Here is a 140976-nt window from a genome sequence, read left to right on the forward strand (position 1 = left end):
ATTCCCCTTCAGTAAGCTCTGTAACACCTGTGTCAGTTAATTCATTAAAAATAAACAGCTCCTCAGGCTACACGAGCGAGGGTTCAGAGTGAACTAATAACAGCCTTGAAGTTTCCCCAAGAATTAGCAACACAATTTATTTTCATTTTATTTAGAATACTTTTAGGAATTTAGATCTCATTCTGCACGCATAGACAATAAAAATTAAGTCTTATATTAAAGGTGCACTATGTCGATTTTTTCTAGTGAAATTTGAAAGTTGGAGAAGTGAAACAATTCTATGCTTTATTTTCTGAACTAAATACACAAACTTTATTCAAAGGAAAAAATCTGTCCCTAGAGCTAAAAAGCTACCAGGAGAGTTACAGTTTCACTGTTTCGGGCCCTCCACCATAACTTCTCCAGTAGCATTTTCTCTTCAAACAGTGTTACATGGACCACATTTTCCTCTGAGGAAAGTTTGTGTATAGAGTTATGAACATATACCACAGAATCTGTACTTTCCTCCAACTTTCAATTGTGCGTAGGATCTTCAGGTATAGAATGCTTTCCCTCCTTTTTCATGTTTTCTTATTTTCAATATATCATGAATAATACCTATTTTTAAAACCGAAGTTTTAATCTTTTGGTCAGTTGTTAAATTTACAATATTCTACATAATTATTATTTATTCTAGCTGCTGAAATGTTTGTATTTGTGTTTCTTCCTTTGATGTATATGATAGTTAACTGAGCTTTTTTGTTACAGAGAAATGACTCGGTCTTCAAAGGGAATCAGAATCAGAATCAGAATCAGAATCGGTTTTATTGCCAAGTACATTTGCACGTACAAGGAATTTGACTTGGTGTTTTGGTCCAAAAGGACTTTTGTTTGACACTTGATAGACACATTTAACTGATTAATAAAACAATTGGTTGGTATCAGTTGTTTTGATAATGAAAATAATGGAGAGTAACTTTCCTTAGCTTATATCCTGACTGCTTTGAGAGGGAAGCAGTAGGACTCTGACAGGATCTTTTACAATCTGTCTCCATGTTTAACCTGCAAATGTCAAGTTGTTGAGAAATAAAGTCAGAGAAGATCTTTTCACTTTCCCACCTGGACCTGCACACTCCCGCTCAGTGGGTCCTGCAAGCCAGTGGAGCATCAGATCTCACTGTTCTGCTTTCTCCTCAGTTGCTTTTGCTAAGTGCCAATGCTGGGATTTGGGGCTTTTAATCCTGCTGTTAAACGTTGCGGCTTTGTCAGACGAAAAGGGCTGGATTGATCTGTGAACAAAGCATTGCTTTAGAGAATGAGGGAGCTGTTTGAACCCAGCTATGTCAAGACATGTCCCACTGGCCACCCCCAGATCACTACGGACATTATGAAGCCTAAGAATGGCATTGGATTACATCTCCAGGACTGCCACTCTGTATGAAGTGTTTCTGTGGAATTCTTTGTATTGTCTAACAACATCTACTTGAGCTCACAGGCTCAGAGGGAGGGGGGGTGGCCCCCTTCAGCACTGAAGGTGTGTGGTATTGGTGAAACATGGCTGGAATCTTAAAAGTTTTTTTCTCTCTCCTCAACCCATTTAAGCTTTAAAGGCTTTGAAGGTAGAGATCTGTTGTCATTATAGGGCCGTACCTGCCAAACAAAGACAGCTGGGGAGAGAAGATGGCGCTCTGAGTCATGGGATTTTTTAGACACATTTTGTGTAACGGCACTCATCAAAATGTTCCTTTTTACACCTTAGTTTGTACTCTTTTTTGTCTGTTTCACTTTATACCACCGGCATGCTTGTAAAGCATCAAGACAAACTGAAGAAGCAGAGTTAGAACAATATATTTTCTGTATGTTTTCCACTGAGTTTTCTTCTTTCTGGAAATATTTCCCTGAAGCTAAAACCCAGTACCTGAATTCTTTTCCCATAACACCAAGAGCAGTCACCCAGAACTATCTGCGCTCGATTCTCTATCTCCCCGAGCAAACAAAAGCTTGGGAATGCTTTCAGAGTCGGGGTGGGAGAAGCCTCCTGAGTCGGCTGAGATGTCTCCTGACACTTACTCTTCCCTCTCTGTGTCACACAACAAAGGGAGCTGAAGGATGCAACACAAAACCTGAATCGGCTATTCTCAATCAGTGACAGATCACTTGAGAATGTATTACACCTTGTTAGTCAAACACGATCAGAAGCCGTAGGCCTTAAATTTGTTTGGGTTTGTGTCCAGATAGGTCAGCTCCGTTGTAAAGCCTTTGTTTGTGTGAGGGGAACACCAAGCATGAAGTAAAAGGCACCTTTTAAGATGTTATCAGTCAGGCCGAGAAGATTACTCTTGTCTGAAGACGTGCAACGTTTCTTTGGATTTCTTTCTTTATTCATCTCTGACGCCTGATTCTGAAAATCTGTAAACATCTTCTGCTAACTGGTTAATGCTCCTTGATCCCATCTTAGTTTTAGCTTGATAAGTCTTTCTCTTTATTCCAGGTGTCATCAGTTACACAGAGTACATGTTCCTGCTCTGCATTCTAACAAGTGAGTATCATCCAACACTTACACTTCATCATTCAGCTGACTGAAGAGCTGAAGAAAACACATTTTAGAAAATAAGTTACAGATTGAAACTGTTCAATGTGACTCCCTTTCTTTCATCTCAGAGCCCCGCGCAGGCTTTAGGATTGCTTTCAATATGTTCGATGCAGACGGGAATGAAATGGTGGACAAAAGGGAGTTTCTGGTGGTACGTGCATGTCCTCGAGAAATCAGATGTTAGAAAATAAATATATGATGAGATACACTTGCTCACAATATTAAAAAGATGTATAATAACTTATCCTCTCTCTCCTCAGCTGGAAGAAATCTTCCGTAAGAAAAAGGATAAAAAAGAAGTTACTGAAGACGTGCAGAGACTTGACCAGCAGGTACAGATAAATGCTTTCATTCATTGTCCTCTGGCACTTGCTTTTAAATGTCTAATAACTGCTGCAATGTTTTATATTACCAATGGACCAAAAGAATATGCTTGTTGTAAAGTGATGCTGGTCATAAGGTTCTTACAGATTTGCACTTCCCCTAATTTACGAGTTGTTGTAGTTATTTAAAATGTTATTCATTGAGTAAGTCTAGGTCCAAGTGTCTCGCTTTGAAGCTTAATTCTACTCCATATTAAGTTGTCAGAAACGTTGTGTTTTTAATGTGCTGGGCAGGGAGTGTACACAGCTCTTATAAGTGGGTTGTCATTAAAAATTCACCTACCTGTTGCCCTTAGAAACAAGATCAATGGAAACAGTAAAGTGTCTCACCAAAATGGAAAACAGTAAGCTGAGGCTTGTCAGAGGTTTTTTTTTTCTTGCAACACTTGCAATGTTCCTGGAGAGACTACCGGCTGCAGAGAGGTGACTGTGGTCATGCAGGGTAAAACATGCCTTGAGTCTTTCATCTTTGTAGGGCTGCCTTGTGCCGCATGCAGGTGGATGTAAACATGCAGAGCTGAATGGAACGATAAGAGCAACTCTTTGAGGTCTTATCACACAAACACAACATGGAGGAGCTTATTTCACTGGGACAAACGTAAGCATCTCAGGACCGTCTTGAATTAATCTGACGCCCGTATTACCTTCAAAAAGATCATTAGAAAAGAGCACTCTAGATTGGGAAATAAAGATGATGACAAAGTTAACACGATGAAGACTTCATTCACAGAGCTGACAACAGGAATAAGAGTCTCAGCTCTGGAAGTTCCCATCTTATTTAGGCTACTTGAAGGCTATGAGATAACTTAAAAGCTCATTTCAAACCATCCTCCTGCTGTACAAATTCTTGTGAATTATGAATGAATCTTCTCTTTCTGTTCTTTTTGGTGTTTCAGAGCCTGCAGCTGTACGGTAGTCCCAAATCGCAGACGCACAGTGTATGTATTGTTCTCTTCCCTGAAGACAAATGAACTGCTCGGCTTGCTGCATGTATTTTTGGCATGCACTCCTCCTAACCTGACATTTTTGCATAGTGTACTTGAACAGAAAACACAGATGTATCTGAGAGGCTGAGACCTCTCATATTTATGCCTTATAACACAAGATAACCAAATTCACATTCATCCAGATTCAAATATCTCAGTGTGTGTATGTGTGTGTGGTAGTGAAGGGGGGCGGGCACTGAAGATAATTCATGTTCCAAAGTGTGTCGGTGTTGGGCGATACTTCAAGAAGCTCTTACCTGCAGACTGACAGCATTTCAGCCAGACCCCCATGTTTTATTTTTACAGTTACTTGAGGAGTGGTATTTGGGCTCATGTTACCTTTTGTGAAGGGTTTGACCATGAAGATGTCCTTCAGAGAGGACAGTAATGCAGGGAAAAGCTCTTAACACACACGTAGAAGCGCTAACAGAGAGAGAGAGAGAGAGAGAGAGAGAGAGAGCAGTGTTTAAAGACTTTCTTTAGGTGTGCCTTTTGTTTTGATTCCTCCTGCCCTGCTCTTTGTATCTTCCCAGCAAAAAGTTCAAAAGTTGAACTTTTTCAGAAACGTAAACTAGACTTGTCTTCAGTGCTGTGGTTGGGCTTTCCCAAGCGTATTCTAATTACACGTACATCAGGATCTTTTCATGGGATTAGATGGGAACAGGGCGGCACATTAAAGAGTTGTTCCATAATTAGTTGTGGGATCATGTCGTAAATCTCTCTCGATGGTGAAAAGCAACAAGGCGCAGAGGAAGAGCTGTTTCATCAGCTGTCTCGTATATTCGCCCTCAGGCTTGAGGGATGAAAGAAACAAGAGAAATAAATATTATGAAATGAAGCGCGCTGGGCTTAAGATGGCACCTGGTTTGTTGTGTATTGATGTTGCTTTTCAGTAAGGTGATGTTCGACTTGAGAAACATGAGAATGAGAGGCAAGAACAGAGATTAGATTATTACACAGAGGTAGATATGCAAGTGTTTTTTAAAGTCTGTCCTGTGATCTTTTTCTACATGACACCAATTCCAAACAGGATATTGTTGATCGTTGTGTTTCAGTGTAGCTGTAGTTACATTTGTCCTACATCATCCCAAAGGAAGCACTTTGAACTGTTTTGATTTAAACGATTGGTTTATTGGAAAGAAACCAAAGAACATGATCTCATCAACAAATATTCAAGGGAAATTTCTCTTTTTTTTTTAGCTTCAATTGTTTCATCTTTTATTTTGACACCTTCAACCTCAGACAAAAGACACAGATTGTTTCTGAAAATGTATCTGAAGCTCATTCAAACCAGTAGATGAAAAGTGTCTGATAACCGGCTCTGACCTCACAGCGTAGCATCAAATGATGATTTATTGTGGGTTGAGTTACAATAGTTAACCTGGCATGAAACACCCCTCAGGTCTCACGCCCTGCATGCTTTGGACATGTACTAGCTGTGTTGGCCTAATGTTCTGCCAAGAGGCTGCATGCATGGCTGCAGAGCAGGCACACGAGGGGCCTCTCAGATACACCCCTCTCAGTCCAGTTTCTGACTTTTGGCCCATCTGTCTCTCCGTACCGAGTCTGCTGCACCAACATTTTAATCTTTACTTTCTTTTAAACCCAGGAGTCTCTGTCCGTGTCTGTCTTCGATGTGTCTTTTGTATTTTACTAACATGTTGCCAGATGCATTTTGTCTTTCTAACAGCTGTGCTTCGATTGCTGCCACAGGTTCTTAAAAAAGACAGCCGGCATGTGGAGGCCCAGGGCATGTGGGATGTTCTCAGACGTGGCTCGAGTCAAGTTCTGTTTTCTGATCTCACTGAGGTAGCCACGTCGTCACTAAGATCCTTCCTTATTATTTGTTTCAAACCAATTATCTCTAATTGGTTTGAACTATCTTAAGAGTTTTATATTCTTTATGTTTTGAGTCAGCAGTGATAGTTCTCAGAGAGCGCTCCCTCAATACTTCTCCTGTAGCATGTTTCATGGATCCTCTGCATGGCACATGTTTGTATCAGGTAGAAAAGTGAAATGCTGCCTCTCTGTTTAGTTTCAGGCTCAGTGGAAAAATTAACCATTAACTTTGAGTAATTATTCAATGAATCTGGGTATGGCTTTTAACTAACATCTCTGCTTCAAGCCTTCAAGCTAGTATGTCACTGATGGTGTTTACATAATGTTACTATGATACACACTTGTAACTTGTAACTTAAAATCTCAAACTGAGATTTTAAGCAGATTAACTCAACAATTGTGTGAATCATTGCTGTAAGTAGTTGTGCAGTCTGTGTTATAATATTGATTTCACCACACAGATGCAGGATAGTTAATACGATGAGGATTCATAATTCTGTCACTTCTTTCCCCCTCTTATAGCATGTGAACGACAAAACAGAGACCACGCTGCTGGTGCATTTCTTTGGGAAAAAAGGCAAAGCCGAGTTGAAATTTGAAGATTTTTACCAGTGAGTCTGAACCTTTGGTCTGCTCTTAAATAAATGATGATTATCATTTCACACAGCGACCCCTCAACAGCTAAACCCTTCAGAGCTTTAGTTTGTGACTACGTTTAAGTGTTCCTTTGGGCGTGAGGTCCTGGTGGTGGCATTTCCTGTCATCAGCTGACTTCCGTCTCGCCCCTCCAGGTTCATGGACAACATGCAGACAGAGATGCTTGAGATAGAGTTCCTCTCTTACTCCAAGGGCCTGCCCACCATCAGCGAGGAGGACTTTGCTCGGATCCTGCTTCGCTACACCAACGTGGACGATGTCAGCGGGTATTTGGAGAATGTACGCCACAGCATACCGGATGAGAAGGTGCATTTGTTTTCCCTTTTTAAATTATGTTTTCATTAGTTAACTCTGAGAGATACAATTCATCTTACAATTCAAGGTTTAGACTATTAAACATTTTAACACTAAGGCCTCGCTTTAAGATGTAATCCAAAAAACATTTTAACAACGGGGGCCTCAAACAGGCTGCAGGGATTCATCAAGTCCTCTCTAAATAGGAATGATTAACTACTCAATATGTAGTTAATGTATTGAACACATTTATATATATTTTTTTAAGATTTATTTTTTGGCTTTTTGTGCCTTTAATGGAGAGATAGGACAGTGGATAGAGCTGGAAATCAGGGAGAGAGAGAGAGTGGGGAACAACATGCGGGAAAGGAGCCACAGGTTGGATTCAAACCTGGGCCGCCCGCCTGGAGGAATACAGCCTCCATGCATGGGGCGCGCACTAACCACTGCGCCACCAGCGCCCCTGAACACATATTTAAGGAATAGAAGAGGTAGATTGTTATCAAGGTTTCAGTGTATAAATGTGTATTTAAGTGTCTCACACTGATCTCAACTTGAGAGGTTATTAGCTTAGCTTAGCACAAAGACTTGAAACAGGTAATACAGTAAGCTAGCTCTTCCTCAGGTAAACAAATGTGTCCAGTTAGTATCCCATCTAAAGCTCAGGGAAGTAAACAATGTGTCACATTTGTTGATCCGTTGTTGAACTCTTCCTTCAGATCACTAAAGGAGCCTTTTGTCTTTTCAAAGGAACAAAGTTTAGATAACTTAGATAAATTGCTTGTTTGGTCGTCATGCAGACACTTAAATAAAGAGTACGACAGCACACATCTTCACACATATCTCTCCTGGAGGTTAGCGTTAATGTTTTGTGCTGGAATAGAAGCGACTGTCTCGTGATTCTTCTTTCTGAAAAGCTGCTGAGTGAAGCATCCTCAATGTAGCTTTATTTGGTTTTTCCTCTTTGTACATTGACCCGTTGCTCAGCCACCTTGAGTAGCCTGTTGCTAGATGTCCATTGATTATCAAGTGGGTCTCATCGTTAGGCGAAGAGATATTTTATGGCCCTCACCTTGTTAAAACAGCATAGCGTCACAGATTAGTCATTACTCCATTTGTTCCACTGTGTGCGTTGCCTGTTTGATGGGGGGGCAGCCCCGGCGAGAGAAGGAGCTAGTAGCTGTGAGATGGTTGAGTGGAGATCAATAGGCTCAGTGTTTGAGTCATCAGCCAAGCCTGAGATGTTTTGGGATTCATCACTTTTGTTGTTTTTGTTTATTTAAGTATCAGGTTAATCTGCCTTAGAAAAGTCTGCAAACGGCCTGACCTCTTCCCCCCCCCCCCCTCCCTCCCCCGCTGCTGACAGCTCAGCGTGTCCATACTGCGCAGGGAAAATCCAGCAATGTATACTTTGTCTGCTTGGGTGTGTTATCTATGTGATGGCTTCAAGGTCCCACACACACTAAAGGATTCCCCTCAGGATGAAAGGAGGCAGATTATGTGTTGTGTGAATTGTAGCACTATCCTTTGCTGAGTGTTGACACGTGTAGCTCCATCATTTCTCATGTTGCATTTTATAAGCTTTATCTTTTTGTAAATACGAGGCCTTGCTTTATTGTCGTTGTCTCTTTACAGGGAATCACATTCGAGGAGTTCAGCTCCTTCTTCCAGTTCCTAAACAACCTGGAGGATTTCACCATCGCCATGCAAATGTACAACTTCGCTCACCGCTCCGTTGGTCAAGGTGAAGTCTCACACATTGTAGTCACATACTCGTTTTCATAACGTTCATTTACTGCTTAGTTTAGTCTTTCTCAAAATGTGACATATACTTCTATCCTGTTCTGTTCATGTCTTCACTTGCTGGTGACATTAATGAAGTGATGTGAATCCATATGAGTCGTAAAAAGTGACTTCACAAAGATATAAATCACTTTTACAAAGGCACTACTTTTATCAATAAATATGTTGTATCCATTTCCAGGCGACTTTTGCTAACATAGGATCAAGGAGCTCATACTCTTACTTGAATGGATTTGTTTGACTTGTGTGTACTGCAACAAGAAGGGAAGTTTTGAAGACAATTAATCGTGTTTTCAATTTACTAGCTAACTCTTGAGTTAAGTTTATTATGGAGCTCACATCGTGGGCCATTTTAAGTGGAACTTCCAGACACCAATTTGTCACCTTTCAAAGTCTAATTTGATGTAATTGAATTGATTCAAAACTTAGCTCTATTGGTGTCTTAGAAACTCTGACTTCACTTCTTTCCTGATCACATGTTTCTCTTCCCCTTTCACAGAGGAGTTCACTCGCGCGGTCTATGTGGCTACAGGCATCAAGCTGACCCATCACTTGGTCAACACAGTCTTCAAGATCTTCGATGAGGACCACGACGACAAACTCAGCCACAAGGAGTTCATTGGCGTCATGAAAGACCGGCTGCACCGTGGTGGCGGGGTGAGACAGCAGTGATCGTTTAGATGATTTCTATTTCTCTTTTATGAAGCTGTGGGCAACAATGAGAAGTGCTCAGCCAGCTGAGTCGTCTCCTCGCTCGTCGGTGTGGGTGAGCAGCTTCTCAAGGACAGATGAGAAGGAAGGCAGCTTGGAGGTGTCTGGACTTTACAGCAGTACTGGACAATGTGATAGTCAGCTTCTTCTTTATGTCTAATCTGTCATGATGGATACATGACAAATGGATGTAAAGTCAAGTGTCAAACAGAGTGTATTGTCATACAGAGTACTTACCCTGCTACTTCAGTAGTCTAATTACAACATCTTGTTAGCACTTGTTAATTTTTGAGTTCTGCTACTATTCATTACAGATACATCTTTCACCTCTGATGGAGAGGAGTAATGATTGTGCAATAATACTGCCATCTAGTGGACGCCATGTGTCATAGTATCCCCCTCTCTCCCTCACTCTCTCTCTCTCTCCCACGCTCACAGGGTGCCAGAGTGGAGGAGAAGTTCACCTCTTTTAGAACCTGCATGAAGAAGGAGCTTTCATCCAAATAGGTACAAACTGTTTCCCCCGGTCAGCGTTCTTTGTTAAATTGTACAGGTAAACAAATAATGTTTAACATAAGAAGGAAAAATGCAACAACTGTTCCCTTACAGCCTTCCTCGGGTACACCCTCTCAGTACCTAGTCAGTCTTTTCACATGTGTTTTGAGGCCCACACTCGCCTGAAGCATTGAGTTACACTGTAATATTAACGCCTGATCTACTGCTACTCGATACCAGCTTTAGTCTGCAGACATGAGCAGAGAGCGGTGCAGTTTAAAGCCGTATGCATGTTTCAAAGGCAGAGCACCTCTTGGGAAAGAGCTTGAGTTTTCTCTGATAAACTGAAGAAAATCTGTGTGTTCTTGCACAAGATATAAAAACTGTTTCAATTGAATTTAAGAAAAATAAATCTCCTCCGTTTGGTGGCATTATTTTGAGAATTTCATCACTACAAAAGTGCAGATTTGAAAAATGTGTTACTTGTTTTAGTAATGTAACATATTTTCTGCTCTGCCAGGAATAAGCTTTAGAGATAAATACAACTCCTGTGTGTCTTTTCAATAATCCACACATCAGCTTGGCTATCCTGGCTGGGTCCAAATTGAACAAAATCCACCTATACCTGCGGCTCCTAAGAGTGCTAATAAACATCTTTTATGTATATTCTTTGTTTAATTTACACTGAAACCAAAGTGTGTAAGCTGCAGGTTGGCAGGTTGTGTTTGTAATGAGCCATGTGAGGGCATTCTAACTGGCTGTAACTATATCTGCACAGATATGACAGTTGTATTTACTAGATATTAAAAAATGTTCTAACTTTCAGCATGAGCTACAAAAGTAAATCGGATTTTCTACAACTATTTATCATTGTGTAACCTCTGCGACTATTCCATTTTTTTTTTTACATAATGCTACTCAACCTCTGTGCTGCCCCCCCCCCCCCCCTCTTGTTTTCAAGTTAAAGTCATTAGTTTGTAGTTATTTGAGGTGAAAACACTTTTGTTTGTTGTTGTCTGCAGGCTGTAAACCACATCTTTGGTCACTGCAGTTTTTTCTGCACATTGCAGAACTATTTGTTTCTCTGTGGTTGGAGGTGTTTTTGCGACTCAGTATTTACTCTGTCATGTAATATGAAAGAAAGAAACGACTAACACTCTAAAAGAATGAATCCTTGTCTGTACTGTATGTAATGGCAGCAAGGTCTGTTCATACACCTTTTGATCGCTCTCTCTCTGATTCGTCAACAGGTGAAATCCAATCATCAGTGCATGTCTGACAAAGTGGACACGCTACGCCTTACTGTGCTTTCTACAGGGAGAGTTGAAGAATTGGTTTATATTAGAAGTTCTGAAATAAACAGAATGAGGCACAAACAGGATGAGGTCGGCTTAATGGGGAGCTGTTGCAAGTTGTCAAATCAACAAAAAAAAACATAAACCTGAAGAGACAATTCACTTAAGTCAGTGTAGCAGCGCTCTAAATCAGAACTGTTTGTTTGCTGAAGTGCTTTTGCCTGCTTAGTAAGATATTTAAATATTTATTTATTCATCTATTTGTAAATATATTTATACATTTTAGATTGTAAAGGATCTCTTTATTTATTGATCTAAAAGTCCAACATGGTCTTCTAGCAGCTCTGCTAACTCTCCTTCTGTCCTGAGCCGGGTTGTGGGCGACGGTAGCATTTCTCACATATTTTGTCTTTCTGGCGGCTCTGCAGCCCCCCTGCACAGATCAGCTCAGGACACCGCTCCCCCTCCTCCCTCCTCTTTCTTTCTTTCTCCCAAAGCGCTGCAGCTGAAATCCTGGAAGATCCTTAAGAGCCAGCAGGCCTGAACAAACTCTCTCAGGCGGTGGCTTTTCTCACTGTTTAACTACAGGCAGCTAACACTGTTAATCATTTCTTGGCTAGTACAGAAAAGTGCTATTTTTAAGTCCTCTTTATAAATAAATATGCAGAATATTGAAGCCATATGTTTGTTCCCCTCCTGGGACACTTAGCCTAAATTGTTGTCATTTTTAAAGTGTTCCATTGAAAGGCCTTCCCTTTATGCTCTGTGAAGAAGAGCTCACACTAAAGAGGATCCCTAACTTCTCCTGCTGTGCATTATGTTACTGCTGCTTCCTGCTACAATGTTTGCTGTGGGTGCAGTTCAGTACTTGAGTGAAGTTACCAACATGTAATATGCTTTAATATCAACCAGAAGTCTTTATTCTAAAGCAGACTTATTTGTGTTGTAGATTTTATCATGTGTTAGTTATTATCTTGTAGAGTTTTGGAAACTTCTTGCTTTTTGTCATTCAGGCTTTGACTGTTACACTCGTGTAAGAGCGCAGGTGCGTTCATGATGATATGTCACAATAAATAACATTTGAAAGGTTTGCCTTGTTATTATATTTGTTGTTTTTCTCAACCATAAACACACACCTGCTAACAACTATGTACCTGCTGTGTTGGGGTTTGGTATTCTCACTGCTTCAGAACAGGTGAACTGAACCAGCTCAGCAAACTGCTGTTATGTTTTCTGTGTGTAGACAGCGGACTGATGGCAGGGCCATAGAAGAATAAATTAAACAGCTTAATTCTAAACCTGAAGGCAAATCATTGACAGTATTAATCATTATGAACCTGAGGCAGTGACACTCTAATCAGAAGTTTCATCTTTAAATGATTCATTGAGAAGGGTAATAATTTATATTTCCCTACTCTTATTCTGCAGAACTTCTTCAGGTAAGATCACATAGTTCTGTAAATGGTTGTGAAGATTCCTGTTATATAGAGAAAAGATTTGGTTATGGCTACATTAAACACACTTCATCTGATAACTTTGCTTGTTAAGTGAACAGAAAATAAATGGATGCCTTTCCTTTTAAAATCAACACGACCAATGCTTGATGTCCACAGAGACATGACCCTCCTCTTATGAATATACTTCTAGTTTTCATCAACTATTGCCTGTACTAGTTTTTTGTGGTTAAAAGGTGTTATTTCCCAGTAATTATGAACAATCCAATTCTTTTAAACAAGAATATCTCAAAGAATGATCGATGCAGCAGACACAGAGATCTCTAACATCTTTATTCACTTTTTATTTTACTTCATAAACCCGCTGATCCTGAGAACCAAGATGTGTGTGGTGCATGGTGAACTGTATGCCACGCCAACAATTGGCAACAGGTGTCTCACATTCAGAACAGAATTTATTTAATGTACTAATAGTCAATTCAAGCGAATCAGTGAAACGGGGATTGTCACGAACGGTTGGAAAACAAGGGAGGTGGATCCAAGTGCAGAATAACCAAAAGGCAACAAAAAACACAGGGATCAAAAACAGGGAGCACGAGCAAAAACTGACATACCAACCAGGCGACCTTCAGGCGGACGGCCTGGAGGCAGGGCACATAGCCCGGGAAGTTCAGGCGGACGGCCTGGAGGCAGGGCACATAGCCTGGGAAGTTCAGGTGGCCGAGCCTCCCACCTCTGATGAGAGCTCAGGAGTCTGCGGAGTCACAGAAATGGGCAGACTCAGCAGGTCATCTGACGAGGATACAGGAGTGGGCAGAGTCTGCAGGACCTCCGACGGGGGCGCAAGAGTCTGCAGGACCTCCGACGAGGGCGCAGGAGTCGGCAGGGCCTCCGACGAGGGCGCAGGAGTCAGTGGGACCTCTGACAAGGACGCAGGAGTCAGTGGGACCTCTGACGAGGGAGCAAGAGTCCGCAGGACGTTCACCAAGGACTCAGGAGTCGGCAGGGCCTCCGACGAGGGCGCAGGAGTCAGCGGGACCTCTGACGCGGGATCAGGAGTCAGCAGGGCCTCTGACGAGGGCGCAGGAGTCAGCAGGGCCTCTGACGAGGGCGCAGGAGTCAGCAGGGCCTCTGACGAGGGCACAGAAGTGTGCAGGGCCTTCCACAGAGACACAGGAGTGGGCAGAACCTCCCACCCAGACATGGGAGTGGGCGGGGCCTCCCACGGAGACAGGGGAGTCAGACGCAGCTCAGCAGATACAGGCGCCGATGACAGACGTGGCTCAGCAGACAGACGCGGTTCAGCAGACACAGGCACAGGGGACAGACAACGCTCTGCGGGAACAGAAACAGGAGGCAGATGGCACTCCGCCGGAACCGGTGGCAGACAGCGCTCTGCGGGAACAGGAACAGGAACACATGGATGAAGAGGCTTAATCCGAGGCTTGAGCCGAGGCTTGAGCCGAGGCCGAACCGGGTTGGTTCACCAGCTGCTGAGGACGAACAGGCTCAGAGGTATAAGACTGTGAAGCAGGCGTAGAAAAAAAGTCTCTAGTCCACTCAGGGAGTAGGTGTTTCAGCCATGGTCTAGAAAGAATTTCCTCTTGAGCCGTGGAAATGGCTGCCAGTCTTTCCTTGCTACAGCAAGCATATTTTAAGTCATTTTTTAAGCATGTGAGGTTATAAGTGACCTCACGCAATTCCAACGAAAATAATCCTGCTGGGTCCATTTTTTTGTCAGTTCATTCTGTCACGAACGGTTGGAAAACAAGGGAGCTGGACCCAAGTACAGAATAACCAAAAATATTTAATTAAACAAAAAGGCCAAAGGCAACAAAAAGTTACTTTCAAAAGTTCAACAAAAAACACAAGGATCAAAAACAGGGAGCCACAGAGCAAAAACTGACATACCAACCAACGACATACAAACAACAATGAACTGACACAGAAGGGAAGAAACACAGAGACTAAATAGACATGGGGTAATCAAACACAGGTGAGACTAATGACACAGGTGAAGACAATGAGGGCAATCACAATGGAGGGAACCACACAGAGGAAGGAATGGACACAAGAAACACTGAGGAAACTACAAAATAAATACATGAAACACTGAAGACACACAGAACTCAAGAATGAACAAAACACACTAGAACATAAAGAAACACTAAACACTGAAAATACAAAACTAAATAATACCAAATCATGACAGGGATGCAGCTTGTCAGTTGCACACTGTGTTGTGTGCAGTAGAGCTGCAAAATGTAGGCTATTGTAAAACATCTGCAGGTGTAGTCGGTCGTCATAAAGACTGCAGGTGTATCTTGGAGACTTTGCCACCTTCACTGACAGGTAATGATATAACACAGCTGGAAACAACTGCTCTGACGCAAGAGGAGCATAACAACCTGGTAAACAGAGAGACATTTTATTAAAAATGAACATTTCTCACAACACCTTGCACAGGCTGGGCGGCACCATTCAAAATGTTTTCTGTGTGTGTTGGTTTGTAGGGGATGTGCGTGAACAGGCTCCGTCTCAACACTCGCGAGGATGAACTCATTGAACCCATCTGGCTCGCGGTGAAAAATGTGCCAGGCTTGCAGCATCTCGCGGACGCCATGGCAACCTGTGGGGAGGCAGCAGGGGCGGTCCTGACTCCGTGAGTGTGTGTGTGTGTGTGTGTGTGTGTGTGTGTGTGTGAGTGTGAGGTGTCTGATATTTTGTTGTAGTCTGTGCTAGTGGCTGAGTGAGCAGTACGATTAGAGGGGAGTAGAGCAGCAGCAGCAGCAGCACTAGAGGCGGGAGGATGTTGCGTCTGTGCTACCGATTAGGCTGATCAGAGTCGGAGCTACGATGCAGTGACAGACTACAGGAAGACACGGACACAGACACGCACACACACCAACACACACATACATAGAGAGAGAGGGGATGATACGCTACTAGACTATGGCACCGTCGGGCTCGCGTAGTATCAAGAGGGGCTGTCAGAGAGTTTTATACTGGATCCCGGTCCTCTTCATTGCCCTCATTGTGGCTTGGTCATACTACGCCTATGTTTTGCAGCTTTGCATAGGTAAGAAACCCAAGTGTGTGTAAGAGCAAGAGAAGGAGCTGTGTGTGTGTGTATGTCTGAGTGATCGTGTGTAGTACAGAAAGACAAGGTGGGGGAATGCCTCTGCGTTTGTGTGAGTGTGTGAGTGTGTGTGTGTGTGTGTGTTTGTGTGTGTGTGTGTGTGTGTATGGGTGTGTGTGAGAGAGAGAGAGTGTTTTTTGAGTGATGTGGTGGGGAGACATTTCTCTTCCTGCAGTTTCGTTTTGGATGCAGATGACCTGCTTGTTGGTGATGCATGTGTGTAGACAGTGTCAGTCACATGACAATAACAGTTCAACCAGGGATAGTCAGCATGCTGCTTACAAGACAGTTGCATTGTGTTTGCATGGTTTGTGTTTCTATGAAAAACACAAGTTCAGCTTTTTTTTTTTTTTAAACAGAATTAGAAGAATTTCACAATCTGTTTTATTGTGAATGACTTTTTAGGACATATACAATATCTTAGGAAGTCCATAAAAGGATTAGGGCCCCTCTATGAGATCCATTATCCCACACTACCACTCTATCAGCACTATCTTAAAGACTTACTGTAATAGCTTCAGGCTTGTATAGTCACTGAGCTTCATTATCTGAATTGATATCCTCCACCACAACACCGGCAGTAGCATTATCTTCTGGCAAGAAGTCTGTCTGTAATGGCTTTTGAGTCAGACAGGCCTCCTTCCTCCTCGCTCCCTCTGGCTGCTGAGCGTTGGATGGTATGGTTACAGAGAGCGAGCGTCCTCAGTGAACGCTGAAAACACAGTTGACCTGGATAGTGAGTAATGGTTTCTAGGATGTCTCGGAGGAGTCTCAGCAGCCTACTCCTGTGCTCCATTTGGCAGCTTGTCAAACCCCAAGGAAAGCAGATCTCTTCTGTCAAAACCGAGGATGAAATGGAGACGGTGTAATGAGACCAAACAGAGGAAAACACGGAGAGGGAGGGTTTGAAGGTCTGACTGTTTGTTCCCAATTCTGAACCGCTCCAAATTTAGCCAGACAAGCTATGAAGCTTTAACTGACATTGTGTGTTTCATCAGAGAATACTCAAGTATGATTCAGGAGTCATAGTGAAGCCGGAGGGGGAGCAGGAGAGGCTGCACAGGCCTCCTGAAATCAAATGGGCCAATATTTTTTATTTTAGAACAACAACAAAGATGAATCTGACTTGATGAAGACACAAAACAACCACAAGATTCAAGAAACTACCAAAACACCACACATAAAAACAACATCACCAGCACAGGAATATGATAATGACAAACAACAACAAATAAAGCAAAAACAAAAAAAAAAACACCAACCAAATCGAGTTGACAATGACCACGCAGAGATGAAAAAAGTGTGTTTCTTACTGAATTGTTGGAGCGTTTGTTGGGTTTCGTCTGCTTTGGCCTGATGGTACATAATCTAATCATCATGTATTTGGGTAAGGCATTGAAATAGTGATATTATATTTTCACTGTAGCACTTTATGCTTCATGTCTTTACTGTCAGAGCCTCGTCGTGTCAGCCTGCCAGTTTCTGTCCCAAGATGAACCTTCCTCTAGAGTTACAGGACGCCCCGTCCCTGCTGAGACACCCTCTACCCTGCAGGGTGACAGAAAAAAACTTAATCCCCTGTATGATCCTGCTTTCTTTAAACTGTCTTGTTTTGCATCCCGGAGAACACACAAAATGTGATGCGTTGGAGTCACATGGGACAGTCAGAGGACAACACGAACAGAAGGGCAGGGCAGCGGCTGCTCAGGGCCAGCGTGCGGTCTGCAAACACAGAGAGGGAGTTGTGTGAAAGTATCGTCAGCTGATACCTCTCGTTCAGCAGCTCAGTTAATCCCATTGTCTGGTTTACATAATTCACCCCCAGCAATCTGCGTATGACCCACTTTCTTTATAAAGCACAGACTGTCAGCCTTTGAACATTTGGGCCTTTCCCCAAGATTGTTAAAATGTGAGATCAGGTGGTTCTTTTTGAGTTGTTGTAGCAGGATGGCAGAGGAGAGGGGGGAAAGGAGTTTGGTAGAGACTGCAGTGCTTTCATACACACGGTAATATACTTCCCATCACATGCCCTTAATCACACACACACATACTTATGCTTCTCTGTCGGACTCTTGGGCTTTTATGCTGGCAAGGCAGCATGCACACGATTTTTGGCTGCTTGCCTCAATTCAGCTCTCTGGCATACCTTTGCTCAGTCCGTACTGCGTGCATGCATTTGTGTGTATACTGCACTTTACAGGCTGTACAAAACTAATTGCAGTGGATGGATGTTTATTGTATATGCTATCCTAATCGTTGCTTAGACATTGGGACAAATATAAAACTGTGTCAGTATATATATTTATATAACAGGTCTCCACTCGTCTCTTATCATGTTTATATTACGAGATCTTTAATGTGTATGTCTGTGAAGGTGCAGGGTGCTGATGTTGACCTGTGATTGAACACATCACCCAGTCACATCTCTGGTGGTTGTAGCTGTCAGCATTTATATGAGAAATAACGCAGGATAGCAAGAGGTCCATGTGTTTTGCAAATTTGAAATCAGTTCCTGAACGTCTGTCAAACACATCAAGGAATGTTTTTCAAAAGCTTTAAAATAACTTTAATTTTCCCAATTGTGATCTACAAATGTTGGAATATTAAAGAGATGCTCCCGTGTGTTAAATGTTTCACTCGTTCATTCAGCACAAACCTGACTGTGTCTTTTTGTTTTGATATTTCAGAATCCATTGAAGACATTGGAGAAAAGGGTACGTTACAACTCCAGGAAGTGTTTTGACTCCTCTAATGTTTCATGTTGGATGTTGAGATGTGTTACACGAGGTTCAGTAGCTTTCAGTCTTTGTGGAGGAAGCCCTCAGCCAAACAATAAACAGAAACACGATTAACATGGATCAGCTGGGAGTGTTTCATGAGACTTTTTTTAAACTGCAGACTTTAATTCTCCAAACATTTACATCCACAGAGTCCAGAGATGAATTAGAGCAGACCAAGACCTTTAATCATTTTTGGTTCCACAAACAGCCGGTTGGTTCAAGAGAACATTTCACTCTGTCCATCGCTTTAGTCTAGATGGAATATTTGCATTATTACATTTGACTCATACCTGGAAAACTGAGGGGCGTCCAAAACGGCCGTGTGGGGGAGCCTTAAAACTGCCTTCAGTAGATATCTTACTGATTGCTCCTTTAAACAACCAGGCCCAGAGAACAAACGATGATCCACCGTGAACAAAACATTTGGCAACAGCAACAAGAAAACATTTTCAACAGGCAGAAACGTCGAGCAGAACCACACTCATGTTAAACTGCCACCTGCTGAGACTGTGTTGGGCTAGATAGAGTCTGAAATCAGGGAGAGAGAGAGAGTGAGTGAGTGGGGAATGACATGCAGGAAAGGAGCCACAGGTCAGATTCAAACCTGGGCTGCCCGGGACTTTTGCCTCTGTACATGGGGCACATGCACTGACCACTAGGCCACCGGCATCCCAAAATCAAATTTTTAATCCCCTGTCGCTGTAAGATGTCAAATGATTCTCTGCCTTATCCTGCAAAATACAGAGCCAATGTGAAATGTTTACGTTATAGTTAAAGGGATACTTCACCCGTTGAAACATGAATCTGTATTGACATTGGGTCATATATGTAGTAGAAATGTGAAATACATTTTGAAGTTGGTGCCTTCTTGGCCGTGAAAAGGCAGAAAGTGTCTTTTTGGCTCATGTGGATGAAAGACACCAAATCCCAGAATGCACAGCACCACAGGCCACTCCCACTAAGGTCCTCTAGTTCAGAATCAGAAATACTTTATTAATCCCAGAGGGAAATTCGATCGATACAGTTTCTCCAAAATATACAGTATAGCAGTAGAACTATATTAATAAAAACATTTACAGACACATTTACTTCAACACATAAGACCGTTTCCTCAACAGATTCAGAGATTTCTTCCAGAATTGATCTTGGAAATTCCTGGCAGAAAACAGACTCTATGTCTGTGTCCATAGGCAAACAGTGAGAGCACAGACACTACCAGTCCGCCCCGACAGGCAGGCCTTACTGTATGTCTCCGCTGCTGAGCTGGCAGCGACAGCAATATAGCAATATAGCCGCTAGGTGGTTGCTGCCGACAGGCCGGTCTTGTGTCGCGGCGGCCAGCGCCCAGCGGCCGCAGCAGCCAAAACACAAGACCAGCCTGTCCGCAGCAACCGTCTCGCCGCTATATTTATATTTTTTCTCCATTATCAGCTTTCTCCATAGAGCCTGTTAGCATAGCTTCCAAGCAATATGGCGGACGTTAAGTTTCGATTCTGTGTTGAGTGAGTGAGTTCCCACCCACTGATCTGTGATTGGTCTGTAGCTTCAGTGGTCGAAAATATGAGGAACTAGTGTTGTAGTCTCACCCCGCTAACCGCAACCGCTTCCAGTGACGCAAAAATCATCATTTTGCGTCACTGGAAGCTCCTTTTCAGACTTAGAAATACAAAGATTTCCAATCTCAGGGGAAAATGAGGGCGGGATGCACGACCATTCAAAAATACTACCAGGTTTCTAATGATACAAAACTTAATGCAAATGGGTGAAGTATCCCTTTAAAGTCAGGCTTGAGAACAGCAACATAAAACTGATGTCTGTAGATAAAGGTTCACAATCAATCCCCAGTGTCTGTTAAGAGTTTGAGAGAGCACTTTGTATGTACTGTAGTTTAAACTTTAATGTAAGACGTCATTACATCCTAAATCAATAATTACGAGTTATTAGAGACAGACATGTGCATTTAGTCCTGTTTCTTCTTTACATCTTTACACTGACATCTTCATAGCAAGTACAAAAATATGCAATAAAATCATTTTCTGTGCCAGTAGCTGAAAAAGAAATAAAACTGATTCACACCAATGTTAAAAACAATAAAGCTGCAAACTGAGTATAAACGCTTAGATGCACTGATGATGGATTATGAGTCTGACTTGTTTATGTTCTGTTTCAGTTGTGTACCTGCTGGCGTACCATGTCATATTCATCATGTTCGTGTGGGCGTACTGGCAAACCATCTTCACCAAGCCAGTGAACCCCCTGAAGGAGGTGAGTCCGACAGAAACGCGACGTTGTTGTCGGCTGGCTATGACGAGGCATGATAGGAAGTGCAGATGTAGGTTACACAGCCTCCCTGTGTGATTGAACGCTGCATTTAGACTAATAATACTTTCCATTGCAAGTGCCTGAAGCTGCACTGTAATGGCCCTGATCCTGACCGCAGCACTTTAGCTCTACAGGGTGAATGCACACATGCATACATCTAAGAGAGGACGCTATGAGAAAAGCCACCTTTGCATTTTATAGTGAAGTCAGGTGAAGCACACTTGCAGTGGTATTCATCTCATATGAAGACTTTGCTTTATAAGAGCTGATGGCTGGATCACTTGAGGATTTGAGATTGTAATAAAAGTAAATTTTCATGTGTGCTGTGCTGTTTGTTATCCTCACAGTTATTTGTTTCTAGTGTTCAATCATAAATCGCCTGAGTGGCTGAAAGTAATATCGCAGCTCTGTGCTGCTTTGCTCCCATTTGCCTGCCGGGGCAGAAAGAGCCAAAACAAATGAAAGATAAAGAAAGACCCTTCACTGTCTACTGAGCTGCAGCTTCAAAAATCACTGCATTACCGACACTAACACAGCCGGCAGATAATCTGACAATTAAAATCACTCCTTGCAGATACAAGTATTGATAAATCACAGCAGGAGTTGTTCTTCTTTTCCCTCTGTGATCTGCCCTACATAGTTTCACCTGTCCTACTCTGACAAAGAGCTGCTGGAGCGTGAAGATCGGGGGGAGTCTCAGCAGGAGATCCTGAGGAGGATAGCCAAGGATCTGCCCATCTACACCCGCACCAACTCTGGAGGTACAGTAGAGCTCACATCGCTGCTGATGTGGAACAAGAGGAGAGGTGTGAATGACGGGGGCGGCTCTCAGAGCTCATTTCACCTCCGTCACCTTGTTAGTCTGTGGTCAAGTGTTAGGAGAGGCTGCTGCTGACGGCTGTGTGATTGAATTGGCTGTGTCTCCTCAGCAATCCGTTTCTGTGACCGCTGCCAGCTGCTGAAGCCTGATCGATGTCACCATTGTTCAGTCTGTGATAAGTATGGCTCTCTGCTCGTGCACCTATAGAGAAAAAGACCACACAGTGTATTGCAAAGAGTGAGATTCAATTACACTGATGTTTGACCCCGCTGTGTTACAGATGCATCCTGAAGATGGATCACCACTGCCCCTGGTATGTAGTGACATTAAACAGGCAAAGGGACTTTAAACAAAGATCAGTGACACTTTACCGGTGCAGTCTTTGTACTGCATCCTTTAATTAATGTCATCTTCACACACAGCGATGGAAAAGAGTGATATATCGTCTCCTGCAGGTCTCGATAACACACATCAGAGGGAAGCTTGAAGAGCTTGTTTACATGACAACATTTGACACTGTAGCCTCTCATCCTGCAACATGACAGATTCTGGCTGCAGAGGGAGACAAAACAAATATGATTCCACTGTCTGTCATTTTTATAAAATCACAATTATTAATACTGCTCTTCTCACAATGACAAAATGTTATTCCTGGAGTTCAGAGTCACACCAGAGGAACATTTATTTAGAGGAGCTCAATGTTGAAGTACAATTTGAAAAAGGATTATTAAATAAGTGGGGCGGCAGCAGCTCAGTGTGTAGGGACCTGGGTTGGGAACCAGAGGGTCGCCGGCTCGAGCCCAGGTGCGGACCAATGCATGTTAAGTTTGTCTGGTAGCTGGACAGGTGTCAGGTCACATCCTGAGTACTGCTGGTGTACCCTTGAGCAAGGCAATAGCTGTAGTGCGCTCTCTGTGTAGCAGTGTGTAGCAGCACCACTCTGACATCTCTCCATGAATACATGTCCACAGGTCCTGTTGGTGCATGTGTGTCATTCAGGCCTATAAGCCAGAATTTCCCACAGAGATAAATAAAGTATGTAACATTAAAAAAGTGGACCCACTTCTTGTTTTGAGCAGCGCTCTTCAAAAAACAGAATCAAATGTGAACATGTCCTTCTGAATTCTTCGACAGATCAAATGTAAAATACAAAAGTCTGGCTTGATGGGCTGAAAACTTCCTGTTCTCCTGTATTCATGACACAAACCTTCTGATTGAAGGTTTTGTTTTTCAAGCTCAGCCGTCTACTTCTACACCCACCCTTCAATACCACCTTTCACATAAACCCATCATCCCAGTATTTGCTGTTCTTTTTGCTTCAGCATTTATATAAAACATGTAAATGTGATCCTATTGTTTTTATAATGATCCTTTCATTCCCGCTGCAGGGTGAACAACTGTGTGGGATTCTCCAACTACAAATTCTTCATGCTCTTCTTGGCGTATTCACTTCTCTACTGCCTTTTTATAACAGCTACAGATCTTCAATACTTCATTAAATTCTGGCTGGTAAGGATGTCCATCTCAACACACGTTCATTATGTGTAATCTAACAATCAGTCGGTGCATTAAAATCTCTAATCAAATCTCAATGATTATCTGAAAGATTCTGTGTTAAATTTGTGGCATTTGATTTTTTTTTCTCACAAGGCTGGAGGTAGAGCACATTTCCGTCTGAAAGAATACGTGGTATGAGCCAACGAGCTAGTTAGTGACAGTGACATAGAAACAGCTTGATAAGCCCAGTCGGCATATCTGAGTAGAAACCTCTTCCTGTCAGTGTTGTCTCATCTCTCAGTTCTTCTTGCACTTATGTTTATATATGTGTTGTTTCTCAACCAGAACGGCCTCCCAGACACACAGGCAAAGTTCCACATCCTGTTCCTCTTCTTCTCGGCCGCCATGTTTTCTGTCAGCCTGGCGTCACTTTTCATCTACCATTGCTGGCTCGTCTGCAAGAACAGGTCTACTCTGGGTAGGTGACGTTCTTGTACGTTTGTGTTAACTTGGAGGATGCAGTACCCATGCAGCCTCTGTTCCTCCTCTTTGTGTTTGAGCATCAGCTCTCAGCCTGCACAAGGTTTTCTTTGCACTAATGATGGAAGGATGTTTTTTTTTTGCTTTGCTTTTTTCCACCACCCTCATCATTGCAGAGGTTTGATGAAGCTCTCTGGGCTGTTATGAGACGGAGTGGTTTCTCATTATGTGTGCACAGTGGCACACTTTGTCTGTGTGGAGGAGAGTGGATTATCCTGAGGAGTATGTTACAGTGAAATGCAAAGACACAAGGCTCAGAGCAGTAAGGAGCTTAGAAACAGAAACTGTGAGGAGGAGAAGTCACACATGGTGGTGCGCTCTAAGATGTCCTTTTCCTGTACAACAAAGACACTTTCATTCAGAGTTTTTCCACCGATTCAGCCATTCAGCAGGAATCCTCCATGTGTTGATCCGTCGTCTGAATGAGCTTCTGTTGATAGTCTGAGTAACAGCTTACATAAAGACTGAGAGGGAGTGCTGTTTTTTTTCTTCATATTCTCCTCTTGTGTGTCTCTTCCAGAGGCTGTGCGTGCTCCAGTGTTTCGCCACGGCACAGATAAGAACGGCTTCAGTCTGGGTCTGACTAAGAACTTCCGCCAGGTCTTTGGGGATGAAGTGAAATACTGGCCCATTCCAGTTTTCTCCAGGTAAACATTTATTTAATATAAAATCAATTTAGAACAAGAAACATCACGAGACCAAAGAAGGACTAAAGAATCATCTGCAACAAATCAACACCGTGTTAAGAAATGATTTCTAACAATCCTGGCAGGTGATTTGACCGTTTAGGAAACCTGATGAGCAGCAATACAGAGTCAAACTGAAGCATGATCAGGTTAAAGACAAGTCAATCATTGTAAAATATTTCCACAAAATGTATAGATGATAAATGATGACAGACAAACCTGAGGTAGAGAATGTATTTAAAAAATGATCGATGCACGTTAATATTAAATGTGATTGTTTAGTGCCTTAATATTCATGGAGCCCAATTAAGTCCAGTTTTGTTTACATATATATATATATATATAGAGAGAGGCGCCAGGTCACTCCTGAGTGCTGCTGAGGTTCCCTTGAGCAAGGCACCGAATCCCCAACCGCCCTGGTGCGCTCCCTGTGTAGCAGTGTGTAGCAGCCTCACTCTGACATCTCTCCACTAATGTCCACAGGTCCTGTTAGTGCGAGTAGCATGTCTCTCAATAACAGAGAGTAGAATTTCCCTCAGGGGTTTATAAAGTTTATAAAACTTCAGAAAAAATACAAATAAATAAAAAGGAAAAAATATCAATATATAGAGTCGTCATCTCTCAACAGGAAGGTCGAGGGTTTGATCCCCAGCTCCTGGAGCAACATGTCCAATGTGTCCTTGGGCGAGACATTTAACCTCAAGTTGCTCCCGCTGCTTCGACTGCGGCGTATAAATGTGTCTGAATGGATTAGTTACTTCTGATGATCACTTTACACAGCAGCCTCTACCATCAGGGTGTGAATGTGTAGGTGTGACCTGTGGTGTCAAAGTGCTTTGAGTAGTCAGAAGACTAGAAAAGCGCTTTACACGCTCAAGTGTATTTACCATGAGTAAAAACTCCTTTCAAAGCCTGTCTGCTCCCCCTGCACCCATCAATATAAATGATAAATAAATGAGGTCAATGATTTATATATGGATTCAAAAATGATTTAAAAATCAAACCACACAGCATCAATGTGCTCAGCTGGAGCTCTTTTTTTCTTCTTCAGATTTTTCTTCTGTAGTTCAAATGATTTAGTCAGGATGTCAGAGAAGTGTTGAATGTCTGAACACTGTTCAGCTCGAGCATTAGAGTCAATGAGATGAAAACAAAAAGATTGAATGGAGGGAACAGACCTCAAAGCAGAAAAGAGAGCATTAGTAAACAACAACATCAACATTATGAATTAAACAGAAGCTCCAGCATTGAGAATCAGAGATTCATGCTCACAGTATATAAATACAGAGTTTTCTTTGTGATCACAGTCAAACTATGAAAACATAAACCAACAAACTTCATGTTTTATAAACAAAACAAAATACGGAGGCCCATTTGTTCCAATTTGGCAACAACTTGGTGAGATTTATTTTGTGATCTAACTCTAAATAAAACTCAAACACATGGAAACCTTCAGTTTTTGTTCTTTTAAGAACACTTGATAAATAAGTGAGAATAAGTTCAACTTTCTGTATATATAAGGATACATCACTGAGTTCATTGACTTTATGGCAATTATCAGTTTGAACTTTTTACATAATCCTTGTTTTTTTTTTACAACATGGATGTACATCAACGCAACCTCAGGTCTTTTTTTCTCTCTAATTTCCATTAATGACTTTTAAAAAAGAGAACAGTTAGCTCCCCTGATGCTTACAGTTTCACCTATTTAGATTTTCTTATGTTTCTTATTCAAACATCAAACTCTTTACTGGTTTCCAGTTTAGGCGACGGCTGCTCGTTCCCAGCCTGTCTGGTGAACCTGGACCCTGAGCAGCCCTCTTCACCCACCGACTCCAACCCTGTTAACAAAGTGTGAGTACAAACAAGAATAAAAAAGTAGACCCCATTACATCACAGAAAACAAAATGACTCTGCATGACTTCTTCAGCTTCTAGCAGTTTTACTTTATATTAAACAATGCACTGCAGCATTTAGTGGTGTGAAATGAGTCTTTCTGAATACAGGATTAAAAACCAAAGATATTTTTATATTCTAAAGAAGGATGCAAGTATTGAGATTTTTTAAGTGAGCATGTGATTCCTGACCATATCGGCCGACCTGCCTTTGATTATTTGTGTTTCCAGTGCAGCAGAGGGCCGCCAGTTCCCTTCAAAGCCGCTGAGGGAGTCTCAGAGTCGACTGCTCACCAGCACCCCCTCCTGGTCAGAAAGTGACAGTGCAACAGACAAAGACAGGAAGGGTGGGATCATGTTATCCTCTTTATAAAGAATTTTACAAAACCCAAAGAAAACACATTTAAAAGAGTGAAAAAAAAGATAGATCTAACAAAACCTTTTGTTTCTTTAGGTGCCAGCAACCCGGTGATGATCATTGAAAACGAGGCGTAACCAGAGACCGGAGAGCTACTGGTGACACCTTCATCCCAGAAGAGTACGTTTACAGTCGTGTAGAAAGTACTCACACATATTTAAAAAAAATCTCTTAGTTTGTGTTTTACACAAACAGGTCTATGCTGCCCCCCTTCTCTGTGATGTTATAACAAACCTCTTCTGCTGCTATCTCAAAGTATCTGAGCTTCAGGACAAAATGATTGAAATTAAAAATGCATTCCAACATCCCATGATCTCCTGTTTCTCAATGACAAAGCACAGAGCAGCAGTGGAAGAAGAGCGGTTTGGTTTTTCACTTTGTATAATAGGAGATTATTTCTATGTTATGGTAGAATTTGTCTCGTGTGCCAAATGTTTGCACATCCAGTATAGCTTATAGAAGTGTTCATGTGACTGGTGTTCCTTTAGTCTTTTGTTTCGTTCTAAAAAGGGGGTGGGCAGGTTTTCCACCGACCACGTTTGAGTGTCGTGAAAGTCCAAAAATGATGCATGCTCTCACCTCAGGATGTCTACACACACTGTTGTAATGAACTGTACCAAAAGATGTTCTGCCCTTTGCTTGGAATCAAAAAAAAAAGGTGTATTTTAATTAGTCATCTGAATAAGGGCTCTTCAGACTTGTTTTAGCATGAGCGAGGATTTTACTGTCATACGGGAACGCCTGAGAGCGGGTGCTGCTCTGTGCTGCAACACAGTGTGTGTGTGTGTGTGTGTGTGTGTGTGTGTGTCCCTGCCAAATATCTACACTTCTGTCTGGCAGTCTGTGGTACACGACCAACTCCCGGCCAAAAGCCTCCCGACCGTCTCCCCGGGGTGCACAGGCACACCGACCAGCCGCCAGGAAAGCCTGCAGATCTGCTCACCATCAAAAAAAAAGCAGATCCTGCTCTGTGTTTTTCTTTGACATTGTGAATGCACTGCAGAGCAAACAAAAACATTTAAAAAAAAAAAAAAGGAAAGAAAAGACAAAAAAAGCTCCAGTGGCTTTGTACAGTTTATTTTCCCCCCTCTGAGGATTCTCTCTGTTCTCGTCCGTGGCTGGAAACCATCTCTAAAATGTATTTGGAAGAATGTATGCTTGTTACAAAACCCTACATGGTGACAGTGTTGCTCTATATTTTTATATTCTACTGTCTGTATGACTAAAGACAATATGGATGTGTGAGTAATGTACTGTACAATTGTGATGCCTTATAAGAATAAAAAATAAGCTCATCTTCAGCCTCCTTACTCGACTCTTCACTGCACTGGAAAGGATCGACTCATTAAAAGAGATGTCATGGCGCAGAGTGTGTTATGGTAGAAAATTGTCAAGCCTTTATTTACATTATAATCTAAAAACAATGCTCTTGAATATTGCATAATTCTTTAACTTGTGGAAGATGTGCTGCAGAAAGGAAGTGGTCAGTTTGACGCAGTGCAAGCTTAATGAGTCATGAACCTACACTTCAACACACCTGTGAGCGTTCAGAGTGCCATCACACCTCAGCATTTATTCAAACTTCTTAGTACATGCGGCTGTTCAACGCAGCATGGGTGAAAAGGAAAACAATACAAAAACAAATGCCATTCAATGGTCAGAACGTCAGGTGAAATGAACTCGACTGGAACAGAAAGTCGCATGTTTCAAAAGCAACATGTTTGTTTTTTTTCCTTCTCATGAGAAAAAGTGTTTTTCTTCTTTTATTACAACACTAAAACTCTACAAAACCTTCGCTTCAATTAAAAAAAATGAAAATATACTCTCAACAGAGTAGTTCAGGGCAACTTCTCCTAAAGCAGGCAAGTATTTGAAACGCTTTTTTTAATTTCTTTTTTCAAGCTCGGCTGAATTCAGTTTAAACCGGAACAAGACCATGTAGAGGCGTTGCAGACGTCTTAAGTGTGTGCTTGTGTCAATGAGGGTGTTTATATGCACAAAGTATCCACATTCCTCAAATGAAAACTCTGTATGCTTTAGTACATACTGGATATAACTCTTTGCATAAGACTTCTCTGAACATTTTCAGGACTAGAAAGTGAAAATCAGCAGCTGATAGATCATGAAGAAAAATGAAGCTTGAGCCAAAGACAACTGGACTTAGGTGACGATCCTGAAGACGTTTCAGCGCTCCTCTGAAAGGCTTTACGAAACGTATTCAAGATCTTCAATCAAGTCCAGTTGTCTTTGGATCAAGCTTCCACTTCACCATGACCTGGAAGACTGAGAACCTACACAGATCAAGAAGAAATGGTTTTCAGGTTTCCCCTGTAGGATCTCTGTACCAGATGCAAACTAAAGTAAATTAAAGGCTTCTCCAAGTGGGCTAAGAGTGTATTTGACATTCACTTCATATGTACAAAAGGCAAAATAAACTTCAATGAGATGTTCATGTGCAGGTAAACACGCTCACTGAGAGCTCCCTTTCTCATCCTCATACAAAAAGTGAACGGGGCGAGAGTACCACCATGTGGAGTCTTAGTGTTTATCAGGTCATCTTTTCCATGTCAGATAAGCAGCACAATAAATTAAAAGTTTAAAAGCTAAGAATGCAGCTTATATTAAGGCTGAGTGTGGTGATGTTAAACTTTGACATGTTCACGATGTAAAACAAGGAACATAGAGAAGGCAACAAAGAGGAGAGAAACACCAGAAACATTTTCAGCTTTCCATATAAAATCAGGTTAGAGCTTTAAAGTGCAAAACATGTCTACAGAACATCTTAGGAAAACTAAAATCCCATCTTTTCAAGCATGTTAAATTGAACTGACCCAACCAGACTGTCTAAACTGCTTCATAGGATTAAAAGACTAAACTCTGACACACACACACACACACACACACACACACACACACACACACACACACACACACACACACACACACACACACACACACACACACACACACACACACACACACACACACACACACACACACACACACACACACACACACACACACACACACACACACACACACACACACACACACACACACACACACACACACACACACACACACACACACACACACACACACACACACACAGCTAGCAGGGGGCGTGTGTGAGGCCAGCTGGGTCATTTTTTGATCATTTTCAGTGATCTAAGGTGAGCAAAGGCTATGAGAAGCAGCTTGCTAAATGATGTGTGTATGTCTTTCTTTTCCTACATTATTATCATCCAGTTGGTAAAAGCCTGCTCCAGTGCCACACTGAGTGTGTGTGTGTGAACAGCAGGATGGGAAGTTTGAGAGTGATGTCACGACTGCTGCTTGTTAGCCTCCTCTTCGTAAGCGTTCCCTGTTCCGTTCTGGACGTAGGCAGAGCCAGAGCTGAGCCCGTACAAGTGCCCACAGTACTTTGCATCGTCGATATGATCCTCAAAGAACATCTGTGGGAGGGGGAAAAAAAAAACACAGGACACTAAAGTCAGACACCTGCACAGTCATTCATCATCATGTGATTTACTTCATCTTATAACCCAGTCATCGAGAAAAGATCCTGAATAAAGCTCATGAAAGATAACTTTTTTTAACCCTCCAGTATCGTTCGTTTTTACGACCCTCGAGTCATTAGTGGACAAAAATGTACACTTCCAAAATCATTCATAAAAATGTTAAAGTTTGTTAGTTAAAGTTGTTTTTGAACATATATTTGGGTAACCTAAGTGAGTACCGACCCACAAAATTTGAAATAAACCCATCCAGTCCTTTGTTTGTGGTCTGCTTAAGTCTTACAACACAGAGAGAAATGCTCCGTTTCAAATTTGCTCTCTTGAACCCTTTTCACACATACGGAAATCTCCTGAAAAACTCCGGAGATTTGGCTACCCGGAGGGTCTTTAGGCTATATGTGAACGCAAAACATCAGAATTTTTCGCGCAGACTTTACCCGGAGATTCTCCGACCAGACCCCCCCCCCCTTGCTCCCTATCCCTCTTCCTGCATTTTATCCCATCTCTCCCCCGATCCCCTTCCAAGCCCGATGCAGTCTAGGCCTGTGAAGAATGTTTCGTCATGAGCCAGGGATCCGGCCGAAGATTTCTGCCTTTTAATAAGGCAGTTTTTTCTTACCACTGTAACTTTTGCTGCTTTGCTAAAGTGCTCATGATGGATAGGCCGGGTCTTTGTAACATAGCAATAAGTAAGGTCTTTTACCTGCTTTTTGTAAAGTGTCTTGAGATAACACTTGTTATGAGTTGACGCTATACAAATAAAAATGTATTGATTGATTGATTGATATCTCCACCCATGGACTCCACCCCCAGCCTAGAACAAAACTTTTGTGCAGGTCCACCATTTTTATTCTCGCTGCAGAGGAGTGATGTCTACGGGCAAAACTGAGGGGGGGGCTCATTACATTTAAAGAGACACACACACCAAAACGGAGTGTTCTGAGAGAGCTGGTTTATCCAGGGTCACAAACCTCCTCTGGTGATTGATTCATGTTATATGTTGACCACAGCACAGATGTTTCATTTAGACCACAGGGGACTGTTTGAAAAGGTGGAAAAGGGGTTTAATATTTCCTCTTTAAATATAAATATTTTCCCCAATTTTTTGGTTTGCATCTTTTAATCAACATCAGTCCTGATCAAAACTACCAAATATTTCATTATTTTCAGGCTTTAAACACTTGGATATGTCAAAGATTATCCAGAACATTGATGAAATGCATTATTAGTTTTTGGGCAGGATCAGTTTTAAAGTTTGCCTCCCTCTTGAGCCACTCATGGACAAAAATGTCTGCTTCCCAAAACTGCTATAAAATAATAAATAATATTTTCTTCCATTCTTTTGTGGTTAAATGTTTTAATCAACATCAGTCCTGATAAAAACTATTAAATATCCAATTATTTTTAGGATTTTAACCCTTCAAAAAAATGATTCCAAAATAAAAGTGGCAAATTCAGCCTATTGGACAAAAGTGTCCAGAGTGATATCGGAGGATTAAACTGTTGGCTGGACAAAACAAAAGGTTGAGTTAAAAATAATTCCCTGATCAATGACACTAATATTTTGCCAATGACTCACTTAATGACGCCTGATGCTCTCCTTGAACCTGTTTTTCTGGCTCACACGGTGTTTTTCTAAACTTCTTTGGCGCATCATGAGAGGAAAATACATTTTCATGAACTGAACTCATTTATGAACATAAATTTGTCTCTTTGAGTTTCTACAGAAAGATTATATTGTACATCTTGAATTTTCTGTCTTTCTCTCATTATTTCTTTCTCTTTCTATTATTATTACTTTTACTTTTCCCTCATAAGCCCTCTGTGGACAAGTAGCATGTGTGCTAAAAAACCCAAACAATGCACCAGGTTCGTCAAATGTGATTTTGATGTCCATGTCAAGTTAAAAATCTATCTATCTATCTATCTATCTATCCATCCATCCATCTATCCATGGATATATCTATTCACCCATCTATCGATCTGTCTTTAACCTTGTACTGCCTCTTCTACATAAAGTGAAAACACACCTTGATGCTTATTCAGACACGAGACATCCACAGTAAACTGCCATCAGATGAATATTAACATGTGCATGTCTGAAAGGTGATTGCATAACGCTGTGCTATCATGTTGCGGTCAGAGTATTATCATTCATAGTCATAAACTGTGTAAACAGGTGTCTTCAGCTTGAGGAGCCTACCTCTCTCATCTTGAAGAAAGCCATGCCTGTGAGTAAAGAGTCAGAGCCGGCCTGATGCTGTGGTCCGATCCTCTCCAGCTCCAGCTGCTCAGCTACTTCCTGCAGCCCGCCCTGGAAACAAAACACCGTAAGCTCCCTCAAATCTACGCTTCTGGTCAAACAAAGACCACACTCACAACAGATCACAACACATCTCGAGGTGTAGCGGTTTAAATGAATGAAACAGGAGATACTTATGTGTGCTACCTGCTGAAATATTTAATGAGTTACCTTCAGGTTTTTACAACTCTTCATGAGGTACTTGACATCATAAATAACTGGAAAGTACAAGCGGAGAATCTCAAAGAAGTCCACCTCCTCCTCGGGCAAGTTAGCATTGGACAGAATTTTGATCAGGTATCCAAAGTCATAGCCACTATAAATCACACAAATACACAAATACACACACATCGTTTATCTCTGTCTGAAGAAATCAGATAACAGGGGCTAGATAGATAGTCACTTTTAATCTGCCATGACACTAAGACAATTAAACACACAATGACAGGCTCGGTTTTTTGAGTGGCCGGTCTCGCTCCCATGTCAGGATGCAAGACCGAACACTCATACAAGGATGTACCATACCATAAAAAAAGATCCTGTCATTTAGAGATGATGCTAACATAAGATCAATGGCTAATGTTTATTTTCCAAAGCCTGGTTTTCTTTGACATCAGGTTGCCATGGAGACATAGAGGGAAACTGAGAGCGACATGAAGATTTTGATGTTAAGAAGCAGAGTGCAGAAAATATAGGTCAAAAGTATCTCTGTTTTTACAAGACTAACCTTTCTTACACTTTGCAGCAACTTTATATAAAAAAAAAAAACGTACTGGGCTTTTTTTTAAAAACATGCTTGAAGCCCAACCCTCAGAGTTCTGCGTAACATCTTACCTCTCATTCAAAACAACAGGAAATGAAAGACAAATAAATATTAGCATTAACTAGTTCATCACAATTCATTAAGGTCAGAAATTGTCTGAAGACTCATCCTGCACTCAGGGCGTTTACTCATTTTTCGACCAATTAAAACCAAATTGTCGACACGTTAAGTCCCGCCTTATTTCTTGTGATTGGTTCCTTTTTGAGCTATGCTTTTGAAATATACATCTGTGTTGCTGTTCTGTCTGTTGTTTTTGTATTTCATGTTGTTTCTGTTGTCTGATGTCAGAACAGGAACCTGCTGTAAGCCAGTTTTAACTGAGTCAGGCCCGTTTAACTGTAACTTTTGTAATGTTACTTTTCATCTTTTTTTCTGTGTAATAATGATAATAAATTAAATGAAACCAGATGGTACAAGAGAGTGATGAACACAATGGAAATCATCATGCAGGACGACGGTATGAACCTTTTTCCTTCTGGGAAACCTCACAAAACAGACTGTGTCTTATTTACCAGTGCAACTTATATTTCAAAATGATTAAATATACTGCATGATATATATATATATATATATAGAGAGAGAGAGAGAGAGAGAGAGAGACAGAGAGAGAGAGAGAGGGAGAGAGAGGTGAAAAAACACAATTTTTGGAGATGCCAACATCAGCATAATGTGTTTCTGTAACTGCTTTTTGTTATCTAACTGACAAGAACACAGTAATAAAACCAGAAGAGATGTTGTGCCTGGACACATAAATATTTTATGAAATTGTCTATTGTCTCCACAATTCAGACATAGCTTAGTGAATAAATAAATAGCTACATAATCAGAATACCTGTGAAAAGACAGCCACTTGACCCCATCACAGAGCACCACTCCTGATGTCATTAGCAGCTCGGCAAAGTACAGCGTCTCGATGCCTTCGTCCTCATGCTTCTTGAACTGGATCCCTGAGGTGGTCAGGAGCTCAATGGAGTCCTGTGCATACATATCTTCTCTGGTGATAAAGACAGACACATGTCACTCTGTACTTGTTGCAAATACACTTAAAAAAACAACAAACATCAAGTAGTTATGAGATAAATAACTCAAAAGCAGAATTTCTTAAGCTGTGCCAGAGGTGATCTGTAGAAGTTGTAAGCATGTAAAAACTTCGACCAATGTCTGCCACGAGGTACCAATCTGATGAACCAATCACAGCCTCCCTCTCTCCCTGCTCGTTCTCTACCCCATGCATGCACGAGCCCACACTCAAAGCATGAGCTGAGGTCCGCTTCTGGACCAACAGTACTTGTGCATGTAAGTGAGGGGGCGTGGCTTTAGAGGGAGCACAGAGGGGAGGGGGTGGGTGCAGACGGAACACTGAGGAAATGCTACTTTCAAAATCATGCTAGTTTTTGAAAATGACCGACTCTCCCTTTAAGGTAAGCTGTTAGAAAGCGAATGTACACTTTCTAATTGGACATTATAATGCAGTGTTGACAACTGCTGTACAAGAATCTGTTTTGCATAACTTTTTGATTTCTGTTTAATGTAAATTTCACCGATACGCTATCCAAAATGAATCTCATGATCACCACATGAGAAGTAAAGTGGGAGCGCTTCTCGTCCTCTTACGTGAGGTTAAACTTAAAATTGAACTGCCATGTTGATGTCCCAGGAGGATATTCCCCTTGTTCGTTCATAAACGTGAGGCCCAGCTGGATAATCTTGAGCAGATCCACATTACAGCGCAGTAGCTGGTACTGATAGTCTGCATTGCTTCTGAACTCTCCGATGGGTCTGGCTACAACACCTGGAAACTCTGTATCCTGTAAGATGACAGACACACATTATGCAAAAAGACATCCTGGCTACATCAGACATAATTACGCCCTCTTTCAGAAGAGCATTACTCACCATAGCAATATGGTTGTATTTTCGGATGACATTTCGAATCCTCTTCAACTCCTCCTCCAGGTTGTTGGCCCAAACCTCACATATTCTTTGGCTGTGATCCACAGTAGCTGCGGGCATAGTGCCACTTTACCATGCAAGGAGAAAAATGCCAGAAAGACAGAAGCCTTCACATGAGAGGTGGTTTATAGACCCAATGTGCTTTCCTGCAAAAGACTTAATAACAGGAGGAAGGGGAAGGGTGTTTAACTCATGATCACAAGATACCCGAGAATTGCTTTAAATCAATTTTGACTAACAATTTACAGGGTTATGATTTTAATTGTAGTAAGCCCAACCCTAGCTTAGTATGTCAAATCAGCTGACTCAATTTCAGTTTTGACAATGGCATAGCTAATTAAATCTCACAGCCCCCACTCACTCTTTTTAGCAGCAGTATTTACCAGCTAAATGAAGCAACATAAAAGCAGACACACATGTGAACAGCAGCAGCAGGAGCCTGTATGGCTGCTGGTAACATTAGCCCGTCGCAGGTAGTTTTCAGCAGCACTTTGGGCTAGCTACATTACCTGCAGCAGTTAGCAGCCTACAGACTTATTGCTAGCTAACATGAGCAGGACAGTGCAGTATCTCAGTTGGACAGTTTCTGCACACTTCTCAGGTACACTCTTTAGCACGAAAGATACATAACATGACATGACAGAGAGAGGTGTAACAAGCTGCAAACACACAGTCGGCGTCACTTTGATAAAGCTCACTGACTACAACTTACCGTTCCCCGAACCGGCCGGGTGTGTGTTTTAATTGTGTACTATCAGAAACACTTTATTTGTTCTACGCTACTGTGTCGGGGTTTTATCGCTAACTTTTAAATAGTTTATATTCAGTAATGTATCGATGTCAGCCCACGGCTGCCATCACAGCTATGCCTACAACACTACGTCATTACGTACAGGAGCGTCATGTGCGTATGTATGCATGTATGTATGGTGTGTGGGTCACGTCTGGTCGGTATGGGTGAGTGGTCAAATGTGTCCTCAAACAAATACTTTAATATGAGGATTCATTTAAGTAAAATAAACCTTGTTAGTCTTTCTTCTTTCTATTCTTTAGATTAGAATATGTTGCAAAAATATAATGGTAGCAAAAATGATGATGATGATCATAGTACAGTTTTAATATGTTAATAATTCAAAACAAGGTAAATATGAAAGCAGATTCAAATGCTTTAGGGCAGTGGTGTCCAAACTTTGTTTCTTGCGGGCCACAGGTTTTGTTTATTAAAATATAGTTGAAAAAATAGTAAGGCTTTGTAGATCAGAATCAAAAGGCTCGCTAAAGAAACCCTTCAATAAAAGGAAATCAAATGCTTTGATTTCTTCGTTCTACTTTATTTGGTTTTTTTTTCTCAGAATCAAGCCTGTAACGTGGTTCACTTTTTTGGAAAAGCTTTCTGCATTTAGCTCAGGTCATTAAATGGTTAAACAACAGTCCGCTTGTTTGCAAAAACTTTGCATACATTTTTTTTCATAGTTTCCAAAAAAATGTGGAAAATAGTAAAAAGCTGTAGATTTAAAAAAACAACAACATACATCTTACTGAACATTTTCTATTTTAGGAATATTGTTCAGCCCTTGTTAACATGAAAAAGAAAAATAAGATAATGTTTTAATCCTAATCAAGGCCTCGGGCCAAAATCTTCTGATTCTTCATTTGAAGTCACGGGCCGCAAAAAATCCCCTCAAGGGCCGCAAATGGCCCTCGGGCCGCACTTTGGACACCCCTGCTTTAGGGTCATCTTAGCTGCAGTACTGATGCTGACGGAGCTTCAGGGTCTGAAGCTGACTCAGTGCAGCTTATATGATTATTAAACCGAGGGAGTCTTTTGTGATATCAGAAGTCTAATATGCTTTTGTGTAAATCTGACTCCTTAAAGACCAGGCAAGTACACATCATGGACTAATTTAAACATAATTGACAATTACGTTTTTATTTAAACTGATACAGGTTTCACAACTTTGCATTTAATCAGTTTGACAAATTTGGCTCTTATTCCATCTGAACAAATAAACACATAAAGCTCTCATACACGGTCAGAAGTTATTATGACCACACAATTTAGACTTTCTTATACAAATAAAAACAATGCACGTTAAAGAAAGATTACAGTAGTCAAAAATATGTCATGGTACAAAAATATTTGAACATGCAATGCTTGATAATCTCCTCTTTGTTCATTTGCAGGTTTGGAGTGCATCACATGCGTATCTTATGCTATTAAAGTCAGCGGTTTAAATGTTCATTTTCAGTTGGCACAAGTCCTCCAATGTTCATGATCTGCTGCATGTAGCAGACTTATTTTAGTGTTCACATACTCTAGTTTTTTTTGGTTCAGTGCTCATTAGGCTCATCATCTACTCTGCAATGATCTGATACCATCAGACAGTCGATCAGCTTTTGTAAAGTTTGATCATCAGGTGTTCAAACACTATTAAGAAATATGCAAGATGTCAAAGCTTACTTTGACATCTTGCAGAGGAATCATTACATGTTTATGTGAGTGAAGTTAAAATACAAGCCTGGACCTCAAGGTGGCATAAACCACAACAAACCACTGATTATAGAATAGTGGCTAGCCAAGGTCTGATGTGTCCCGAGTTTAGTGCAGTTATTATCAGTACCATGGGATTTTAAAAAACTGCTACATTTTGACTTTAACTACATTTTTTGGTTCAACAGGATACGTCTTGATAACAGGAAGTTACCATAAGGTGCAACATAAATTCAATCAGCTTATGGACAAAATGACCCAAACAATCGATAAAGAACTTTACGAGATAACTCTTTACAAACATTGCTACAAAGCTACGTTATTATAAATTCCCCCCGAGCACCTCGTGTTGGCAGCCTCTATGATGTCGTCATTTGCCTTTTAACGACCTTCAGTTTAAAAACGTTGTTGTTACTTCCTATTGTTTTATCATTTAATTGTCTGATAGCTTTAACTCTGTTCTGATTCCATTACAATAACATTTATTTATTTATTATCAATTCACCTAAAATAGATTTGGAACTCATGAGTCAATCTTAAAAGTGCTCGCCACTTCCTGTCCTTTTCCATAAATTGTTGACATTTCAAAGCAAAATACCTGATATAAAAACAACATGTGACTGTAGCAAACACCAAGCACACAGCTAAATGGCTGCCAAATATTCCCATGACAATCAGAATTTCTAAAACTGAGGTAAGAAGCTAAATGTGGTCGTTACAATAAACACCTACTAACTTGAATGCACACAGAAACAGGAAAAGTCTACCACCACACATGCAAACAGAAGTGCAAATCAATTGTGTAACCCAACTTAGCCCACATCTGGGTTACATCATAAAGGCAGTGTTTGTTCGGTGGCCCTGTTGACGGCTTGGAGGTGAAGCACCTTCTTCCAAAACGCTACATTTGCTCAGGTAAATAAGTGGGCAGCCTCATCAGAGTCTGGGTCCTTGGTACTGTCCTCGCTGAGCGGTGAGCGACAGCTCAGGTCTGCAATACCCGACTCCTGGTCGCTGCTGCTGGAGAGGTTGAACTCAGACGTCTTGGTCAAGTCCTGGTTCAGGAGTATCAGGCTGCTGTCTGGTGCTTTAGGCTGACAGGGGCTGCTGGTGATGAAGCCCCCGGTGTAGTCCTGAGGAGTGTTGGCCATATTTAGGTTGTTACCTTGAACCCACGCTGTGGGGCTGTTATCAAAGGGAGCACTTTTCTGTGTAACGCTGTTCCACCCCTGCTCCTTCTCCAGATGAGCAATTTTCTGTTGATAATGAAGGAAGGAAAAGTATTGCAGCGTATGATTTTTCAGGATAAATAAGGAGCAGTATGAATGTATAGCCCTGTCCTACCTGTTTGTGTGAAGCCAGCTGCTCCTCCAGCTGCTCTGTCTCCTCTTGGATTGCACTCAAGTAATCCTCTACAGACTGGCGAGGATGCATCCCTCGGTCAAAGCGGTTGTACAGCCCTCTCCAAAACCTATATGAAGCAAGAAATATGGAAATAATGGATGGATTTATATCAAAACAGTCTTACAACAGACCTGAAATAAACAAACATGTAGCAGTAAATACTTGTATATCCTGATTTTTGACTCAGGCTGTACATGTTGTTCCTCTCTGTGGGGACCTACTTAAAGCAGTAGGGGGCAGTAGATGGCCGAAGGAGCCCCTGTGTCTGGCTGTGGTCTTCTCGGTACAGAGGATTGATGTAGACTGCTCGGTTTGTCCATAGATAACTCCACAAAGAGTGAGTCCTCTCTAGCAGTCTGTAGGAATGTCAAATGGCAGTGAAGAAATAAAAAAAACAGGGATAAACAGTTTGATCACATGATTCAAAGACTTCTGATCAAAGAAAGAAAACTTTTATGTCCACCAACTAGAATAGAGTTGTCTCTGTTTGAATAAGCCCTGTGATGTGATTAACTGCTTTTGGCTGTCACTTCTCTTTAGTAGCCTGTCTTCTCCCAGTGCAGTCGCTCTGACCAGATGTCTGCGCTGTGAAAAGGAAAAGAAACGGATGGCGGCTGCAGGTGTAAATCTCACCGCAGATCTGTCCTCTCCCGCTGGTTGTTACCAATGAAGTTGCCAAACTGGCAGGAGTAGATGTGGCTGTGAATGGTGATGAGGAACCTCTCATTGAACTCAAAGGCACAGGGGAACTGCTCCATGAGCTGCCACACACACTCTAGGAACTGATCTATGATGGGAGATACCTCTTTGGGGTCTCCCACCAAGTGGTTGCACCTGAAGATGAGGAAAGGGCTGTTTACACAGAGGAGAATGGCAAATCCAAAGTGCTATGAGAGTTTATTGTAAAGGCAAACCTGTGAGAGAACTTGTGTCCAAATGAGACCCAGTCTTTCTCGATGAGAACCTAGAAGCAGAATTAAAAAAAGAAAGTCATGTGCTATGCAAAGAGGAGCTCCAGAGTTCATGCACATTTAAAGTTTCTGAATGCTGTAAATAAAAAGGTACTCCTTTACCTCTTTACCCTCGCTCTGATTTTTTAGAGCTAGGCTTCTCTATTAAATGTATTTTCCACTGTGGCTCTTAGTGGATTTCAAGTTAGCCTGCTAAAAATCCTTCTTATAAAAGACACAATTCTCAAAGAGTGTAATGTTTGAAATACTAACAGGTACAGTCATACTGTTCCTCAAATAAGAATACAGAGTGTAACAGAGGGGTATATGATATCACTACTGCTACTAAAGTAAGTAAGTTTATTCTACACTGTAGCTTTAAGAGAAATAGTAACAAGGTGTAGTATCTACCATGAATCCTCTGAGGGTCCTGTAGTATGGATCCAGCAGCACAGAGGCCACTGAACACACCTGGGCTGTTCGGTCCCAACCGTCTGAACAGTGAACTAAGACACTGACACCCTCCTCTGCAACAGCCTGAACAGAGTACAGTTATTGTGACAGAAAGTCAAGTCAAGTTCCTTCATAAGAAGCAAATTTCAGCAACAAGGCAAATCAAAGTGCTTCACACTAGACATCTAAAGCATCGTGACAAAGGGAAAAAGAAAATAATTTTTAAAACCACTAAAACAAACCATGAACATTCAACATGAAGATATGTAAACATAAATACAAATGTCAGAAAGAGATGCTGAAATATGACAATAAATGAAAATAAGAGATTCAAATACAGCAGTTAGTCTAGCGGTTAGTGCGCGTGTACAGGGGCTGAAGTCCATGAAGTCACGGGTTCGAATCCGACCTGTGGCTCCTTTCCCCGCATGTCTTTCCCTACTCTCTCTCCCCAGTTTCTATCCACTGTCCTGTTTCTAAAATAAAGGCATAAAATGCCCCAAAATAAATCTGAAAATAAAAAGAAATACAAAAAAAATGACCTCCAGTTTGGAGTGTACTGATTTTATCTGCTCTGCGCCACTTTAAATGTTATATTGCTCTGAAGTTCCCGACTACAGCAACCTCTCTCCACAATGGACACAAAGTCACATACTGGTCTTGTCTAATTGAAAGTGATTTTAGGCTTTAGGCTCAGTTTGCTCCGTCTGTGTTCAGCCACAGCCCTAAGGTGCCCTGGAAACTCCACCCAGGCTAGTTACTTTTGTTAAACCTGGTAAATGCTGCTGATAAGGGTCTTATTTACTAAAACTGTCAAGACTTCAAGTAATAGTGTGGCAGAGAATTAGACTCCTGCTCTCACAGCGTTGACAATGTGTTTGTGTTTGTTGTGCTGAGAAGTCAGACACAGTCGATTGTGGTATGAACAGATGAACAAAAGCTCTCTAGTAAAGGAGCGTTATGACAAAGAGCTGCTTGTTATAATGTGTTCTGTTGATTTACTTTCTATGAAGTACTCGCTACTTCCTGTTTAGCACACACACCTCTGTTAACTGCTACCTCTGTTAAACTGACTGACTAATCAATCAATCAATCTTTATTTATATAGCACCTTTCAGACAAATTAAATTGCGCAGAAAAGTTATTGATGAAAAAGTAGTTTATAAAATCATTGGAGACTAATGCACACCAATAAGAAAATAAATAAATTAAATATATATATAAAAATGAAATAATAAAATACGACACAAAAGCAATAAGATATTAAAATTAATACATAGGAGCAGAATATTTAAAATGGAAGTAGGATAAAAAAGACAATACAATAATGTTAAGATTTGAATTTATATAAAGCACTATATAACAGCCAGACTGAATAAATTAGCTTTAAGACTGCGTTTAAAAATCTCAATATTCTCGGCTCCTCTCAGACCCTCAGGAAGGGTCATACATGGAAGATGTTTCCTGCACTCAAACATGTGAAACCTTAAGCATTTAACCGGTGGAGCCTGAGAATAGATGCTGCAATAATGTGCATCTCACATACAGGATAATGCACAACCACACACACACACACACACACACACACACACTCACACACACACTCACACACACACCTAAGCTAATATTGAGTGCAGTAGAGGGGCAGACAGCAGGGATTAACCACCAGACTGACCTTGGCGATGAAGATGCCTGCATCCAAAACAGCTTTGATGTGCCTCAGCCAGCCTGAGCTCTCCAGACCTTCCAGGAAGTCTGACATGGAGGGGGAGTACAGCTGACTCACTGAAACCACAACACAGCTGTCTCACTGGCAGGAAACATGGAGCATACCTGATCACTGGACTTTACTCAACCTCACATTCATATCAACATCTTTAACAACCCTCCATAAAGAACCTGAACATGGCATGAGAGAAATATGGGTCTCATAACAGATTCCACTGCCTTTCATAAGAGGAGTCCTGCAGCTTCTCACGTAGAGGTTTTTATTTGGACTCCGCTCAATGTTTGAGTCACGTTAGCAGCATGGCTCTAGGGATGCCCGTGTCATTCCTCCGGTCAGTCTGTCAAATGCATTTGGGCCAGACTTCATTACTTATCAACTGTTGGATAGATTTACATGGAATTTTAAAATGGTACTCATGTAAACCCCACTGACTAATTGATGCCCACTTTCCTCCAGTGCCCTCTGCAGGTCAACGCTGGCACCCTTCCTGTGAAATATCTTGACCTCTGGGGCGATGGTGGTGCAGTGGCTCCTTTCCTGCATGTCACTCCCCACTCTCTCTCTCCCTGATTTCCAACTCTATCCACTGTCCTATCTCTCCAATAAAGGTACAAAAAGCCCAAAAATAAATCTTTAAAACAAAAAATATCTTGACCTCTTATGATTAAATATCTACAAAACTAATAATATGCCAATTTGCATTAGCTGTACTACAGTTCTTTTCATCAAATGTTAACATTTATATGACAAACTCAGATAAACACAACTGTCTAAAAACCACCTCATGCATGCTGACTCCATAAATCATCAACATGACGTGTTTGTTTTTTTGCCTCAGTAAGCTTCTGGCATGACTGTAGATTTTAAATCTAATAAGATTTTTTTATTTTTTTTTTATTGTTTTAAGTGTATCATGTTATTCTCAATACAATCAGTAAAACCAGCCTGACAGATGATGTACCATAAGGCTTCCGGTCCTGTGTTTGTTTATTTGGAATAACTGAATCTCAAATTTATTTTCCCTTCTTCAGAGTTCAACATAAATATTTTCAAGTTCACTGGAGGGCAGAGTGACCTGAAGCAGCTTTTTCTGCAGCTAACATTTCCTTCACTCAGGCCAATCTATCATTAACGTTACTCATTTAAACACATTTGAGATAGCTGCATTAATACGTTTGCTCCTCTCTATGCAGTGGACAGACGTGACACTTCATCAGTGTGGGCCATGTGAGAACACTCTGTGACCACTGAGAGTAGAGCGAGCAGGTGAACGGGTTTACTTAACCTTTCATAACTCTTGTTGGAAAGGATTTCTACAAGAACAAATGCTGTAGCTGATGCTGCCAGGCAGGGGGTCTTTAGAATCTTATTGGAGTGTGCTATCGGGCGGAGAGAGTCAGACAGGCTCTGAGAGTCAGCTGCTGTCTCCAGCATTTAAAGACTTCCCTTGCGCTGCCAGGGGGGGCAAAGAGTTATCACAACTAAGAACAGCTATAGATTTTCAGACTTGAAATCACATCATTCTCACGCCCTCGGCCTCTCTTTGGGGGGATAGGGTCCTGGATTGTCCACTCCGGGAAACCAAAATAGCTCAGAAATAAAATCCAGATGGATTGAAAGTCTTCCTAGGAGCACCCCTGCACAATACTCAGAAATCCTCCAGTGGGCTCATTTGAGGCCCGATTGCAGCACAGTCCGGTCTGCATGAGTGCATATGAAAGCCACGGGGGGGTCGTGGGGTCTCGCTCTGCTCTAGTAATGTGAAGAAGCAGCAGAATTTAAACAGACAATGGCAGAAAAGATTTATTTCCACTAACACTTCTGCGGTCGGACATTTCTGACACGCTGCGGCTTCAACACTTTCTGCACTAAATCTTCGATCAGTGGGAGAAGCCGTTTAGCGAGACGTGTTAATTACCTTCGAGCATTTTCTGCTGGCTGTTTCTCATCACATGGATGTTCTCGATGCCGATGAATTTAAATTTTATGTTGGAATAGTTGTCTTCATTTTCGTAGCCTTTTCCTGCAGCTCGGTTTGCGATTGCATTCAGCTGAAAAGACATTTGATTCATCATGAAATGCTTTTCAAAAGGCAAAGGCATGAAATACACACACATCTGTTACACACAGCCAGGATGTTTTCAGGCTTTTGCTGTGAGACGTGCAGTTAAGAAAACAAAGCCCACCTGCACATACAGCACTGTACTGTAACCTTTGTATTTTCATCTAGGCACAGAGGGCTCTCACCTTAGGCCTGGTGTCCACCACATACATGAAGTCACTGCGGGGATTGGACCTCAAGATGGCCTCCAGCATCTGTTCATCCTCCAGGCAGCGGGCGCTGAAACCTGACAGGGGCTGGCTGCTACGGCAGATGGCAGCCTTGGAGGAGGTAAGAGGCACTCAGGCTTCAAACGGGAATGTTTGCTTGTTCGACATTTAGAAGAAACAATAGTTCTGTGAAACTCGGAATGAAAAATGACTTCCCAGTACCTTCTCTTTCCTTGCATGCTCAATCTAAATGAATAAACCACATCATTATTCCATTTAGTAGTCACAAGAGAAATGACTTGTACTAACCAAGCTCCACACACTGAACCCTCAGCCCTGGGAAGCTGACCTCAAACACATAAAGCACTCCCAACTGTCCAGGCAAGGATTAATAGAGGGGATTATGAATGTTCTGGCTTTTTCCTGATACAGTTTTAGAAAATGGTTATTATTCATGCTTTGATTTAATGATAGAATCGTCTAAATCCCTTCGGGGGGAATTTTTTAACTAGTCAGATTTCAAGCCTAAAAAGCTCCTGTTTAAGACAAGAATCTCTTTGGTTTCATTGTCAGGAGATTCTCATGCTGTTTCATGCCATCCTTACTTATCATCTATACTTTCTGTAGCCGTTTTCGGCGGCTGTGGCTCAGTGGTAGAGTCGGTCGTTTCTCAACTGGAAGAATGGGGGTTTGATCCCCAGCTCCTGCAGCCACATGTCTGATGTGTCCTTGGGCAAGACACTTAACGTCAAGTTGCTCCCTCTGCTTCGTCAGCGGTGTATGAATGTGTATGAATGGGATTAGCTAATACAGATGGGTGTGTGAATGTGTAGGCGTGACCTGAGGTGTAAAAGCACTTTGAGTTAAAGACTAGAACAGCGCTACACTGTACAAGCTCAAGTCCATTTACTATTTCAATGGTCAGGTCTACGCCCATGTCCCCATATATGTTGATGAAGATCTACCTGTTTCTTACCACATATCTGTATATCTAAAATTGCAAAAAGGAACGATCCGTTTACGCTTCAGATCTCCACAAAAGGCTCATGTTGCCCTGTGGCTTGGCTGTGTTGTAGCACACGTACCTTATTTGGAAGACAGCACTCTAATGTCTTATCAACTGGTCAATCTCAGCTGAACAAATAATAACAAACCAGATAAAACATCTGGTGCTACTTTGGTGGCAACAAAACATGACAATTCACTTATATGGTTTCAGGAGTTCTGTGGTCATGAACGCTGCATGCTTTGTAATGTGTTGTCATTTACAGACATTTTATTATAATGCTGTAAATACAATGCTAAATCACGGACTGTTTTGTTTTTGTTTTATTGGCCTGTAGGCTCCTCAACGCAACTATATCTGTGTCTTTGCCTTTTTTTTGGTCTATCATATCTGTCATTCAGAAATTTGAAGATTGTTAAAAATCAGGTTTGAAAACAACAATATTTTTGACCACAACATATCTGCAGGCAGAACCACGAGCTCCAAAGCCGTGACTTCAGGGTTCAGGGGACTGTGATTTTTAATGCTGTGAGGAACTTTGATTTTTGTGCCCGCTCTGGTTCCCCCCGGGACATGTCAGTACCTTTGATCTGTCAAAGCACTTTAACATCTGTTTTTAAAGGTGTTATTATAAATAAAGTTATTATTACCTCTGTTATTTTTCTTCTCATGTTACTTCAGCGTCATATTTAGTCATGTAAATATTAGTATTTTCTTATTATGTTTATTGTTGCTATTTAATGTTGTACCTGTACATAAGAGAGCACAGTTCACCAAAGTTAAATTCCTTGTGTGTGTCAGCATACCTGGCCAATAAATCTGATTCTGATTCTTTCGATTTCTGACTAAAATCACATCCTGCTGTCTGTCTACACTCTACTGTATTGTTAACTGGGACTGAAAATGTAAAGAAAGGCTTTTCCTCCAGTGGCAGCGCTAACAGGCATGAAACATTATTATACAGAAGTAATAAACCTTCTTCCTGTTGGACTCTTGTGCTTTTGTAGCTCGTGTCAAGGCGTTAGTATTGTTTTCAGTCTGATTCAGATAAAGAAGAAGAAGCTTTCATATATGATTGACAGAAGGGAAAATGTTTCTACTTACATGATTTTCTTTGGAGTAGTAGGCCAGAGTTGGAAATCTGCCTCTGCTTCTGAACTTGGAGCTTCCAACTATGACTGGAGGAGTGGCCGACTCCGGTACAAACAGGTCAGCAGGGTAAGTGTCACTCACCTTTGAACCCCAAAAAATTACAACATGGGTCAGAACTAGTGTCATGACTATATGAGGTTAAAACAGTATGACTGTACTGACTCGCTGACCTTGTAGTGCTGGTTGACAGGGGAGAGTTTCCACTGGGAGTTTGGGAGTCCCATTCTGCTGTAGTCGGCCTTCAGGTCCAAGAAGTCCCACTCCTGACGTCTCTCCTCCTCATCAACATTTGGTTTATATGTGATACAATACAGCTCCTCGTAACTCTCTGCAAGGCACAGAAGTGGTTTATATTTGATGTGTAAAACATTTTATTGTGTAAGAAATCAAAAGCAGAGGAAATAAAAACCTACAGCCTGGCCAGTTTTTTTAATTCACATCTCCACTAACTTTCACTTCACACCATCCATCCAACATCAATATAACACAGAAAACAGCTGTAAAAGCAACGGTCGCTCAATGATGATGGTCGACATCGTAACACAGCGTACCTGGCTGGGAGAGGCGCCGTAGGGACAGGAGAATATCGTGACACTCCTGCTCTCCAGGTATGACAAAACGGAGAACCTGGAAGTTCTTGCAATGAATGAGCAGAGGACATCCTGAGTCCGTGGCTCCTTGTTTCTCCAAGCTGCATACCAAACTGTGAAGCACCTGGTAATAGAAATGCAGGGGAAATAAAGAAAATGTATTGTTCTACATTCTATAGAAAAGTGATAACACATTAAGGAATCAAACTAAGTAAACATTACGCCTATGTGTTTTGAAATATGAAAAGACGTGTACTACTCTGTCTTTTCCTGTATTTGAGGCCTTCTAACGCCATTGAACTGAGACACTTTACCTCTAATTATAGGTGTCCAAACTGACTTGATTTCTGGTCTCTGCGTGTGTGTTGTTGCTTACCCATGTTTCGTTGCGCACCCCAGCCTCGCTCTCTACAAAGATGGTGTGAGTGGCTGTCAGGTAGAGGGTACCCAACTTGCTCCTCCTGGGGGAGACTCTGTCAAGCAGCCTAACATTGTCCACCTGGAAAAGGAAACACAGCATCCAATCAGCCTCAGGACAGACGGCTCTGACGCAGCAGCTGTACTGATGTGTTTATAGCTGGCCTATAATACACCACTGACAATCTGAAGAGGGGACTTTGACATGCCTACGTGGCATACACTGCAGCACATACCCTGTTATTTAGACTGTTGGTTGAATTATTTCATTTAAATTCAGCAGTTCAGATCAGCACACTTGACAGTGTGTGTATAAGAGGCGGAAATCAGTGCAATGAGTGCGATCAGCTGCGCGGTTACCTTTGGTAGTCGGATGTGCTCCATCAGCAGCTGAGTGATGAACCGCAGCTTCCCGCGACTACTGAACTTAACTCTCTCCAAATATCAACATTAAGTTGTGTGTACAAAGGTGTTACAATGCGCCGTGGGTTAGCTTAAACAAGGTAAGGGTTGATCCTCAGCAGGTAAACGCTTCCATAATGTCGCTGACATCAGAGCTGCGCTGCCGGGTCCTAAAGCCCGACATGTACCGAGCTGCGGCCTTTAGCATGTTAAAGGCCATTTAAGGTCACTGCTGACCAAATGTAACTTTGAGCTGTGTCATTCTGTATTTCTTCACCCAAATTCAAAATTAGATTCAGCGTTAAATTTGATTAGTCTGCTAACATTTGGTTAATGAGAGTCGTTATTGTTTTTTTTCCTCAATTTTTTTTTTATCGTCAATGATAAATATCACTAGCATATGAACTTTAATTAGCCTACAGTTATCAAATCAAGAAAACATTCACACCTGGGATGTCAGGTAAGTCAAGTTGGCCAATTTCAGCTCCAAACAATGAGTTAATCAGTCCATACTGTGCTTGGTAGACACTCCAGGTAAATCTTAAAAATACAAAAAGCTGGCTTAACTCACACAGGTGTATGTTTTAGCCTATATGTAGGCTATCTTGACTGATAAGACCTGCTGACGTCATGTTGGATGAGGTCACTGAAATAGGGTCAGGGGTTGAGAGGGTCAGGAGAAGTGCTTCAATTAGACAACAAAAGCAGAAATAACTGAGTGGGACATGAAACTGTGTTGAAGCTTTTTGGCTGGTTGACTCTGTATTCACACATCGTTACACATCCAAAATATAGCTGACCAAGGTCAAACTTGCTAATCAGCTCTGCCCTGTCTTTTTTTAATAAACATATGTAATACTTCTGTCTCAGGAGAAATTTCAGTTACATTGAAATTTACTGCTAAAATTCAGTAGTTAGGACATTAGCAAGAAAAAAAAAACCTAAAAACTAGTTGCTGTTTCGCTCAGTGGGCCTAAAAGAGTCAATTTGTACTTTGAAAATAGTTAGTCCTCTGCACTAAAAGTGAAGTCATAACTTTTAACATCTGTGCGACCAGCCCAGATGTTGAGGGTTGCTCCACAAATTAGGGCAACTGAGAGAGAATGTGCTAGATTTATAGCAGCCCTACATTTCTGACAGAGAGCATACAATATCTGGTGTTTGCTTAACTGATTGTTGAACTGTTAAACAGAGCATGACGCAATGTTCAGAAGGGCAAACAAAGATGGATCCCATAGGACTGGATGTATACACTTTTTCTGCACACCCACACTGAACTGTTTTCGCTAATCAAGTTCTTCTGACATCCTCATATAAGTCTAAGCAAGCTACATTTCTTCTGTTGCATTTTTCACATCAGTGAGTGGAGAAAAACCATCTGTTGGACAGTAGACAGAGAAAAAACAATAAAAGTAGTTAGTTAAACTAAGCAGAAGTGATTGACTTACTGACGCCTGGCAGCCCTGCATACTCTCTCGAGCTGCATTCATGCACGAGGAACCACAAAAAAGCTTGAAAAGAAATAGAACAAGCAATTCAGTTCTGATAATATCACTAATCAGATCATTTTGCCGTTATTATCTCAATAGATAACCTCTGCCTTAATGGCTGAGTTGATATTTTTTCTGGTTTAATGTCTGTTTAAGCATTGCTGTGTGAGTAGTCATTGTCTCACATAAAAAGCAAAAATAAGAAATGGAATGATAATGACACTGCAGAACTGTGAATCCTGCAGCCTTCTTAGTGAGGAGTTCATTTTTGGAAGTCAGTGTATCGATAAATCATCTGTCGATCATAAGCAAATCTGTTATGATGCCAAAAGCATTAAATCAAAGTAATGACTGTATTCATTTGACTGTCTGCTACAAGATTCTGCATTGGACTGTCACATCTGAAAACATTTAGCCAATGTACTTTTCTAAAACATGAATGGTAGTGAATTAAACATTTTAAACACATGTAGATATATGTCCTGTAATGTAGGTTTCACACTGACCTAGACAGAGACAGGAAATCACTTAGATTGAGATTGAGTCTTCGGTGAAGATGAATAAATCCATACATAATACTTCCTTCTCCAAACTAATAAAAAGAGTATTAAGTCAAGCTAAGAGCAGGTATGTCTTCAGGCTTAGGGCTCCAGACCTTTCTTAAAATTTAATATGAAGAGGCTTTATCCCACTACATTTAATTTGACATCCAAACCATGGCTAAATAGCCAAACTTTGGCTTCTTAAACTAATTTCTAACCAGCATTTAAACAACCAATCACACAGTGTTTTAGATTTGATTGTGGGCTATGAGAAGTCATTTATTGACTTTTCAATTGTATTTGGTCATTTGTGTCTCCATAGTTTACAAAAGGGATTTTCATCTCTTTTGTATCTTCTCCTTGTTCCCATAGGCAGCCGTTCTTTATCTCAAGATCAGTTTCTAGATTCTACTCAGGTCTGCTGATCTGTCTGCCTTAGCAGTAATTCTTCACTCGAACGTTTCCTGGTGACACCAGAGTTAACTGGAGCGAGCAGAGCCGGTGTCTGCAAGGCAAACACCATTCAATCTGTTGACCATATCCACCTTTTTGAAGCTAGGTCACCCAGCTATTGGAGGGCAAATGCATTCAATTGGCTTCACAGAATTAGTGCATGTCAACAGTGAGAAATGTTCAGCCAGTGGCTCCTTTCCATCCTTACCATGGTTACAGTGACCACCTGAAAGTAAAGAAAAAACTTGATTCTTATCCCAAAACCAATTATATCTTTAGTCCAGGAGGCGTGTACAAAACATTTAATTTATTTAACCATGAATTAAAGTATGCAAGATGATACAGGACCTTTCAGAAATGTCTTCTCTTGAATAGAGACATTTTACGGAGTATTGAAGAGTTTTGGCTGTGGCTTCACCATTCTGAATTATTTATACTTTTTTTTTTTTAATGTGTTCTGCTTGAATAGCCAGAATGTACAATTGTGTCTTCAGCCTGACCACCACCAAGAAAAGCAATTGCTCTCCCATCAGCATGCGGCACAGATAATCTGCCCCTGCAGCCAAGGCTTAGTTGGCAAGGTGCCATGATATTTGGCTGCCTGGCTGGATGGACAAACTAAGAGAGAGATAGTTGTTTTAATGCTATGAAGTGTTTAGTCTGTTGGTTGGACGTTGCTTCCAGCTGCCACCTTCCCACTGAGGTCTCAAGCTGGTTTGAGCTGGTCTTGGCATTTTATTGCCCTCACTGCACACTCAACCTTAGTTGTTAGGAAGTGTTTGGCCGTGTTTATGGAAAAATGTGACTTTTTCCCAGTGAAAGAGCTCCAATTTATAACTAAAGTCGCTGTGGAGGTGCCAGTCTTTTGGTGGTGTACCACAGTGAGCTGTGCTATTGATTTGTACTGTGCATAGGTCTAATAGCTCAGGGAACATTGAGCAATACTTGTCTTCCATTAGGAGGGCTTAACCCCCCCAGTACTGTAGCTCGTCCACCCTTCATTGACCAATCAGCACCCATGCTTTTAGCAGCACTCTTGTGGGCTGTACTGGGTAAACACAAGTGTCTGCTTCAATGTTTGTCAACCCCAGTTGCCCAACCATTTATCAGTAGTCAGTTTGCATGTGGGCAGCTGGGATGTATTTAGCCTGAGTGTGCTCTGGAAATCACTTATTCTACCAACAAGATTCCCTTTTCCTGTCTGTCCTGCTGTGCCATCCCCAAGAGGAGAGTTTATGGTGCAATGTTGTCTCCAGATTTTCCCCATATCTCAAGCATGACCCCCCCCCCCCCCCCCCCCCACCCACCCAATTCCCAATGGCCTGCCTCCTCCCCTTTTGCCTCCCTGCTCAAGGGACGTCACTCCCATGACTGCAGCAGGACTGGGAGTGTGAGGGGTGAGGAAGGGGCAGATCCTATGAAGAAACACTGAGGACAGAGGGAGGCGTAGATGTACTGCCCCTGAACAGAGTACATGCCAGCATAGTGAGTGTTGAGCACAGTGCTGCGGCAGAGTTTGAGGCACCACTCCATGGGATCAGTGGATGTAATTTGACTTCTACCTGTGCATCTTGTGCAGCTGATCTGCTGCTCCCTGCAGAAGGAGTTCAGAAAACACCCAACGCTTCAAACTGCATTGTCTCTCCCTCTCCAAACTTTGACCTGTCAAATCCACGCAGTGTCAACAGGTATGTGCATGTCTGTAATGAAGTAGAAATATTGTAATGTTTGCTACATGTGCTTGTGCTTATGCTCAAAATAACTGATGCTCGAATTTAAAGGTCACATTTTTGCTTTGGCTCTGAGTTGTCTTTAAAGCAGCCTTTGAAACGAAATTCAACAAGTTCAGTTTAGGACATGATCTGCTAATACAACTTGATGATGACAATGAAAAAAAAAAAGATGACATGTTGAATAATGATACAGGTAAGATCTGCATTTTGAGTAATTGTATTGTAAAAAAAAAAGTGAACTTTTACTTGTCAAAATTAGATTTTGTTCTCAACCATCATCACTTTTTATCCACGCTTGAGATGCTGTAATTGGATCCACTTTGTAATGCTAATGAGCTGTCACATCCAAGACTCATTTCTCTTGGTCTAAAGGAGTACACTTATATAGAGATCAATGCATATTTGAATGGTCGTCAATGTTAATTTACAGTCAAGACAATCAAAGTGCTGGTTCAAAGAAGAAGGCTTTACTTCCAAAGCAAGCAAAGAAACTATTCAACAGAAAGCCTGCGGATTTCATTCCGCTTTTATCATTATGTATCCAGAGGCCTCAGCGACTCTTCTAATGAAAAGAGACATGTTAAGGTACAATGAAAACAAAGAAGACTTTGCGGTTTGTCTATTTATGTCCTTTCTAATGTAATCAGTTAAGAGTGTGTGGAATGTCTTTATTGTGTCATAGCGGTTCCTCCATGGTCCTTTTATGAATGCAGCCCTTTGAGTACTTAGATATGCACCATAACCCCGAACAATAGATTTTTAATGGGACACTACTGTATGAACTTTACCACGCTATAGGACTTGGCAGTATTCCTAGGATGCACGTCATAGTTTTTTGGGGGTTAAGGGCGTCTCAACAGCCCTAACCTACATCTGTGTCATCCTCACGTTACGCAACCGACCTTTAAGCATTTTTTATTTTTTTTTAAAGAAGATCCAGGAATATGTGAAGCAGGTAGAGAAAAATCCAACTGTGCTCATGGACACAGCCTTTGGTTTACAAACTCTTTCAGCATAAATGTTGAGAAAAGTGCAAACATTGATGCTAAGACAAAAAAAAACAGTTGTAATGAAAGGGGCAAAATCTTTACTCTCTCTTGAGCTGTGACTTTCTTTGATTTTTTAAATCTTCTTTAGCTGTGTGTCTGCACCTTGGAGGCCCTCAAGCTGTACACACATACTTGCATACCAACCATGACAGTTTGACTTATCCAACTCATACCGCAGGGCTGTCAAGAGGGTGTATCAAAGTCGACAAAAAAATGTCTCCTTACACACAGTTAAGTAGTTCATACAGTACCTATAAGCTACTATATACCTTTAGGTATTTTCACTCTTTTCTCTTCACTCGTTCCCTCTATCAGCAGGTGTCAACATGTTGGAGCAGGTTCTGTCATTTGGCCAATCCCTGGTGCGCAGGAAAGTGGTGGACCTGAGCACCCTGGAGGACTCAAAGCTGTGCCGCTGTCTGGGAACCGTCGATCTCATCGCCCTGGGCGTTGGCAGCACTCTTGGCGCTGGCGTCTACGTCTTAGCCGGTGAGGTGGCCAAGGGGAACTCAGGCCCCAGTATTGTCATCTCCTTCCTGATTGCTGCCCTAGCCTCAGTCATGGCCGGCCTGTGTTATGCTGAGTTTGGTGCACGTGTCCCCAAGACTGGCTCAGCATACCTTTACAGCTACGTGACTGTAGGAGAGATCTGGGCCTTCATTACTGGTTGGAACTTAATCCTCTCCTATGTGATTGGTAAGTAAGCGATACACTTTAGACTACTTAATAAAAAAGAAGATACTGATTGATTGACATGGTTTTTATTTCTTTCTTTCTCACAGGTACCTCATCAGTTGCCAGGGCTTGGAGTGGCACATTTGATGAAATGATAGGAGGACACATAGAGGTGTTCTGTAAAACATACTTCAGTATGAACTCACCTGGCTTGGCTCAGTACCCTGACTTCTTTGCTGTCTGCCTGATACTGCTGCTCTCTGGTAAGGCCCAAATCCGGACTGGGGATCGACAAATTCAAGTTGATGTGCAGATACAGGAGCACCAGAGAAAAAACACTTAAAATTAGGATTGGTACAATTTTATTTAAAACAAAAGCCACAGCTTGCATGATCCAATTCAGTAAAGTTAGGATATGATGTGAGTTGTGCTTTTTAAAGGCACTGTGAGACCACAGGGAGCCCACTGTCATCCCCTTTCTTTTTAAAAACTCCACAATCACCCTGATAGTTTGCTGCACTTTCCCACAGTCACACAGTCATATTATGAGAACTTCCAATTACAAACACAGCTTATTTACAAGCCCAGGCCTTGTAGCAGCCGAGGGTTTAATAATTTAGCTGTTGAGGACTTTGAGAGTAGGCCATATTCATTTCCTGTGGTCGTTTTAACCACGGATCAGGAATTTAAAACCGGAGACAATTTGGTTGAATTCCACCTCCATGGCTCCCAGGCTAAAACTGATAAAACAAAATGTTATCATGTGTTATTCACTGGCCTGCCAATGCGTTGATGAGATTAGGTATATGTGACCCTTAAACAATCCACTGGTGTTTTCTCTGAGGGAAAAATATATCGGAGTTAGAAAAAAGTTTGGATCTTCTTTTTTTGTTCATCACACCTTTTTTCTGTAATTTTTTTGGGAACACACAGAGCTCACACTAAATTTACCCGTGACTACCTCAGTTGTTGAAGTATGATACCGACCTTATTGCCACACTCAGGATAGTTGTATTAACTTTACTGATCTTTTCCAAGACGTTCAACCAACCGGTCCAACACTTCTACTTTTGTTTGTGAACCATGATGTATAAAACACTGCAGACTCAGATAATTATTTATGTCATATTATACCTGCTTATTGCAAACATCTTGCATCTTAAAAGTAAATATGTTTATGAGATCAGTGCTTGGATTTCAGTTTGAGATATCACACCTCACTGTACCGTTCTGAGCATCTTTTTTTCTCAACCCAGGACTTCTGTCGTTTGGGGTGAAGGAGTCAGCCTGGGTCAACAAAGTCTTCACTGCCATCAACGTGTTGGTTCTCCTGTTCGTCATCATCTCCGGCTTTGTCAAAGGAGACGCATACAACTGGCAGATTTCTGAAGAGTCCCTTATAAATGTCACCATAATTACAAGGTAATAGAGCCATTCATTTTGTATATCATGGTCCACTAATGCAAAGTGTCTTCTCCTGAACAGCAAACAAAGCATCTCTATCCCTGTTGGTCTATTTTGTTTGTTTTAATGCAGTGCTCCCTATCCAACATGCAGGGCAGCAGTGGCCAGACTTTACCTCATGTCACCTACCTCTCTGGGAAATGTCTCGTTATGAACTGACAGCTTTTATGTCTCAGGAATGTTTCAGTGACGGCCAACATGAGCAGTGATTATGGAGCTGGTGGATTCATGCCCTACGGCTTCAGTGGAACCCTGGCTGGAGCTGCCACCTGCTTTTACGCTTTCGTTGGGTTTGACTGCATTGCAACTACAGGTAAGCTGCATGATGAATACATGTGACGGATGTTTTGTAAAGCTAAGTGTGAAGGTGATTTGTTTTCATATCTGTGCATATGACAGGTGAGGAGGTGAAAAACCCTCAGAGAGCCATTCCCATCGGCATCGTGGTGTCGCTGACTGTATGTTTCTTGGCATACTTCGGTGTGTCAGCTGCGCTCACACTGATGATGCCCTACTACCTGCTGGATGAGAAGAGCCCTCTGCCCATGGCCTTTGAATATGTGGGCTGGGGTCCTGCGAAATATGTGGTGGCTGCAGGTTCACTGTGTGCTCTCTCTACCAGGTACCCACTAAGATTACTGTCCAAAAAAATATTAAGATTAAAAATTAATTATCATACTAGACAAAGGCTTAATGTTAGTTTAACTGTATTTGAGTTTAATTTCTTATCGATGTGGGTACTATAAATGGGCAATAATGGTGAATAAGATCTGGTCATTAACTCTGACCACATCTCTCTGTCTACGCCTTGCTATCGGATTGATTCATGTTGCTTACTGGGATGCTGTGGTGGTCAATTCTCTCTGTTTTCAGATACCTGCATGTTTGAAATATATAGTATTCATAATTGAATTATTCTAATTATCCTAAAAGTTGGCCAAGCTTTTCTCAAACCAGTACACTGATGTGAATCTATTCTGTCTTTCTTCCCTGTAGGTTCGCTGAGTCAGTGTAGTCAGTCTTCACTAATCCCATGCTCTGCATTCATGTGCATAAAACTCGACTTGAACCAATTGCATTTTGATTACCACGGGGTCCGCCCTTTGGCAGATTTCCTCCCAATTCCTACAAGTTATGAGAATACTTTAAAACACACGGATGCTTTTATATATTTGGAATTAATCCCTACACTTCTGAAAAATATGAAATATGACTCGAAAAGCCAAAAACTCCTTTTAAACTTAAGTCAAAGCCAACTCAGAACTGAGAAATACAACTATAATCTTCTTTATGAATACATTCATGACCGCTTTAGGACATTGGTGACAGCTAGTGTCTTTTGTTTTCCATTTATTAGATTTGTTAAAAAAGTGAATGAAGAGTGAGACGCTCTGAAAGAAGCACCCACAGGAAAGAAAGACATGCTTTAAAGATGTGATTGTAAGTGTAATTGTGTGTATGTATGTGTTCGGGGCTTTTCACTAACGTGTTGGTCTTGCATGTCTCTGCTGTCTCATGCAGTCTGCTGGGTTCCATTTTCCCCATGCCTCGTATAATCTATGCTATGGCAGAGGATGGGGTGCTTTTCAAAGGCTTAGCCCGAATCAATCCTAAGACGAAGACCCCACTTATTGCCACTATGACCTCCGGTGTAGTCGCAGGTGAGAGCCGGGGAGAGTCCAGTGAGATTACTCCTGCTAATCTTTCTCCACCAATCAACTGTGAAAGACACCATGAACGATGCACAAAATCATTTGGCTCTCCTGCTCCTGAAATTGACCCTACTTCTAACTTTACAATGTCTAGTTTTAAAAGGTTTTCCCTCCTTAAGCACACGTTGTTCTTTCACAGTTGTGCAGGTGTCATGTTTTCTTTCCTAGAGTGTCCTCAACTTAACCATGAACCCTCTTCTCCCTAGCCTGTTGGGCTCCATGTTCCCTCTGCCGCGCATTCTCTTTGCCATGGCACGAGATGGCATACTGTTCAAATTTATGTCCAAAGTGAGTAAGCGCCAGTCGCCTGTTGCTGCCACCATGGCGGCAGGTACCACTGCGGGTAAGCTCCGGAGACAAGGACTCGCCTATCATGGGGTTGTATCGTGGACGTGTGTTGTGGATTTGATCTATGCACGTGGTGTGGTGGTGGTTACTGCATGCTAATGTGGTGATGGTGTTTCTTAAAGCATGTGAGAAAATATTGCTCACTTTAAGAAGGCTGGATCCTTTTTTGTTTAAAAAAAAAAAAAATCAGTATTCACCAACTCAGCCCGTCTGGCTTTAGCTAACTTTCTACATATCAACCAGTGCTGTCTGTCAGGTAGCCTCGCACAATAAAAGCAATAACAAGACCCCAGGTGGCTAGTTACCCTCTTCCCCTCATACTGTGCTAATTTAAATCTTCTGGTTTTAAAATTAAGCACACATGCACCTGGGCATAGAGATGGTTAACTTAGCTTAGCACAAGTGGAAACAATGATCATTTGCAAGCTACGCTTTGACAAAAAGAAATCTACCTAACAGCACTTCTATAGATCATGGTGTTACACTTGCATGAAAATTAGTTAATAAAAACTTTGTGCTGGATTTCTTGCTGGAGCAAGTGTCTTCCTAAAGTCTGGTGCACACTTTAACTGACATCTACCTCTCAGCAAGAAAGTGAACAAGCTTACAGCTTCTTAATATGTCGCATTATATCTATGAATCTCTTTGTTCAACTGTGAATGGATTACAGGGAAGCCTTCTCTACAGACTGAACTTGTATTGAACTTCTCCTTCAGTTACTATTGTCTTGTTAGGTAGTAAATAAAAAAGCTCTTTAAATCAAAGAAGATTGTCACTACATTGGAGACCATCGATGAAACAGAGAGGTGGTTTCATTTTATTAGGATGCTACATTTAAATAAAGTTTCTGCAGCTAGTCTTTAGAATAGTTACTTCTGCACATCTTCTGCTTCATTTCAATAAGCTATCATAAAAACGTTAACTTTATTTTTGGTGAATGCTGAGCCGGGGGTCTCAGAGCATAAAAGTGTCTGCTGTTGATAAAAGTTGCGAGATAATTTGATTTTGATCCCGGAGGCTGGTTTCCATTAAAACGTGGCGATTTAGGCTAAAGAGGGAAACACGTTTTGTTTTAAGTTAGTCCTAATGTCTATACGTCATTAGATTTTATTCTGCTTCTAAGGATTAAAGAATATATCCAAACTGCTGGCCTTTATGAGACTGCTGTAGTTCTAAAACTTTCTTACTTGGTAGAATCCAGGTTCTGTTCATGTTTGGATTCTGCTCACTGTGTCCAGGATTTTCAGGCTTAGACGCCGTAAAGTTATGACCTGATGAAGGGATGGGCAGATGTGATGAGCAACTGGTAGAACTGTGCAGGGAAGCTGTCTTTGTTATTCTTGTTTTAATGTAATGTTGTGCGGAGCAGTGTGCACACTGTGTTTGAACTGTGCTGCTGAGATCAGCTCTATGAAGTCTGGAGCTGGGACACAAGAGGAAACACAACAGTGTGTCTCACATCAAACACCACCACATGGTGTGGAGAGGATTACAGCCCTCACTCTTTTGTATCTCTTCATTTTGAAAACATGTTGCATGACATTTAATTTGAGTCTGTTTATTTTAAATTGGTTTTTTTTTGGATGCTCGTTTTCATTTTGTAATTGCAAGAATAGTATTATAGCACTTTTGTATGTGGGTGTTTTTTAATGTATTGTATCAAAATGTTGTTTGACAGTATTTCATAATTCACCTTTTCATCTCAATGTTCATCTTAAATGTCAAAGTGTTTGAGCTAATTGTAATTTCTTGATTATCTAGCCATCATGGCCTTCCTGTTTGACCTCAAAGCACTGGTTGACATGATGTCAATCGGGACTCTGCTGGCCTACTCACTGGTTGCTGTGTGTGTCTTGATTCTGAGGTGAGTACATTTATAAAATAACAAATATAGCCCTTCAGAGAAATCTAATTATTGCAACTTCCTTAAACGTTCCCCCAAACCAACAGGTTTGATTACTACGTTAGTGTAACAACGCCTTTTGGTATTGCATCACAGTGGTGATGTAAGAGCTGTGAATGCTCCCATTCTATGAATGTGATTGCTTGAGCGTAGATTGTTTACTCAGGTTTTGTGTTTTTCCTAAACTCTGTACAACTGTTTGCACAAACGTGTCTCATCAACACAGATGCAATGTTTGTTCCCTGGTTTAAACAGGATTTTAATGTAAAAAAACCCCCCCAAAAAAACACATTAGATATTTCACAATATTTGTAGCTGGAGAAAGCATAACCCTGAACATGTTTAATACAGTACTGCAGTTTGGCTGTTTGTGCTTTAACCTTTATGAAGACATGACCTCTAATCTGTGATTACTTCACCCTCAAGGTACCAGCCTGATGGAACCATGGAGCGGCGAGCAGGCACTGGGGAAAAGGACTTCCTGTCCTCTGAGGAAGGCGAGTCTGACCTAACTGAGTCAGAGTCCCACCTTAACATGCTGAAGGGTGGCAGCTCCAGCCTGCAGACTGTCCTGCACCCTCCTGCCTCCCCCTCTGAAAGTTCTTCCAGTGTGGTCAACACGTTCGTCTGTGTGCTAGGTAAGCAGGCCAGGTTAAAATCCTTCTTTATAATGTCACTAAAGACGCAGAAATTAAATGTGTTGTTGTTTTTTGCATCACAGTGCTGTTGGTGTGTGTGATGAGCTATCTCACCACGTACCACATCGGCTCCATCCTTGCCATGGAGGTTTGGATCCTAGCACTGCTGACCCTATGTCTCCTCATCTTCAGCAGCTGCGTCTACATGATCTGCAGGCAGCCTCAGACAAGCAAGAAGGTCTCCTTCATGGTGTGTAGCTGCTCAATGACTTAGTTTCTTTTCAAGCCAAGACCTGCATTATTAAACGAGGAAAATAGTAAATGTACTGTATCGTTTTGTCTTACCAGGTACCTCTTCTACCTTTTTTGCCCATTCTGAGTATATTTGTTAACATTTACCTCATGGTCCAGCTGAGTGGAGATACTTGGATACGTTTCTCTGTGTGGATGGCTGTAGGTGAGTCCCTGTAAAGGTCACATATTATACTTCTTTTCAACCAGTTTAAATAAGTCTCAGAGCTCCCCAAAACATGTCTGTGAAGTTTCTTGTTCTAAATCCACTCTGATCCTGTATTTGATCATGACTATAAACCCCTCTATTTCAGCCTTGCTCAGAACAGGCTGTTTCTGTGTCTGTACCTTTAAATATGTAAATAAGCTGTGTCTGACCACGCCCCCTCTCTGGAAGGGCTTAGGTTCAGGCTTTCTTGCACTACATCCAATTGTTTACAGTGAGAAAGTAGACTCAGAGGGCAGAACAAACACCTAGCTGTGGGAGTGTCACCCACCTGGGGGAGGAGTTATTGCCCTTTGTGATGTCATGAAGGGAAAATCTCCTAACGGCCTGTTTGAGCACACATTTTCTGAAAAGTGGAAAAGACAAAAGACAGAGAGGATGGACTTTTCTCATAGTTGGGGGGTTTGTAGACAGACTAGGGACACACATTACTGTTAGAAAAACAAAGTAAAGTTGCATAATATGTGACCGTGAGTTTTATGTAATTGGAAATAGGCTTAATCACTCTTCAGTAAAACATCGGATAAAATGTGGATGTGAAGCGTGATGATTGAACAGATGGTTAGCTAACTTGAGCATAAAGACAATGAGCCTGACTAATTCAGATGGTACTGTCCTCACTGGAGGCAGCGACTTGCTGGCGTCGTCACTTTGAGGTTGCAAGGCAGGAAAAATTGAGACTTCAAGAAGTCACTGCTTTCCAAAGACATTGTTTGGCATACAGTATCCCCTACTGTAACACTGTAACGTGTTGTTTCATATCAAAGTTTTTGAACGGATTTAACAAGCAAGTTGTAGAGCATGGGGAGGCTGTTAGCATGGGGAGGTTGGGGTTCAATTCCTGGCTCCTCCAGTCATATGTGGAAGTGTCCTTAGGCAAGACACTGAACTCCTAATTGCTCCCACTGCTACGTTGGCGGTGTGTGAATGTGTAGGAATGGAATTAGTTAATACTGATGGTAAAACTGATGGGTAGATGTTATATCTTTGCCAGTGTTTTTGTAGTTACCTTTTGTGGAATCTCATATCTCGTCCAACACTTCATCTCAGGCTTCCTGATCTACTTCGGCTACGGCATGTGGCACAGTTTGGAGCGTCAGCGTCAACTCCAGGGTCCTTCAAACAGCAGCAGTAAAAAGGAAAACAAAAAGACCAGCAGGGAGCAGCAGGCTGGTATGGATGCAGTCGAAAAGGACCAGGAGCGTTTCATCTGCCCAGAGAAGACCAGCCAGTGTTAAGGTCCAGCGGCTCAGTCACTGAATCTGTGAGGCCACAGATGCATAAAAGCACACAGAACTCTGCCTTGATGCACCTGTTTATACAGCCTCACCACATGTGCCTCAGTCACAAGCCAACTCAGCCTGCAAAGGCAGTGTCAGTATTCTGTATGAGCGGCCACATGACTGGGAGCTGCTCTATCACTTCTATGGAACCACATTGTGTGTTGAGCTTTATGGACAGCATGGAGGCAGAAATGAATGGACAGGTAACACACTGGAGAGTGATGTTCATTCCCTTAACAATGAAGCAGTTAATTCAAGGACTGCAGCAAAGGTTTTTTGTGTCTCGTTGTAGACTTGAGTTGTTAGTGCATGACAAACATACTGTCTTTTATACTTTTTAAAGTGATCTTGTACAGATGATTTTCTAAATGCAAGAATGAGTCTTAGAAATCTGTGTTATCCATTTAATGATGTGATTAGATCTGGATCCAACAATTATGTATTAGTTTAAGTAAATGTTGTATAACTTAGTGGTGAAAGCACTCGTTGATCTTTGACCAATGTGAGAGAGAACCAGCATGTGGATAAAGATATGTTGTCAACTACGGAGGCCTTAAGAGGACATGGGTTCATGTATTTTATTTTACTCTGTTTTCCCGTATTAAGAAGTAATTTCCAGTTGTTTTCCTCTGGATCTAGACTTATTTAGCTCGTTGTCTGCTGCATTTTCCTGTGTTAAATGTTCATTTTTCTGGCATTTTATTTTCTGGGGATCTCGAGAAATGAACTCGTTGTCACAGTAAAACCTGCACTGGTGACAACATCAGAGCTCAGTCAAATCTGGAGTAAACAACTGGAAATGACTTCTGATCAATGGAAAAAAGAGTAAAATAAAATGTATAGATGCATATCTGCATAGGGCTTCTGTTGTCGATCATAAAGTTGAAATATATTTTTAAACAACAGTTTTATATGCCTGCACATCAAATTGTGATACCAGGACGATTCTACCACATTAAGGCCAATGTACAATATCTCATTTTGCTGGCACTTAAATCATGACTCAATGTCTCTCTCCCTGAGAGTAGGCTTAGTGTTCTTTGCATGTTTCAGGTTTCTGTAGTTTCTATGTAACAAGTCATATCCCTTTTAAGTGAAGAATCACAAACTGTTGTTGTGGTTCATTCAGCACAGGTTTATTTTTCTATTATTTCTCTTTTGTGTGTTTAATCTCTGAGCTGTTACAATAGACACATAGACTATTATCTGATGTAAAAATTTTGCTCAAACAGTATTTGGATTATGTATGTTGCTGTATTTACACATTTTGTCTGATAGTTTGTGCTTTTTTTGTTGCAAAGATGTGGTTAATACAGCCTTCATGAAATGAGTATGAGTACACTGTTACCTAACACGGTGTACAAAAATAAAAACAAGTCTTTATTGCCACGTAGTTTAGATGAACTTGGCATGTAAGTCAACGTTACGTTCTTTCCTCTGGGCTTTTTGACGGCCCCCCCTTTCTGTCTTTTACTACGACTTGTGAGGCTCAGTGAGCTGTAGTTTTAAGTAGAAACTAGTTTCTTGTCTGACTTGTCACCCTTACCATCAGTGTTTTACACCATCTGATGTGATTTAATCCAACACTCTCAATAGTCATTTTCAATGACTTTAGGGCTTAAGGTAGTTAAAGCTGATAGATGCATTCCTGGGTTTAATAGAATGTGGAACAAACTCAAAAGAGTCCCAACAGGAGTTAAGTATTTTACTATACTTACTTACTAGAGTTGATCAGTTAGGTTAGAGGATAAAGTAAAAAGAAGTAACTTTTATGTCATGTTGTTTGTTCACTTGTGACTAACTGCTGCCTGGACTGAAACAATAAATGTATTTTCAAGTAAGAAGTAATTAGTTGTTTATTACTTAATTGATATATCTGGAAACCGTAAGAGCTAAAGCCAGTGACATCTGTTGGACAGTTTGAGATGACGCCACCATGTGGCTAAAAAAAGTTTTTTTTCATTCTTCTGACCTGTAACTATATTTCTTTTTTTTGTTTTTCTGCATACCTTTCAGTCCATTCAAATGACATTCACACACTGGTGGAGGAAATAAACAAATACAAGTATTACCACAATGTGAAATACTCTTTTGTCCTGCAGAAATTGGATGTATAGCTTCCCAAGTAACTCAAAATGCACTTAAGCACAGTTATTATACATTTTGACAAGTGCCAAATAAATGTATTTAGTTTTGTTCCACCTCTACAACTATTGAGACAATACCTCAGTCAAAGTCTGTTAAATATTTTTTTAGGGCCCAAGCACAAACAAACTTTGTACACTGAGTAAGAAGTGAAAATGTAAATTATATAACGATCTTGCAAATAGTGTGTTGCGACATGCCCACACAGCACTCCCCAATAATTCTGATCAAGTATGCTGCGCAGCAGTTCACCTACAAAATGTGGTAGGCATGGGGCACTGGTGGCGCAGTGATTAGAGCGCGTGCCCCATGTACAGAGGCTGTGGTCCGCCAAGCGGGCGGCCCGGGCTCGAATCCGACCTGTGGCTCCTTTCCTGCATGTCGTTCCCTGATTTCCGACTCTATCCACTGTCCTATCTCTCTCCAATAAAGGAGCTAAGCCCTTTTCTCTATACCCTGTACACCAATGACTGCACCAGCCCCTCTCCCACCACCACCTACCTCAAATACTCTGACGACACTGCCATCCTCGCCCTCCTATCAGACAATAACTCTGTATCAGACTACCATAACACTGTCACACACTTCTCCCAATGGTGTAAACATAACTTCCTCCATCTCAATGTAGCCAAAACAAAAGAAATAACAATAGGTACTCACTCAACCCTCTCTCATCAACAACGATACAGTTGAAACAGTTGACAGCTTCAAATACCTCGGACTCACACTAGACAATAAACTCACTTTCGAACAGCACACAACGGACATTCAAAAAAGGAGCCATCAAAGACTGTATGCCATCCGTAAACTCAAAGGACTCTATGTTGCCCCCCATCTCCTCCTGCTGTTGTATCAAAGTATTGTCCAGCCCATCCTGCTCTACTGTTCCACTTGCTTCTTTAACATGCCCACTGTCAAAAACCGGGTCAAACTCACACGTGTCACAAACATAGCTGCCAAATTAATTGGTCTCCTCACACCCACACTGTCAGAGCTCAATCTCAAGGCCATCTCAGGCATCGCACTCACACACCCACTCAACTGCCACTTCACCACTATGCCCTCTGGACGCAGGTACGGGTCCCTGTTGTGCAGGAGGGCTCGATATGGCAAAAGCCTGGTGCCTGCAGCCATAGCAGCCCTCAACAAAAGGCCAAAATAAAAACACCCCAGTCCCACTCTGTCTATATGTTTGTCTGCATGTTATCTTGTGTGTTTGTCCATCTGTTATTATCTGTCGGCGTGCTGTCCATAACTGTACTGTGAAGTGGAAAAGAATTTCCCCTTGGAGTAAAGTCAAGGCCCAAAATGCCCAAAAACAAAATCTTAAAATAAAAAAACAAAAATGTGGTAGGCATTTTTATAATGTCAACAGCTATTTGTATGATAGTCCCATATGCCCAAACTCCTAACTTAACAGGAAGTTCACTATTTGTGTTTAAGTAGAAATTTAGATGATTTTTTGCCCATTTCCAGGACTCATGGATGAACTCCTACAGCATAAATCTGATCAAGCAGTATAGGTAGAGGAGACGTGGACAATGAAAGTTATCAAACTTGTGTAAAAAGCTCAATAACTCAATTAACCCTGACTCTCACAGACAATAATAATAAATAAATAAACAAATAAAGCATGGATTGATGAAGAACTGAGGGAGTGTATGCTTAAAAGAGATGAGCTTTAAAAAGCTGCTATTGCCTCTAAAGGAACTAAATGTTGAAAGTACTGTGAAATGAGACATAAGGTTACAAAGTAAAACAGGACAAAGAAAAAGCATATTACCGAAATATAATTCAGGAGCGAAGGAATGATGATAACAAACTTTGGAAAACCTTAAATTAAATTTTGGGCAGAGCCAAGAACAACACTTCTTTCTTCACTGAAGTGGGAGGGATTTTCTTAACACAGCAGAGGGCATTGAAAACATTTTATTAGAAGTTAAGGAACCAAACGGGGCCCCCCTTGTGGGGGTTGAATGTCCTCTCATATAATAACCAACTCTAGCATGAAAAACAAACAAACGATGTGGTTTTGAATTTCAACCTATTGAAGCTGATAAGTTTAAAAAAAAAAAAAATACTTGATGACCTAAATAAAGGTAAACCAGCTGGTATGGATAATCTGGATGGGAGGTTACTTAAATATTAAATCTGTAAATATATGTTATATTTTCTCTCTGAGGAGGGGTTTTCTCCCCAGGTTTGTAAATCTGTGAAAGTTTTACCTCTTCAGGAAAACAAACGAGAGAGCTGCCAATAGCAGACCTATCAGTATTCAAAGAGGCGCTGCACGTCAACAGGGAACGCAGGCAACTGTCCGGGGCCCCAGGCCACTGAGGGGCCCTGGAGGGCTGACAAACTTTAAACCACAGCACTAATTTTGCAATGACAGTATAAACCTCCCTTATGGGGCCCCATCTGACAGCACTCATCTCATTGCCCTGATTAGCATATCATGTATTAATCCAGTGAAACTGAAGTTCATCAATGAAAATCACAGAAGGAAAATGAGGAGGAATTATCTGTTTGGGAGTGAAAAAAGAAAGAGGAAGACCATCGGGACAATGGTAGATATAACAGTGGCTGAAGGGGCACCAAATTAACTTTAGCGTAGGGCCCCCACAGACTCAAGCATCGCCACTGAGTATTCTTCCAGTGTTGCACAAGCTTATTGAAGAGGATGTTCTTGAACAACTAATACACTATTTTTCACTAAATTAGTTAACAAACACACTTCCATCTGAACTGTAATTAGTAGTGGAAAGTTTGCTCTGGTCTGTCCATCAGGTGTGACGCTGAGTTCAGAGAGTATGCACACCAGCCTCTCATGGCTCAGAGGAGTCGAGAGGTTGGCATGCAACCTTGTGTATTTCTGTTATAGCAAACAACCAAATTCTCTCTACCTACAAATAAATAATGAGAGAGATCAACATAATCACCCAGCAGGCTGCTCGGGGTTAGTTAAACATAAATCCATGGCTGATGCGGTGTGCAGATCTGTAACTTATAGAGCCATCACGAGGTGACGTAATTGACCAATTATCATAGTTGAAGCACCCAGTAAAGCATTATCCTGAATGAACTTCATAACTCTATAATTGATTGTAATGTTTAGTTGCTTGACGCTAGTTGATGGGAACATGTACATAGTGATACTCTTTTACATGCATTATGTGTCTTCTTTGATAGATGTGTTGTATTTTATGTTTGTTGTATTTTATGTATATTTAGTATTTTATGTACATTTAGTATTTTATGTACATTTAGTATTTTATGTATATTTAGTATTCTATGTACATTTAGTATTTTATGTATATTTAGTATTTTATGTATATTTAGTATTCTATGTACATTTAGTATTTTATGTATATTTAGTATTCTATGTACATTTAGTATTTTATGTACATTTAGTATTTTATGTACATTTAGTATTCTATGTACATTTAGTATTTTATGTACATTTAGTATTTTATGTACATTTAGTATTCTATGTACATTTAGTATTTTATGTACATTTAGTATTTTATGTACATTTAGTATTCTATGTACATTTAGTATTTTATGTACATTTAGTATTTTATGTACATTTAGTATTTTATGTATATTTAGTATTCTATGTACATTTAGTATTCTATGTACATTTAGTATTTTATGTACATTTAGTATTTTATGTACATTTAGTATTTTATGTATATTTAGTATTCTATGTACATTTAGTATTTTATGTACATTTAGTATTTTATGTACATTTAGTATTTTATGTATATTTAGTATTCTATGTACATTTAGTATTTTATGTATATTTAGTATTCTATGTACATTTAGTATTTTATGTACATTTAGTATTTTATGTACATTTAGTATTTTATGTATATTTCGTATACGTTATGTTTGTTGTATGTGGACCCCAGAGAGAGTCGCTGCTGCATGGTAGGCAGCTAATGGGGATCTGAATAAAGGACAAAAGGAACAGGGGCCACAAAGTGTTTCAATGTGCATACAGGTAGTCCAAGTAGCATTCTTTGGTGGGTTGAAAAATGCAGAAGAAGGCTTTAAAAGGCACTATGATTCATATTGTGGTCCAGCAGAGGGCTCTAAAGACCACGTTTCAGTCCTTCAGGCGTGAGGAGAGGGAGTACAGAAGGAAACTAAAGAGTTTACCCCTTTTCTCTCCGACTTTGAGGAGGTTGAGTCTAGAAATCTAAACTGGGTATCTGGACCCTGTAGAGCTCCAGGGACGCTCAGAGCCCGACTTAATTCCCTTCTGAGCCCTGAACCAAACCTCCTGACCTCTCCAGGCCTCTGACCATCCCCGGGAGAACACTATGAAGCTCTGGATTGTGCTTTGCCTGGCATTGCTCGGGGTGGAGCTCCAAAATGGTGAGTGCAAACTATGTCTGCCTTGTAGGTTTCTGAGTGAGGTAAAATTACTGTTTATTTTTCATCACAAGAATTTAGAGTGCTTTCTTGGACTTCTGGGGGGATTAGATAATCTGAGACTGTAAATCTTTTCACATACAGAGTAGATGAAGTCTTCATTAATTTGAGATTTGTTTGTCCTCAGGAACACACTGCAACTAATCTGTTATTTTCTAATTTTACATACTGGCATGAATTTGTGAAAGTTTGCACAGAAGTTGCATGAAGTTGTGTAAGTTTGTAAGTATTTCCATGAACCAACTCGAACCAGCTGCATCACAGGCATGCAACAGGCGTTTCTCATCAAACAGCTTTTACTGCTGACCTTTGCTCGAAGTTATTGGTAACGCTGCAGAAGAAGAAAAACTCTGAAAGTCTACACTTTAGAGCAATCCTTTTTTTGGGAAAGTTTGCAGGTAATGTGTTCTGGGCACCCTGAGAAATATGAAGCTACAAAGAAGCAGGGTTCCTGACATTTTGTGCTGTGAAAAAGTCTTTCCTACTCCCTGTAAGCCTGTTGTCACAGCTGTGGGAAACATACTGAACACTGTTTCTCTAAAGAATAAGGCCATGGCAAAGTTTCAGATTATTTTATGGCTTATCTCTACCATCTGTATTATTTTTGCTCCACTTCCTCCCTCCTCTAATGCACCCTCCCTTCTCTGTGCCTCTGTGTGTCCAGGGGACTGTCAACAAGTCAAGCGGAGGAAAGATGTTGGAGAGAACCGCATCCGACCAGGGGGAAAACGAGTGAAGATGCGACAGCCGAAACTGAAAGATGGAGTAGTGAAAGGTCAGTCCCTGTTGACCCAGGTTTTAGATAAGGGACGCTTCTTGCGCCTGGGCCAGACGACAACTATGACTCCTGGGAGGAATATGGAGCTGCGCTGCAAAGGAAACTCTATTGGATGGTCATATCCGACCTACCTGGACACCTTCAACGACTCACGCCTCAGGTGCTGGGAGCAGACATCAGCTGTTTCTTGTGCTACACATTGATTTGTGAAAATCTTAATTTATGTTGTTCCATCTCCAGCATCAAGCAGAGTGACAAATACAGTCAGCTGATCCTGACGTCGCCCTCTGCTGCTGACACAGGGCCTTACAGCTGCTGGGTGGTAGTGTGTGATGGCACGGAGTGTGAGAAGGACCACGATCGCACATATGTCTCATACATCTACTTCACAGGTGATTAAAAAGAGCACAGAGCACTGCACTTCAATTTTCTTTTAGCAGTAAGGAATATTTACAGACAGATATTTATAGCCTTGAATGGATGATTTATAGGTGTTTATATTTCTACAAATATCAGGCAAATAATAAGGCTTTATCTATGGGGGCAGCTGTGGATCAGTGGTAGAGTCATCTTTCAACCAGAAGGTTGGGGGTTCAATCCCCAGCTCCTGCAGCAACTTGTCAGATGTGTCTTTGGGCAAAACACTCAACCAGAATCAGATTCAGAAATAAATTATTAATCCCAGGGGGAAATTCGGTTACAGTAGCTTACACAATATAACAGTAGGAAATATAGAAACACATTTACAATATAAAATAAAATAGAAATAAAAGAATAAGCAGTAAGTACCACGTGAGAGTAAGAATAATAATAAGCTATGTACAAAGCGCAGGAATTAAAGATATAAACAATATTAATATAAACAAATATAAATATACACTGCTGTGTTAAACAGTAAATGTTGTAGGTTTATGAATAAGGCTCAATATGGACATGAAGTTGTCTGCTTTAATTTAAACTACTTAACCCCAAGTTGCTCCCGCTGCATTGTAGGCGGGGTGTGAATGTGTATGAATGGGATAGTGATGGACACTCATAGCAACCTCTGCCATCAGTGTGTGAATGGGTTGACGTGACCTGTGGTGTCAACAATCCCATTGAGTAGTCAGAAGACTAGAAAAGTGCATTACAAGCTCAAGTACTTTACCAAATGATATCACTGCATTGACATTATTAAACTAAGGTAGGAACACACTTTTACTCTCCAGGTTGAGAGCACAGGCATCCTTAAACTTTGTTTAAATTACATATCAACTTGAAAGCACCTATAACTGTATTGACGTTAACCCGAAAGTTCACATGAAATCAAATGCATGTTTTCATTTTTTTACACTGTATATTTTGCTGAATGTCACCTTCATTTTAGTATTTGGCCCAAATGACCAAAAACATTTTTCCAGGTCTCCTTGTTAAGATGTAAGTTTAAGCTATTTCCTGTTTAAAATTTTTTAAAAAATGTTGGTGAAAGATCCTACACTCAGAGATCTGCAATTACTAAGCATCTAATTAACCACTTTCTGGAATATGTTTGTCCTTACCTCATGACACTCAGGACCTTTGAGTTAGCTAGTAATTGGTGATCACAATGATTATGTTTGATGCTTTTGGCTAATATAAACACTAATCAATGACCTCAGCAAGTTGCTTTTTAGAAAAAAGTAAAAATGAGCCAATTTAGAAGTATGAATGAAATTACAACTTAATCTATCATCAGTGGCTATTTGAAATTCTCGATGTATGAAAAGCCAATATGTGATTTGTGATAAATGAGCAGGTGGGGTTAACTCTCGCTAAAAGATAAGTAGTTGTCTATTAAACACTACGACCTCTTTACCTGTCTTCTTTAAGTTGTAATTCTGCACCCCTGCCACAGACAATATTACACGTTTAATAACACACATATGTCCCTCTAAACAGACAAAGACAACCTCTTCGTTCCCTCTGCCATCCACTTTGAGATCGTGTACCTGCGCCCGGACCGGCCAGCTGTGGTGCCCTGTCGTGTGACTGACCCACAGGCCAAGGTGACCCTGCACAGAGAAGTCCCTCCAGAAGAGCTCACATCCAACGGGACGCTTCTGACCTATGACCCCACCAAGGGTTTCATCCTGCAGAGCCCCAGTCTGGAGCATCAGGGAGTCTTCTACTGCAAGGCTGTGGCCAGGGGGACGCCTCAGATCTCCACAAAGTATCAGCTGCTCTATGTGGAAGGTTGGGATAACTTTAATGTGGATTATAAATACAATAACATCCTGCTCAGAGATCAGTAAACATTATCCTCTGCCTTTTAATGCTTTAATGCTGCTTAGTCGCAAAAATCTTGGTTGTTAACATATTTGCCTCAACAACAATGATAAACTGTTGTGATTTAGCCTGCCCCATAATCTGTCTGAAATGGACAGGGGTGAGTCACATCTGTCAAAGTGGATACAACAGAAACACACAGATTCATCTAGTTCCCAGGTTAGCTAACTCTCTCCCGTCGACAGTTCCCAGGTTAGCTAACTCTCTCCTGTTAACATTTTCCAGGTTAGCTAACTCTCTCCCGTCGACAGTTCCCAGGTTAGCTAACTCTCTCCCGTCGACAGTTCCCAGGTTAGCTAACTCTCTCCCGTCGACAGTTCCCAGGTTAGCTAACTGTCTCCCGTCGACAGTTCCCAGGTTAGCTAACTCTCTCTCGTCGACAGTTCCCAGGTTAGCTAACTGTCTCCCGTCGACAGTTCCCAGGTTAGCTAACTCTCTCCCGTCGACAGTTCCCAGGTTAGCTAACTCTCTCCCGTCGACAGTTCCCAGGTTAGCTAACTGTCTCCCGTCGACAGTTCCCAGGTTAGCTAACTCTCTCTCGTCGACAGTTCCCAGGTTAGCTAACTGTCTCCTGTTAACATTTTCCAGGTTAGCTAACTGTCTCCTGTTAACAGTTCCCAGTGGGCCACCGTTTGTGAGTCTCCAAGCGTTTCCGGAGTCTGTCAGAGGAGGCGACAGTGTCAATGTTACGTGCACCGTGCTGGGGGAGCCAGAGGTGGATGTGAGTTTCAGCTGGTCTTATCCTGGTCAGGTAAGAGGAATACTTGGCCTATAAACCCAAAGTCAGCAATGACTACAAACAACAGCCAGCAGTAGCCTATTTATTTATTTGTATTTATTGAGGCAGGTTAATAGCAAAACAACAAAGCTACAGTCAGACAACAAAGTAGAGCAGAAATCACAAGAATGGAGAGAGGCATGTGAAAACATTTAAAAACAGGAACTACAAAAAAAATGATCTTAGGGAATCTGGACAACTTCAGTTCCTGCTGTAGGCTTTGCAAAGGTGAGGGGGCAGAGTGGTAGAAAGCCGGATTTCCACTTTCTTTACAGGCTGAGGGGGCGTAAAGAGAAATGATGCCTGAGAGGGCAGGCCATAGCAGCAGTGTTTATGTTTATAAGATGGGTAGGCAGCAGATCAAGGATGCATCTAAAAATGAAGTCCCCAGCTCCTGCAGCCACATGTCCAATATGTCCTTGGGCGAGACACCCAAGTTGCTCCTGCTGCTTCGTCGACGGAGTGGTAATGTGTATGAATGGATTAGTTACTTCTGATGGACACTACATAGCAACCTCTACTTTCAGTGTGTGAATGTGTAGGCGTGACCTGTGGTGTAAAAGCACTTTGAGTAGTCAGAAGACTAGAAAAATGCTATACAAGCTCAAGTCCATTCACCATTTACACTGTCAAGTTCATAATAAGTAAATACACTATAGCACTAAGACAAGTAAAACTAAATAATAAATTGAAAAAAGTGAGCAAATAATTCTAGAAAAGTTGTTTATAATAAAAGACAAATGATGACAGGAAGTAATTATTGATCATTGTCCTGCCTTAAATTAAAGTGTTTTTCTAACACAGAGATTTCATAGCAATAGAGAAAGTAAATGCAATTAGTCACAGTATAGTAAAATTAACAATTAATCATTAATCAGATGCTTTAAGAATATACAAGTACTCGGGTGGTAGTTTCCACACTTCCACTGTATACAACATCTTCTGTAATGTACTGTAGTAGCTTTATATCTCTGCATTTTAGACAATCATTTAGGACACATTCTTTGTGGTTTACTAACCCTTGTGAATTATCAATCCTTTCCTGCTCTGTTTGTTCCTTGCTAATTTTTGTTCGATTGTGTAGGGCCGCCGACCGGTTCACATCCAGACCTCGTGGCGGCTGGTGAACAGAGGTATGAGCCACACCACACGGGTCTCCCAGAGCATCATGACTGTAGAGGACATGGAGACCATCGACTTTGGAAACTATGTTTGTAAAGCAAAGAACCAGAATGGCCAGACAATCCTATCAACCAACGTCATCTCCGATTAGCCCCAGCGACATGGCCTGTGTAAAGCTTATGCTTGATAGTTAGGGTTGAGACAAACGTGTAACCAGATGACTTCAAAATGTATATACCAAAAAATTTTGTATTTTTAAATTTGCAGATTCTCATACATAATAAAGATTTGCTACATCTTTTTTTATTGAGGATTTTATTTTCAAAACCAGGTGTGTGTCTGCAGTAGAAGGGCTCTTATCACAGGACACGACTAACTGACAGATAACAAAGTAAAACGCCACCAGTCAAGGCGCCGGATAGCCAAGCGGTTATGTCGTGCCTCCCATGTCCAAGTCCTAATCGAAGCAGCTGTGGGTTTGAATCCTATCATGGCCATTTGCTGCATTCCATAACTCACTGTCTCCTTCAAACATTTCCTGTCTCTCTACAGCTGTCATATCTAATAGAGCCAAAAAGGCCCAAAAAATAACTTTAAAAAAAAGCCACCAGTCAAACATAAATACAGTATTTGGGGTGTTACACTGATTTTGTAGTTTTCACTTCACTCTGAACTAAACAGTGACCAAACAGAAGCTTGAATAGTGCTGGGATGTCACACTTCCTCCTCCTGGATTTGTGCTATGAGGATTCATTTTGCTGCAGGACAGAGCCCAAACATGAAAACAATCCATCTGAATTCAAAAAGAGAAGCGTGGAGTGCAGACCTGCAGGGCTTTTTCATCGACAGTCACAAGACCTTAAAAGCTATTAAACGTCTTTGAGAAAATCTGTTAAGAAAATAAGAAGAAGCCCAATCAGTTTCATTACATGTCACAAGATTTTCTGCTGGAGTGTGGGCTAGTTTTAGTTTTTAAATGATAAGAAACAAAATGATCCCGACACATTGGACACCTCAAACATCAGAGTTATCGTTGTTATCTCAATGATAGATTTAAATGTAATAATGCTGAAGACAGATCAGCCACCATCAGACACTTGCTCTGGAGCTCGTTGTGAAGAGAAGAATCTGATTTTAAAATGTGTGCCAGGCAGGCTCCCTAACACTCTCCATATGTGGAATGTCATCTGAAGGCCCAGAACTTATTTGGGTCCAGTGTAACAATTTTCTGAAATTTCCACTTTGCTGGATAGTTGCATGTTGTTATATTTTAGGATAATAATAAGAATATGCCTGTTTGCAGTTTAGAGTTCATTTACATCTCCATGTTGGACTGATATCAGCTGACTTCATGTTTTCCAGGAATGGGGGAAAACTGCAGTCCTCTCATTGTCAGCCATACGGGTTTCATCTGCAGTGATCAAGTCAAAAATTATAAACGTGATGATAAGGTTTAATACAAGACTTTATTAATTGCATATTTCAAAATAGGATCAACACACAAATAAGGACAATTCCACACAAACTTTAAAGCTACATTGAAAGGGTTAAGTGAGGGGCGATAAAACTCAAACACATGCACAAAGACTTGGATTGGTCCCATGGTTGAACGCAAAATAATAAACTGAAAGACAAAACATGTTTGAGGCCACAGATGATGCTCAAATTGCCAACTCAGATGTAAAATATTCTAACATTTGACAAAAAATTGCAAACACAGATTTGGATTTTCACGGCGCTGCTGCAGTAACGAGCAGCTGAGTAATTGGACAATTCGTCTGTCCCTTTGCACAGATAGATATGAGAAATGGTGCAAAAGCCCATATTTCATACATATTTCAGAAAGATAGAACGGAGGAGAAAGATAATCATCTGTATTCATGGCTGTGATGTCCTCTCTCCAGCATATACATATATAGATATATATTATTTGACTGTGTATTTTTTACTGCATGTACTATGTGCGTGTCAAAACAAGCCTCTGCAAAAACGAACAAGTAACAAAAATAGTGTCATCATTTCATACAAGTCCTGAGATTTCCTTTCCCCCATCCATTGTAGGAGACGTTAAAGGCAAAGAACAAGGTCACCGTGCTTTTTAAGTGCTTCTGTGCAACATTTTTTTTTTTTTTTTACAGTCTGTAGCGTCTCACTATGCAGAGTTTCAAGAGTTCATCCAAGCCTGAAGGAGCCAAGGTCAGGCTGCTGCGATGCTAAAAGGAAACAAACATGGCTCTAAATTCCAGGGGGATAACTCAAAAGAGAGGGTCTGCTTGCTGGAAGCAGGGGCCCATCGTTATCTGGGAGAGACAGGAGGGCTGGAGAACACGCCGGAGCTGCGAGGAGATTGGAGGCTGAAGGAGTGGGAAGGCGAGGACGAGGTGGGGGACATCTTGCGGGGGCTACTCAGGTCTCCATTATGGAGTTTCCATATCAGCTCCTCGTTCTCCATCGACAAGCGCTTGTTCACCTTGGACTCCTTCTGAAGGGTTTCCTGCAGCACTGCCTGCTCCGTCGACAGCTGTCTGTAATGCAGAAACAGAAAACAGGAACATGAGAAAAACTCACATGGACACGATAACAGACATGAAGATATTCAATCAGTCGACTGAAGCCCCCACCTACATCAAATGACTCAACTGGTTTATGAATGTCAGAGAGCTTTAAAGAAATAATCCAAATTAATGCATCTATAAATGAAAACTATGTTTCCAGAGAAAGATTTGGAATACATTATAGAAAAATCTGGGAACTTATTATCAAATCCTGTAAAATACAGAAATGATCAACACCATTATGCTGTCTTACTACCTCAGCCTTTTTGTCTCAAACATATTGTTTACTGATGAAGATGGGATTCATATCACTTAATAAAATAGCTTTTCATATGTTTCAATTTTAAAAAAAAAACCTCTGTGACAGGCACCGTATTTTTTCATGTTACTGGGCTGCAGTACGTCACACAGTGTAAGTATGTGGCCTATGTGTGTTTTGGAAAATAACTGAGGTCTGTTGGCACACAGGAGTATTGCGTAATTGAACGCAGGTGTAAGAGAGTTCAGTAAGCAGAAATCCTCCTGATCAGATGGATTGATGGTGTGATGCTTTATAGTGTGGTTTCCACATACAGTGTGAGCTCTTACCTCGACAGTGCAGCATGTCTATCCATGCGGGCCTTCAGGTCCTCATTCTCCTGCTGGACCTTTTTCAGGCTCTCATCCAGCTTCACATTTTTCTCTTTCTGAACAGAGTAACACAAACAGAATGATTGAGTCGTGTCAGTTGATATCAGTAGCCTTTCTTGTTCTGACGGCCAGTAATTCTTTTCCACGTGTCTCACCAGTTTGTCGACCTCCATCAGCTTCTTCTCCTGCTGGTGAAGCTGCTTGTTTTTGATGTCCAACACCACTGTAAGGCTTTCTAGTTCCTGTTCCAGATACAGGGTGTGGGAGTCCTTCTGCAGGGACAAACAAGATGAGCCAAGATGTTCTGACAGTTTAAAAAAAAAGAATCATGTCATCCAGCTTTGTAAATGTCATGTGGCCACAAAGCTCCAACACACAACAGAGGGCGCCATGCAGCAGTAACAAAAGATTCATTGAACTCATTGATGTTATTTTCCTCTCGTCATGTTCAAAGCCTACGCATTCAAACAGGCCAATAAAGTTTTTTTTTTTTTACTCATCAAGGTTATTATGTTACTCTAAGATTTAGAAAAAGCTTTTTTAAGTCATATTGAATATAAATTCATTATTATGGTTTTAACAATCTAACTGTTAATAACAGATATGAAGGTGTAGGTTAGCAGCTTATCATGTGCCCGGGCAGAATGAACACTGACTGGATGAGGACAGGCAGCCTCACTGTACAACTGCACTGTGGGGTGTTACAATCCCCATGAGGGGAGGGACAGAGTTACACCTCACACAGACATGTTGCTCAGTTAACCCCCCTCCTGTTAACATCATTTAGCACGGTACAGAATAGTCAATGTTTAATCTAAGTGATAACTCTTTCACATGATGTCTTTGAAGAAAGCAGGGCTTCTGTTGCTCATCTATCTTTCTATTAATCATTGCCCTTCAGACTGCTGAGGAGGAAACCCTGGTGTCATGGGATGTTTCTGAGAGAAGCTATAATAAGAACACAGATAAGAGTACCTGACACTTTTCAGCCAGCTTTTTCCTCCTGTTTTCCTCTGCAGTTAGCTTCTCAATGAGAGCATTGTTCTCCACAGTTAGCTCCTTAATCTTCCCCTGTGGTTGTAAAAGCACAACAAAGTTACTGAGTACATTCGTTTACACTCTGGTTCAGCCACACACAACTTATCCCTGTGCCATGCTTTTCTTTGGTTTTGTGATTTTTAAAGAAAAAGTGAAATAAAAATCATGCTTACAGATAAAGCGGCTTCTGCGTCTTTCAGTGTTTTATCCAGAGACTGCAGCTCCTGGCCGTGGACGTTGATAAGCTCTGAGGAGTGGACAGGAGTAATAGCATCAGAAATATGTCTGAAAATGTTGAATGTAGCACTGGTCATTCATGCATTTGTAAACTGATGTAGAATATCAACTCTAAATCACATCAAGCCAAATTAAAAATGCAGCTTCAGAGATGTGGTGTTGTTTCATTGTGCTGGTCTCTCACCTTGCAGGGACGTCTCACACTGCTCTTTTACACACTGAAGCTCTTCTGCATGGTTTTTCTCTCGTTCCAGCTGAATGGTTTCATGATTGGCTTTAAGCTCTCCCATCTTTAAAGGAACAAAGTACAGACTTATTTACAGCTGCAGAATGATTCATCTTAAGACAGTTTTACACATTGCATCAAATGTAGATTTGAACAGTTAGGATTAGTTAGACAATTATAATAAAAAAAATATAAAACAGACATTTGAAAAAGGGTTTCACCAGACATCTCATTTTCTTTATTTTTAAAAAAATATTTATTACTTTTTGTGCCTTTAATTGGAGAGATAGGACAGTGGATAGAGTTGGAAATCAGAGAGCGAGAGAGAGTGGGGAATGACAAGAAAGGAGCCACAGGTGGGATTTGAAACCTTGGCCGCCCGCTTGGAGGACTACAGCCTCCATACATGCCACTGCGCCACCAGTGCCCCATGACGTCCCATTTTCTTTATTTTAACAAAGGAGGGCCACACAATCATATTGAAAAGGTGTTGTAGGCACAAACCTGCTGTTGCATGAGAGTCTTGCACTTGTCTGCCTCCTCCTGGTAGGTGAGGTGGACCTTGTCCCACTCGGCCTGGTAGAAGGTCTGGAGTCTCTGCTCCAGCTCAGCCAGGTCCTTCTGGTGCTGCTCCTGCAGTTTGAGCAGTGCGTCCTCCAGAGCAACGCGCAGCTCATCCTTCTCCTTCTCCAGACGTTCAGATGAATGAACGGAGCAGACTTGAAGTCAAATAAAGAGTTATTATTTTTACTTTATGAAGTGACATCTGCATGATGTTCAGGGACTGAATGCAGTGACATATTCATTAAAATAGGGCAGAGGAAAATCTGTGTTGAGTAACTGCTGGTAAAATAATGATATGTCCTGTGAGACCCTTGGTTAGACAAAGTTCTACCTTTCTGTGTCACACTAAATGTTCTCCACAAAGGAATGGAAAAACTGACTTGAGAGGAGCAGTTCCTCTGGCATTTGACTTCATATGCCAACTACACTGCAGTTATTTCTCGGCAGATGAAGAAATGGTAACACGTCTCTAAACTCTTTCACATTATGTTGAAATCATTAACACAGGCAACAGGTTTTTTTTAAATTATTATTTTTTTAACTAGGCTGATTTCTCCGTCCTTTCCTAGCTAACAACAGTCACTATTTCACAACTTTTTCCATCATCAAGTGTTCTTATCAGCTCTGGTGTGTGTGACAGCGTCCGGCTCCATAACCCATCTCCAGTTGAAGTGCTTGTTCACAAACACGGTTGATATCCAGCAGCTGGCATTGCTAAGCGATGTGAAGTGATGCCGATGGTCTGTTGATGTTTAGCAGGTGATTTTATTAGAAAGGCTGACCTCAAATACAAAAACTCCTACTCAAAACTTCAGACTGTGTTTAACTTCAGCGGTGGGCGTAAAATAATACCCAACCCAGATGTGCACTATGGAAAGAACAATTTCCCCATTCATCGCTCGAGCAAACCAGGCCCTAAGGTGCTGTGGGTAAAATAAAGGAGCCATGAGAGCAACATGTAGCATGCTGCATTTACTTCACTCTGCAGTCTATTTAGGTTGGGATGGCAACTTAAGCTCTATGTTGTCAAATTGTCTCAAACCGTGTCAGACAGTGTTTTCCTGTTGCTGTATTGATTTAAATGCAGTCCCAGAGTCTGTACTTTCGCAGGAGAACAGTGAGCAACAGTATGAGGGGAATAACTCTGCAGAGCATGAGCGTAAAGATTCACCTTACCAAGGCTGGAAAAACAGCAACAGATCCAGGAACAGAGGCCAAGCCAACATAGGGACTATCTATCAGGCTTTGGCATGTACAGTTTAACAAACGGAGGCCAGCACTCCATGTGTAACAGAGACTGGTCATGTGAGCCTTTCCAGGCCAAATCCACCCGACAAAGACATCTCTTGGCACATCCAGAGGAGAAGGGCCCAGTTAATCTAAAGTTAGCTGTCATTTGGCTCACAGTCAAGAGGCTGGCAACGTTGCAGATATGCAGCTGTTGAAAAGTGCAGGTCTGCCTTAATGTAATATTTTATGTGAGGAATGTTAACAAACTGGGTGTGGCTGCATCACAATTTGGGCTGTGACTCAAGACATTTCTGCAGTATGAGGAAAATGTGTGTGGTAGCAGACAGAGACAGGTGCTATGGATTATCTCTACTCTATGTAAGAGAATAAACTAAAAGTGAAATCAAAACAGATTTTACTTCACAAAAAGGTCAATCTGAGGTCAGTGCAGGTCTCAAAGCTCACTGAAGTGAAGAATGTGTTAAGCACAGATATCACAGCGCTCAGCATGTAAGAGCAGTCATGTGGAAGTCCCGAGGCTGTGAAGGCGCTGGTGTGGGAGCCTGTTTTTAAGCAGTCCATTTGTGCAAGGCTATTATGTGTGAACACACTTAGAGTGGACATAAAACATTGGTAATTGTCCTCAAGCCTTCATGAGGCCTCAGGTGGTGTTGCATTCCTCCACTGAGAGCCCCTCCTCTGTGGGGTCAGAGATCAGCCTGCCACTCAGGGGGGAATACGCTGACACCACTTTACTCAGCAACACGCCTTGACAAATAGGTTCCTGATTTCCAGTGAAGGACAAAAGCAATTATCATGTGGAGAAGACCCCCAAAGGGGGATATTCTATGTGGGGGGGGGGGGGGGGGGGGGGGGGGCAAAAGCAAACAAGACCACCCTCTGCAAACAGGAATGATCAAATTTGATTCATGAGATAATGCTGACTTGAAGTTTCATCAGAGCAGAAAAAAACAAATCACAGCAAAGCAAATTCAAGGCCAAGCACTGAGCAGTCCCATTATTAATTTCAGATAAATATTTCACTGATTAGCAAATCTGTTGGGACTCTTGGTCAAGAGGCATTTTTGCAATGTCTGCTGTGCTCTCATCACTGCACAATAATGTTAAATCATATTACTACAATTGTCAAAACTAAAGCACCAATGACTCAGGCAAAAGACAAAAACTGCACGCAATGACAGCAACAAAATAAGTGAACCATTGAAAACACAAGGAGAACCATATAACCCTCATCAGCTGTACCAACTTGAACTTCTCTACATGTCATGCTAACCACAAACAGGCCAAAACAACATCAGATAGAGGGATTGAGAGCGGACCCTGGACAGGATTGTGTAATTCAGTGATAAGCATTAAACACAGCTGTTGTGAGATCAAGGTGACCAGACTTACCCAGCTCTCCTCTGAGGTTGACCAGCTCCTGGGAAAGCTCCCTGCAATGCCTCGTGGCTTCTTCACGCTGCAGAGGAAAAAAAACAAAATGTAAACAGTCACGCACTTGCTCATGATGATGTCACTAATGTTTATGATTTGACAAACGGACTAAATAAGCTCAGTCACGATCATAAATAAACTATTGCCACATTTTGTATTTGAAAGGATTCACTACGAGAGCAGAGGTGACATCAATGCAACACCCTGAGATATAACAGTCTAATGAATACAGTCTTTTAAATTGACTGTTAGTACATTTACAGCATTGCAGCAGATTACAACAAGGACACATCAACAAGTAAGGGAGCAAGGGATTAGGAAAACTTGACACTCAACTCATGTTTTCAGTCTTAGCACATGCCTTGTGTCAGACTAATTCCTTTACTTCTCCTTCTGACTCAGCCTTGCAGTGGAGAGAGGCTGTGCTGCAGCGGCAGAGCTCCTCCAAACTTCAAACTGACGCAATTATAATCAAAAAGCATTTCACCCCTTTACTGTTCTCTAATATACTGCTTCACAGAAACAACCACAAACAGTCTGAATAATTTAATCATGAGTCAGAGATAAAGTGGCTTAGAAAACACAAGTCAGACATTAACTCACTGATAATCTAACAGAAGCAAATTAAGTCCTCTCCTTGTTTACAAAGACCAAATCTGAATCTGTTCCTTACTGCAGAGTAGAATCATGAAGAAGCCAATTACCCTCGCTGCAGTGCAGGGAGCACTAAGGCACGCTTTGCTGCCAGAACAGCCCATGATCCAGCCTCAGCCTGAGGCTTGTGTACTGGAGTCTCCCCCTCCTGTTATGGGGACCCAGGCCTCCAGGACAAACAGTGGTCCAGGTGGACACACCACCACCACACACCTCCTCTCCCAGACTGCTCTGACTACATCTGGGGCAGAGACTGAAAAAGCCGCTTCACTTGCTGTGCTGAGTGGCTGCAGAGCCCATTACCGTATTACACCTAAAAAAAAGCCCAAAAGGGGCAGGCTGCAGTGTGCATGAGAGCAGCCTCCTCACCAGTGAGGCGAGGTCACTTTAAGAAAGCCGTAGTGGAGAAAACAGATAAATTGTGCAGAGCCGTGTGACATCAGGCTGATGGTGCAGGACTTGTGCTTTGCAGTGACCTTCCCTGGGGAAACATGGGAGGCTTCATTACCACCATCCCCCACCACTCATCCAAACCTACATTAAATCATCCCCTCAGCCCTCAACATCATTATTACCTCACAGTGTGCTGTGTGGCTACAGGATTCATGGGTACCATCCCTCCATTACAGAATGAAATAATGCTGAGACAGATCACATTTCCGACCTCTGTGAGCACATACGGCTTTACAGTCAATGTATGGTTAAAGGAAATGATGTCACTTTTTGACAAATGAAGAAATATGTTGACCAAAATGTGGGTATTCTGAAGCAAAAATCTCAGAGTCTGGAGTCCTGTACTGAAAAAAATGTCCTCCTAAGCTGCCATATAAACTTCATTCACCTCCTGTAGGACTTTGAGAGCAATTTCAGGTTCCATAAAGATGAAATCCAATGGACTCTTAGACATGTGGACTGGAGGAGTCAGGTATTAAATATCTTATCTTCTGATGTGGACAACCCAATCTACCTCCTGAGTCACAGCTGATTTATAATTTATGATGTTTCATTTTGTTTTATTCAAAAACTACATTTAGTCCTCCGTGTTTGATTGGACACATTTTAATATAAAGTCCATTTTCTCAGCCGATGCTAGGGACATCTAGCTGGGTGCAAGGAGTAGTCATGTCCCCAGTGAACATCAATATGATACCATGTCAGGTGTAGAATAACACTTCATGGTTGACTAAGATCAATGACTAATTGCTTCAGGTCAAGTTACCATTTCCTGGAAACATTAAGAATATCAGAGAGAAGATGGAGAAACAATTTTATGAATCTTTCTTGTGTAATCATTTTGTGGTTATTTGTTTTTATATTCTAAAATGAAACTTGTGTGGTGTCACATTGTTTGTCTTTGAGAGAACGTAGTCAAACCAGAACCAGCTCACTCTATCCAAGCAGATAAACAGTGCTCCGTGCTGCTGCTGGTCATAACCCTATCAAGTCAACAGCTGGGACATTTTTCACACTGGGATGGTAAGGACCTTCCTCCTATTCTGGGGCTGTTGAGTGGCCACCAAATTCCACTGTTCACAATGTACAACAATGTCAGCTAATACACTTGATACATAAATCTTTGAGTATCTAAGAGAACTGTGCTTCTATATAAAATGAAAGTTGGGATTGTTTGAGATTCTTTAGTGTCAGCTGGTGAAGGGTGGACAGCATTACAACATGCTGTCTTTAGAGTTGAGCCAGAGAGGCAGAGACTGCGGTTTTTTAATCAAAGAGGAACAAACATTTTGTGTTTTTATGTCTTGTTGATGTCATCAGTTTCACAACAGAGGGAACACTAAAACAGAGGGATATGAGTCAGTGACTGGAGATCACAAAGTGTGTCTCAAATACCAGCTGTCAAACTACAAAGGGATTTACCATCTAATACACTGAAAACTAATCTATCTCAAGCCTTGTTTTGTATGACTGTCTTCATACATCATTAATCAAAGATCTCTCAAATATTCTTAAAAATTAAGTCAGAACTGGCCGTCTAATCTGTTCTCACAAAAGGCTTCAACTGGACTGAAGTGAACTTTGTCACAAATGCAGCAACCCAGAGCACCGCCTCAAGGGATGTGTGTCTGGTGTGCGACTCCAGACTGAGGCAGGAGTGAAGGAAGTGTCTGTAATCTAGGCTGAAGGAAATGAATGCAAATGACTCAAAAAGTATGACAGAGAAAAAGATGCTTTACTTTTCTATTCTGATATGATTATTTCTATACACCTCAAGTACAAAATCATTTTCACACGTGTGCTAAATTCTCATCAACCTCTTGATTTTCAGCTGCACGTTCCAGTCAGAGATGTTCTGAGTTGGAGAATTATATCCTCATTTCATTTTCAAAAACAACAGTTAAGAGTTTTTAAGGTTGGTCCTTTCTCTATCGTTCATTTTGAATAGATTTTAGATATTTCTGTTGCCCTTTTTAAATCTTTTTGCAAGAAGAAGTCTTTTCAGAGAGCAAGACACTATACTGTGTGTAAAAAATAAATTATTCTTTTTTTTTCATTTGTTTTAACATTAGGTCCAGCAGAGTCATTAAATGATGAACAGTTCCCAGCAGCCTCCAGAGGAAAATTCTCAGACGGCATGCTGCCTGCCTCTTTTATCTCTGAGACAACTGATTATACAATAACATGAAACTCATAAACAAGCATCAAGTAAGGAATATTTAGAACATGTATATCATATTATTGCCTCTACTCTTTTGTTCTTGGGTAAGATGCAACTCATGTTCGACACATAGTGAAGAGAACAGGATTTATTATCCCGACAGTAATGAAAGTGAAGGACAAGATCAGAAGTCTGAACCTCAGATTCATCTTCACTGTCTTTAATAAAACAGCACTTAAACACAGGATCCAGTATTTGATAAGTACGGTTTTCTTTTTATCAAAAGAACATAATCTAATACAGAAATACAGAGACACCTCAGCAGTGACAGATACCTGATGCATGTCATCTGGAGGTGTAAAATATTGAGTAGTATTAAGAGACACTTTATATATTAATTCAGAGAAACTACATATCTAATGTCTGAAATGACTTTATATTGGAAAGGTGCATTGCACATGTTTCACGAATCTTGTGAAATATTTCAAGAGGAAACTTACAAAGTTAATCAGAAGGACTTCATTTTCATTGTGACGATTCATTCTCTCAGACAGGCCAACAGACCATCTTCATTCCTCTCTAGGCTGATACATCTTTTTTCTTTTTGTTATTAGGATCCCCATTAGCACCAGCATTATGCATCTTTACTTTCTACAATTATGTCATCCTTTTGTCAACGTTCACTGCAGTGCTTGTCATTTAGGTTTATGTAATAGAGTCCAAGCACCACTTTCTAATTTTTGCTTTGACAAGTGCTGTATGGGAGAATGATGGTTGGGGTCAGGCGGATGGTAGCTGGTAGGATAAGCTTGTTTGTACTGCACGGTGGGAAGAATAATCCCCTGGGACATCTTGTTTCAAGCAGCCAATCACATGGCACTGCTATTAAAACACATCCAAAACAAACAGCAAGCTTAAACATTTTATTGGGTGGGCGGGTCATTCTTGCCTACCCAAATAACCAACGAATGTACAGAAGTTAAATGTCATCACAAGTGAAAGAAGTGAGCTTTAAGGTAGAAGTCCCAAGAAATGAAATTTATTCTAAAACATTTCAATCAAAGTGCAATAAAAACTCTTAAATGAGCCAACATGTCTTATAATATGTCTGTGTGTGCTGCTCCTCATACCCTCACATCTCTCACCTTGTGGTAGTTTTAAATACTGTAAATAAAAATGTCTTGGTTTGCCGTCTATCAACACAGGAGTTCATGTTGTAACACTTATAGATATAATCACATCACTATTTCAACCAGTTGGTCACAACGGATATTTTAATTTGAGTAAAAAAAAAACATGGTATCATTTTTTTCACTTTGGTAAATTAAGCTCGGCTGGTACAGTGTTTCCATGACTACAAGTACCTGGCTCCTTTAGCTTGAAGTAAAAGCAAACAGGAAATAATGTTTCATCACAGATTTTGAAAACACGATGAAGTACAGAGAGCGCTTCATGATGAACTAATACTAACATTATTTCCACTTTTGTGATTTGATTTTGAAAACTGCATCAATTATTAAGGTTATTAAACTGCAACATTTACCAACCGAGCCAGGCCAACTATCTTTAGAAATGCCAGGATTACTGCGCTACTTTTATATTTTATTACATTATTTCCCATTTTTAAATCCCCTCACATGGGAAATGATCAAATAAAAACAGTTAATGTTCTTCAACACAAACATTTAAAAAAGAACTCGCACCAGGCCTTACCTCAGACAAAGTTTGCTGCAAGACGATGGTGATTGCCTCAAATCTACGGTCACTAGCTGCCAGGAGCGCTGTGAGCCGCTGGGTCCTCTGGTCCTTTGAGCCGTCCTCAGCCACACTCGCTGGTACCACATCCGGAGGACCATTACTCTGGTTAGGTTGGGATGTTTGCTGTGGAGGTGGATGTGGGCGGGGGTTGGTCTTGGGTTTGCTCTTGTCCACTGTAAGAGAACAAGTGTTGAGTGTTGTTACAACGCTGATCATCATCATGCCCCCCTCCAGAACGGCTGCAGCATCTACACTACACAATCCTGTCAGGGTTACAGATGCATTAAACTCCAATGCCCTTGATAAATCTGTTCTGTCCAATCAGCCAGTCTGATGATTCCCAGTGCTGCTCCTCCGGCGGCCTGGACATAGAAATTGGTCCTCTGGATACAATTAGTTTTCCATATCCTAATTTAATCTACTGCTCTGCAGACACTGGTCACTGAGGACAACTAGCAAGTCTGTGCTACTGTAGTTTTGATTTACATCAGCTTTATAAATACATCACCAGCACACAATAACTATCATCAATCCTACTAATAAAGAGCACTTTGTTTACTCTGCTAAAACACATAACAAAGACCTGAATGTAAGAACGTTAGTTTATCACTGAAAGTGGGGAACAGGGGAAAAAGAGAGACTTCTCTTTGAAACAGAATATATGCTTGATAATCGTTTCCCAGAGAACTGTTTTTCTACACAGCAGAGAGAGTGACCTGTGACATATCGAGGATACCAGTGAGTGGACGAACTATACTGTTCCACCAGTGGCTTGTGGGAACACTCACTGAGCTCTGTCGGATGTTTCAGATGACAGCTGCCTGAGCAAATTAAGATTAAAAAGAAAAATATAGATATATATCTAAATCTACTTTGAAATGACTGTATTTCTTACACTCTTAAAGCTATGTAGAGTAAGCTTGGCCAATGCAGTATTTATGATCATGACCTTTCCGAACCATAAAACCTGGAGCATATTCAAAGTTAAATTTAGATGCACTTTGCAGGGCATCATTTAAGAACATTGTAACATTCAAGAGTAACTTGAGCGTACAGCTGTGGGGTACAGAAAAGACCTGGATACCTTTAAAAATAAAGACCTGCAGCTGCTATTGACTGAGAAGAGGGTGTATCAACCTAACAGAAATTAATGTTTTTTGTCCAACTGAACAGCTGATACTGAAGCAACAGAGTGGACAGCTCTCTGATTGAGGCAACAAAATATTACAGAGAATAATAGTCCAGGCAGGCCTGGCCAATCGAGGAAACACTGAGTTCAAATCCTGTCCATCCTAAAGAGAACAAAACTTGTGTTGAGGAAGTGAAAAGCAATAGAGAACTTGGTAGAAAAAAAAAAGAGCTCAATTTAATATTAATACAGTTTTGCTGGATCATCTGCTGACTTGATAACAGTTCACCTTAAAACTAGTTTCTTAAATGCATGTCTGTGTTTAACAGCCAGAGTAAAACGTATTAATATAATACTACATCTGGGTGGATGGAATCAGTCTGCTTAAGTGATATTTGTGAAGATTTTCTTTTCTTTAGGATCAGGCTCCATTAGAGCATGGGCAATATCAAAACAGAAACATCTGTGCTACTCAGCTTTCAATTAGTGGGGCGATGCCGACTGCTTACTATCAAAGGTTTCTCTTTAAACGGGGACGCCCTCTGCTGGCTGGGCAAAGAACACAAAGAGAAACCATCTTGTGTGTCATCACAGAAAACATGTACGACACAAACGTGCAATGCCTGCATCCAGAGTACAGCTCAGCTCACTGACAGACCTCAGTTACTTTAAGTTCCCATCTCATCGTTGAAATGTAACTGTGTAACCAACATGTCAGTAAAAATAAGAAGATGTAAGTTAATATTATTATTGTCTCTTATCACTGTGAGGAAAAACTTTCAATATATTCATTCATTTATTTCCTGTTTAAATGTTTTTCTTCAATTAAATTAAAATGAAGTTATTGCTCTTAATAGTTATATCTCTTAACTAATTGCTTGGCCTCTTTCACAACTAATAAATACACAGTGGGATCAAAGCCATGTTCTCGAAGGTCATCTATCTTTTACTCTAATAGAGGAAGACAGGAAAGTTCCCTAATCTGCCCCCTGCTATTACATATTAGTTGTTTTCAGGACCAGTGGAGGAACCTTATGTAACAGATTTTTTGCTGGGTAAAAAAAAAAAAACATACGTCTAAACCTCTGAGGAAAATATGAGAAGCTGGCAAAAAAAAAAAAAAACAGAGATTCAATAGTGAATTCATTTATATAAAAAAAGTTTTAAAGGCAAAAAACAATGACGTATTTGCAGCAGCGATACATTAGTAACTTTATCCTTAAATTAATTTAGTCACGATGTAAGCCTGTAAGCTTTCTGCATCTGACAGATGATTCATGACATTAAAGGACCTGCAGCTATTTTCATGTAAATATCCAAACAGAGAGTTTATGACACATGCTGCCCTTTAGTTCATACTTTCCTCTCAGGCTAAAAAACAAAGTTCTATATGAAATACTGGATGATTTAGTGAGCCTACAGCAGAATGCTCTGCTCTGAGGGGAGATATCACTGTAGCACAAAGTCTGATGAATGATGACGGCCCTCACAATCACACACTTGTTTTAGTGCTCGACCGACACAGATGACACAATACCCTGGACTCAAATACAGAAACAAATAAATACGTTTTTATAAAGCCTTTGGGACCAGGAAGCTAAGTTACCATATTTGGACATAACTCAGTAAAATAATTATTAAAAAAAAACAGGAACCAAAGGGAGCTAGTTTGTTTCCCACAATCCTTTTCAACAACCACAACACAGTTCAAACTCGAGACCAAGTACCAAAATAACCTTGCTATATCTCAGGGTGAAACAGGAGCACAGTATCAGTGCGGAGGAGAGAAAGAAAATAACAATTTGACAAACAGTCATATGAGTTAGCCACAAAATTAATAAAGACCCTCCTGACATTTAATTTCAAAAGAGACGTACAGATTGACTTTGAAATGAAACTGTCTCTAAATCCAGGATTTGTATCCTAGTATACTTCTGCACAGGGTCACATATTTTGGTGACCAAGGTAGGTAAATGAAAGATGAACCTCATGTTTTGCAACTAGCAAATAGCCTTGCTAAAAATAGATTCAGAAACAGCAAACTGCACAGGACTTAGCATGAAGCAAACACAAAATGGTTTGGTTAAAATATTATAGATCAACTAGATCAACAAGCCCGCCCCCCTTTTAAAAAAAACAAAAATGTCTGCAGAACATGTAATCAGTGAAACAAACAGACCTGCTTGGAAAACCACAGTGCTCTTCCTGCATCCTGACAGCAGCTGTATGTTTCGGAGTAAACCCTTGGCTGTCAGGCGCACGTGGATGTTGGACAGTGAAAGCTTCGGAGACCATAACATCTCTCAAACACAAAGCGAGACGGCCAGGATTTTAAGGCAATAATAACGTAGAAAAAGTCACCAGATGGAGCAGCTTGGTTATGAACCACATGCCATGGTGCCCTTTATTGTATCATATCTCAGGTTCCAAAAGCTCAGACAGGCAGAGAAAAATAAATCAGCAAAAACCAATAGTAGGAGTTACACAACAGGAACAGCTTTGGAAAAAGTGAATACACGCAGTTCAGCATGGCAGGTCTCCCACTCAAAATCCAAGCTGTGAGGACTGGACGATGCAGAGGGGTTAAAGGATGTCCAGTAGCTTGTGGCCCAATAATGTGATAGAGGCAGGGGAAAAAAATCCCTTAATCCTCTTGGTAAAGCCAGGATTCAGCTATTCACCAAACACATCAATCTCTCACAGCAGAGCTGCATCTCCAAGCATGGTGATGGTGGTGCTGTTGCAGAGCCAGGATGCTCGGAAGAGAGCAGGGGGGGTGGGGCGGGACAGAAAAGAGTGGGAGGAGCAAACAGCACAACTGCAGCCAATGAGAATTTAATCTCACCCCCCACTCGTAGCTCAGTAACTCTCTCTTCCTGTGTCACCAGCAGAAGGATGACATGAGACCTGAGACTTGGTTGGCATGGTTTTGTCTGACAGGCTGAGCTGTACACAGCTTGGCTGGCACAGCTCATCATGAAAATGTGTCTTCAGCTCTGATGAGAAACAAAGCCAAACCCCCTCACTGTGCTGACTAAGTTCAGCAGGTTTTATAATGCAGCATGTTTTACATATATTTTATGCAAAACTAAAAGCTGGACCAGACTGTAACAACAGAGAAGGAAACAAAAATATACATCAAGCATAATGTGAGAGCGACACAGTGAAAAGACCAATATAAAAATAATTTAAAAAATTGACTTTGAATACTGCACCTTTTGTACATTTGTGTTTTTTTACTCTATTATAAATATAAGTAATTGCTTCTTATATTTTATTTAAGATCTTGCTATTTTTGCCTTATTTCCTTTGTTAACTGTTTTTGCACCAAAACACCAAGTCAAATTCCTTGAATGTGGAAATGTACTTGGCAATAAAAAAAACATTTTGATTCTGATTCTGAAAAGAGAGCACATCTACTGGCTTTGGTGACGTTATGTTTACAGGAAACAGAAGCAAATGAAAAAAAATAAAACTAGCACAATACTGAAGTTAAAGGTAAATGGACTGTATAGTGCTTTTCCAGTCTTATGACCATGCAAAGCATCGCTAACCTTCTGGTTGTGAGATGACTGCCTCTACCACTGAGCCACAGCTGCCCCAAGTGCCTCAGTTGAATCAGGGAATCAAGGCATCACTTCGCCAATACAATTGGCTGAAAATTAGAGTATTTTCAGTTTATATTAAGTTAAATTGATGCTTGAACATGAGGGAGAAGGTGGCACAGAACAATGTTCATGTAAGGAAAAGATTCTGAAAATGGTAATATGCAGTTGTGTAGTACATGGTATATGGAATATAACCATTTATATTTCAGTATACCCACTTCTAAATCTCCTCTGATTCACACCATTGATTGACAATATTCAGTAGGATGCTGCAATTTTTCCAAAGATGGTGAAAGGATGACCCTCCCTTCTCTGTCTGTAATCGGCAAGTACACACTTAACATGCAAGAGTAGTCACTTTTTACAACAGAGGCCATTTATCCTCTGCTGGATGGGACATTTTAGGAGAAAAATAAGAGTGTACCCACTTCTTAAGGCACCACTACACCACTGGTAATATGTCTGTTGTCTCTATTAAGACAACACACCATTTTAAGAAGGCTGAATGTGTTAACAAAGAGGAGGCTTAAATGTGTTCACAGCATTCAGTAAAAACAAAGGAGAGACACATAATGGATACAATTTGATAGTTTGGTCATTAAAACAAAGAGAGAATGAGCACTTACGAGGTCCACTTGAAGTCAGACGAAGTCTTGCAGAAACAGTTCTTTTAAATGGACAGACGGTTTGTCCTTTGTTTGTTGGAGCGGCAGATTTGCATGCTGTGGCCAAAGCTGTAAACGACAAATCAAGATGAGGCACAAGGCACGAGTTAATCTGACCCATGATGAAGCGGAGAAACAGCCAACTGACTGACCACAACTTCAGACAGCTTTATATGTTACAACCAGGCCAGGAGGTGTGACCAAATACACCAATCCTCTAAAAGAACAAACACATCATTATCTTAACTTAATCAAGATCAGAGAGAGCCTGTCAAATGTAGTTACCATACAATATTAACGAGATTATGAAGAAACACAAGCTACTGTTTGAAAATGACTGTTTCAGGAGGGTTTGATCACTTTCACCTAAAGTAGATCAATCAGGCACATTTTGTTTTAATCAAAGTGAAGATTTATTACACAATGTAAAATCATAGTGTGAAGACTTAACACAAGTTGTATAAATCAACATGGTCTCTTTCAAATACTTTAAAAGAGATGATCAGAAAAGTGTTGAAATCAGATCAAGGTAAAGCTCAATAGCTCAAACAGAAATGTAAACTGACCTGTTCTTGAGTTTTTCCCAGGGCTTGTGATGAGTTTTGCTTTCAGCACGGCAGTTCTGAATGGTGTCTGTTTATGTGCAGCTCCTCCGAAAACTGTTGAACATATAAATGCTGGTTATTTAAAAGGCATTTGAATACCTCTCAACTATCAATACATTACTGCTGTTATATTGAAACTTATAACGTGTAGTTGGACGTCACCGGGGTTTTATAAAATAGCCAAGTTGATTTATTAAAGTTAAGTGAACAGAGCTTTTTAATGTAACAACACCATGAAGGTAATAAGGTAAACATTATTAATTTTATTATGAAACCAAATAAAATAAAGGTAAAAGAAAATTAATCAAATAAAAAAGTGTAAATCTGACCGTTATGGAAACAACAACAAGATGTAACAAATGCAGAAGCAAATGCATAAAGACTATGATGATATGAATTTGTAGATTAGAATCATTTTGTCATTATACAATAGTACAACAAAATGATAAAGCTTCACCTTAAAGTGCACACATATCCAGTCATCCACAGATAAAAACAACAACAACTCTCGTTCAGGTAAGATGGGCAATGTACTGTATGTGTAGAAGTATTTACATGAGGGAGTATAAAAAAGTGTCTTGCCAGATAACAGAATATAAATAAATATAAATATTGCACATGCAGAGGAAAAACAAATAGCATGTAAAACGATATAAAAATATGATCATAGTTTAACAAACTGTTAATCAACAAATAGAAGTCCAGTCTCACTTACTTCTCCAAAGCTTTTTATGTTTTCCATTAAAAACAGCTATCAAAGGGATGATACAAAACCGATAGGATCCAATGAGCAGACATGTCAACAGCGTGACATCACAGTTTGACGCTGCACTGCTCTGTGCAATTAAAGAGGAGTTGTTGAAAAAACGAGAAGGGAATTCAGTCCAAGTGCAACTTCTAAGTCCTGTGTAACCAGCCATTTGTTTTTATTTTAAAAAATGGACAAAGAGAAACCGGCTCCTCGTCTGCACCTCAGACAGCATCAGCTGCGGTGTATGTCTGCTCATATTCCTCCAGGCAACACTGTGTGTGAACTAGAGTGGAATATAATCTGTTGCCATAACAACCACACAAGGCGGGGGGGGGGGGGGGGGGGGGAGTCCCCAGATTGAAAAATATGTCTTATTAGCCAATCATTGACCTGCAGGCCTTTGATGATTATGCTGGGTGGAGAATAGCCCATCTTCTGACAGTTCTCATTTTTTTAATAAAACACTAAAAGAAAAACCAGCAAAACACCGCTACAAAGATCACACTGGAACCATTCAAGACGCACCAGCAAAACAGGTTGATTTTCTGAAACTTGACTGGATTTAATCTCATTCATAAAGATTTTTGATAGGTTAGAATTATATTCTGTTTCTTAAATAGCTTCAAAAAAGAAAGAGAAAAATCTCACTTTGTTTTTAAGACGCTCAGCTCCATGGAGCTTGACAGATGTGGAAGTATTAAATCAAACAAAGATTTTTCTTTTGGAGATTACACACTGGCAACCCGTACCATGCCTAAGCACGCTTCACCCCTGAAGTCCAGTTCATTTGACCAGTGCTCGAGCACGGTACACTTCCTTGGCCCAGGCACGCCTCGGATAGGTGTGGTTCAGCACGGTACAGTTCATGCACACGGGTAAACAACGTTTACAGCCTTTATTATGGAGAAATCTGGAGTGTTCTGTCTGTATCTGACTAAAATGACTTTTTTTTAAATGTATTTATGGCTGTATCTGTTTAATGACTTAAAATAAGCCTCAAAGTCAGTAAGGTAGCTGACATGCTCTCTGTGTTGCTCTCCGATGTGCAGATGCGGACATGACTGCGCGTCCCTTTTTTACATTTTTTTCTTGAATCCACCTACTTGTAACCTGAGCATGCTTCATAACAAGGCCAGAGGGGTAATGGGGAAGGGGGTGGGGGGCAATTGTGCTTAAGGATGGTACGGGACAGCATTGTCAGTGTGACCGCGCTCTAACATCTGAACCTATCCCTGAATTGGGTCACAGTAGCCCCTCCCCTTTATGCCCAGATGTGTCCTTAAGGGCGCGGTCACACTGGCCATCCGTACCGTGCTGTACCCAAGCACGATTGCCCCCACGCAGCGCCATTCCCCCGCTGGCCGGCGGTCACACTACACAGGACTATCCGTGCCTAAGCACGATTACCTCTTGTACATAATGTCTTAATACAACACATGCACACTTTATGTTATTATGAAGCGTGCTCAGTTTACAAACAGGCGGACGAGAGAGAGAGAAAGAGACGCGCAGTCGAGTCCGCAGCCGCACATCAGAGAACAACACAGAACATGACAGATACTTTACTGACTTTACAGCTTATTTTAAGCCATTTTAATCAGAGACAGCCATAAATAAATTTAAAAATAAAATAGACGCGGCCGAGTCCACGCGTGAGTCCGCACAGACGCCCGCACATCGGAGATCAACACAGAGCATGACAGCTACTTTGTGTCTTATATTGTGTCATTTTAGTCAGATACAGCCATGAAACTCTGGATTTCTCCTTAATGAAGGCTGTCAGCGTTGTGTACCCGCGTGCTTGTGCTCGTGCATGAAGTGTACCGTGCCGAAGCACACCTCTCCGAAGTGTGCCAAAGCCAAGGAAGTGTACCGTGCCTGAGCACGATACGGAGCGGTCACACTGGTCAAACGAACTGGACTTCAGCGTTGAAGCGTGCTTGGGCACGGTACGGATGGCCAGTGTGACCGTGCCCTATAAAGCACAAACACCACCATGACCTGACCCTGGAAAACTGTCTGTATAAAACTAAATCTATACCTTCATTTAACAGCCTTATGAGACAGAACATCCTATTTCTAAAAGCAACATAAATCTTTATTGGGCTCACTGTGTGTACTCCCAGCCCCTTCACTCAGCTCAGTGTGAACACTGTTTTCAGCAAGGCTTCTGGATGGCCCCAGGGTTTTGCGTGGTAGTCTAGAAGTGGGAGTAGGCGACGGACCCATAAGAGAGGAGCGGGTGGGAGTCTGAGGAGTTTGGCATCTATTCAGTTGGGGCTTAAGACTCGCAGATGAGGCAGTTCCAAGGAATGGCCCTCCTGCTGCTTGTACTCTGTGACTGCCTGAAAGCATAAACACAAATAACCATCAGAGGCCCACAAACTTTTTATTAGGACACTACACACGGAGCTCAAAGTTGTATTGGTTATATACAAACACAGGCAAATATAAAATGTCCACAAAGCTACCAAGCAGGCCATATGAACACTAATAAACATGTCTTGTATATGTCGTCGATTAAAACTAGTGAAAGTTTAGAATGCACAATTAAAGGCATACAAACACAACATAGCCTGAGTCAAGTTTCATGTAAAAAATTAACACTGACATCTTTTGTATTTCTCATCTGCTACTGCACATGCCCATTCTGATGAATATATATGTGTTAAAGCAGAAAAATGCAAACCAACAGAGAGTCTCTTTAGTCAGAGCATGAGCACTTTTCTGATCTCTTTTACAGAGGGTGCTCATTTTAAACTTTTTTTCAATTTAACAATACTGGTGAGCTCAAAACCCCCTTTCCTGCCTCTGCTTTTCCCCCTTATGAAGATCCCTCACTATAATAAGAAGATTCAGCTTCCTTCCCCAGGGCTCATATGTCTATGACGATCAATAGAGAAGAGGCTGTTGATTGTTCATCCTAAGTGAAGAGTCTGGAGGTTACATCTGTATCCAACACTGTTCCAGTGCAGAAAGCTGAAGCTAATCAGGAGGTAGACACATGGTCTATTAGAGGAACTGCTTAATGTCCCCCTCTCAAGGAGAGACTGCTTTACTACAGTCAAATCAGAGAGCCATATGTCTAATTGGAGCAGCGCAATGCAAGTTTAACACAGGAAAATGTTTAGCAAGGCTGTTGTTGTAGTGTAAAATATCCAACGGCAGGATTTTTCAAATTCACATTTTCTTATCCCTGCCAATGCCATTACATAAATATTATGAGAGTGTTGACTGTGACTTACTGTCAATGTTAAGTTACCATTAAAAACATTAACTGTTCAGCTTTCCCCTAATGAAACAACTGTAAGAAATCTTTCTCAAAATTCCCTCGATGTTATCACAGGCTTAGCTTCACAGCAAAAGCATTGTCAAGCTAATACTAGACTTACCTGTATTGCACTTGGGTTTGAATATTGCCGTCTCTGCAGCTTTGAAGGTCTTGCATTCACCCCTACCCAGAGTTCCTTGCTTCTGCCTGGTGGAAATCGTGGCTAGTCTTGGACTGACAGCTGGAGGCTGCGAAGGCGGTGCTCCTCTTGGTTGTCTAGGAGAGGGGCCTCCTCGAAATCTGCCTTTACTATCATCCAATAATGCTCCTGCTGATTTTCTAGTCTCCACCTGCAAGAAGAGAAATTACTCAATCATTCAGCTCCATACAATTGGAAGGTTAACAACACAAAAACATTTTTGCAAAGGCCTTACCCAACCTCCTGCAAAATTTGAATTATATACTACTAGATCATTGTCATTTAATTGATGCTGAAGTTATAAGTACATACTCACCACCAGGCTGATCTTCTTAACGTCTCTTTTTGAGTTTTCAGCAGGACTGTTTGTAGACTCAGCCTGTACCACTTGTTTATTCTGAGAAGTGCAGTTCAGGTTCCTTGGTTTGGTTTTACCCAGGTGGTTGTCAACTTTGTGAATCGTTAGGCTTGTAGAGAATCTAATGGTTGTTCTTTTTTCCCTGGTCGGCAAAGACGCTGATGATAAACGTGGCCGGGACTTGAGGGTAGAAAGATTGTCCTGACCTAATGCTGAGCCTGATCTGACCTCAATTTTGTTTGAGATGCCTTTCTTTGGAGTTGGTTTGCGAACTGGTTGGCCCCTTCTATCTGGGGTTTTTTCCAAGGGTGACAAGCAGAAGGTCTCGTTGCCAGCATGCTCTGCTGCTGTGTCTGCCAATTGGCTAGAGGCTGCATGTTCACTTTTAGAGAAGGAATTACTGCATTTGACATCTAAATCCTGAGTGTTTGCAGATGAGAGCTGGCAAGGTGATGATGCTATACTATTACTCTGTTCATCCACTGCACAATGCCTAGATAACTGCATTACTGTCGCTCCCAAATTAGCAGCCTCTGAATTCACTTGTGTCGGTGTGTTGGCAAATTTGGCAATGGTAGAAACAACGGCAGCTCTACCCCTCTCCTTGGATGGACTTACCCTTGTAGCAGCACCTCTGTGTGATTCAGTGGGCTTGTTTTTCACATTTGCTTGAGATTGTTGTTGCTGTGAAGCATTGCCTTCTACTGGCATCTGATGCACATTTCTTGTCAGAACTTTAGATTTTACTTTGCTGAAGTCTGATTTAGGGAACTTCTTGATTTCCCCCTTCTTGAATTTGGTGACTAAATGCAGACGTGCAATTGAAGGTTGTTTAGGAGTTCCAGAGATTTGCTGGTGTTTCACAGGTAGGATACCTGGGGTGATTGCTCTTCCAGTGCAGGGAGAAAATGAGGGAAGGCTGAGTATGTTGTTCCCTATGGTTTGTACTGGAGTGGAAGTATGAATATCTTTGTCAATGTCTTGCATTGCTGAGAGAGTAGACAAAAAAGCGTTGCTTTGTCCAGGTGTTAGCTCTCCTGGGAAAAGAAGCATCTCTTCTTCTGCACCTGGAAATTCAGCCACTTTTTCATAATCTGAAGGAGATGTTTCACAAACAAAGGTCATAAAAACCCCTCCTTCGTTCTCACCCGGCAGAGCTATAGACGAGCTAGATGATGAAATATCATTTTCCTCAGAAGAAAGCTCTACCAACACATTGAAGGTCTTGCCAAGACTTGAGTGGCCTGTATCAACCTTTATAACTCTTTCTGTGGATTCTTCGCAGACATCCGGTAGAGTGGTGGACAGCAGATTAGAATAAGTAGGTAAAGTTGAACAGCCAGCAACTTCAGAAATCGATGACTCATCCAGGGAAGAGACTACCAAAACAGACTGGTCCTCTAGACAAAAACTGTTATTCCGCATCACCATTTCCCCAGAACTGAGGGAGCAACAGTCATTCTCGATGGATCCTCTGCGGGAGTTCTCACATGAACCCGGTTGGCTTTCTCTGCCAACAGAGTCTGGAGACATCCCTGCACTGTCACTTCCATCCAATGTGTCATTGGTAAAAGTCTGGTACTTGAGTTTACGCGTTACACTCATGTTGTCATTCAAAAAACTTACACTGCCATTGTCAGGTGTGGCAATAAAAGTTTGGTTCAAGTTTGTACTTCCATCACAGAATGAATTAACCTGTGGTACGGTGATGTCATAGGGGTCATCCATAGTGGGACCCTCACTGAGGGAATACTCCAGCATGTGGATGTCAGGCAAGCTATCGGCCTCTCTGTCACTAAAGTTAGGATTACTACTGTAAGAGTCGGGTGACAGGGACAGTGACAAGCTGCTATAATGACTCACAGGGGAGAGGCCCACAAGCAGGTCCCTGTGGGGCAAAGGAATTGTGCAATCAACTTGGTCAGTCAACATGTTGAAGGTCTTATTGGACATTTTGGAGATCTTGTGGTATTTGGGGTAGTTGCATTTCATTCAGTTAGCATCCAGTTCGTTTATCGAGCATGTACACCTGTAAAGAGGATGAGAGAGTCAAATTTTCAACTTTATGAAACAGGGGAAAAAAATCAATAGCAACAACTATGTCATTTCTAAAGGTGGTAAATAACATCACAAACTGAGCCAGTGTTGTGCTCAGGGGTAAATACTAAGTCTTTGTATTTATTGGCCATTGTAGTAGTCCCATTAGCTGGATACTCATGACTTATTTATGACTTTGTTCAGTGAAAAATGCAAAGTCATCAGGATCATTCTTTGTTAGAGTAGGTCTGTTCAAATATTATCCTGGTTGTGTTCCACAAGATATAATTTCATTACTGAATATCAGATTTAATTTCCAGGAAACAACACAGAATTTCAAGGCACCAACAAAGCAGGCTACATTTTCCTACATTCCAGGTGAGAGGAGGTAATAAATACTTTAACAGCTGTCTCTTCTCAAGGATAAATAAAAACGTGAGGAAGGACTCAGCGTAATAAGCAACGTTTAAATGCAGAAAAGTGCCGACAATGTGTTTGGCAATGAGAAGTGTAGGGCAGTCCTGACTTTGTTGTGTTCTATTTAGTTAAGCTGACTGGACTGCTAAACTTGTCAGCCACTAACTACAACAAAAGCGCCATTGTAACATATCAGGTCACCAACAGAAACGATCCGAAAAGTAAGACATCGAGTCACCAACTACATGAAATCTTCCAGTACGCTGACCTAACAAAAATAATTAAACACTTCAGGAGGATAATGAATATTCAATGAAAGATTCTGAAGTAACAAATGTACATTGTGCTGCTGTAATTACTCCAATATATCTTGAATGTTGAAGCTATTGTATACAGCCTCCTGCATATTTGTCAAGTTTAAAGAGACAGAGGCTATTGAGGAAGACAGGATCAGTATCCCCCCCCACACACACACACACACATAGAAGATACAATGCAGGAAATATAGAGGTGTGTTAAAAAATAACTGAGTTCAGAGCTATCTTGTTTGTGAAAGCACTGGACATTAGAAATACTACATGTAAAATTAGTCTTTAAAATGTTTTAAAACTGTCAATTTAATAATCTAAATGTCCCACCATAATTGATTTGTAAAGTTTAAAGCAGGCCTTACGCACAACACAACTGCTGATAAGAAGTATTTGAGTAGTTCTGCTCTTATCAACACAGCAAAAAGGACAAATCTAAATGAATACGTTTATTTAACAGCAACAGGAAGAACACACCTTATTGTGCAATACAGCCTGTGTGGTCAAATTAAATAACCTGCCTTAGTCAACTCCAGTGCACATTGACCCTAAGAGTAAAGTACCCTGCCAATGCCACTACAGTACTTTCCACACAAAACACACTCAGTAAAGTAATATTGCATGATAAATAAATGTGAAAAGATGTTTAGGGGAATTATGTTAAAGTACAACTTCACGCACCTGACATGACCTGACATTTGGTAAAAACAAAACCAAGTAAATCAAGCCACAAAACTACACCATTTAAAAAGCAAGATGCAGCAAAACATTTGTTTACAAAAATAATCAACACTTACCTTTCAATTGAAAAAAAACAATCAGGTATAATCTGAACAAACAGATGCAAGTACTCCATTACAGGCTGAGGTTAGGAAGAAAATGCCCCCACATTCAGTTGTTTCCCACTGTTTATCAAGTCAGAGATCAGTCTGTTTTTGCATGTTCAGCCGGCTCCTTTACCCCCTCAAAGACAATCCCATTACTGCTTTCCTTCCATAGCTAAATCCAGCCTACTAGGCAGGCAGAGGTGTGCAAGCATTCTTCAACCAGTCACTGCAATTGTCCAACCACACCTCCCCCCTAGAGTTCAGAGTCAACCTGGATCAGTACCATCACAGCCTGAATGATGGTGCTCTCTGTGCAGCCTGCACTCTCTACTCCAAGGGGTAACGTGACCAAGTCCAGCAAGCTGACTGCAGCAGTGGATCAGCGTTTTTTCCCAATCAGACAATTGTGCCAGACACCATCAGTGTGTTGGCTGTACACTCCCCAGTGCAGGCATCAAGGTCCAGTTTAACCTTTAACAAGTCTGGAGCTCCACTGCAAAGTTTACAGAGGGAACGAGTGAGGAAGAAAGTAACATGTCACCCTATTCATGCCGATCCCTGTGCAGGAGGAGTGGCTATGGCCTGCCAGGCTGAGTTGGCATTCACTGTTGCTAAGCAGCCAAAGTCCTTCTTTTATGAGGGAATGGATCAGGCGGCTTTTTAGGAAAGGATAAGTGAACAGTGGAGTAGAATGGCAGGAGGCCTATATAGGTGCAGGAGATTACTCCTAGATTGCAAAATGCGTTTTAATGCTGCTTATGACTTCTCCAACGTACTACAGTCAGTGTCACTGTTTGATATTGAACACAGAAAGCAAACAAAAAGATGACACCTGATCCTGACTCTGCAGCAGTGGTGTGACACCTGAGTCTAAGACCCTTAAGTCACATGCTATTTCTGCTTAATCTATACAAGGCCCCTGACCCTGGGAACTACAGTCTAATCTTAACTACAGACAAGATGTAAATCATGGTATAGAGCAGGCTTATATTCCCAGAAGTATTAGTCCTGAAACAAGCAAAATCGTATTTACCGGATATAGTTCTGCAGTCACAGCACATAAACCTTGGTCTTCAAGTATCAATGTAAACAAAAGACAAAGACAAAATGTCAATTTTCAACAGAATTTTAAAAAGGAAGCTTGACGTCTCTACAGACCAGAAGTGAAACCACAGGGATGCATAGTGCAGCCTAAAAAGTTTACACTCTAAAAGCATAAACAATTATTATCAACAGTTCTGTTTGATAAGGCGTCATTAATTACTCTGTTTTTCAGTAGAGACAAAAAAGTCCATGTTACAGGCTTCACATTGAGTCAAACAGTTAAAACTGAAAGTGGTTTAAACTGAACAATATGTCTATTTCTTATGGGCACAGTGCAGAAAGCTTCAAATGGCCTTTCCATTGGTGGTAGGACATATCAGTGTCATCTAATGAGCCATTCTGAGAAGCAATCAAAAGGCCTGGGCTGGCACAGAGCTCCAGCAGGGCAGCAGGTCAAGCTTGGGGGATCCCACTCGGCATACCGCAGGGACAAGGCGGTCCTCTGTAAAGCACAGGGGAAAAATTCACGGCAAACGGCCTAGGAAGAATAATAGCATCCTGTCTTTCAACAGACAGAATATCAGTCTGTTTGATGAAACAAAAAGGGCAAAAGCCATATAGTGAAAAACAAAGAGACTGAATGTCAGATGTGTCCGGAGCTGTAGGCCTATAACTACAAAATTATAGTCAAGTAGCCTGCACATCATTTGTGAGGCATTTCCAGAGGGTTGTGGGGGGCAGAAAACAACAACAACAACAACACAAAAACCAAACTTGCATAGTAAAGTGTGTCTTAACGCCAATATAACATGGATGGATGCTGGTGGATGTGGATTTCCTCTTTTCTCCTGGCTCCACTAACACATAAAGTCATTAGTCAAATAGTTTCTGATGAAAACACCAGGCAGGTTTCCTGCACCTGATAGGTAGATTATCCCAGTGTGCAGCCTCCTCTAGCCAGTTACGTCTATAATTAGATCAGCAGTAAACATAGTGTGCAGCTAAATGACTTAAGACGCAGACCTCTGGACCACTTGAAGGGATAGATTAAAACAATAAGATAACATGGAATTAAGTTGAATTATCGCGATGCAAGCTTGTGTTGACATTTTCAAAGTTACAAAACATCGCGAATTAATTACAATTAACCTCCAAGGGTTTGGTAGCAAACATTAATATTTATATAAAGGTTGAAACAAAATAACGACACACACAGCGGGGGAAACGGACAAAACAAACACTATTAACAAGTTTAGCTAACTTTAACTAGCTATCAGGCAAACGTTCATTTAGTTGGGAACAGATGAGCCAGAATGTTTTGTTACGTAAAGCTGCACGTAAACACGTCACTGAGTGGTACATCACTTATATGAGAGAAAACATACAGCCACACTTACCATGTGTCCGGCACCAGCGCAGACATTGAAAGGAGTTTATAAGAAGCACAGTTAATGATGAGCATTAAAAAATCAACAGTCTGGATTAACGGCTTGTACCTGTCATGGTCGCGAGCCCCGGCAGAAGCACGAGGCTGAGGTCCTAATGAGCAATTAGTTTCACCTGGCCATTTCCTTTTTCAGCATGACCTGAAAAAAACAACAACAACCTTCACATACGGTCGGATGTCTGTCAAAACAACATCCAGATAATATTGCAAGTCTTTGCATGAACTTTGACCCGATGAGATGATTTATCATCATCAGATGATTTATCATCTCATCTCTGATATGAACATTTAGTAATCAGTCAATGAAAGTGTATGTAATGCCTTCATCAGTTCTTCTTAAATCCATGAAAGGAGGAAAATATTAAAACCCAAAATAAAAATAAAATGCTATGCATTTGTAGGACCAACCATTGGATGCCATCAGTTTTTATTATTTCAAATTTTAATGTACAGTAATTAAATAATTACACGATGTTAAGTCATATGATGCAGGGAAGCAAATATGTACATTGTAAAAAGTGCATTGTGTTAACAGAAAGAACATATTGGGCACACTTAACATCGCAGAAGAGGAAAATGGTGAAAGAATACCCCCCCAAAAGTCAACAGGCGAGAAAGAGAAATTCTTAATAATTGGGCTTCATTTAAAGAACTGTTAGATGTTTTGAATCAGTAATATCAATCAGATTTACAATGTTTATTTGTATGATCATATCTGGTATTTTACAACATCTACTTTTTGAGTACACTTTTGTGCTAGGTGATGATTGAGACAGCATCAACACACACAGTATAGTGTATCAGCGTGGTCAAACATTAGTTTGTTAAATAACAGAAAGAGAACCCGTGATGTAAAGTCCTTCTTGATGAATCTGCAACACACTTTCCATGCTACCTACAGTTCAGGTCCCACATGTTTACAGGAAAAGTATAACAATAACAAACCAATTCTTTCTTTCTTTTCTGGTAAATTTCAGGTATCAGTCTCTTAACAGATCAATGACATAGATAGGTGCATGGCAGGGTATCACACATTGATACATCAGGCCACTGAGTGCATGAGACAGGATGAATATACCAGACTAGACAAGATTATTCTTCCACGTCATTTTTGTAGGCCACATGGCTGCTGTCCATAAGAGTGGGTATGAGGTGGCGCTCCCTTTTCCAGAAGTCAAGTCAATGTGCACACTATCAAAGAAGGGGCTAAGGAAGGAGGCAGCAGGAGGAGGAGCAGCATGTGTCTTCTGAGGATGTAGAAGCTGGAGAACAAAAAGAAGAATAGTTGCGTTTCCTTTTGGATCCATTGGCAGGCATATTTATACATGTGCTTCTCCCCCTCTTCCTTTGATCCTTTATATCTCTTTTTTTATTCCAACTCTGCTCTCATTATTTGACACACGAGGGCCAGCTGAGGCCCCCACAGGCAGCAGAGACGATAATGTAAAGGACCACCTGAAAAAATAAAAGACACAAAGTTGACATCCTGTAACACTTTTTCATTCATCACAGTGAGTCACACAGCTGCAACACAGAAGGAATTCATATAGTCAATGTCTACAATTCTGAAGAGGCTCTTCAGGAAAAAATCAATGCAGCAATGCGTTTTCAGTGAGATAACATGTGAAGTAAACTGCTAGAGTTTACAGGACTGCTGGTCATCTTCATAGCTGAAAATCAAAACTAGTAGCCAGGTGATTTTTTTATGTAAACAGAAAAAGGACTCTGTCCAACAAATGGTATTTTATCATTACACAGTCAGAGGAACAACCAAACCAGCTAAAGAACCATTACATTATTTTCCTCTACTTACTAACATTTGACCAATTACCATTTTTGTCCGTACTCACCAGGCACACCAGCACAATGAGACAGGTCAACTTGAGGTTCTTCATGCACATGGCTCGAGCCAGGTTACGACTTGTGGTCTTAAATGTGACCGACTACATGGGCAAAGGGAGAGAAAGTTACATCATGTGAATAAGTTTGCTAGATTACTGTCGAATGTGAACATGTAGACAAATCTAATGCATCAGAAAAACAAGTTGGATGAATGAATGATACAACTCACAGAATCAACCAGATTTTCTGTCTTGTCAATCAGTAACTCCAGCTTCTCTCCTCTCTGAGCAACCAAGTCTGTCAGAAGACACAAAGAGAGCCAGAGATCACTTCTGAGGCACAAAAGGTCATATCTAAGATTCCTACTTGGTATTGGAGACAGTTATCCTCATTGAAACATAGAATACATTTTCTGGCCAGAACATTTGCTTGGAGTCAAATAGCCAACAAATCCCAGGCACAGCAAACTGAATATGGAGCTGATGGATCCACAGGACTCTGGATTATTTAATTCAACTACATTTTTGATTGGTAAATGGACTTGGAGACTTGTGTAGTTTTCTGACTATTTAAAGGGCTTTCACACTATATGACACGTTCAACCACATTTACACACTGATGGCAGAGGCTGCTATGTAAAGTACCCAAACTGCCCGACAGGTGTAGCTGGTAGGTGTAGCAACGGGAGCACTAAAGATTTCAGTGTCTTGCCCAAGAGCACTTCAACATACCCCTGCAGGAGATGGGGATCGAACCCCCTACCTTACAACTGAGAGACAGCTGACTCAACCTCTGAGCCACAGGCACTCATGCTTAAATCAACTGGAAATAGAATTGCTCCCCTATCTCAGGGGCTCTAAATCAAAAAGATCTATAGCAGAAAGAGGTTCTTAAATGAAGTATCACTGTGCCTAAAGTAAAGTCACAAAAAGCTCACCTATGTTGCGGACCATAATGCCCTTCAGGTCATCCACTTGCATCTGAGTCTCAGTGACACGGTCTGATCCCCTTGGGTCTGAGTGGTGTTTCTATAAAAGAAACAAAATCAGAGAAAGTTCAGGAAAAGACAGAAATGAAAAAAAGATTGAATTACATGTTGTGATTATTAAAGCTGTGTGTGTTATAATTTGTCATGGCCCTTAGTTTTAAGTTAAAGAAAGTCACAGTGCCATGATGTTGCTCAGAGTCTTATCATACTCACCATCTGAGCTGCCAGTGTTGAGGAGAACTCACTGTTCATGGCGTAAGGCAGGGCTGTTTGTGCTCGCGACCCGTACGTCGTCTGGAAACGCTTCTTGACTTCACTGAGGAAGCTGAATGCACGAGACCTCTCAAAGTCCTTCAAGGCAAAGTTTAAAACATCCATCACTCAACATCCCACTAACACCAACAACAGAAAAAACAGAGCTATCTTTATACTTACATCGTCAGTGATACACAGATATATGATTCTGTCATGGCAGATGTAATGAAAGAGATAGCTGAAAAAGAAAATGAAAAGTGTGAACAAAAAAAGCAATCAGTTTGATAGAGCACTGAATGTCCAGAGAAGCAGTAAGTACAGGTTAAAAATGGGCTGTAACTCTACATGATACTGATATTTCCCACTCTGAACTGCCAAGATTTTAAAACAAGAAGACATTGTCTTGTGCCTCTGTGGCATGTGATACAACTTTATGGTTTCAGGTTACAGTCTCAGCTTGTGATTTTAGTCAAATACAGTTTACAATGTGTGCTAGAACTAAGATATCTGTTATAGTCTTAACAAACTAAGGACATTTTCAATTTCACCGATTAACAAAGTGTATTACACACTGTGATAATTACAGCATATGTTTACTTTTCTGTAAATTCTATTACCATATTAAATGAAGGTTTAAAAACTAGTCAGCGTAGACAGCTGTTTTTCTGGTTCACAAGTGTTGAAAAGTTTCTAAAAGTGCATAAAAAGGCCCGAGCAATATACATTTGGAAATAATAGGAGTTCATTACTTCAACTGTTTTCCCCCACATTACACTGAAATTCTCTTATGCTGATAAAGTTGTGATTTTCAAGTCAAGGTTGGAATGACAAGACATGTAGTTGACAAAAAAGGGAAATACTGACTCTAGGTCTGACTCTACATCTCCATCAGATCAGATGTATTTCAAATAGGACTCCACTTCTTTTTATGCGTTATACTTAGACCAAAGTGTGTTGTAGTGTGCAAGTCTTACCTTCCATGGCTGTAGGTCAGTTTGTTATTTTCTGATGGGATTTTGGCTAAGATCTGCTCGGTCACTTCCAGGAAGTTGCCACCACACCATGCATGCTTTGCCAGGATGGTGGTTCCACGAGCCACAACAGCAAACAGAATTGCCATAGCAACAGCAGTTTTTTTACTCTCTGACAACACAAGACGAGTAAAAGATGTTTCAGTGACAGAGCTGAAGACAAACAGCACTGAGGAACAGATCATGATTCAGGGGAAACAACTTGTTAAACGAGATGATAACTGTGAATTTGTTTAACAAGTTATTGGAGAATGAATAGCAGCCCTTGACCTATAACTGAGTTAGCTTCATGCTTCAGCTGTCACAAGACATGAAAACGAAAGCCAGATTAACGGTAGCAGTAAAACGACAGACCCGCTAGGTTGGCTAATAATGTTGTTAACAATATTCATAACAACGGTATGAAGGTAGCTGTAACGACAACTGTTTATCGTCTCTAGCAACAAAGGTCACACATTCAGCAGCAATATTGAACACCAATCCAAATACCTCAATGTGTCAGCGCTGTTCAAATGAGCTCATTTGGCACAAATTCCAACATCTAAAGAGATTCCCTCTGCTAGCAAGCTAGCTAATCCTTTTCGACTGACTTCTGCTGTGCAAACCTCCAAACCGGAAATACGTCACTCTCCTGCTAGGTAATGTAGTTGTCTCTACGTTGCGTAGCCTAATATTTAATTAATTATTTAATTATTAATATAAATATTTAATTATTTTAGCCGTAATATTTACAGTCTATGTGCGTAGCATACGTATCCTAATGTAGAATCATTTTATAGAACTAGGTTTTTTCATTTCCTGTATGTCACTGTTATCGTCACATGTTTTCCTACGTCACCGTATGGAGGCCGCTCATATTAAAGTGGGTTAATTCAGCCCTTGCGAGTTTCTTAAAGGCAACTTAACTGCCATTGTTATGATTCAGTAGATGACCAAAAGTTTTTTTTTTTGTTTTAGAGTAACTTAAGTGTGTCAGCTGCTCAATATTTGGAAGTCTCTGGAGTGGACCAGCAGCTGTCAAGTACAAACAAAAGTCAAGCAATGGCATGTTCCTGAGACTAGGCTATCAATTTTTAGATATTGGGCAAAAATGATTTTAACTTTCAACTTTTAACTTTCAAACAAAAGTATGGACAATATTTATGTAGAAATATTTACTGACAGACCACACACCCTGCCTGTGTGTGTTATTTTACAACCACACAAGGATCGTGAGCAGCAGCAGTGGGCTGATCGCCTGTCAGACAGCGACGAGGAAACACTACCCCACGACTCCACTGAACTACAATCAGAATGTGAAGCATGGCCGGTGAAGGCGAAAAGAAGCCAGTGCTGGAAATGGTTAGTATTAAAATGTCTTAGACTTTTCCCAGTCGGTATAAATCTTTATAGTTACGCTATGAAAAAAAAGTATGTTTGTAAGGAACCTGTTCAGCTGGAAACCTTTTTGACCGTCTCTTAACTCCTTACGTGGGCAACATGGCTACTGAAGCTAGCAAAACACAACCACGTGAAATCGTATCTACCTTTAAAGCTGAAGTCTTTATTGAAGTCTCATCTATAAACGTATAAAATGTGTCTTTTTATGTAAAGCTATGGTTTACGGCTTCTGAAACGTTACTTACCTTACCTACTTCGTTGAATAGCTGACGGGTTTTCCCACAGGGGGGCAGCAGTACTCAAACAGACCCCAGTGCTGCTCAATATATTGAACTGTATGAGGGACAGAAAATGACTAAAGTGTAAATAAATAAATAAATGTTGGGAGAAATGCATACAAGAATGTATAAATAATTAAATAAATGCATCAATATATAAATAGAACTGATGCTTGCCATATAGTGAGATAATAAGTATTGCATGCATTAAAAATCAGTCTCCCCCCTCACTCATGTATCCTGAAGGAATGAGGGAAGGTCTCTATAGAGTGGGATTTGATGTGTGGTGTAATAATAAGTGATTGTTTTGTGTTTCAGGTCCAGGCCGATGGTGCTGATGAAGGCTGTGTGACATTTGTGCTGCATGATGAAGACCATACACTGGGCAACTCCCTCAGATATATGATTATGAAGACGTCAGTTTCACGTTTTGTTCTCTAACTTCAGCTGAAGTAGACTTTTTAAATCTCAATTTCTCTTCCATTTCTTTGATACCCTTCTGACTATTTTAATAATCAAATCCTAAGATAATTATCTGCTCATTGTTTTTCTTCCTAGTCTGTTATGGTCTACTGGGATCAGTTGATATTGGAAAGATTGTAATAACACTGAAACAGCTCCACCCATTTGAAGCAAAACATTGATGATAATCTCCATTGTTGCTATCATCTCTCTGTTTTCCATCAGTGTGGATGTGGATTTCTGTGGCTACACCATCACTCATCCCTCTGAGAGCAAGATCAACTTTCGCATTCAGACACGAGGTGAGAGACACCCTGTAACTCCCAGCATCTTTTTTTCCTCTCTCTTCTTGCATTCCAGGTCAGTTTATCCGTGCGTTCATGCAGTGGACATCTAGAGAGTCAACATTTAGTGGTTATAAAACAGAGGAAACATGCTGATTGGAGTCTGGTGCGTTCAATTTGACCACTCAACCAAACAAGAAGAGCTGGTGGAACAGAAACATCTGTCATCAGCTCTGGTCAAATTGCCCTAAAAACATCAGCTTCATCACATGAAAGACTGAGATAACAGATAGTTTTTTTTTGTTGTTCAAACTAAGGATTGGGATGCTTGTGGGACATCAAGAAACAACAATTACCTTTGAGGCTTAAGGAAAAACCCTGCTCTCCTCTGTGTTTTCAGATAATCTGTTATATATGTTTCTTTGTAGTTTATATTTTCCTCCATGACAACAGTGAAAATCCATTTCTGTAGGGAGAGGAAGAACAAGACTGATATTGACAGTGCTCTTACTTCATATTATTTGTATTACATTATTTGATTAATCAACTAGATGGTAATAAAAAGCTGGTCAAACATAGTCGTGTTTAGATTCAGTGCTCTCTTCTGAAAAAGATACTAAGTATGCAGTTTGTAATGAGAAACTTAAAGTAGGGTTAAGTGAAGATGGAAAAAAAAGACTCTCTGAGCGATGAGTGCTTGTTTTGACCCAGGTTCCTTTTAGCAAAGCAAATTGTCGACCATTGTTTACACTCAAATCAGATTTAACTGGCGGGGATTCATGGGAGTTCTCTCTGCTATCCCCCCCACACACCCCCCAATCAAATCAAACTCTGCGTTGACCGCAGTGAAGACGCAGGGCGAAACCGACCTGAGGGAGAGAATATGTTTACTGACAATGTATCCAAGTATAATTTACATGACGTTTTTATCACAGCAGCACATACAGTAACAGTACAGCAGCTTTCAGAAGCAGCTCCCTCTTCCTTATGCAGTGGTCTTTGACATAACATTTGGTGTTTCCACGGCAACGATAAACATTTCGGCTCTATCATGGCAGCCGCCGCAACAAGACACGTCCCATAATAACTATAACATTTTTGATTTCTCTGGCTTTGATAACTGTTGGAAAAGTTGTATGTAAATATGTAAATGTAAATACTCAACAAAAAAATATTCATAACGTGGGTTTAGTCCATTTTTTAATTAATTTAGATATTTTATGCAAACATTCTAACAAAGGTCTACATATTGTACGTTTAAATTTAGGTCATACGGTACTTTTCACAGGCTTTTTGATAAGTGAGTGAGAGGAAATGAATCTGTTATGATTAGAAATATTAGAAAACAATTTGAGAAACCTGAACATCATCTTGCTGTTGCTTGCTCTGTTGTTACTCTGAGAGCCCTCAACATGGCTGCTGCCATCATCAGTAAATACAACATTATAAGTGTTCAATTCAACTGTACAGGGCCAACACAGCTGCTTCTGGAGCAGGACGACAACTCAATATGTCCCAGTAACATTTCAGGTGCACCTTTTGTCTGTTTCAGGGGGACTTCCTGCCACAGAGCCGCTGCGGAGGGGTCTGAATGAGCTCAATGATGTTTGTCAACATGTTCTCAACACCTTTCAGGTAAGCCTCTAGGTCTGTTTGGGGCCCTTTTTTTTTTTTTTTTTACAGCTTCTCATCAGGAAACAATGTTCAGTAGTCATTAAGTATTGATTTTAAGGCTTAGCTGTTCATTCAGTTTATTATAAATGTAATATAGTGACCACATCATCTCTTAAAAACCACCTGCCACTTGCAAAGAACTCGACATTTATAACAGTATATTTTACTATAAAGCTACCCCATGCCACGATTTAAGATAAACATAAGATTCCACTATGAGCAAGCATGATCATTCAATTAAAATACAAAAAGTCTTCTGTAAATTAGTTCAAAAATGATTTTTGTTGTATTATTCCATTAGCTTTCTGTGGTGTTATATTTCATGGAGTCAATATGGCCGTTTGTAAATATGTGTGTGGACAGAGACAAATAAGTCAGCACACTAAATGTCCTAGCGTACACAGATGAAGGCCTACTGTTGAAACGCATCCGTTGTTTTGTACGCTGCTCTTGCCCAGATAAAAAGCTACTTCAAGGACACCTGGAACTTTATTCATTGTCACGTGTGCTGCTTTTTTGGCTGTTTAAATATGTGTGTGGACTCTCCAGCTACAAACTAAATGAAAGTGCTATTTGTCAGAAATGATGATCAACTGTGTTTTAATTGATTTTAATATCATGAAAATACTTCAGTATGTTTTGTGATGAAGCAGTTGGCATTCTTTGACACTTGTTGAGATGTTTTGGTGACATTGAAGGACAACAGGGACACAGGAAACTAAAACCCTTTAATCTCTGGCCTAAAGGTCTGGACTTCAACAGCTCTGGTTGAATAGATGTAGAAGTATGTGGTGATTTGCACAGGCATAGAGCAAGTCCTAATTACATCGATCAAATATGAGGTATTAGTAGGAAAAACAACCTTTTTCTAAACTGATACAGTTAAGGTTGTAAATGGACTTGAGCTTCTTTAGTGCTTGTCTAGTCCTCTGACTATTCAAAGTGCTTTTACACCGCAGGTCACACCTACACATTCACACACTGATGGTAGAGGTTGCTGTGTAAAGTGACCATCAGAAGTAATTAATCCCACACATTCATACGCTGCAGACAAAGCAGCAGGAGCAACTTAGGGTAAAATGTGTTGCAGGAGCTGGGAATCAAACTCCCAACCCTTTGGCTGAGAGACGATTGACTCTACCACAGAGCCACTAATCTAATCTAATCTAATCTAATCTTTTCCATTTAAAAATGTGAAGAAGTCAATAATTCAAAAATAAGGTGGTGTGATAGAGCCACTCATCAATGTGTCACAAAGTGTCTCAGTGTTAGGATTTGTGTAAGGTACACGATGGAACACATTCAAACCCAGATTTTTCCAGTTTACAGACAATTCACACGTTTACATTTTCATTTGATTCACGACCAACATCCAGTTTATCCTTGGCAGTAGTGAAAGCTGGAGAAGTGAGCAGGAAGTGTGATCTGTGATTCTCCTCTGTCAGCAGTCTGCAACTTCTTCCATGCTGCAGGGTCTCATATCCCGCGAGTATGAAAAGCAAGCAAACATAATTTCCACACATGGACGGATATTATTTTCATGCAGGATACAGGAAGAACCTTGGATCCTCTGCTTGGCTCACTATAGAAGCACTACGTTGACAGAAACATCAGCCAGCACTGATTTAACACTCCCCACACACTCACAACTCGACTTCTTACTACATGTTTTTTTATTTTGTTCCAGGCAAGAGTTAATGAATTCAAAGATGGTCTGGAGCAACCCATGGAATGAGGAGCATGACATATGTGTGCCAATAAAGCTGTCAAGACACACTTTGTAAAAACTAACGATGTCATGTGGATTTGTCCTCTTTTTTTTATATCTACTACTTAGAGAAGGAAAAGTTCTCCTTAAAATAGTTCAATCGAATTCCAATCCGAGTATTTGTACATTTTTTTTATAAGATGTCAAATTGATGTTTCATTGTTGTGCATGATAAATGTTTATCAGCCCCATGCTGATTATTCCCACGTTTTTGGAAGGAGTAATAAAAGACAGTTAAGACATGAAACTTGGCCAGCAAGACTTTCATTTCCTTCCCTATTTTAATTTCATGAAACGACTTCCAGAGAACAGCACTCATGCATTATTACCATAACAAGGATGTCCAAATCTAAAGTGATGACTCTGGAGGACCAAATTGCTCTCATCTGTCTTTGAGGCGATGTTCGAGGTGTAAAGGAAGAAGAAAGTCCTTATTAGCAGAGGAATGTGTCGAGAGGGATTTCATGAAGTGGCAGGAAGACGGAGAGGAAAGATGAGGGAAACCAAGGGTAAATAATGAGGTCAAAGTTATTTGAGGTCACTGGTCTCTCTGCTAGTCACATGTTTATGCTTGGGCCACATCGGCTGGTACAGAACAAAATGTTGGCAAAAACAGCCTCTTACCATGACTCTAATTTAACAGACCACGTGTGGCTATTATGGGAAACAGGAGCTAATCAAGAACACCACATCAGTAAATGTTTTTTATATAAATAATAAGTAAATAACCTTTTAAAACAATATTTGAAATTGGAAATCTGTTATGTGTAAATCTCAGAGCAAAGTGAGAAACACAGAAAAATAAGAACGTCCGTTGCACCACAATATGTTTCAAAGTGAACTTAATTACTTCAAACCAGCCACCATGTCAGCGTCTGAAAGAGAGAATTTATTCTATCTAATAAAAAAACACATCAGGGGTGAGCTCACCACTTGAATGTTGTGTGCACTGAATGATTTATTCATAGTGGCACACACACACTGAAGCCCCGCTGTCATTAAATTAACCAGAAAATAATCTTTAGTACTGCGCCATCATGATTGATGTGTTCCTGTTGCAGTTGTCACTGCCATAGAGCTCAGAGTTTGTGTTATTGAGTGGTTAAGGCCCTTGCTCATAAACAAGTTTGATTTGAAACATATGAACTTAGGTCTACGTTTGGTTCAGCAGGTCAAAGGTTAAATCCTCCAAACCCTCCAATAGCTGGTTTATCTCTTTAGATTTTATTTTCATGTTCTTTGTAAAGCTGTCATCCATGCATTTTTGCTTTATGGATCAAATGCATGTAATGTTCTGAGGGTTTTATTTAAACTGCTTTGAGGTTTACTGAAGCAAACATGAAGATGTTTTATTTTCATCCTCTGTGGACAAAGTGTCTTGTCCTGCAGTACCTGTCCAGGATAAATCTACTGCTCTGTTTTCTCTGACGTTCTGCTCACTGTGAAGTTTTACCAGATAAATGTTGATAAAAGCTCTTTCAGTCAGTTGAATCTGACCCAGTGACAGCAGTGACATGCATTCAAAAGAACCATAAATGTGGTGCTTTCATTTTCGTTAGTGGGTCGTAAAAAGTTGTTATAAAACAAGTCAGTTTCATCAAACTTAATGTGAGGAATCCTCATATTAAGTTTAATGCAGCATGCATTTGACCTGATCGTTGCTGTGATGAACTACTGAGGCCACTTCTGTGAGGTCTGAGAGAGACGTCAAAGGGAAAAAAAAAAAGAGTACCAAACCATTTTCTGCAGCAGTGCTCATGTCTTCTAACATCAACAGGAAACCTCAAAATCCACGAATACCTCTGAAGCAAACTGAGAAGGTAAGGTAGCCTCTCATTATCAGGTTGGCTTTTTTCCAAGAAACATTTTTACTGGGTGAAAAAAAAACATGTCACATGGATGTTTGTAAAAGATCTTTCCTGATAGTTGATCAGCAGTTATCTGTGAACTGGCTTCTGGGAACTGGCCCCCTGAAACTAATGCAGTTTAAGCAATCATCCCAAACAGGAAAACACTGAAAAAAAAAAAAGGTCATATGACATGTTTTTCCTTGGATGATCTTTCCAGGAAATGAGATGCTAACCAAATGTCACCTTAAATAGTGGTAGAGTAATGACAGGTGACATCATATTCAACCTTTGTAAATAACACAACCTTTTTATGTTCACCGCCGTCAACAGTGCCAGTGTCTTATACCACAGCTCATCTCTGATTTTAAAGGATTAGTCGAGGTTTTTTATTTTTAAGTGTTCAACGGACCTCATACACTGATACACAAGACTTTCAGAAAATTTTCGATCGCTTGAAGCAAAGTCTGAAGACTCTAAAAATCACAGAGGAGGCTACATAAAGGTGCGCTGTGTAGTTTTCTTGCACACATCTCTTTTTTTTTTTTTCATGTTTAGCCTCGCTCACCTACAAAGCAGTGTATTCTGGAGCCTTCATCAATATATTTGGTGCATTTTCTTCCTCATGAAAAAATCTGAGAACCGCCCCAATGCCAACCAATCATTATCACACTCTGACAACAAGGTGGCCTATTTAAACTATTCTGCCTCTCACTCCTCCTGCATCACACCTCCTCTGCTTCTTGATGGTGGATTGCTGCATATCTTGGGGTATTACTGCCACACCTCCTATAATGCAATAATAATAGTGTAACACTATTGCGATAGGAATGTGTACCACGGGCTGGAGCATATCCAGGCTGTGATTGGCCCAGAGGGGACAGTCACTCCACAGGCACCAATTAACCTAATGAATATGTCTTTTGGGGCGGGGGAGCTGGAGCAAGGGGACCCACGCACACAGCCACCACGGACAACTTAAATCGATATAATAAAGCGACCCGCTGCCAGCAGATTTGAAACAGAACCTGTCCTGCTGTGAGGTTACCGACACTTCACCCTGCCGCCAACCTCGACTTTTGTCAGTTATTATGAGAATACATTATTAGAGACCAGAAACGACCTTAAATAACATCCACAGTATGTATAAAGCTTAAACAAACTAATACTTTAATATTGTATTTACAACCATAGCTTGGAGGTTTCCTTCCTACAGACAGGCACAGGGCGTCTCACATCTTCTCGTACACAGTTACTTTAACATGGATGATGACATATAGCTTTGCATTGAGTTTATAATATACATACAGAATCATTTCTACGATACAAATATTTGTATGTGAATGCAGCATCTATAGATGAGGCATGATAGTCTGGTATCAGGGGAGTTCTGGTTTAGGGCTGTTTATAGTCCAAGTAGTGTTTTTTTTTTTTAGTTTCAGAAGAATTTGGTTTCAAGCAGGACACTGTCTGAGAGGACACCGGAAGAATCTGAGCACATCGGCTGAAATGTAAGCCAGGAACCCAATTTGACATCTGGAGTCGCTCGCAGGACTGTAAACAATGACTATCACACAGAGAAGAGAGTTCTGGCATGGATATCTGTAATTGGGATATCGTCAGACAAAACTGGTAACCCCACAAAATTGGCCATTTCCTCAACAGGCTTAATTGTTGTCAGCAGTATCAAATGAGTTCTGAGATTGGATGCTACATGATGAACCAATAAGAGTGTTATTACAAACCCTTATTCACTTATATAGTATATTACATTCAAAATAGTATTAAAATGCTTCAGGGTAAAAATAAACACTTTCAATTCTAAACACAAATGTGGCTTCAAAAGAATATGTCAGTTTTACATAACCATAATACAGAGACATTTCCTCTGAGTGTTTTCACCCCTCATGTCATTTTTCATTCAAATAAAATCACTCTCTCTAAAATGTCGTTCAGACACGTATCACTTAAGAGAACTTTTATTACATTCAAAGCAAACAAAGGATATACCTAAATAACTTTTATAACCATTATGTAGAAAAAGAAATCTTCAAACCTCCACTAAAATATAAATTCTTAAGAACAACCAGCTGCACAGGATTGTGGTCCTTCCTTCCTTAAAGCTTGCAAGTGGATCAACTTCAGAAAATGTATTCCTTAAGCAGCTGTAAGAAGTTGTTTCTGGAGTAATTTCCTGCCACAGGAACATCTTTGTAACAGGACCAGTGAGGAGTGATGGAGGTGAAATGTTTGGAATCATAAATAGATACCTCATGTGGTGTGTGTGGAGTAGAGTGTTTCGTGATATTTTCTTAGAAAAATAGAAGCTACACCGTCACATGTGAGGGTGAGCGTAACATTCTTTATCCAAAGTGGAAACCATGTATAACAGCATAAGCACTGCACAAATAATAAAGGTTGAATAGTGACCTTCTCTGTGTAGCATGATGGGAATCATCTGGTATCTCTCAGCTTTCTTGGACAATAGCTGCCCTCCATGTGACCACTCAAAGCAGCCATGATTCTCAAGATAACAGATGTTCGATGTTTGACTCTCTCCATGGCTGTTAGACACAGTGGGGCCCATTTTACTCTGGTATGATGTCACTGGGGTGCTAGAGGGAGTTCAGTGACATCATGCAGTAATGACCAGTTGAACAAGAGGTTTCCCTCTTTGCTTCCTGTGATGTATAGAAAAACACCCAACAGTAAGCTGTTACTCATAAATGAAAACTAAGAATAGATATGAACATAGGTCTACATGTGAATAATCCTGTACATACATTTACACGTGGCTTGAATAAACATTCCTTTTAAATGTATTTACCAAGAGAGACTTTGACTTCCATGAGCATAGTGCCAGAACACAAACATTTAGCTTTAAATTTTCATTTTTTTTTTCAGTTAGTATTTCAGCCTGAACAGTTACAGTCTTTCAATTTCATTCATCAGTTTGAATTGATCCGTGTTTTTTTTAACCAGTCTGTTGAACGTCCTCGATAAGTGACTTCTACAGTACGTCGCTCCATGTTCCCCTCGTCTTCAGGATCTGTTAGGCAGTGATACAGCTGATTTCCCATGTCAGAAACTGCTAAGAACAGTTTTTAGGTTTTGGGCAGAATATGAGTGTTATATATGCGTCTGTGTTTTTATGAAGAGCTTGTGTATTTCTGACTGGAGCGGGAGCTGGAGCGGTCTAGTCCGTTCCCGTTACAGGAGCCCTTCCAGCGTGCCCCTGACCCCGGTCCATCAAGGGGAGATGCTCTGTAGCACCAGCAGCACAGGCAAGACTGCAAGGCAAGAACACACACACAATGAATGGCCTTTGTTTACTGGTGTTATAAACAAGCCTGGACTTTTATTGCCAGTTTGTGCACTCTTACCTGGAAGCAGTTTTTAAACTTCTGGCTGACAAAGTAGAGGGCAATCGGGTTAATGCAGGAGTTGAGGGAGGCCATGTTGATGCCGATGTAATCCATCACTAACAGGAAGCTGGCAGGGAAAAGAGCAAAGTTAGGGGTGAAGACTACAGGAAGCTGTAGAGCAGAGAACAATGGGTCCTTATGAAGTTTGCGGTTTATTTGCATCGCTTCTGCGTGCCTACCTGAGCAGTTCACAGCGGTTGGGGTCATTTTCGTCATAGATTGTTTTTTTCAGAATTCGGCTGAGATGAAGGGGCAGCCAGCAGAGAGCAAAAATCAACACCAGGCAGAACACCGTCTTCGCTACTTCCCTCCGCTGCACACACACAAAGAGACAACGATGAGTGTCACTGACTGCTGCTGTCTCATTGTGCCAGTAATAGTAAAGGAGCACTGTAGTCATCCACATGTATACCTGCTTCATGTGGTCATTGAGTGCGATGCGCATGCCCTTTTTGCGGCTGAGCATCTCACAGGACATGAGTGTGTAGAAGATCCCTGTGCAGGCTAGTGGGAGGCAGAAGTAGAAGCCAAACAGCCACCAGTCTTTCGCGTCCTGGTAGAACTGGAAAAAAAATAAAAAGACTTGGTGAAAAGATGCCAGAAAAATACAACTGTTACTGAAGTTTCCTAAAAATATATCTATTGGATTTATCCTGTCAAGCTGGAACTGATGCTGTGGATTTTCTAGGACTCTTGCCTTAAAATGCTTCAATAAGTCTCAGAGTTCCCCAAAACATGTCTGTGAAGTGTCTTGTTATAAATCCACTCTGATCCTGTATTTGATCATGTCTATAAACCCCTCTATTTCAGCACTGCTTAGAACAGGCTATTTCTGTGTCTGTACCTTTAAATGTAAATGAGCTGTGTCTGACCACGCCCCCTCTCTGGAATGGCTTGGGTGCCTTGGGCTTTCTCGCTCCATGCCCAAGTGTTTACGTTGAGAAGTTAGACTCAGAGGGGCAGAACAAACACCTAGCTGTGGGAGTGTCACCCACTTGGGGGAGGGGTTACTGCCCTTTGTGATGTCATGAAGGGAAAATCTCCAAACGGCCTGTTTGAGCACACATTTTCTGAAAAGTGGAGCAGGAAAAAGACGGAGAGGATGGACTTTTCTGATCATTGGGGGGGTTTGTAGACAAACCATGGTCAAATGTATTTAGCATTATATGTGATGTGACCAAGTTTTTGCAACAGTTTTTTTTATTTTTTAAATAACTGTAGTCAAAACAGTTACATGTCTTTTTTAAATAACACAAGCAATGAGGTATGTTTCATTATCTGTCTGATACATGGGAGGATTTTTAAACCTTCATTTTGTCAGATTTGTAAGTTTATTTTTCTTTATTGTTACCAATATATAACCTATACCACAAACAAAAAGCAAACTAAAGTGGATTCTTTAAACATAATGGCCTGTCAAGTACAAGACCCTAGTGCAATTTTATAATTGATTTAAATATCAGAGGGTTCAGACTGGATCTAGCACACATCTCTCCCTGATGTGTGCTGGTAATTTCACTGAGGGTCAGAATTGTTTGTGTCGGTCACAAGTAGTACTTTTGCACAAATGCAAAATAAGCTTTTGAGTAATTCAATGACATTGATTCAAATTACCAGTTATTTTCAAAGTAAACTCGAGCTTGTCCTTTAGCTAACCAAATCAGTTGATAAATGACCTCTTTCTTATTTCCACATAGACCTGTGTTTCTTCAGACCCCTCTGATTTAAAATACTTTAAACTGTTCACACATTGGAAGTGGATTTGAGAATGTCACATTGAGATGATTAAGACCATTTATCACTTATTGGCCCAGCTCGACAAGGAACAAAAAGATCCTGATTAAATACAAAACTAACTGTATGTTTTTGTTGCGGTGCTGAGCTTTAAAGTTCAACGTTTGTAGTTGAAAGTAACATCAGGTGCAGGCTGAACAACATCCCCAAGTCTTTGTAAACTTGGCTTTGATAAAGATATCTAAATTAGAGAGCAGGATATTTTCACCACGAGAAAAAAATAACATTACAAGCAGCCGCTATCAAACATGTTGATTTGATATATTGCTGCAGTTTGTGCCAAGCTACAGTTACACTGATCATATTTCCATGGCGGGAATGTGAAGTATGCAGCTGTTTGATTTTATTAAGCTGTTAGTCATTTCATTAGGTTGACTCACATCAATATTTCAGATTTCTTTGTGCTGTTTTTCTTCCTTGACTCTTAAAGTGGTTATCTATTGATCTACATTCTGTCAGGATGTGAACGGTAATTACTGCAGCACGTTTATTTAGAGTTATTCTATTAAAGGAAGACTTTTTCATCCTGTAGATGTCGCCCTTGAGCACCAGCACTAAACGAAAACAAACTGCTGTTTGGTGACACCTCCGCTATTCTTAAACCTCCGCTCTCCTCCAGCAGCACAATTAGAACACACGATAATTAAGCACCATTAAACCCAAGCGGTGGAAAAAATTGTCCTATGTTCGAGCTGCTATCACCTGTAGTCTGCATTATTGTGTTAGCAGGCTAATGTTAGCACACTTAAGCACTTAGCACTGGTTAACTCATAGCTTCATATTGCACATAGATTGACACAGAATGACACTGATGTGACATCCAAATAAGCAGTGAGTTTGTTATTCTTCTTTTCTCTAGTCCTTTACTGAAACAGCTTTACACACAAGGCCGTCCTGTCCACATAAACATGATGTAAACACAGCTCTGACAACAATACAGCTGGTGGACTCGAGCGTCTCACTCATCGTAGACAGTCATGACTCAGAGACATGTAAAGGGGTTATACTTGATTTCTGCTGTCTTTATGTGTAAAACGTTGCACATTCTTCCGTTAAAGAGATACAGTAAATACAGACCTGGTGCTCTGAGGATGAAGCCTACTGATTCAAGTGTTCCTGTGACTTCTTCTCAAGCACAAGCAAAATCAAACAGAACTTGTTGTACGCCACCATGTAGAACAATATGTTGTTGATTATATTGCCAAAAAACTGTATGATAAAGTTAAAAACAAAATAATGTATTGTTCGATGTAACTACCCAGCAGTAAATAATGACACTACAAGTAACTCCATCAGCTACAACACCTTCTTGTTTCTTACACAACAAAGCAGCAGAAATATGAACCCACCACAGTATTGTTAAATAATATAACACTGACTGATTTTTGATACCAACAGAATATTTGGCTGAATCCATAGTCCTAATTTTACTTTATATTTATATGAAGTGCCTTCACTAATGAAATATTTGAATATTGTGGTATTATTGTCTTACTTAATAGTACCTCTATGCTTCCTCTATCACTGTTAAAGGGTTACATTCTTATCAAGCAACTACCTTCATAAAGCTGGAGGTCTGTTCTGGAGGCAGCATACACACACGCAGCTTGTTGCCTCTGTATGGTAGCTCCAGCATGTCGAATGCCAGCGCCTCAGGGACAGCCAGCGCCACAGCAACCAGCCAGATCAGAGTCACCTCCGCTGCCTTCCACAGAGGGATCCCCATGCCCTTCACCCTGCTCCATGATGTTACTGCATGGTAACTATGCAGACACAGATAGATGCATTAGCTTTTAGACCTTACATATGTCATGTGTATGGAGAGTGTGTGTCCACTTACCGGTCAATACTGAGAGCGCACAAGCTGAGGACAGTGATTCCAACTGAAGCTTTCTGGATGAACGGGAACAACTTGCAGATATACACGCCAAAGGGCCAGTCCTCTGCTATGAGCTGCAGGGAAGAATCAAGAGGCAGACATTTGAGACACGTAAAGCAACATGGACAGACATCTTTGAGATTCTTTCTTGTGTCTTTTATTATCACTGCAGCAACTCTAGCCAAAATCTACAGCCCTTTGTTCTTCCACAATGCTTAAGCCCTTTTCCTGGAGGCTTTAAAGTCAGTTCAGGATCAGTAAATTGTGTTCAGCAACTAAACTGGAAACTCATGTCATCATTAGTGCTTGGCTGCCACTCATGGAAATGTACAGTTTTATTATCAACTAGAGCTGCACCATAAATCGAAATGTCATAATTATGACAATATGAGCAGTCACAAACGTATAGCTTAAGTATCTCTGGGTCTTGTTGTTTATGAGTGAGGGTAGGGTGGACCGTGAGATAGACAGACGGATTGGTTCAGTGTTGGCAGTAATGCAGGTGCTGTGCCAGACTGTTGTGGTGAAGAGGGGCAAAGCTCTCGATTTACCGGTTGATCTTTGTTCCGACCCTCACCTATGGTCATGAGCTATGTGAAGTGAGAAAGAATAAGATCGCGGATACAAGCGGCCGAAATGAGTTTCATCTGGAGGCTGGCTGGGCTCAGCCTTAGAGATAGGGTGAGGAGCTCAGAGTAGAGCCGCTGCTCCTTCGCATCCAAAGGAGTCAGTTGAGGTGGTTTGGGCATCTGATCAGGATGCCTCCTGGACACCTCCCTTTGGAGGTTTTTTACGGGCACGCCCGACTGGGAGGAAACACTGGGGTACACCCAGAGTTCGCTGGAAGGATTATGTATCCCGTCTGGCCTGGGAACGCCTCGGAATCCCTCAGGAGGAGCTGGAAAACGTTGCTGAGGAGACGAAAGTCTGGGACCCGACCTCGGATAAGCGGAAGAAGATGGATGGATGGATGGATGGACAAACGTATAGCAGGAAAAATCTATTAATCCCCAAAAATTTAGAAAAAAATTTCAATTCAAAGCAGCAATTCCCTCAGCATGTTCATATTTTACCTGTTGGATAGAGGCCCAGTTATAATGGCCACTTTTAACACCAGGTTGATGCAGTCAGATGATTCTATGTTTTTTTCATATCGCAACTTTAACGCAGGAAGAAAATAAATCGAGATGTCCGTTTTTTCCAGGATCGTGCGGTCCTGTTATCAACGCCATGCTGTATGACTTTCTTATTGACAAAACCATGCCTGTTGTCAATTCAGCAGATGCTGTTTCTCATTATATTATCATCTTTTAAATCTCTTAATCTCATCATGTTTTCAATTACAGTTTGGGGTTTTCATAAAAATCTGAAATGTATGACAATGACAGCATTATTTCTTCGGCTCAAGCTGCCCATGACTTACGGCTCACACCTTCTTTTGATATCTTTTTAGTGTGAATGATCCCTTGTGGTACAGGTGGAAAAGCCCGAACAGTCTTTACTGCCAAATGAAATGAAGAAAACCACAGAGAACACACCAAATGGAGCGACTCCCCACAGAAATTAACTTGTTGAAAAACCACAGCTAACCACAAAGGCTGTGCCAAGAAAGCAGTTGCAAACAGCCCTCTCATAGTATGTGATGCAGTGCAATGCAGGCATTGAGATTCAAGTCGCAATGAAATACAGTCAAAAAGAGGAGTGTCTAACTGAGGCCACGGGTTTTAAATTAAATCATTAAAGTTTTGTTTTTGCCTGAAGTATGAATGAATTATTAGTTTTGGATTGATGTGAGTATGAAATGTTTTCCTCTGTTTTAAAAAGTCATGTATCTTTGACATGCAGACGTCATTATAACAATCAGAAGAAACACCAAAACAATCTCGTTCTCACCTTAAACACATTGATGGGGATGGCGATGATAATGTAAAGCAGATCCCCGAGAGCCAGGCTGCCAATCAGGACATTTGGTCCGTTCCTCATGCACTTGTTCTTATATATGATCCTGAGCAGCGAGGAGTTTCCGATGATCCCCACCACAAAGATCAGGCAGGACACGATGGTGTTCACATACTTGAAGGCGTGCTTGATCTCCGTGGGCTTTATGCACATGGGAGGGAAGGACCCCCTTGGCCGGGATGGCTGAAGGGGGGGTATTGGGACGGAGGCGTTGTTCTTGGAGGGTTCTGAAGCCTCGAGGCTGCTCTGGGAGTCCCGAGCGAACCGGGACGCTTCGATCTCAGCTACGACCAGAAGACACATCAGAGCGACGGCCCTCATCTTCGCATTCGCACAGCACGATGTTCTCTCACTCAAAGGCACAGTCAATCTCAGGATCACACTTAAAGGCACTCACACACACATATTCGCACACTCACATACATCTACACACAGGGCCTTGCTTCTGACCTGGCAGCGTAGGTCTGAGTTGTTTGCCCTGCAGAGAGAGAGAGAGAGAGAGATGATGAACCATCACATTACACCACTAACACAAAAACAAAAGTGTATCTCACAAACTACTGGATAAATAAGCATGTCGTTTTGTACAGGCATTCATGATCCCCAGCGGATGATTTCTCCGGAGACTTTTTTGTTCTGTGACCATTAGGTCAAAGTTTTCACCTGTCCTGTGTAATATCTTAAAATCATCACAATGGAATTGCACAGAATCTTGTTTTGAAAATCAGCGTTTAGAAAAAAATGTATTCTAATGACTTTGGTGATCCCTTTGCGTTCACTCGAACAACAATACTTTGTTATGAGTAAGAAGTCCTGGCATGTGCAGAAAAAGGCAGAAAAAGGGGCTTGAGCACCTTCCCCTTTCCCATCTTTGGAGAAATCCCCTTTTTCCTGTTTCCCGAGCTTTCAGACCTAACAGATAGATCTGGTTATATGTCAGGTTAGGAGATATGTGATACAGGCCACTTATATCCTCTTTCGTGCTGCAGCTGTGAGCAGACGCATGAAATCTTGTATGTATAGGCGACATGACATCGGGGTTACAGCAGGAGTAGTCGAGATGTGCAGAAGTGGAAAAAACACAACCACGTCCACAGACAGACAGACAGCTGCAGATGATGAAGAGAGACAGAGAAGCAGCAGAAGTTGATAAAAGATGAAGGATCAGCAGATGTCGAGAGACTAAACAGTTCAGACTCTACTGATAAAACGATCTGATAACTCCTGCGATTATTGAAAAACATGGTTACCTACAACATTTTGTAATTTTACAACAATCTAATGAAAAACAAATTCAGTTCACCTTTTATCCAAAACTAATCATTCCATGTTTAATGATAGCAGGTGTGCATCCTATGTGAGAAATTTGTATTAAACATGTATTTGAATATAAATAAAGTGCCCACAGTGCATAACATGGTATCAAAATAGTGATTAGTATTCAAAAACTCCTCACCCAAAAAGTCCCCCTAAGTCTTCAAATCCCAGCAAATTGTAGGAAACTAGATATCAGATCAATACATCTGGTCTCTGCTGGATCACTGCGTGGTAAAGTGGTACGCAATGAATGAAAAAATACACTTTTTTATCAGAACACATGTTCAACTAATTAGATTAGACAGCGTTGTACCATGGAACACGCACAGAATGTCAAGGTGCATTAAAAAAGCATCAAAATAAAGCAATTTATATTTTAACAAAGATTCAAGGGGGCGTAGAATCCCTTAGGTCTGGTCTACACTGTGTGTAAAAACAACCCCATGATGTCGTCACATGCCATCATCATCATCATCATCATCATCATCATCATCTTTATTGCCAGACTCAGTAGTCCATTAGAAAACGTATATAAAGACAAACAAACAGAAAAAACATCACCAGTCTTATAAAAGACAGCTGTACCAGTGTGGCCACAAGGATGACTGGTATCTCACAGACCTACGACTGGGATTTGTCAGCAGCATAATACTGGAGTTCTGAGAATCATTCAGTCGGCAAATACATTTGTACTAGAGCCCGACCGATTAATCGACCATTTGATAATATCGGCTGATATTAGCATTTTAAGTGACTATCGGCATCGGCTAATTTCATCTCCAATTTGCTCAGATATTACGAGATTTATTCGCCAGTGAAATATCATGTAATTTTGAATATCATTGTATTATACTAGCAGTTCTGTTTCACCAGCAGAGGGCGCTATATGGATTACAACAAGTATCATCACTCTCCAGAGGGTCAAGAGGTGATGCACGTACATGCCCGGTTACTTTCCCGTTGAGTCACCATCTCTTCCAAGTGTTTCATAACCGCATTTGAAGGTTCAAGGCTATAAATGTGTCTTTTTATTTCTATTTATCTCTAAAGATCGAAAATAGAAAGATATCGGCTGATTTATCGTATCAGATTTTTCTTCTCTCCCTAATATCGGTATTGGCCACAAATATCTAATATCAGTTGGGCCCTAATTTGTTCATCAAGTTTCTCATAAGAACCTGATAAGTTTTAACTCCTACATTACAAACAGCTCACTTGCACTAATCCATCGAGGTTTTTTAAACTTTTAGTTTTTGTAAGCTTGCTTTTTTAAAACCTGGCCCACAAGGGTTCATCAGGGTTCACTTTTTAATGTGCAAAATGTCGGCCTCAGTAGTACAGGGAGGTCACACTCTTTGTCAGGAACATATAAATGTTGAAGTGGAGAGGCAGTTTAAGAACAGCAGACAAACTAGTTTGAGAATCAACATTTGACTTACATTTTTTTAAAATCATTAAACAATTAAATAATTTTACACAAAAGTGAAAAAGTATTAATAAAAGGAGAGGAGGCGAAATGAAAAGAGACAGACAATTGGAGACGACTGTGGTTAGATCAGGAAAAGCACACAAAAGTGTCTGCTCTCTGTGTGTGTGTGTGTGTGTGTGTGTGTGTGTGTGTGTGTGTGTGTGTGTGTGTGTGTGTGTGTGTGTGTGTGTGTGTGTGTGTGTGTGTGTGTGTGTGTGGTGTGTATCTATGCTTGTCTGTATGTGTTTCTGTGATTGTGTTAATGGCTCTCTCAGAAGACCCTAGCTAGCCTCTCTCAAGAGTCATGTGTACTTCCAAGAATGCCCTGGGGCATCTCTAGGGATAAATGGGCTTATTGATGAGGGCGGCAATATCTGTAGAGACATGCTAACACAGACACACACAATGTCTTCATTTCAGAGTGGGATGTGCAAACCTTCTTGACACCATAAAAAGCACAAGTTTGAGGTCAAATGCTTGGTTTGATTTGACTTCTTTCTGATCACATCTAAAATTAAAAATGACACTACAGCAGCATATTGCACCCACATGCACTGATGTTAACATCTGCTCCTGGTTCATAAAGACATTGGCTTGTTCTGTCCACACACACGCAAAGAAACTAAATCACATGGATGAACTCACAGACATGTCACAAGAATCCATTTGGAAAGATTTGGCCACGGTCCATACATGCTCTGTGTGTCATATGAATCATATCTTTGTATTGGATAACATGGTAGGGACTGTGTTAGAGCAGGGCTGTCTGATCTGAGTTGAAAAGCTTATTTGTAATTGGGCTGATACTTTAAATCTAATATATTTTTCTTTGGAAACCACCTGCGACCTTAAGCTCTGCTGGCTTCACATCTTACAAAGAAGGATGTGGAAAGTTGGCAACAGACAGAGAAACAATGAGAGAGATACTAGCACTGGTCAGAAAATGTGTTTGTCTTTGAAACAAGGACACAGGAAGGGCAAAAAGAGTGTTAAAGGAAAGAAAAAAAACACTTCACAGAATTCAGGAACAGGATGGCATCAAAAGATTGAGATAAATGAAAGTTTACTGCTCCTGTTAGAGGAAGGCAACGGCAGTAAAGGAGGAAAGAGTTGAGAGCTGAAGTACAGAAACTGAGAGGGCAGGAGTCATGAGATGACCTGAAGGCAGATAGGAGGCAGTAAAAAAATGGAGATAACAGGAAGTCATGGGGAGTGTGGTGAACTCGCAAGGCAAATGGATTCAATTGAATTGGAAACAATTGAGAAAATAAATTAATTTTATTCCATTATGACTCAACTTGACACAAAGCAATTTGCCAAGAAGTTACAAGATAAATGTGATTTATGACCCTGACCCTGATGAATAGATTCATTAATAATCATGCTGTTAAGGTTGCTGCAAAACAAGACCACAAGTGTTCTGTAGTAAATATATACATATATATAAATATAGTAAAAGTAGTTATAACAGATTGTTGAAAAAGTAAAGGTCCTATTTTCATGACTGAGTAAAAGCAGAATGCACTCAAATTACAAATAATACATGATGCACTGTGCATCTATCTATCTATAATCTATCTATCTATCTTGTGCAAGTGGAGTTTTACTTTTGCAGCTGCTCGAGGTGGTGTTTGTTTGAACTTTTATACACTTGCTTAGTCCAGTTGTTTTCCCCCCTAGGGGTTGGGTGCATCCAAAGGGTTGAAAGATAAATATGCGGGGTTGTAAGATCATTGATGGGAGAGAGAGGGAAACATTTAGGCCTACATTCATTTTTTACTTGAACTTTTTTCTTCTAAAAATCTTGAATATGGTGTAAGATTAATTAAAAGTAGCACAGAGTTTGATAAACTCAAAAAGTAGACAACAATAACATCACAGTTGACATGAAGCAGAGTTGAGATATACTACAACTTCAACAGACAGCACATAATCACACAAACAACGATCTGTTGATCTAACAATGTGGTCATCTCTGGTTGTGTGTGTTTTTTTTGACACAAGGTAAGTGTCTCTGTTATTTTATTTCCCATGTGTTCACTTTGAAAAAAAAATGGCAACATCTTATGGTCATTAAAGGAATGATACACGTGTGTGAAAATGCAAACATCTATGCACATACTATTCAATCTTGTTATTAAAGATGGGGGAATTTAACTTTAACTTAAAATGGAAAAATACAAGCTGAGTTTCAGCTCCACTGCACCTAAATATACAACTGTGACAGTTTAAGTTTATAGACTTATTTTTGATTCTTCGTCAAGGTGTAAAAAATACTTTTTCTGCCAGTTCTCTGGAGTTAAGTGGGCGGCATTATCTGTAGAGTCATGCCAATAAATCCTGGACAGCGGTGCGTGAGAGAGCCTGTGAACTGAGCACAGCTCCAATCTCTTGATTTAAACATTTTAGTTTGGACAGATATCATCCGTCATGTGCCAGGTTTTAACCCTCAGAGAGCTGCAAGAGACCAACGCATATCTGCACAGATCTGCAGGGCATGATATCAAAGAGTGATAAGATGAATACATCAGCAATGTCAGACTGTGATGCTGCAATAGAGCAGGCCTGCTCTCCAAAATGTGTATCCCCATGAAAACTGTATCTGTGTGGAATAAGACCTTCAAGAAGTTAATAATGTAAGACTGTTATGTCAACATGAAGGAACAATAATGGTATGACCAAAACAAGCTAGCATAAAGCAAAAGTGAGAAAGAAAATGTTTCAAGCAAACATGGACGGACAGACAGACAGACAGACAGATAGATGGACAGATAGATAGATGGGGGGCGGCAGTAGCTCAGTCTGTAGGGACTTGGGTTGAGAACCGGAGGGTCGCCGGCTCAAGTCCTGGTGCGGACCAATAATGGAAGTTGGTCTGGTAGCTGGAGAGGTGCCAGATCACCTCCTGAGCACTGCAGAGGTGCCCTTGAGCAAGGCACCAAACCCCCTCCCCACCACCAGCCCAGGAGCGCCCGCTGTGGGCAGCTCCGTCACTCTGGCTTCTCTCCATTAGTGCATGTCCATAGGATCCTGTTTGTGCATGTGTGTATATATTTCAGCCTATGTGTGTGTTGCATGACTACAGAGTGTAAAAACTGAAATTTCCCCTTGCCCTTGGGATCAATAAAAGTAAATCTTAAATCTTAGATAGATAGATTGACAGATAGTTAGTTTGACCCTCATGCTTGTGGAGTTTGCACTGCGGGATAACTTAAGTCATGTGGTCACGGTTAGCCTATTCTTCTCAAAGTGCACACAATGGTACCACTCCTCGAATAGATAACTTGACAATAAAGTTCTGAATTCAAACCTACCGCGCCGCACAGGTGTGACGAGGTCACAGCCAAAGACTTCCGATGAATAATCCTTGAGTTGTTCCTGTGTTGTGTCCTGAATAATCACAGGTTTCTTTTAAAAGTTGTAGCATCGAAAAGTTCACGGTGTTTCCAGTGCTTCCCGCAGTGCTTCAGGGTCCTCTGCTCCCTCCCTCAGCTGCTCTCTCTGACTCACAAGAGGGACGGCTGGCTTTTTTATACGCACGAGCCGGGAGGCTGCAGAGACAACCAATCAGATTTCAGCACACCAGCATCTTTCCCGCTTTCCGTCAGGACGCGGGCATGGACTTTTTTAAATACGGTTCTTGAAAATGTGAAGGACTCCACCAGAATTCAGGCTTTCCAGCTCTCTTTCAAAACCATTAAATATGGCTCTAATATCTCTGGCTGATGACGCAAACACATTAGGTACAAAGAGGAGATGTAAGAGGAGCTGTCTCCCCTGGCGTGTTGTAATACTTCAGTGGGACACCGCTGTCATGTGATTGATTCAGCCTCCAGGTTTTTCCTGCAGCATCTTACTCCAAAACACAAGATACACACACTCTCTGACATCTGCTCTATCAAAGCACTCACAAATATTATCGGTTTTTATTTCTTCAAATGTATGACTACAGTTTGGTGATCTACTTTGCTGTAAAAAGAAAAGTAGTTTTTGTTTAATCATGACTGAAAGTGCCTTTTAAAAGCTCAGTTCCAATCATTGATTGACTCAGATCGCCTCCAAAAACATCACCTGTTCATCACCAGGCTGCTGTTTCTTTTCTAAAGAAGTCATGTTAGCATGTGCTTCATGGCCTTCTGCTTCTTTTGGATGTCTTTAATTATATTATGAATAGGCCTTACTGACGAAGAATGAGCTCATTTTGCAAAACAGTGGTGCTAAAAAATTACATCTATATCCTAAACTGTTATTAGATAATGTTTGTTTGTCCTCTTTATCGTCCATATTGTGCAACTGATTTAAATGTTTAACATATTCAAAAGCTGCAACTCACTTATTGTCACAGAAACAGATGCTTGCATGTTTGTGTGTGTTATTCTCTGAGATGGTCTTTCCCACTATCACTCGGTTATTAAATGTTAGATAAGCTGCAGAAATCAACATTTATTTACTTAATTTGATAAACAAAAAACAAACTTACTCATAAGGTTTCAGTTAGCAGGGCGTGTGACAAACCCAGGCACACACACACACACACACACACATACACACACACACACACACACACACACACACACACACACACACACACACACACACACACACTGACATACATGTGCACACAGCACAATACAAAGGTCCTTTCTGTGGCCGTTTAATGACATCCATCCCCTGCTCTATTTTGGGAGCTGACTATTCTGGTGCATCATTATTGTCATTAGCACAGTCTCATATCATTAAACCATTAACAGACATTATCACCATTATACACAGGGTTACACACATCACATCTCACCAACAAAACACTGCATTCCTCGCACCTGCGTATGTGTGTGTGTGTGTGTGTGTGTGTGTGTGTGTGTGTGTGTGTGTGTGTGTGTGTGTGTGTGTGTGTGTGTGTGTGTGTGTGAGAGAGAGTGTGTGTGTGGAGGGAGGACGTGCTGTTGTCCCAGTCGCGATGTTGTCAAAGTGACCTTGGCAGAGGGACACAGTTGGATAGTTACTATAAACCTCATCCTGATCTGTAAACACTCTTCATCCTCTTTGACAGGAAACAAGCTGACTTGGAACTTCCCAGGGTGCACTGCTGTTCTTTATTAAGTCTGACAGTGAAGATGTTATTTCGTTACATCAAAATGTTGCAGAGATTTTAGCAAACTAAAAGCTGGCAGAACGAGGTGAAGTGTGAAAGATCAACTCAGTCCATGTCTTTGAACTGAGCTAATTGTTGCATGTCAAGGCAGGGCTCCATCTTTAAATGTCCAGAGGGAAAACCCTGTGAAATACTTTGGAAAGACTTTTAGTCTCTGCATTTAATTCATACAGTTGGTGTCCTTGAACTTCTTAAAGCCTTCATTGTGGTTGTGTAAAATACTAAAGTTTTTCTTGTGATACCTCACATTATCTGAATGTTCTGTCAATTAGTTTCTTTCCCTGGGACTTACCCATTAGAGCTATTTTTTGCTGGACACCAAACAAGCACACAATTCATTATCATCCCAGTTGTAATACGGCAAATCAGCATACTGTGATCCTAATTCAAACAAGACACAAGTAACAAAAACTTTCTTTCATGTGTCAAACCAGTAAGAACTCCAGAAATGTTCAGTTTCTTTGTATTAAATCTAAATCAACACTTCATCACACATGTCACACAAGCTTCACTTTTACACCAAAATAAAAAATTAACATTTAGTGCTTCAATTTACACTTTTTCCAACAAATGCTTCCTTTGATATTTGATCTTAAAAAAAGTTGAATAACCTTTGGGTTGAACAAAGCTCAGTCACACAGCACAACATCTGGTGTGTCAACTGATCAGCCACTTGATGCTTGAAAGTTCAAGAAAAATGCCCCAGGTTTTATTTACTGAAAAAAAGAAACAAAGAACCTTTGACATCACACACATCAGCGTTAACCTGGCACACCTCAAGTCATGTTGGGCTTGTCTTTGTCCTGGTGTCCTTGATGTATGGGAAGAAGAGATTCATAAATAAATAACTTAAAGGTGTACTATGGAGTTTTGGTATAGATATGTGAAAGTTGGAGAAATGTACAGATTCTGTGGTATATGTTCATATCTCTATAAATACACAAACTGTCCTCAGAGGAAAATGTGGTCCATGTAACACTGTTTGAAGAGAAAATGCTACTGGAGAAGTTATGGTGGAGGGCCCGAAACAGTGAAACTGTAAATCTCCTGGTAGCTTGTTAGCTCCAGACAGTGTTCCAGGGACCCATATTTTCCTTTGAATAAAGTTTGTGTATTTAGTTCAGAAAATATAGCATAGAATTGTTTCACTTCTCCAACTTTCAAATTTCTCATTTTGAAAAAAACATGCTAACGACCTGTCCCTGAAATAAATCATGAGCAGATGAAGCTAAAACTGTTTTAATCTGAAACTTAAAGTGACGAAAAAGAATACATTTTTTGGGAACTAATCTCCGCAAAGACTTGTGAAGTCCTTTCAAAGGCTAAGCCAGCTTGAAGATAAGGAATTTGGGAGAGATTCTGCAAATCATTCCTCAACAGACACCCCAGATTGGGTACGTCTGCAGAGAAAGGTCAACTTGAAATCAGTTCATTTGCTGACACCTGGAAGACTAAAAGTTTTTTTTAAAGCTTGACTTTTCGTCAAAGGGTGTGGTCCTGGCCGGGGGGTTGAAGATTGATGTTTTGGCAATTTGCCTAAAAAACAATTGGTGTAACTCTCATAAACGTTTGATCTCCTGCCATTTTTTTACATACATAGCAGTCCCAAATGCTTTATCTCTCATATGCAATGTTCAATCTTCCAGTCACCTCCTCAACATTACTCCCACAACTCCCCCTGCTAACAGGAAATGGTTTAAAGTTTATCAGCTCAGTGATGGAGTCCTTGTGGTTGGAGATATAAACCATATCTGGCCACAAAGACTCCACACTGAGCTGATAAGGGACCAGGAGTGGGTGTATGATCACTCATTCCCCCCCCACTGCCTAGTCCACCCTGCAGTAACCACACCATCAGCAACCCCTGTTTGAGACACCTCTCAACCTCAACCCGTCTCCCCAGAACCCCCCCTGGACTTTCACTGCTCCTCCTACCGATTGCCCCATCCCCACATACCCCACATCCTGCTCCAACCCTGTCTCTTTCAACTGGCCAAATGAAGAGAGAACGGAGAAGGCTTAAGGTCAGAAAGGCAGAAGGTCAGAACATTGACATTGTGGGCATGAGTGGTTTTCACCTGAACTAAAAACTGGACGAAAATGCACAATAAGAGAAAGCAGACTCAACCTGTTAAGGAGACTCTTTTGAAGTGCAGGGAGTGCTGCTGAGGACTTTTTACGACTCTGTATTTGCATCATCCATCCTTTATGGAGTGGTCTGCTGGAGCAGCAGAGTCATGGCTGCAGAAGAGACTCAACAGAAGAAGAAGAAGAAGAAGAAGAGGCTAGCTCTGTTGCCCTCTTGGTCCTTAAAAAAATGTTGGGAGACAGGAGGATGATGCCTAAGCTTTCATCTCTCATGGCGATCATTTTACCACATTTTCATGGCACAGTAACAGTACCTAGTGATAAAGGGCCGTAAGAGTACAAACAATACTCCTCAACAATACTTAAAGGGGACTTTTTTTGTGTGAAAAATCCACTTTAACAGTGTTGTTGAACATATATTTGGATAACCTGAGTGTCTACCAACCCACTAAATGTGAAATAAACCCATCCAGTCATTTGTTTGTAGTCTGCATAAGTCTTACAACACAGAGAAAAATGCCCTGTTTCAAATTTGCTCAGCTTGTGATGTCACAGTGGGATTCTGGTAAAAAAAAAAATCCCCTCACCTCCCCTGGTATCTCCACCCATGGACTCCACCTCCAGCCTAGAGCAAAACTTTTGCGCAGGTCCGCCATTTTTATTCTCCCTACAGAGGAGTGATGTCTATCAGGAAAACTCGGGGGGGGGAGGGGGTCATTTCATTTAAAGAGACACACACACCAAAACGGAGCGTTCTGAGAGAGCTGGTTTATACAGGGTCACAAACCTCCTCTGGTGCTTGATTCATGTTATATTTTGACCAAAGCTCAGCACAGATGTTTCATTTAGACCACAGGGGACTGTTTGAAAAGGTGGAGGAGGGGGATAATATGTCCTCTTTAAATTTACATTGTGTTGTTTGATGTTATTGTCCATCATTTAAATGCATCATTACTGCATGTCTCTGCCACCTAGTGGCCATAGAAAGTCATATGTAACTCCTTTTTTTGCAATTCAAATGACAATTTGTGTGTGTGTGTTGACCGTGATACACACCACGGTTGCAACATGGCCGTCATATCTTTGCCACTTTCTTTGGTTACCGGATTTTGTAGCTGGAGTCCTGAAATAAAGGGATTCAATACAGGAGAGAGAAGTATTTTTATTCATCATCTGGACATTAACTTTTGTACGTCTGTAAGATAAAGGTCCGTCATCCTGCCTTCCCTGCATGTGTAAAGTGAACTGTGCAGATCTCCCATCCAGCTCCACTGTTATTTTCACATTACTTTATAATAATGTAGTTAGCACAATCAGTTGGATAATTTGATTCACTGACTACTTAAGCAGTATTAACTAATGTTACGGTTCATTTCATTTTTAAGTTTGCTCGCCAGAAAATACACTGTTTACCGCATGGACAGGCGCTGGAGGTCTTACATTCATTATGTTAGCTGGTAAACTGATGCAGCAAGTTTAACATCAGCTCAATTAATTTAGCTTTAAATGAGCGTATAAATATCAAGAAATAATAAACTTTCCTTGCCATGCATTTCAAATATGAAATTCTAAGATGATACGAAAATGTAACTCAAAGTGGCTGATTGCTATTGTTAGCTAACGGGTTATTACTGTAAATGTGTTTTTATCTCATAAGTTGGCACGCTGTGTCTCCAGATTTTCAGTAGGCCTAAGCATTGTCTGTGTTCTTCTCATTAATAAGGAGGCTTTGAAATGTAAACAGTTGCTCAGATTTGCAAGGTTAACATTTATTTAACGGCTTAAACCTGGAGAACAACAGAGAGACACGACACCAACATTTAAAAAAAAAAAAAAACGCACCTGCAAATTATTAAACAGGTTCACAAAATACGAATAAAACGTATGCGTGAGTTACTAAATCCTGCACGAGGTTGCAATAATAAAACCTGTGTTATTATGGAAACATTTTGGTCTCAGTCAATGCTTTTTTAAGTTTAGTTGGACTGCTCCGGACTTGATGATGAGCCTTACATGCATTTGATTAACCTGTCTTTGTCTGCTTTAATGAATTAAAGAACCAGTACAATCACTCTGAGATTGGTGGTTAGCAGAGTTCATGACATCATGGTCAACCTGGTTGACTCTTTATCTTACACTACAGTACAAATGGACGCTTGTCTTGTAGCATTGTTGACTTCCCTCAGCTTCTGCAGCTGAAAAGGCAGAGCTATGTGTCTCAGTCAGAACCAGCAGTTTACACACTTAATCCACTTGTTACAGTGTTGTGTCAGGAGAGACAATTATTATGCTTTCCCCTGACAGGGATGTTACAGAGAGCCCCACTGTCATCACAAGAAGAGACAATATTTAACAATCCTTGTTAGACTGCTTAAGGCCATCTTCTGCTGTCAAGGTAAACACCATAATCCTTGAATTTACAACACAGTCAGAAAAACAGCAGGTAGTGTTGCAGAGGAGACTTTCTCTACAGATTTGAGGATGTGGGAGTATGTTTGGACAGGGGCCAACAGCGGACTGATGGTATGTTTCTTTTGATGTTCAAATGTAGGCATCCAATTATGTGACTGACGTAGATCCAGGGTTGCCCTTTCTGCTCCCTTGAGTAAAAGGAAAAAAACGACTAGAGAATGATATGTCTGTTCAAATCATTATCAGAGCTGCAGTTTAGGGTAACTGAATAATGTTGGAAATTATCCCTCAGTTGGTCTGCAAGTAATCTCTCCACAGGCATGGTCTTCAGTTTATTAATTTAGGTGTATGCCTATCTCTCTCTGTGCATGTCTGTGTGTCTGTGTGTCTGTGTGTGTCTGTCATCAGCTTGCTTGTTTCAGTTGGCAATTTAATGTAACAGTTAAAGAACAAAGAAAAAGGGTTTATAATAAATGGTATAGTGATGAATGAAGGAAATCCCATTTTAGCAATCCCACTCTCCCTTCCTGCTCTTTTTATGCTGATCGGAGGTGATTTAAAAAAAGAACCTGTCAGGTTTGATGGATGCCGAGGCTGTAGTGAGAAAGTGACCTCACATTGTGTGGAGGTTTTCTTTTTTGGATCATCTTTTTTTTTTATCATTTCTATGATAACCCCCGTGACACACATCCTTCAAACATACACATGCACACCAGACATGTGCACACGTATACACACACTTCTTACCCCCTTGACACTGTAACAATTCCCACCCAGTTCTACCCTGAGAACAGGAACTGTGACTCTCAGCTGACATCAACAACCTGGAAACCTGCGGCACATATCCTGTTTATTATTAGCTGAGCAGACTTTGTAAAGAGCACAACGTTAGAATGAGGGAAAAGGGTCTTTCCACCCCTGTTTAGAATATGAAAGTTAGAGACTGAAAGAGCAACAGAGAGGATAGGTGGGTACTTCCTCTATGCTGCCCCTGTGCAGGAAACCCCTGATATACACAAAGACAGCAGTATGGATGGTCGGACAGGGTTGGGGGGGTTGAACACTTACAAAACATTGCTATTCTTTTCTATACTTTTAGGATTATATTTCCCATTTTCCCCCAAATTGGCTTAATTAGCTCCTAAAAATCACAAAATATTTGGCTTAAAAACTGTTGACACTGAGCTTTCTGTAAATGCATTCCTTGTATGCTACCAATAAATCCTTGTCATGCCATGCCTCTTATGTACTGTAGCCAGTCATCCTCTCATTACTGTCAGAATTCACTCAGCTAATAAATAAATAACCCTGAGCTGAATGGCATCATGTGTGTACCAGTAGGCCTTTTACGTTCTTCTTCAGTTAGCATCTGCTGTGGGTTGTGTAAGCTAGTACGCAAATCGAAACTTACACTTTACTGGAGTGAAAATGTGTTCACCAAATTTAACTTAAAACACTGTCCCAGTTAAGCAGCTGTACCATTGTGTAGTTGGCTTTACAAATAATATCACGTTTTTTGGGATATAAATTACTGAGAAGAGCTGCTATTTAAATTATTAATGTCTTCTCTGAAAAGCAGTTCCCAGCATGTCCCAACTTGTGACTATTCTTATAAATGGGTTTTTAACTTTTGCCGCTTCTGTTGCTCCAACAAAAAAAAGTATCTGGGCAAGAAGCATGAGCCCCCGTGGACTTTGCAAACAAGTTTTAATTCTTCACCAAGTGCTTGTTCACTAGTCTAAGTGTGAGTAAACAAAGAACGAGTTTGTGAGCACTCTGGCTCTGCCTCCACCTGGCTCTGGGCTGCTGCTTTTATTTTGAGTCGTCCTTCAGAGGAGATTGTACCAGTCCAACTGTGTGCACCTGGCCCATCCATTCAGAATTTAATCTGTATTCATTCGGCCTCCCAGTCCATTGCTGGCTCTCCCCATTGTGCCACATTCTTTGGTTTGGTTGTAATTATCCTCACTTTACTGCATGCAACACTAAACTCTCACAAAAATGAGTGCTTTCTTTGTGGTTCTCTGAATGGAGAGATTATTTTTGAATACATCATTTCTTCTTCTTCAGTTACTCTTTAGAAAGGTTGTTGACCTTAGCACTTTGTATTTGCTCTTTCATTTGATGAAGCTTTAAATCATCTGTTATCAGCAGCACACCTTGATCGCCCCGGCTTCTAGGTGTCTGCTTATTATATTTAATTTGTTTGGTCTACAAGGTTTTTTTTTTCATGAATGTTGGCATGAATAAAAACTTAAAGGAGACTGCTCTCCTCAAACATGCATTATATCCTCAGTCTTATTACCCTGTCTTAACAAATGATCTTATTCAGTACCCAGCATACATAGAAATACAAAACTGTATGTAAGGGCTATCTAATGGACATATTTAGCATGCAAATATTGAAAATACAGCCACACTAGATACATGGCAGGTGAGATTACTTGGATAGCCTACATCTTGTTTAAGTTGCTAAATAATGTTGTTGTTTTATTCCTTTGCACCTAAATGAAATCAGATTCTATCTAGTTTGGTTCGGTCACTGTCTGCTGGGGCGGCTGTGGCTCAGTGGTAAAGTCAGTTGTCTCTAGAACGGGGGGTCGGGGTTTGATCCCCAGCTCCTGCAGTCACATGGCCTTTGGCGAGATATTGCACGAAAAATTGCTCCTGCTGCTACGTCAATGGCTTATGAATAGGATAAATTGATACTGATGGAGACTTTACATAGCAGCCTCTGCCATCAGTTTGTGAATGGGTAAATGTGACTACGAAAGCACTGTTAGAGATGTTAGACATTTACCGTTATGCCCTTCTTCTTGCTTCTCTCGTCTGAATTGTAAATTATGACTTTGGGCTGATCTGATTTGTTGTTAGAAACAAGCCATTTACTGAGAAAGGTAGCCCACATTTGAACAACAATCACTGCTCCTTCTGGTGGTTCAATCAACCCCATTGTGAGGGACAAAACTTAGCCTGAGAGTAGGCTGAATAAGGAGAAACAGCTTTATTGCTATCCTTGTGTAGCTCTGTTTTTCATTTGCGTAAAGATGGATTAGAAGGAGTTACTAAATATTTGGGAGGGTGTTTTCTTGGTTGGTCATAGACACTTTTTTCCCTCTTTTACAGACCCATTGCTGGGAACATCCCCAGATTTATTTTCCCCTGTGGAAATTGAATTTACTTATTTAGATAATTTGACTAAATTTTAAGTGGAATTACTTAACCCTACTTAAAAAAATATTATTTTTTTTTACAGAACTTGGCAAATGTCCAGTTAACCTATTATCTTGCATTTGTTAACGTAGTTAAAAAATAGGAAAATTAGACTTCGATCCATAAATACTGGGATTTCCGACAAATGACTTTTTTTCGGCGCTTGTCTGCGATACTCTGTGTGAGATATTGTCTTCATTGTCCCATATGTTTACAACCTCAACATGGAGGTTCTAGTGCTGGACCACATAGGACAGATGTGTCGCTCAGGGACATTTTCAGCAGATGCTTGCTGACAAAGACGCGTTAAAGTCGTTTGCCCTCTAGATGAAAGGTCACACTGGTGCTTGTAAATGTGTGTGTGTGTGTGTGTGAAGATCTCTGAGGAATGTTGAGTATTTATCCGCTCAAGTATCGTCTTTCTTGTGGTGGCTTCTACTCCATTTGTGTGTTTGTGTACACATGCAAATCTGCAGGTTATTTCAGCAACTGAGGGGCTCACTGTGAGTCACATGTGTCCCATTACTGGCTGGCAGACAGCGTAATTGGGGATACAAAGCTGTCAGTTGTTTTTGGTCAGATAGGTATAGGTTATGCAGTAGCAGAAAGGACATTTTACAGTGACGGATTGTTTCATTCTACAAACAAGGAGGTCAAGGGAAGGAGAGACGAGAGGGACGTCAGAAAGATGTCGCACATCTGATTCTGATTCCACATTCACAAAGGCTGTTCAAGAAGTTGTCCCAAGACGCTGCTTTGACAGCAGAACACCCTGGATTAGGGAACTTGTGAAATGTCTGCAATGATTGAATCTTTTCGAATCTGAATGTTCTACATGTGAAAATATTGTTATGAAATCCCTAATGTCTTCAGTGAGACCAACAAGTAGAACTCATTTTGAAAAAAAAAGTTAATTCCTTGGCAACAGTTCTAAAAACAAATAAAGTCATTAAACTTTCAGACACAGCGTCTCCAGCTGGTTGACACTAACTCGGCCTCAGTAATATTTCTCTTTAATCTGTGCTTTATTAAACCTGGTAAGTGTCTCTCTGAACTGTTCTGAGACAATATAAGGCCATCATTAAAAAAATCTGGCAATGTCAAAAGTGAGTGGCACTACTTATAATCTGTCTGCTACCATCAATCATCTTATGGGGTTATTCAAAGGTGAATTAACCTATGACCAATGAATGAAAGCCCTCGTATCTGTAATGTAATGGATGGGATAGACATTTACAGATACAGGTTTCTTATCAGTGAACAGTAAATAAGTCAGCCAGAGAGGGTCAGCTGATCAATAGTATCACACTGGGACTCCGTTGTGCATAGGGTGGTGTACTTTTCTTCTCTGATTGGATCACAATGAAAATAAAAGCCTATGACTGAGGTCCACAATGCATACACACTTCTCAGAG

General features: G+C 40.8%; 11 protein-coding genes across 22 annotated transcripts in view; 5 read left to right on the top strand and 6 right to left on the bottom strand.

Annotated features, from left to right (window-relative positions):
- Positions 1-11905, top strand: part of micu3b (mitochondrial calcium uptake family, member 3b) — a 17525-nt gene extending 5620 nt beyond the window's left edge. Inside the window, exons 5-15 of one of the 3 annotated variants that reach the window (XM_061048873.1) lie at positions 2471-2518; positions 2641-2723; positions 2833-2904; positions 3852-3893; positions 5655-5750; positions 6303-6391; positions 6572-6743; positions 8367-8475; positions 9034-9191; positions 9684-9752; positions 10991-11905. In XM_061048873.1, the coding sequence (XP_060904856.1) occupies positions 2471-2518; positions 2641-2723; positions 2833-2904; positions 3852-3893; positions 5655-5750; positions 6303-6391; positions 6572-6743; positions 8367-8475; positions 9034-9191; positions 9684-9752 (938 nt within the window). In that variant the 3' untranslated portion in view covers positions 10991-11905. The remainder of the gene's footprint in view (positions 1-2470; positions 2519-2640; positions 2724-2832; positions 2905-3851; positions 3894-5654; positions 5751-6302; positions 6392-6571; positions 6744-8366; positions 8476-9033; positions 9192-9683; positions 9753-10990) is intronic. The other 2 variants (XM_061048875.1, XM_061048874.1) reach the window with 2 other exon arrangements.
- Positions 11906-15018: 3113 nt separating this feature from the next.
- zdhhc2 (zinc finger DHHC-type palmitoyltransferase 2) lies at positions 15019-27883 on the top strand. 3 transcript variants are annotated; one of them, XM_061048879.1, is made up of 12 exons: positions 15019-15151; positions 18316-18342; positions 20579-20673; positions 21371-21491; positions 21660-21729; positions 21831-21863; positions 22939-23059; positions 23393-23525; positions 24108-24234; positions 26035-26127; positions 26400-26515; positions 26623-27883. In XM_061048879.1, the coding sequence occupies exons 3-12, from the start codon at positions 20614-20616 to the stop codon at positions 26661-26663; spliced, it is 915 nt and encodes a 304-aa protein (XP_060904862.1). In that variant the 5' UTR covers positions 15019-15151; positions 18316-18342; positions 20579-20613; the 3' UTR covers positions 26664-27883. The 3 variants fall into 3 exon arrangements, with proteins under 3 accessions (XP_060904862.1, XP_060904860.1, XP_060904861.1); XM_061048877.1 differs by lacking the exon at positions 15019-15151 and adding an exon at positions 15186-15568; XM_061048878.1 differs by lacking the exon at positions 15019-15151 and adding an exon at positions 17483-17634.
- On the bottom strand, positions 25665-36076 carry cnot7 (CCR4-NOT transcription complex, subunit 7). 4 transcript variants are annotated; one of them, XR_009674705.1, is made up of 8 exons: positions 35895-36075; positions 35126-35338; positions 34844-35037; positions 34062-34223; positions 32578-32722; positions 32308-32418; positions 29821-30041; positions 25665-26474 (listed from the first exon to the last, which is right to left on the bottom strand). XR_009674705.1 is itself a non-coding variant. In XM_061048882.1 (7 exons), the coding sequence occupies exons 2-7, from the start codon at positions 35240-35242 to the stop codon at positions 29910-29912; spliced, it is 861 nt and encodes a 286-aa protein (XP_060904865.1). In that variant the 5' UTR covers positions 35243-35249; positions 35895-36076; the 3' UTR covers positions 27961-29909. The 4 variants fall into 4 exon arrangements, 2 of the variants coding, with proteins under 2 accessions (XP_060904865.1, XP_060904863.1); XR_009674704.1 differs by lacking the exon at positions 25665-26474 and adding an exon at positions 27961-28877; XM_061048882.1 differs by lacking the exon at positions 25665-26474 and having other exon boundaries at positions 27961-30041; positions 35126-35249; positions 35895-36076.
- A 1020-nt stretch (positions 36077-37096) lies between these two features.
- On the bottom strand, positions 37097-48194 carry mtmr7a (myotubularin related protein 7a). Its single transcript, XM_061048888.1, has 14 exons — positions 48006-48194; positions 47605-47727; positions 47190-47352; positions 46809-46966; positions 46591-46719; positions 44457-44591; positions 44128-44260; positions 42156-42265; positions 40439-40564; positions 39992-40041; positions 39711-39911; positions 39299-39433; positions 39018-39144; positions 37097-38929 (listed from the first exon to the last, which is right to left on the bottom strand). Exons 1-14 carry the CDS (start codon positions 48027-48029, stop codon positions 38585-38587), a joined length of 1959 nt encoding a protein of 652 aa, XP_060904871.1. The 5' UTR covers positions 48030-48194; the 3' UTR covers positions 37097-38584.
- A 3715-nt stretch (positions 48195-51909) lies between these two features.
- slc7a2 (solute carrier family 7 member 2) lies at positions 51910-63925 on the top strand. 3 transcript variants are annotated; one of them, XM_061048883.1, is made up of 12 exons: positions 51910-52220; positions 53630-54010; positions 54097-54252; positions 55246-55411; positions 55630-55766; positions 55853-56075; positions 56975-57114; positions 59275-59377; positions 59843-60054; positions 60138-60304; positions 60403-60511; positions 61622-63925. In XM_061048883.1, the coding sequence occupies exons 2-12, from the start codon at positions 53641-53643 to the stop codon at positions 61807-61809; spliced, it is 1971 nt and encodes a 656-aa protein (XP_060904866.1). In that variant the 5' UTR covers positions 51910-52220; positions 53630-53640; the 3' UTR covers positions 61810-63925. The 3 variants fall into 3 exon arrangements, with proteins under 3 accessions (XP_060904866.1, XP_060904868.1, XP_060904867.1); XM_061048885.1 differs by lacking the exon at positions 56975-57114 and adding an exon at positions 57372-57508; XM_061048884.1 differs by having other exon boundaries at positions 53633-54010.
- A 4204-nt stretch (positions 63926-68129) lies between these two features.
- pdgfrl (platelet-derived growth factor receptor-like) lies at positions 68130-73714 on the top strand. Its single transcript, XM_061048886.1, has 6 exons — positions 68130-68379; positions 69101-69374; positions 69455-69606; positions 71132-71425; positions 72133-72269; positions 73381-73714. Exons 1-6 carry the CDS (start codon positions 68325-68327, stop codon positions 73567-73569), a joined length of 1101 nt encoding a protein of 366 aa, XP_060904869.1. The 5' UTR covers positions 68130-68324; the 3' UTR covers positions 73570-73714.
- A 1151-nt stretch (positions 73715-74865) lies between these two features.
- Positions 74866-96652, bottom strand: mtus1a (microtubule associated tumor suppressor 1a). 3 transcript variants are annotated; one of them, XM_061048890.1, is made up of 13 exons: positions 96526-96652; positions 95249-95478; positions 92348-92440; positions 91743-91850; positions 86335-86552; positions 81312-81378; positions 78609-78823; positions 78063-78168; positions 77815-77888; positions 77579-77674; positions 76759-76875; positions 76562-76659; positions 74866-75943 (listed from the first exon to the last, which is right to left on the bottom strand). In XM_061048890.1, exons 2-13 carry the CDS (start codon positions 95364-95366, stop codon positions 75715-75717), a joined length of 1539 nt encoding a protein of 512 aa, XP_060904873.1. In that variant the 5' UTR covers positions 95367-95478; positions 96526-96652; the 3' UTR covers positions 74866-75714. The 3 variants fall into 3 exon arrangements, with proteins under 3 accessions (XP_060904873.1, XP_060904872.1, XP_060904874.1); XM_061048889.1 differs by lacking the exons at positions 91743-91850; positions 92348-92440; positions 95249-95478; positions 96526-96652 and adding an exon at positions 89688-90135; XM_061048891.1 differs by lacking the exons at positions 86335-86552; positions 91743-91850; positions 92348-92440; positions 95249-95478; positions 96526-96652 and adding an exon at positions 82058-82255.
- A 118-nt stretch (positions 96653-96770) lies between these two features.
- On the bottom strand, positions 96771-99356 carry LOC132982405 (uncharacterized). Its single transcript, XM_061048887.1, has one exon. The coding sequence runs from the start codon at positions 98955-98957 to the stop codon at positions 96906-96908; it is 2052 nt and encodes a 683-aa protein (XP_060904870.1). The 5' UTR covers positions 98958-99356; the 3' UTR covers positions 96771-96905.
- A 4099-nt stretch (positions 99357-103455) lies between these two features.
- sybl1 (synaptobrevin-like 1) lies at positions 103456-107818 on the bottom strand. Its single transcript, XM_061048892.1, has 8 exons — positions 107639-107818; positions 107105-107269; positions 106311-106368; positions 106089-106226; positions 105825-105915; positions 105117-105184; positions 104896-104988; positions 103456-104500 (listed from the first exon to the last, which is right to left on the bottom strand). Exons 2-8 carry the CDS (start codon positions 107248-107250, stop codon positions 104435-104437), a joined length of 660 nt encoding a protein of 219 aa, XP_060904875.1. The 5' UTR covers positions 107251-107269; positions 107639-107818; the 3' UTR covers positions 103456-104434.
- Positions 107819-108375: 557 nt separating this feature from the next.
- On the top strand, positions 108376-113254 carry polr1d (RNA polymerase I and III subunit D). Its single transcript, XM_061048894.1, has 5 exons — positions 108376-108502; positions 109138-109235; positions 109507-109583; positions 111118-111200; positions 112927-113254. The coding sequence occupies exons 1-5, from the start codon at positions 108464-108466 to the stop codon at positions 112972-112974; spliced, it is 345 nt and encodes a 114-aa protein (XP_060904877.1). The 5' UTR covers positions 108376-108463; the 3' UTR covers positions 112975-113254.
- Positions 113255-117848: 4594 nt separating this feature from the next.
- On the bottom strand, positions 117849-130244 carry LOC132982411 (endothelin receptor type B-like). Its single transcript, XM_061048895.1, has 8 exons — positions 130011-130244; positions 123846-124389; positions 121914-122026; positions 121632-121836; positions 118692-118841; positions 118459-118592; positions 118238-118346; positions 117849-118144 (listed from the first exon to the last, which is right to left on the bottom strand). The coding sequence occupies exons 2-8, from the start codon at positions 124230-124232 to the stop codon at positions 118004-118006; spliced, it is 1239 nt and encodes a 412-aa protein (XP_060904878.1). The 5' UTR covers positions 124233-124389; positions 130011-130244; the 3' UTR covers positions 117849-118003.
- Positions 130245-140976: the final 10732 nt, after the last annotated feature.

Source organism: Labrus mixtus, chromosome 10 (genome assembly GCF_963584025.1).
Source record: "Labrus mixtus chromosome 10, fLabMix1.1, whole genome shotgun sequence".
Taxonomy (NCBI): domain Eukaryota; kingdom Metazoa; phylum Chordata; class Actinopteri; order Labriformes; family Labridae; genus Labrus; species Labrus mixtus.

Coding starts and splice junctions, on each gene's coding strand:
- zdhhc2 (XM_061048877.1), top strand. CDS start 15,442: ATGGCACCGTCGGGCTCGCGTAGTATCAAGAGGGGCTGTCAGAGAGTT. Junction 21,492..21,659: donor CACCCGCACCAACTCTGGAG/GTACAGTAGAGC, acceptor GTGTCTCCTCAG/CAATCCGTTTCTGTGACCGC. Junction 24,235..26,034: donor CCCATTCCAGTTTTCTCCAG/GTAAACATTTAT, acceptor ACTGGTTTCCAG/TTTAGGCGACGGCTGCTCGT.
- cnot7 (XM_061048882.1), bottom strand. CDS start 35,242: ATGCCCGCAGCTACTGTGGATCACAGCCAAAGAATATGTGAGGTTTGG. Junction 34,224..34,843: donor AATTTTAAGTTTAACCTCAC/GTAAGAGGACGA, acceptor CTTTATCACCAG/AGAAGATATGTATGCACAGG. Junction 32,419..32,577: donor AGAGTTGTAAAAACCTGAAG/GTAACTCATTAA, acceptor TTTTGTTTCCAG/GGCGGGCTGCAGGAAGTAGC.
- mtmr7a (XM_061048888.1), bottom strand. CDS start 48,029: ATGGAGCACATCCGACTACCAAAG. Junction 47,728..48,005: donor AGCACATCCGACTACCAAAG/GTAACCGCGCAG, acceptor TTCCTTTTCCAG/GTGGACAATGTTAGGCTGCT. Junction 40,565..42,155: donor CAGGCATCTTCATCGCCAAG/GTCAGTCTGGTG, acceptor TACTCTGTTCAG/GCTGTTGCAGAGGAGGGTGT.
- slc7a2 (XM_061048883.1), top strand. CDS start 53,641: ATGTTGGAGCAGGTTCTGTCATTTGGCCAATCCCTGGTGCGCAGGAAA. Junction 54,011..54,096: donor AATCCTCTCCTATGTGATTG/GTAAGTAAGCGA, acceptor TCTTTCTCACAG/GTACCTCATCAGTTGCCAGG. Junction 60,055..60,137: donor CACGTTCGTCTGTGTGCTAG/GTAAGCAGGCCA, acceptor TTTGCATCACAG/TGCTGTTGGTGTGTGTGATG.
- pdgfrl (XM_061048886.1), top strand. CDS start 68,325: ATGAAGCTCTGGATTGTGCTTTGCCTGGCATTGCTCGGGGTGGAGCTC. Junction 69,607..71,131: donor CTCATACATCTACTTCACAG/GTGATTAAAAAG, acceptor CCCTCTAAACAG/ACAAAGACAACCTCTTCGTT. Junction 71,426..72,132: donor TCAGCTGCTCTATGTGGAAG/GTTGGGATAACT, acceptor TCCTGTTAACAG/TTCCCAGTGGGCCACCGTTT.
- mtus1a (XM_061048890.1), bottom strand. CDS start 95,366: ATGGGTCCGTCGCCTACTCCCACTTCTAGACTACCACGCAAAACCCTG. Junction 81,379..86,334: donor TGCAGCAAACTTTGTCTGAG/GTAAGGCCTGGT, acceptor TTTCCTCTGCAG/CGTGAAGAAGCCACGAGGCA. Junction 77,675..77,814: donor ACGCAGAAGCCGCTTTATCT/GTAAGCATGATT, acceptor TTACAACCACAG/GGGAAGATTAAGGAGCTAAC.
- LOC132982405 (XM_061048887.1), bottom strand. CDS start 98,957: ATGAAATGCAACTACCCCAAATACCACAAGATCTCCAAAATGTCCAAT.
- sybl1 (XM_061048892.1), bottom strand. CDS start 107,250: ATGGCAATTCTGTTTGCTGTTGTGGCTCGTGGAACCACCATCCTGGCA. Junction 106,369..107,104: donor CTGACCTACAGCCATGGAAG/GTAAGACTTGCA, acceptor TTTCTTTTTCAG/CTATCTCTTTCATTACATCT. Junction 104,501..104,895: donor TCATTGTGCTGGTGTGCCTG/GTGAGTACGGAC, acceptor TTATTTTTTCAG/GTGGTCCTTTACATTATCGT.
- polr1d (XM_061048894.1), top strand. CDS start 108,464: ATGGCCGGTGAAGGCGAAAAGAAGCCAGTGCTGGAAATG. Junction 108,503..109,137: donor AGAAGCCAGTGCTGGAAATG/GTTAGTATTAAA, acceptor TTTGTGTTTCAG/GTCCAGGCCGATGGTGCTGA. Junction 109,584..111,117: donor CTTTCGCATTCAGACACGAG/GTGAGAGACACC, acceptor TGTCTGTTTCAG/GGGGACTTCCTGCCACAGAG.
- LOC132982411 (XM_061048895.1), bottom strand. CDS start 124,232: ATGAGGGCCGTCGCTCTGATGTGTCTTCTGGTCGTAGCTGAGATCGAA. Junction 122,027..123,845: donor TCCCCATCAATGTGTTTAAG/GTGAGAACGAGA, acceptor TCTTCCCTGCAG/CTCATAGCAGAGGACTGGCC. Junction 118,593..118,691: donor TCAATGACCACATGAAGCAG/GTATACATGTGG, acceptor GTGTGTGTGCAG/CGGAGGGAAGTAGCGAAGAC.